The sequence below is a fragment of the Antedon mediterranea genome, chromosome 9, assembly GCF_964355755.1.
Source record: "Antedon mediterranea chromosome 9, ecAntMedi1.1, whole genome shotgun sequence".
NCBI classification, from domain to species: domain Eukaryota; kingdom Metazoa; phylum Echinodermata; class Crinoidea; order Comatulida; family Antedonidae; genus Antedon; species Antedon mediterranea.
The window spans coordinates 17,836,235-17,968,844 of record NC_092678.1 but is presented as its reverse complement, the minus strand read 5'-3'; the positions used below and the strand labels follow the sequence as shown (position 1 = coordinate 17,968,844).

General features: G+C 33.2%; 8 protein-coding genes, 1 long non-coding RNA gene and 1 pseudogene across 9 annotated transcripts in view; 7 read left to right on the top strand and 3 right to left on the bottom strand.

Moving 5' to 3' along the window:
• Positions 1-6,641, top strand: part of LOC140059180 (dolichol-phosphate mannosyltransferase subunit 3-like) — an 8,702-nt gene extending 2,061 nt beyond the window's left edge. The window contains exons 2-5 of the mRNA XM_072105038.1: positions 146-275; positions 1,527-1,556; positions 3,763-3,840; positions 5,683-6,641. Coding sequence (XP_071961139.1) covers positions 153-275; positions 1,527-1,556; positions 3,763-3,840; positions 5,683-5,733 — 282 coding nt within the window. The 5' untranslated portion in view covers positions 146-152 and the 3' untranslated portion in view covers positions 5,734-6,641. The remainder of the gene's footprint in view (positions 1-145; positions 276-1,526; positions 1,557-3,762; positions 3,841-5,682) is intronic.
• Positions 6,642-10,022: 3,381 nt separating this feature from the next.
• On the top strand, positions 10,023-21,172 carry LOC140058523 (GDP-fucose transporter 1-like). Its single transcript, XM_072104173.1, has 6 exons — positions 10,023-10,216; positions 12,196-12,256; positions 13,075-13,215; positions 17,563-17,679; positions 18,438-18,546; positions 19,770-21,172. The coding sequence occupies exons 1-6, from the start codon at positions 10,038-10,040 to the stop codon at positions 20,294-20,296; spliced, it is 1,134 nt and encodes a 377-aa protein (XP_071960274.1). The 5' UTR covers positions 10,023-10,037; the 3' UTR covers positions 20,297-21,172.
• Positions 21,173-32,083: 10,911 nt separating this feature from the next.
• LOC140058265 (uncharacterized) lies at positions 32,084-40,048 on the top strand. Its single transcript, XM_072103829.1, has 3 exons — positions 32,084-32,183; positions 37,848-37,971; positions 38,062-40,048. The coding sequence occupies exons 1-3, from the start codon at positions 32,084-32,086 to the stop codon at positions 39,872-39,874; spliced, it is 2,037 nt and encodes a 678-aa protein (XP_071959930.1). The 3' UTR covers positions 39,875-40,048.
• Positions 40,049-40,060: 12 nt separating this feature from the next.
• LOC140059007 (uncharacterized) lies at positions 40,061-41,491 on the bottom strand. The gene is made up of 2 exons (XM_072104816.1): positions 41,003-41,491; positions 40,061-40,575 (listed from the first exon to the last, which is right to left on the bottom strand). Exons 1-2 carry the CDS (start codon positions 41,209-41,211, stop codon positions 40,155-40,157), a joined length of 630 nt encoding a protein of 209 aa, XP_071960917.1. The 5' UTR covers positions 41,212-41,491; the 3' UTR covers positions 40,061-40,154.
• On the top strand, positions 41,325-42,540 carry LOC140058264 (thyroid transcription factor 1-like). The gene is made up of 2 exons (XM_072103828.1): positions 41,325-41,334; positions 42,092-42,540. The coding sequence occupies exons 1-2, from the start codon at positions 41,325-41,327 to the stop codon at positions 42,538-42,540; spliced, it is 459 nt and encodes a 152-aa protein (XP_071959929.1).
• Positions 42,541-44,004: 1,464 nt separating this feature from the next.
• On the bottom strand, positions 44,005-63,275 carry LOC140058702 (NCK-interacting protein with SH3 domain-like). Its single transcript, XM_072104415.1, has 10 exons — positions 63,094-63,275; positions 59,747-59,856; positions 57,921-58,512; positions 56,586-56,744; positions 54,762-54,848; positions 51,941-52,160; positions 51,242-51,370; positions 49,680-49,772; positions 48,896-49,068; positions 44,005-47,478 (listed from the first exon to the last, which is right to left on the bottom strand). Exons 1-10 carry the CDS (start codon positions 63,262-63,264, stop codon positions 47,293-47,295), a joined length of 1,920 nt encoding a protein of 639 aa, XP_071960516.1. The 5' UTR covers positions 63,265-63,275; the 3' UTR covers positions 44,005-47,292.
• On the bottom strand, positions 50,604-50,721 carry LOC140059649 (5S ribosomal RNA; annotated as a pseudogene).
• An 822-nt stretch (positions 63,276-64,097) lies between the features above and the next one.
• On the top strand, positions 64,098-66,921 carry LOC140058263 (venom CUB domain-containing protein 2-like). The gene is made up of 2 exons (XM_072103827.1): positions 64,098-64,251; positions 66,572-66,921. The coding sequence occupies exons 1-2, from the start codon at positions 64,098-64,100 to the stop codon at positions 66,919-66,921; spliced, it is 504 nt and encodes a 167-aa protein (XP_071959928.1).
• A 23,266-nt stretch (positions 66,922-90,187) lies between these two features.
• On the top strand, positions 90,188-92,461 carry LOC140058262 (uncharacterized). Its single transcript, XM_072103826.1, has 3 exons — positions 90,188-90,445; positions 90,933-91,583; positions 91,967-92,461. Exons 1-3 carry the CDS (start codon positions 90,188-90,190, stop codon positions 92,459-92,461), a joined length of 1,404 nt encoding a protein of 467 aa, XP_071959927.1.
• Positions 92,462-119,125: 26,664 nt separating this feature from the next.
• Positions 119,126-121,105, top strand: LOC140058433 (uncharacterized). Its single transcript, XR_011847008.1, has 3 exons — positions 119,126-119,136; positions 119,839-119,992; positions 120,812-121,105. It is a non-coding gene; the product is annotated as an uncharacterized lncRNA (long non-coding RNA).
• The last annotated feature ends 11,505 nt before the right edge of the window (positions 121,106-132,610 follow it).

Sequence of the window (132,610 nt, the reverse complement as noted above, 5' to 3'; positions counted from 1 at the left end):
TCAGATATTCCGTAAAACTAATCTGCTATGTGGAACTTTATCAAAAGCCTTTTGAAAGTCAAAATACAATACAAAGTGAAGGAGTCTTATGAAAACGTACCTACGAAGATAGGGAAGTAAAAACCATGTTATTTTCTATCACCAGATTCACAATGGCAACAAAATTGATGCAGTGGCTGATTGGGCTTTCATTATTCGTTAGTGTCTGGGCATCACTTGTATTCAATCTGGTACCAGTACAAATTGACTCTAGGGTATATGACGTACTGTGGCCTGTAAGTAGTATCCAAACCAATAGACTGTAGGATATATGAAGTACTGTGGCCTGTAAGTAGTATCCAAACCAATAGACTGTAGGATATATGAAGTACTGTGGCCTGTAAGTAGTATCCAAACCAATAGACTCTAGGATATATGAAGTACTGTGGCCTGTAAGTAGTAACCAAAACAATAGACTCTAGGATATATGAAGTACTGTGGCCTGTAAGTAGTATCCAAACCAATAGACTCTAGGATATATGAAGTACTGTGGCCTGTAAGTAGTATCCAAAACAATAGACTCTAGGATATATGAAGTACTGTGGCCTGTAAGTAGTATCCAAAACAATAGACTCTAGGATATATGAAGTACTGTGGCCTGTAAGTAGTATCCAAAACAATAAGACACTAGGATATATGAAGTACTGTGGCCTGTAAGTAGTATCCAAACCAATAGACTCTAGGATATATAAAGTACTGTGGCCTGTAAGTAGTAACCAAAACAATAGACTCTAGGATATATAAAGTACTGTGGCCTGTAAGTAGTAACCAAAACAATAGACTCTAGGATATATGAAGTACTGTGGCCTGTAAGTAGTATCCAAAACAATAGACTCTAGGATATATGAAGTACTGTGGCCTGTAAGTAGTAACCAAACCAATAGACTCTAGGATATATGAAGTACTGTGGCCTGTAAGTAGTAATCAAACCAATAGACTCTAGTATATATGAAGTACTGTGGCCTGTAAGTAGTAACCAAAACAATAGACTCTAGGATATATAAAGTACTGTGGCCTGTAAGTAGTAACCAAACCAATAGACTCTAGGATATATGAAGTACTGTGGCCTGTAAGTAGTAACCAAACCAATAGACTTTAGGATATATAAAGTACTGTGGCCTGTATTAGTAAGTAGTAACCAAACCAATAGACTCTAGGATATATAAAGTACTGTGGCCTGTAAGTAGTAACCAAACCAATAGACTCTGAAGTACTGTGGCCTGTAAGTAGTAACCAAACCAATAGTTAGCTCAGCTCCGGAGATCAAAGGGTTTATATGTGGCTGCGACATGATCAGTCCCATGCCCTTAACAGACACAGAGCACCGCTGAGAATATGTACATAGTACAGTACTGTTGGTATTTGTTGCAGCCAGACGTACAGTAAGATCAAAGGACTGTTAGTGTTACGAGTTCCTATCTTGGCAAGGCGAGCTCAGTACCATGGTAAAGGACTTGAATTTAACAAGTTTTTTGTTTATTTTACAGATGCCTGTCTATTTGTTAATAGCCTTTGGGGTAAGTAAATTATTACCGTTACTAACCTTTTCTGTTTAACGTGTACATCAATAAAATTTATAAAACCATGGGAATTTTAGACACCAATTTGACATTTATACCGTATTCCTCAGGTATAATCCCACTTCTGGTTTAATCCCACCACTTACTCACTGTATGTCTAATTTCACAAACAGGCGTATCCTCGTGTATTGTCCCAGTATTGACTTTTGATTGATGTAGGCCTCTCTCTAGGCAGTTTAGATGAGGTTTTACAAGAAATGCTTATCAATAATTTTCTTTCCTGAATCAGGCTTTTTCTGGGTATATTCCCAACCCACCAAAATTGGCCAAATTTCGTGCTCTAGGGTAGTGGGATTATACCAGAGGATAAACGGTAATAATAATCAAATATTATTATATTATTCAGGGAATAATTTCGCCAGTGTAGCATAGCAAAAAGCTATACAAAACAACCTTTTTGCTACACATTTCTGCAATTGTGTAGCAAAAAATACAATACAAAACTATGTTTCTTGACTAAAAAATCAGTTTGATAGCAATTTTGCTAAACAAAATTTTCAAATGAAATTTTTCCCTGTTATTGTATATTATATTTTTATAAATAATTATTATCAAGATGCAGATTGTATCCAGATATTTGCTGAATAGATGAATTTTTAAATTGAACAAAAGTGAATAAATAAAAAAATGAATGTTTGACGAAAGCTGGGAGTTGTATCGGAGGGGATGGGATACAACAAAAAGGAGGTGTTTATTAGAGGGAGTTGTTTATTTGAGGGAAGTAACATTATATGTTGACATGTACTGTATAATCAAATAAATACCCCCCCACCCCTCCACCATAGAACATCATTCCCTCCCTCGAGGAGGGTTTTTATGGAGCCGTTTATTTTATTAAGGTGTTTATTTTTGTGGGTGTAATATTATATGGTAACAACATGTAATCAAATAAATACCCTTAGATATAAAAAAAATACAACACAATTAGATTCAACGATTCAAACTTTATTCTTATCCATTTTTGGAAATTCCATTGCTTGCATTCAAAATTACAGCAATTACAATACAATTGAAATTACATTACAATAAAACATATTGGATATATATATATATATATATATATATATATAAAATATATATTATAATTTTATACGATAAAGATGAGGAAATCTGTGAGAATGAGAAAAAGTCGCCCCAACCGAGACTCAAACTCGGACCGCCTGCTTGATATGCAGATGTCCTAACCATTAGACCACTGGGGCTTTCATGGTATTTTTCGAACTCGATTGGATAGTGCTTCTTCAACATTCTCGGCGTGGTACGGCGGAACAGCACTAGTCCTCAGTTGTACGCACGCGCAACAGAGATCAAATTGATACGCACTCATCTTTCAGTATTTTTATTCACGAGGCGGGATCTCCGAAGTGATACTTTTATATATATAAACAAATCAGGCAAAGAACAGTAATTCTAAACCGCCCGGTGATATACTGAAATTTAATTAATTAATTTTATACGATAAAGATGAGGAAATCTTTGAGAATGAGAAAAAGTCGCCCCAACGAAATAAAAATACTGAAAGATAAGGGCGTATCAATTTGATCTGATTTGATTTGATTTGAAAGTTTAATGGCTGTGGAAGGAAGGAGAGTAAGATATTGTTTAGTGCGGGAGGCCGGCAGACGATATCTGCCACTTGTCACATTCAGGTGACAGTTTATCCTCTCGAAAAGAGGATGACTTTCATCCTTTGTGACAGACACAATTAATATATCAAGAAGTGAAAAAATAGAGTAGAAAAATGGTATCAAAATGCTTAGTAAATCAAGAAATTCTACTACTATCTTGTTTCCATGTGGCAAGGTGTTTATGTGAGGAAATAAATAAACATGAGGGTATTTATTCCAAATGATGTTCTATGGGGGGGCTTTTATTTATGGGGGCCCTCTATATCCGTGAATACGTGCATTTTGTAGGATTGTAGTTAATAAATAAATCATTTTGTTTGACAAATCCAAATGAAGGAAGTAGCATTGGACCGGATCACTTGTGATCAAGCCATCAGCCAAGATGGCGAAAGCTAAAGAATGCGAGTAATTTCATTTGGATTTGTCAAACAAAAGGATTTATTTAGCCCTCTGTATATTCAATAAATGTTGGTATTAATTACAGTACAGTATATTATTTTTGTGTTGTTTCTTAGAGTTATTCGTTAATTGTCATTGGTTACCGGGTCGCTACGTTTAATGATTGCGAGGAAGCTGCTGAATCACTACGAAAGGTACTGTAGGTTTAACGAAAATATCACAGAAAATCGTAAACATTAGCCCAGTGGGCTTATTTTTGAGAAACGGATCTAGAGAATTAGACTAAAACACATTTTGAAAATTCATCTATTACTATTTAATAATTAGATTTAGCTGGAAAACATATTTTGAAAATTAATACTGTATCATCTTTTCATTTATTGATATTGCTTTTTGGTAGTATGGTAATTGTTAATTTATGTTAATGTAGCACCACCTGTTTAAATATGGTAGTTATTTAATGGTTTAGTTAGTTCTCAAATATTTCTGTGTACAATTTGTTATTCTGAAAACAATATGTAAGTTCACATTGAACTTTGATCATGCTTACTGATCATGATCAAGCTAGTTTGGTTATGTGAACCAAAAAGAAATCAAATTAATGTATCAAATTAATCACTGTAATGAGATTAAGTGGAGCATTAGAGTAACACTATTCACCTAGTACAGTAGAAAGAAAGACCAATAAGAAAGACAATATGTAAGTTTAAATTGAACGTTGATTATGCTTACTGATCATGATCAAGCTAGTTTGGTTATGTAGAAAGAAAGACAAGTAAGAAAGAATCAACAAGAGAAAATTACTTAAAAATAAAATATTCTGTTGATTTGAATTTAATTGATTTTATGTTTCCAAAATTTGACAGTTTGTCTAATACCTTTATTGTAATGTTGCCCATTTGAATAGCATTACTGGCGTTAATAACCATCTAAATGAACAGTTCTCAAATTTTTCTCTAAATGCTCTTTTTAACAAATGAATTTGCAGATTTGTAGTCATGGAAATGTTGACTGTTGGTTAAATTAGCTTTTCTCAATTTCAATACCTACTTTGAAAACAAAAATTCGATGCCACACAATTTGGTGTTGTCATTTATCATATTGTTTTTTTCAAATACCTTTGAAAAGAGTTTTAAGCTCTGTCTACACTATCAAACTATGTGACAAAAAAATGTGATGTGCCCATATATAGACATGATGATGTCATATCACTACCATATTTAGGCATATCACTATCATATGGACATGATGATGTCATATCACTACCATATTTAGGCATATCACTATCATATGGACATGATGATGTCATATCACTACCATATTTAGCCATATCACTACCATATTTAGGCATATCACTATCATATGGACATGATGATGTCATATCACTACCATACAGGTATTTAGGCATATCACTATCATATGGACATGATGATGTCATATCACTACCATATTTAGGCATATCACTATCATATGGACATGATGATGTCATATCACTACCATATTTAGGCATATCACTATCATATGGACATGATGATGTCATATCACTACCATATTTAGGCATATCACTATCATATGGACATGATGATGTCATATCACTACCATATTTAGGCATATCACTATCATATGGACATGATGATGTCATATCACTACCATATTTAGGCATATCACTATCATATGGACATGATGATGTCATATCACTACCATATTTAGGCATATCACTATCATATGGACATGATGATGGCATATCACTACCATATTTAGGCATATCACTACCATATTTAGGCATATCACTACCATATTTAGGCATATCACTACCATATTTAGGCACATCACATTTTTGTTGTCGAACTTTAAGCTTTAAGCTGTGTCTACACTATTAAACTTTATATGTTACAAACAAATGTGATGTCCACATGGACATGATGATGTCATATCACTAAAATATTTTTGCATATCACTACTGTATTAGGCACATCACACTAGTGTAGACAGTGCTTAAGTTTATTATACCAATAATTTTTTTATTTTTTTATTAGGAAATTGAGGAAGCAAAACAAGATCTAACAAAGAAAGGACTAAAGTTATGACAAGGTGTGGAATAGTAATCCTAAAAATATGGAAGGCGTGTTTGGAGTTTACAAGTCATTCCTGATGCATCATAATCCACAAACTTTTTTTATCTAAAGGGGAGGTAGAGATGTTGTATAAAGACAATTTTAAAATGAATTAAATGAAAGTAATAATAATACCGATATATAGTAGTATACAAATAATGAATATGAGTGGAATTATAGTAAAAATAGGGCAATTATTTTTTTATAATATACCGTAACCCACAATCGTCCAATCATATGACAGGAATCTATTTAGGGTTTATAATACATGTGTAGAAAATATAAACAATACAGGCCTACCTTGTATTTTCTTTTACATAATATGCATCTTAAATAGCAGCCATTTGATTTTGTGGAATTATGAAGATCTGTGTTTTGTTGAACTTCAAAACAATTTGTGTTTATGTTTAAATTTTAAGCTCTATCTACACTATCAGTATCATAAGTTTGACAAAAAGAGTGTGATGTCCTTTATATGCAGATTCCCGTCCTAACCATTAGACCGCTTTTATAAACCCATACAACTGGCACAGAACAAATTCTAAACTGCCCGGTGATATACTGAAAAAGTTTATTAATTTATTTGAAACGATATGAGCGGAAAATCTATGAGATTGAGAATCATACATTTTAGTCTGCATCTGGCATATTTTGAAATGAAGCCCAGTGGGCTTGATTTCAATCAGTTGGGCTTCTTTTCGGGATTATTTTTCCAAACCAAAGAGAGGGGCTTCTTTTTGAGATGGTCTTCTTTTTCGACGTTGTGTATGTTGGCACCATGCTCTCTACAGTAATTCAGCATGCTCTGAGGTTGAGGGTTTTTTTAGAAGTGTCAAATTAGTTTTTGGAGGATACCATTAAATACATGTTATGAACGTTAATTTTGTTTGTTTGTGTTTGTGGTATTTATCAATGTTTTTTTCAAATACAGTGCTGGCAGCTTGCAGTACTTATACAGTAATTAGTTTTCACCATCAGTTTCCAACTAAGATTAAAATAACATAATAATTTAGCTTTCCCGGAATTTTAACAATTAAAGGGTCTGTTACTGAAACAAAACAGTATTTAAAAAAATTTTATTAAATTTTAAATATGATTTGGTACCATACCGTCCGACCGCAGGAGGCGGAGTCAATTCCGATCCTACGGCCGGACGTACACGACGACGCTCCAATAATGGACCAGCTCATTTTGTAAAAGGGGTATAATGTAGTGCACACTTCTACCTTTTGTTAACATATTCATTCATTGGTTAGGTAAACAGTTATTATTATGTTAATAGTGACTGTTTGGTGTTCGTGGCAGCGTGCTGTAAATGTCCAAAAAGCAGTTAAATCAACTAATTTAAATTACAATTTGAAGTTTTAACAAATCATGACAGAAGAAAAATCGAATTTTCCCTTGGGCCTAGAAAATGTGTCATCGTTCGCCGCCGCTGCTGAGGGAGATCAAAGACTGGATTACGGCGCTAGAATGGCTAAGCCGAAAAGTAAAGATTTTGGGAGCTTATGGTCGATGTACATACAAATAGGTCTAGCTGTAGCTTCATATTGGTAATGTATACTTATACTAGGCCGAGACCTATGTTGTTACAATTTCAGAAGTAGGCTAGGCCTACTAGGCTAGCCTAGTTCTGGCCTACCTACCTAGGCTGCGCTAGCGCTATCCCTAGCTAGGCCTTAGACCTAGTAGGCCTAGCCTGGCTTGCCCTATTACATTAGCCTAGACAGAGGCCTAGCTAGGCCTATACTATGGATATAGGCATAATGTGTCCTTCTTGACCGGTGGTTTGGATGTGTTATGCGCGATTTGAACGATTTGCGCAATTTGAAATTGCGCAAAAAAAATCCTTGCGCAATTTGAATTGAAACATGTGTTTCAAATTGCGCAAGCAACGTATTAAATTGCGCAAGTAATCTGCAAATTGCGCAAGGTTTTTCGACAGATTGTGAAATCATGCACACCCATATTTTTATAGTAATTTCTAAGAATGATTCAAAATTAAAGATAAATATCGCATTTCCTTATTTTAGTAGTGCAAATATTGTTATAAGTTAGCATACCGTCGAAGAACCGACGAAGGAAAACGAAGCGGTGGTGTTCCACCAGGCGGGCGCGGCGCGGGCGGCCGGCTATACTACTCTAGCCTAGCTAGGGTCTGGACTACTGATACTGACTAGGTTACATGGCCTAGCTTAAACTAATATTAAAAACTTAATTTTTACATTTATTTTGATTTATTTCAAGTTACAGTGATAATATTATTTAATTGTAATAATAAATGTTATGTATTTATTATACACATGTTATCTTCGCATTTATTATGTTTTATTTTGAGTTATTTAGTTTCCAATAAATTATTATAATACCGATTGTCTGGTAGAATTTTGTTGCGCAATTTGAAAATTTACAGTTCGTTTTCAAATTGCGCAAAGGTGTCATATTGCGCAAGAACTATCTTGCGCAATTTACAAATTGTGCAGCGCAATTTAAAATTGCGCAAAGATTTTCTTGCGCAATTTGAAATTGCGCAAGTTGATTGCGCAATTTGAAATTGCGCAAAAAAATCCTTGCGCAATTTTAAATTGCGCAAGAATTCTTTGCGCAATTTCAAATTGCGCAAGGATTTTTTTGCGCAATTTCAAATTGCGCAAATCGTTCAAATCGCGCATAACAGATGCAATAATGAAAATGCATGATTGAGCTCTATAATATTATATTAACTTAACTAGACTAGCCTAGAGAGGCCTGCCTAGGCCTACCCTTATTGTTGATTGATCAATGATTGCCAGGACAGGTGGCCCTTTCTGTTTTTTTTTAAATTAATAATAAAAATAATAAACAATATTTATATAGCTAGCGACTAATGGATCACTGACCCCTCTAGGTGCTTTACATTTAGGCTAGGTCTAGGCCTAGACCCTAACTAATTAATGGTAATAAACTATCCCCCGCCGGACACCATTCCGGTATTTCTTAATTATGATTTTTTTATATTTATTTTTAATAATATTAATATTTATTCGGCAAAAGTTCTTAAGAGTACTTTACAATTCATCTATCTTGCCAGAAGCAAGTAATAATAGGCCAAACAGAAAACTAACTCTAACTCCCATCATTATTATAAAATACAAAAATATTACATTAACAAATAACAAAACTAAAGTAGGCCTAGTAAAAATTAATTAAAAACAAAACAAAGTTATAATGGGATACACCAATTAAGAATAAGCTGCATTAAATAAACAATATAAACATTTACAACTTAATATTTTGAGATCAAATGTTTGGTCCTAGGCCTAGGCTAATATTAATAATAATAATAATAATTAACAGGCATAGGCATAATTAATAACTTTTTAATTAGGCCCAAAAAAGGCAGACTGTATATAAATAAAAGGAAATATGTATTTAATTATAGTCACAGTAAGTTATTATAAAGGTTGTTGTTCGACTTTATAGATCTACTACTGTATACAGTATTTTATATGATTTATGTAATGAAAAATCTATGAGATTGAGAATCATACATTTTAGTCTGCATCTGGCATATTTTGAAATGAAGCCCAGTGGGCTTGATTTCAATCAGTTGGGCTTCTTTTCGGGATTATTTTTCCAAACCAAAGAGAGGGGCTTCTTTTTGAGATGGTCTTCTTTTTCGACGTTGTGTATGTTGGCACCATGCTCTCTACAGTAATTCAGCATGCTCTGAGGTTGAGGGTTTTTTTAGAAGTGTCAAATTAGTTTTTGGAGGATACCATTAAATACATGTTATGAACGTTAATTTTGTTTGTTTGTGTTTGTGGTATTTATCAATGTTTTTTTCAAATACAGTGCTGGCAGCTTGCAGTACTTATACAGTAATTAGTTTTCACCATCAGTTTCCAACTAAGATTAAAATAACATAATAATTTAGCTTTCCCGGAATTTTAACAATTAAAGGGTCTGTTACTGAAACAAAACAGTATTTAAAAAAATTTTATTAAATTTTAAATATGATTTGGTACCATACCGTCCGACCGCAGGAGGCGGAGTCAATTCCGATCCTACGGCCGGACGTACACGACGACGCTCCAATAATGGACCAGCTCATTTTGTAAAAGGGGTATAATGTAGTGCACACTTCTACCTTTTGTTAACATATTCATTCATTGGTTAGGTAAACAGTTATTATTATGTTAATAGTGACTGTTTGGTGTTCGTGGCAGCGTGCTGTAAATGTCCAAAAAGCAGTTAAATCAACTAATTTAAATTACAATTTGAAGTTTTAACAAATCATGACAGAAGAAAAATCGAATTTTCCCTTGGGCCTAGAAAATGTGTCATCGTTCGCCGCCGCTGCTGAGGGAGATCAAAGACTGGATTACGGCGCTAGAATGGCTAAGCCGAAAAGTAAAGATTTTGGGAGCTTATGGTCGATGTACATACAAATAGGTCTAGCTGTAGCTTCATATTGGTAATGTATACTTATACTAGGCCGAGACCTATGTTGTTACAATTTCAGAAGTAGGCTAGGCCTACTAGGCTAGCCTAGTTCTGGCCTACCTACCTAGGCTGCGCTAGCGCTATCCCTAGCTAGGCCTTAGACCTAGTAGGCCTAGCCTGGCTTGCCCTATTACATTAGCCTAGACAGAGGCCTAGCTAGGCCTATACTATGGATATAGGCATAATGTGTCCTTCTTGACCGGTGGTTTGGATGTGTTATGCGCGATTTGAACGATTTGCGCAATTTGAAATTGCGCAAAAAAAATCCTTGCGCAATTTGAATTGAAACATGTGTTTCAAATTGCGCAAGCAACGTATTAAATTGCGCAAGTAATCTGCAAATTGCGCAAGGTTTTTCGACAGATTGTGAAATCATGCACACCCATATTTTTATAGTAATTTCTAAGAATGATTCAAAATTAAAGATAAATATCGCATTTCCTTATTTTAGTAGTGCAAATATTGTTATAAGTTAGCATACCGTCGAAGAACCGACGAAGGAAAACGAAGCGGTGGTGTTCCACCAGGCGGGCGCGGCGCGGGCGGCCGGCTATACTACTCTAGCCTAGCTAGGGTCTGGACTACTGATACTGACTAGGTTACATGGCCTAGCTTAAACTAATATTAAAAACTTAATTTTTACATTTATTTTGATTTATTTCAAGTTACAGTGATAATATTATTTAATTGTAATAATAAATGTTATGTATTTATTATACACATGTTATCTTCGCATTTATTATGTTTTATTTTGAGTTATTTAGTTTCCAATAAATTATTATAATACCGATTGTCTGGTAGAATTTTGTTGCGCAATTTGAAAATTTACAGTTCGTTTTCAAATTGCGCAAAGGTGTCATATTGCGCAAGAACTATCTTGCGCAATTTACAAATTGTGCAGCGCAATTTAAAATTGCGCAAAGATTTTCTTGCGCAATTTGAAATTGCGCAAGTTGATTGCGCAATTTGAAATTGCGCAAAAAAATCCTTGCGCAATTTTAAATTGCGCAAGAATTCTTTGCGCAATTTCAAATTGCGCAAGGATTTTTTTGCGCAATTTCAAATTGCGCAAATCGTTCAAATCGCGCATAACAGATGCAATAATGAAAATGCATGATTGAGCTCTATAATATTATATTAACTTAACTAGACTAGCCTAGAGAGGCCTGCCTAGGCCTACCCTTATTGTTGATTGATCAATGATTGCCAGGACAGGTGGCCCTTTCTGTTTTTTTTTAAATTAATAATAAAAATAATAAACAATATTTATATAGCTAGCGACTAATGGATCACTGACCCCTCTAGGTGCTTTACATTTAGGCTAGGTCTAGGCCTAGACCCTAACTAATTAATGGTAATAAACTATCCCCCGCCGGACACCATTCCGGTATTTCTTAATTATGATTTTTTTATATTTATTTTTAATAATATTAATATTTATTCGGCAAAAGTTCTTAAGAGTACTTTACAATTCATCTATCTTGCCAGAAGCAAGTAATAATAGGCCAAACAGAAAACTAACTCTAACTCCCATCATTATTATAAAATACAAAAATATTACATTAACAAATAACAAAACTAAAGTAGGCCTAGTAAAAATTAATTAAAAACAAAACAAAGTTATAATGGGATACACCAATTAAGAATAAGCTGCATTAAATAAACAATATAAACATTTACAACTTAATATTTTGAGATCAAATGTTTGGTCCTAGGCCTAGGCTAATATTAATAATAATAATAATAATTAACAGGCATAGGCATAATTAATAACTTTTTAATTAGGCCCAAAAAAGGCAGACTGTATATAAATAAAAGGAAATATGTATTTAATTATAGTCACAGTAAGTTATTATAAAGGTTGTTGTTCGACTTTATAGATCTACTACTGTATACAGTATTTTATATGATTTATGTAATGACTTATTTTTCCTTGATTGTTCTCAACAGGTTTATTTCAATATCCCTTGTATTTCTCAATAAATACCTGCTTAGCAGTGAAGATCTTAAGGTATTCAATGTTTATAGAACCTCTATTAAGGGGACACTTACTAGACCTTACAAAATGCGCCACTAATAGTGATGCCCTTTGAATAGGAGCTGGCTTTGGTGTTATAATATTTTCCCTCGTTCGTTTCATAGGGGTGTCCCCCCAAAGAAGGGTTGGTCAACTGTAGTGTAAATTAATTCTTTCCGTCATTTGTTACATGGGAAAGTGTCCTCTTAATGGGGGTGTCCCAAAGGAGCGGTTCTACACAGTATGTCGGAATAAAAGAAATAATTTGATTAAACTTTATATTTAGGACACCCTCTATGGAAGATCTCTGCTCCAAATAATATGCTCTTTGATTAGCATACCTACATTAGGAGTTGAGCTGTGGCTTGGTGGTTATGATGCTGGGCTACCACTCCAAGATAGCAAATCATGACATGCCACATGTCAAGATTTTTTCTAAGGACAAAATTACAACTCCACTGCCAAGTCTTGTAATAAGACTTTTTTTTATGTAGAGCATCTTGTGTATATGTTTGTCTTGTGAACCTCTTATGATCAGCAATTGCTGGATGGATTATCCTCATTAAATATGGAAAAAAAAAAACCATATCTGGCTCGTGTGCATTTTAAAGAACCCAGTACATCTTTCAAAATAGTAAGGGGTTACCTTTGGTCCATCCATTCATTCCATTTGCTTGCATCACTCGACACGAAGGGATCCTTAGAAGAGTAGAAAGTTGTGGAGTTTGTCCTCCACTATGCTCAATTCAGCCCAGTAGGCTGCAAGTCACAGGTAATTCTTTATTTACACATTGTATTTATTATATTTTCAGTTGAATGCACCCCTATTTATCACTTGTTACCAATGTGTGGTTACGATTCTACTTTGTTACCTGCTCAGTTGTTTGGGACGTATGTTTCCAGGCATGATCACGTTTCCAAAGCTTCGGTTTGATTACCGTACGACGAGAGAGGTAAATGTATAAACACATATTTCAGCATTATTGCAAACTGTCTAATTTTGTAATAATAATAATGACATTCCACTTTCTGCTCAAAATAATTCATTCATTGTCCCTTTTCTCCTAATGTTGCCACGTACTGTTTATATACCCTTTTCACACTGCTGTATTGTCCCTTTGACTAATTCCAAAAAAATAAAAAATAAAAAATTTTGAAAAAAAGTGCGTCATTTTGAAGTATCATAATAGTTATTAACTTTCACCAAAAATTTGTCGGAAAAAAAAAAATAATTTAACTGGAATACAGACGTTTTTTTGTTCAAAAAATAACTTTGACTTCCAGTATCAAAACATATCTCATAATGCAACGCGCTTGTTTGGCTATACCCTGTATGCATAATCGTAAAACTTCCTCGCGATCTGTAGTAGAGCAGTTAGTGACATGAGCTGTGCATTTTATTACCAAAGCATGAAACTTGGCACAAAGTTTCTTTAATATATATAGATTCAAAATATCAGGGGGTGCCAAGTGTCCAACGTCCGGTATGGCGGCCATCTTGATTTCAAAATGGCCACCATAAAAACAAAAAATGTTCATATCTTGGCAACTATACACATTAGAGACTTAATTCTGGTCTCAAATTGTTCACAAACTATATATTGCTATTTGCTCTAATGAAAATTTTTTTCAAAAAATGACCGGAAATGACGTTTCTTTCAGTTTGACCTTTGACCTCGTATTTGTATATCTCTGTAACTACTGGTCATTTTCAATCGATTTTGGTGTCATTTTGTTCAGAATAAATACATTTATATTTGTAGTAATGAAACATTTTCACATAAAATGACCGGAAATACAATTTATGACCTTTGACATTTATTTATTGATTTTTAATTATGTGAATATACTGTATGTGGGTTTGTGTTGGTCTTAAATGCATCTAATTTTGAACTTTGACCTGATAGGCGTAATTATATTAAATAATTAATGGACTTAAATTGTATATGTTACATAAAATTGGTAAACAATGTGCTGGGTGGTACCATTAGTTCAATGATGTTGGCACCTTCTGATTCGCTAAAAGTTTTAATAGTTTGACAGAGGAATTAAGATACATGTTATGGAATACCGTAAAACCTCGAAAAGGTGATAGTATTCATGAGCTTCTTTTCGAGATAGACTGTATTTGAATGTCAAATGAATAGTATGATGATCGTGTTTATATCAATATATTATTAATGACCTTACAAAGAACCCTTTATATTTCAACAATCAAGCCTCAGTTATTCTACAATTTATTGTTTTCCAAGTGGTAGGCCTATTTTGATTGCATCTTCTTTTTGTATGCTTCCTCGGTTAATATGATCCTACCCCTCCTTCTTTGTCTATAGATAGTCTTATACCCCCTTCTTTGTCTGTGGATGGTCTTATACCCCCTGAATTGTCTGTGGATGGTCCTACACCCCCTTTTTTGTCTGTGGATGGTCTTATACCCACTTCTTTGTCTGTGGATGGTCTTATACCCACTTCTTTGTCTGTGGATGGTCTTACATCCCCTTCTTTGTCTGTGGACGGTCTTACACCCCTTTATTTGTGTGTGGATGGTCTTACACCCCTTTCTTTGTCTGTAGATGGTCTTACACCCCTTCTTTGTCTGTGGATGGTCTTATACCCCCTTCTTTGTCTGTGGATGGTCTTATACCCCCTTTCTTTGTCTGTTGATGGTATTACACCCTTTTTTTTGTGTGTGGATGGTCTTGCACCCCTTTCTTTGTGTGTGGATGGTCTTACACCCTTTCTTTGTCTGTGGATGGTCTTACACCCCTTCTTTCTCTGTGGATGGTCTTATACCCCCTTCTTTGTCTGTGGATGGTCTTATACCCCTTATTTGTCTGTGGATGGTCTTATACCCCCTTCTTTGTCTGTGGATGGTCTTATACCCACTTCTTTGTCTGTGGATGGTCTTACATCCCCTTCTTTGTCTGTGGACGGTCTTACACCCCCTTCTTTGTCTGTGGATGGTCCTACACCCCCTTCTTTGTCTGTGGATGGTCTTATACCCCCTTCTTTGTCTGTGGATGGTCTTATATCCCCTTCTTTGTCTGTAAGTGGTCCTATACCACTTTCTTTGTCAGTGGATGGTCTTACACCCTCTTCTTTGTCTGTGGATAGTCCTACACCCCCTTCTTTGTCTGTGGATGGTCCTACACCCTTCTTTGTCTGTGGATGGTCTTACACCCCCTTCTTTGTCTGTGGATGGTCTTACACCCCCTTCTTTGTCTGTGGATGGTCCTACACCCCCTTCTTTGTCTGTAGATGGCCTTACACCCCTTTCTTTGTCTGTGGATGGTCTTATACCCCCTTCTTTGTGTGTGGATGGTCGTACACCCCCTTCTTTGTCTGTGGATGGTCTTACACCCCCTTCTTTGTCTGTGGATGGTCTTATACCCCCTTCTTTGTCTGTGGATGGTCTTATACCCCCTTCTTTGTCTGTGGATGGTCTTATACCCCCTTCTTTGTCTGTGGATGGTCTTACACCCCCTTCTTTGTCTGGACCCACTACTATGATTGATTAAATCAGACATTGTTTCTTGTATGATTAGGAGACCAAGACCTTCAAAGTGAAAGTCCACAGGTGGATGCCTAAAAAGGTCTTGTACAGAACAGTATATTGTAGGTCCATGTCACTAATTTGAGGATTACTTGAATAATTATATTGAGATGTCTTTTACGAATTGATTTGGTTCGGATTTTGCTAAAAAATCAATGACTAGAGAAAATCGAGGAAAAGGATTCAGATGGTTTACAGCAAAGGCCCATTACCATAAAAATGGAGTACATTTTTTTAGATGCAACGAAAATGAACAAGAATTATCTGAGTTTCGGACTAATGAAAGTAGGTCTACTGCACAAATGCAGGATAAGTTTGTAGTAAGTACTTTGAAAGACGGTGTTCTCTTAACTCGTGAAAATGAGAACTTTCCGAACTTGTCTCATATGCAACATCAAAGAGGCCAACGAAAAAATATTTCCAAATGGCATCTAACAATTCAATTCAACTTTTATTTCAGACAATTGTCCATATGGTATAATACATTACAAAAAAAAAAAGAAAAGATGAAGGAGGAGAGAGGACCAAAACTTTTATCTAACGATTGACACATCACAGTTTAGCAAACAAGTCGGCATAGATGAGCTCAGTGATTGATGTTTCTCAGTGATCTGTCATACTTTACGCCTATCCTATCACATCAAAAGTAAAAAATTCAGAATAATTCCTGGTCATTTTTTTATTAAGTGTCATTTATTTCGGTAAAAAAAATTAAGTGCATTATATCAATGTAAACCACATACAATATGTTCACATAATTATATATGTCAAAGGTTATAAATTGTATTTCCAGTCATTTTATGTGAAAATGTTTCATTACTACAAATATAAATGTCTCTATTCTGAACAAAATGACACCAAAATCGATTGAAAATGATCAGTAGTTACCGAGATATACAGATAAGAGGTCAAAGGTCAAGCTGGAAGAAACGTCATTTCCGGTCATTTTTTTACGAAACTTTTCATTAGAGCAAATAGAAATATGTGGTTTGTGAACAATTTAACACCAGAATCAAGTCTCTACTGTTTATAGTTGCCAAGATATGAACACTTTTTGTTTTTATGGTGGCCATTTTGAAATCAAGATGGCCGCCATACCGGACGTTGGACACTTGGCACCCCCCGATATTTTGAATCTATACACATCAAAGAAACTTTGTGGCAAGTTTCATGCTTTGGTAATAAAGTGCACAACTTGGCTATTTTTATGGCGTTAACTGCTCTACTACTGTGCGAGAACACCTTCTCAACCGTGACGAGTTGTAAACAATCATCATGCATAATGCATACTCGTGGTTTAAAATCTTTGTTTACTTTCGCTCTCTACGATTTTCCAGACAAAATGTAATCAAATTAATTTAACTGTTAATTACGTAAACTTGTTGTTTTTGGCTCGAATTTTCTACTTAAAGTGAATAACTTTAATATTACTTTGATATGGCCAGTTTAAATTTAGAATATTTTGACCTTCATTTTTTTGTGTTTCAAGGGACAATACATCTTTAACTTGTAACAAGCTGCACCAGATTTTATCTTATGATTTACTACACACTACTGATCAAACATCTTATTGAGATTGCCGCGTACAACAGTTGTATTTAACTGGATTTTACTTGGTTGCCCATCGGGACCAAACCTTTTCATGTTCGTTCATACATAAATATTGGGAGCCCAGAGTTTAAATAGTAAATATACTAATAATAATATACTATTTCAATATTTTTACCATTATTGTTTTTTTTTACAGGTTTTACCTCTTTCCATTGTATTTGTTGGTATGATTGTATTTAATAATCTTTGTTTAAAATATGTTGGAGTTGCTTTTTACAATGTTGGCAGATCTCTTACAACTGTGTTTAATGTGGTAAGTGGAAAATTGACCGTACAGGAAGGTTCACATTGACCGTTGATCATGATCACTGATCATGATCAAACAAGTAATTTATGTGAACGCTGGAGAAACATGATTAACCTATCTTTAACATAATTAATTCATAAGATAGTACCAACTAATCGGCATTTGATTTAATGTTGCGCGCAAACGTATTGGCCCCGATTTTATGCAACAAAACACCTCATTAGCATAAATATATCTTGAAATTATTTCAATGTGAATGGTTTGTCTTATAGTGGGCTGAACTTTCTTATGATAATTAGATCATGGTTTTTAAATCATGATATGAACACGCCTAATGTACTAAAGACATTATATTGAGTAGTATTTACTTAAAAAGAGGTGAAAAATATTAGGCCTATTATACAGAGTCTCTTATAATCGGTATAGTGCCTCATTATACTGTTAAAAAATATGCCATTGTTGAACAAATAAATGTTTTTTTAATGAATGAATTAGGTGCGTCACATTTGTTACCACTTCATTGGTCTCTCCGGCTGCGTTAAAGTTCCCTTTTCAAGCTTGAGACTAGCAGCAAAGTACTAGAAAATAGGCCTAACTTATTACAATGTTATGGCCAATTCTACATACCTAGCCAGCAGGCAAATTATTTGCATCTACTAAAAACTAAGCCTTGAAATCTATCTTTAGTTGCTTACGCTTGCTCTTGCCCCTTTTTGTGAAAAAAAAAGAACCCCTACTTGACAATTTTAATTGTTTTCATCTAGGTGATGTCATATCTTATATTAAAGCAGACAACCTCAAAGTCAGCACTATTGTGTTGTATTACAATCATTGGTGGCTTTGTACTTGGTGTTGATCAAGAAGGAATCACTGGTACGTATTTATACATCCATTACACACAAAATGCACATGCGTACACATTTATTCTTTTAGGTGTTCTCAACTATAAAGGAGTAATTTATGGTGTTCTAGCAAGTTTATGTGTATCACTTAATGCTATTTTCACTAAGAAAACATATATTAATTAATAGAATTAATGTCCTAATTTCTTTATTCTTTTAGGTGTTCTCAACTATAAAGGAGTAATTTATGGTGTTCTAGCAAGTTTATGTGTATCACTTAAAATGCCATTTTCACTAAGAAAACATAGATTAATTAATAGAATTAATGTCCTAATTTCTTTATTCTTTTAGGTGTTCTCAACTATAAAGGAGTAATTTATGGTGTTCTAGCAAGTTTATGTGTATCACTTAATGCTATTTTCACTAAGAAAACATAGATTAATTAATAGAATTAATGTCCTAATTTCTTTATTCTTTTAGGTGTTCTCAACTATAAAGGAGTAATTCATGGTGTTCTAGCAAGTTTATGTGTATCACTTAATGCTATTTTCACTAAGAAAACATAGATTAATTAATAGAATTAATGTCCTAATTTCTTTATTCTTTTAGGTGTTCTCAACTATAAAGGAGTAATTTATGGTGTTCTAGCAAGTTTATGTGTATCACTTAATGCTATTTTCACTATGAAAACATAGATTAATTTATAGAATTAATGTCCTAATTTCTTTATTCTTTTAGGTGTTCTCAACTATAAAGGTGTAATTCATGGTGTTCTAGCAAGTTTATGTGTATCACTTAATGCCATTTTCACTATGAAAACATATATTAATTAATAGAATTAATGTCCTAATTTCTTTATTCTTTTAGGTGTTCTCAACTATAAAGGTGTAATTCATGGGGTTCTAGCAAGTTTATGTGTATCACTTAATGCCATTTTCACTATGAAAACATATATTAATTAATAGAATTAATGTCCTAATTTCTTTATTCTCTTAGGTGTTCTCAACTATAAAGGTGTAATTCATGGTGTTCTAGCAAGTTTATGTGTATCACTTAATGCCATTTTCACTATGAAAACATATATTAATTAATAGAATTAATGTCCTAATTTCTTTATTCTCTTAGGTGTTCTCAACTATAAAGGTGTAATTCATGGTGTTCTAGCAAGTTTATGTGTATCACTTAATGCCATTTTCACTATGAAAACATATATTAATTAATAGAATTAATGTCCTAATTTCTTTATTCTTTTAGGTGTTCTCAACTATAAAGGTGTAATTTATGGTGTTCTAGCAAGTTTATGTGTATCACTTAATGCTATTTTCACTAAGAAAACACTACCGTGTGTTGATAACAACATCTGGAGGTTAATGTACAACAATAACATCAACGCTGTTATACTCTTTATACCGTTACTAATTTTCTCAGGTGAACTTCAAGAAGTTGCAAACTTTAACAAATTATATAGCGGTGTGTTTTGGTTAGTGATGACAATTACTGGAATATTTGGATTTGCGATCGGTTTTGTAAGCGGACTACAGATTAAAGTTACGAGTCCTCTGACGCACAATATAAGCGGCACGGCGAAAGCGTGCGCTCAGACAATTCTTGCAATCATGTACTTTCAAGATATCAAAACGGCGTTGTGGTGGATAAGTAACGCACTTGTATTAGGCGGATCGTTGGTTTACACCGTGGTGAGACGGAACGAAATGAAACGTGTGCATGAGGCAAAAGCGAACGATGAAGCAAAAGAGGGTCTCTTGGAAAAACCAGTTTAGTGTGCAAGGTGAAAGATAGTCTGGGTTCCAGACGGAGTTTTGTCTTAATATTAGTAAAAAGATAGATATTTTGGCACATATGGCGTTTCATACGTATACTACTTGATTTTGGATACTCCGTCCTGGGGAAACACGCAAAGCCTTATTCAATATATTTCTATTCAGTCTTTCACTTAAGCTTGGTTCTCACTAGAACGTAACGCAAGGACGTAAACGCAACGCAAGCGTTTTAACCAATGACAAGCGAAGTTATAGACAGTTAGCAATCACAAGCGAATAAGCCATCGCTTGTAATTGGTCAATTCACTTGCGTTGCGTTACGTCCTTGTGTTGCGTCGCTAGTCGGAACCCCGCTTAAATGATCTCTCTCTCTATCTCTCACTATGGAGTAAGTAAAATGAGTTGCTCATGGGATTCGAACCCCATACATCGACTAGCAAATAGTCTAAACCATTCGGTAGGCTCTAAACAAACTACAATTCGTACGCCATACCATATTACTAATGAGTTATTCATTTTGTGCGGTTCCCAATCCCAACTAACCAAAATAAACAAAATAAAATTGGTATATACACCCATGTCACACAACTACCGGATGCTACTGTAATATACTGTATTTTTTCTCTCATTTTAAATTCTATACTATAAACATAAACAGTATAGTTTTATTGTATTAGACTATTAGTGTTTTTTATATTAGAAAATATAGATCAACTGTGTGTCTAAATTATGATTTATAGATTATAATGGTTTTTATAAGATGAGCATTCCATGTAAGTGTATATACTGTAGTACAATTATTATGTTGATGTGTAAAATCAATAAGTTAATCTGAATCTTACTGAGTTTTTAATAAATGAATTTAGAGACACTAAATGTGGATATAGGCCTATTATTAATTTGTAAAGTTAAAGTTGTATTGTTGAGTTCTAGTTCACTATGTATATGTTATTCTTTGTTGTTTTATAGTATAGGCAGATCACGAAATACATCGAATGAACAGTATGTGATGCATCCATGTGACCCAGAACATCTTACCCTATTTCGAATTCTTTTGATGATTACTATTCTCGGGCGCAAATCTACCTAGCCACCTGACCAGTTAGATGTATAAACCTTTAGGCTAGTGATTTAGAGTCCTTCCTGATGTCCGAGACAAAAACCGTAAATTAATAATCATGAGCCTAATAATTAGAAAGATGATATTCTTATCCTGGGCTGATTTCAATTAAACGTAGTCGATAGTAAAATTGTTGCAACTTAGGGTCAAAGGTCACAAAATGCAACTGACTGGGTTTATGTTGTACTGTAATTACAAGATCTTTAAAAAAATTGTAAAATATTAAGAATAAGAAATAATAATAAAATATAAAACAAAAATATTAAAAGGTGATGAAAAAAAGATCCTGAGCAGAACCAAGACCCTCAACAACTGTGTAATAAGGCTGGATATAATATCATTACACGAAACTCACATTCACAAGGTTGTAGTGCAATTGTTGTGCCTAATCGCACAAGGCACAACAATAACAACAATTCGGTGGAAATCATAATTATGTAGCGGAATTACTTTAGGCGTAAGTATTATATGCACTCTCGGAGTGTTTTCTTTCTGGATTTGTAATGTTAAAGAATAAGGTATTCGACCTATTATTATTATATAACTGGCCCATCCTGTTATAGTTCCAACTTGGACGCGACGCAATGACTTAAGCGCAACTCAATTGAGTCGACCAATCATGATGATGGATCATCCAAACAGTTTTTTTGTATCTCAGACAACAATTAAAAATATGTCTAGAAAAGCCTTTGATTCTGTAATAGAGATTTTATGTTTAAGGTACTAACACAATTTAATTTTGGAGACTCCTTTTTAAAATGGGTAAATATAATTTATAGTAAAACTGAATGTGTTATTGTTAATAATGGTTGGATTTCAGAAAGTTTTGAAATGGAATGCGGAATAAGACAGGGTTGCCCATTGTCGGCGTTACTCTTTATAATAGTAGTAGAAAATATGGCGTATAATATAAGAAAAGATAAATGCTATAAAGGAATATCTTTACCTAACAATAATAATGGTGAGGAAGTTCGCATTGCGCATCTGGCAGATGACACTGTACTCTTTGTGGGAAATGAAAAAAAGTATAGAGATTGGTTTAAACATTGTTAATAAGTTTGGTAAAGTGTCTGGTATGACTTTAAATTTTAAAAAAACCAACGCTATATGTATTGGCAAAAATGTAAACAAAATTGAAAAACCATGCAGTCTAAATTGGGTTAATGAACCAATTAAGATTTTGGGTATTTATGTGGGATATAATGAGAACAAATGCAGTAGGCTAAATTAAATTGGGATAGTAAGGTGGCAAACTTAGAAATGCTACTCAATAGATGGAAAGGAAGAAACCTAACCTCTTTTGGCAAAGTTACCATTTTAAAAAGTTTAGCTTTGTCTAAACTAACATACAATGCATGTATAATTGATGTACCAGTGATGTTATTTTTAAAATAAATAAATTGATACATAACTTTTTATGGAATGAAAAAACAGAAAAAATAAAAAGAAAAACTTTAATCGGTAAAATGATTAAAGGGGGCATAGGTATGCCTGATTTCGCATTACACATAAACTCTCTGAAAATGATATGGGCAAGAAAATTACTGTGTAGAAAACACGTAAGATGGAAAATCTTACCACTATACGTAGGCTATGGGGCATGAGCCAAAAAGAGGCATAGAAAACGAATTAACGGTACTATTTTAGCAAATTTGGAAACGAACAACTAATTTTAAGTAGGGCCTATGTCAAATATCAATTTAAAAAATAACATGGGCTTATAGATAATATACCATCTTTTTATTATAATGTTCTAACGTGTTGTGTTGAATTTAATAATATGAATAATGAAGGTACAATTAACAAGTATGAAGAAGTGATAAAGCAAAACTTATGGGGTAATAATTATATTAAATATAGAAATAACCCACTATTCTTTAAGAACTGGATAGATGCAGGTTTTAATCAAATTAATTGGAGATATAATTATTTTCAATCGTCTAATGAAACCTATAGAAATAATTAAACAACTACGTATTAAGAAAAACTGGATAGCTGAATATGTTTCTTTAACTAGAGCTATTCCAAAAGAGTGGTTAAGTATAATTAAACATAATATGCCAAATATGAACCAATATATGAATGTGAATCTGGAATACAATATCAACAATATAATTAACATGACAACAAAAGATGTTTATTCTAACTTTGTTAATAATGTTTTTATTCCCCCGAAAAGCATACTTAAATGGAATATCAAGATCAAGATATCAAGTGGTGTGATGTCTGGAAAAGAAAAGTGAAAAACGAAAAAACTAAGAAATTTGCCCAATTGAATTACAAATTACTAAATAGAATTGTACCTACAAATCTAAAACTGAATAACTGGAAACTGAAAAAAAACAAGGCCAACAGCCATTAAGTCGCGTGCTACAATGCATAGTGATACCGGACCGACAGACAGACCGACAGACCGACAGACAGACCGACAGACAGACAGACAGAGAGACCGACCGACCGACATAGTGAACCATACTGACCGAAATTACTGAACATGTTTAAAAATGTTGAAATGTTTAAAAACATTTATTTTTTTTTAATTTACACGTGCGTAGCCTGTCACTTTCGACGTGCTCGTATAACGTAATTTGGAGTTGAAAAGTAAGTCAAGAAAACAGAAATCGGGCAAAAAGAGTGAGCAATAACATTTAACGCGCAGTGCGCGCGCAAAAAATATGCGCACTCATGGCAATTTTGTAAACGCTTAAAATTGCCTGAAATGTACTCTTATTTCATCGAAAATAAATTTTGAAAATGTTAAGCGCGCGTATGCATGCGTTACATGCGCTACGCACGTAATTGTATTGCCATATGATGATTTATGCCCTGAAATTTATGAGTACCAAATTTTATTTAATTGTGATTCATGGTTGTGAAGATATGATTACAAACGTGATTTCGTTAAATCGTGCGTAGACCGCGTAATTTTTTATTGCGCACCGTGAAAACATAACCACATTGATTCCTGGCCATAAGGAATATACTGTGAAAAATTGACCTAGCTAGATTAAACTGATATCAAGATAAGGTCAGAAAGCGATAAAACGCATAGTGATACCGGACCGACAGACAGACAGACAGACAGACCGACAGACAGACCGACAGACAGACAGACCGACCGACCGACATAGTGAACTATAGAGTCGCTTCCACGCGACTAAAAATAACATATGTAACAATTGTGGAGTCATTGAAGACGAAAAACATATGTTTTATTATTGTAGACGTAATCAAATACTGTGGAAAAAAAATTGACAATATATTTAAAAAGCTAGATAACTGCAGTAGCTCGTTCAAAGAACTCCTGTTAGGAAGTAAATATCAATTAAAAAATCAATTGTATTCAATAGCTGTGTACGTCATATACATAATTAAAATTAAAACGTAACTTAAAAAACCTGTATGCCAGAATCCCTGGATTCAGTTTAAATATATTTTAAAAGATATGAATACACTAGGCATGTTGTAACTTATAAGTGGTATCCATATTTGTATTTTAAAATGTACAGTATTATACCATGTACAAAATGAAGTGTAAATTTTTATGGTTTTTGTATGCATATCATTAAAACACTATAAGGAAAATAACGAAAAAAATAGAAAACGGAAATTTAATGTACGAAATGAAATGTGAACGAAATATGTATGAAATATTGAATGAATAAAAGTGGTGTTTAACCACAAAAGAGAGAAAAAAAAATATGTCTCTGAAACTCACTTGCCGTGCTCCTTTATTGTGTTGCGGGTTGGAGGAAGCAAGCGTCAATAAACTTAAGCTCTGTCTAAACTATAAAACTTTATGTGACAAGAAATGTGATGTTTCCATATGGGCACAATGATGTCATATCACTACCATATTTGGGTATATCACTACCGGTACCATTTGAGCACTAGTTTGATAGTCTGTTAAACGGGTTTGAAACTTATCGGCATACCGTCAATCTTCTAATTGTAACCCTCGGTTATTATTCTTTGATTGTTTTCACGCTGCTGCTCTAGCCCGCTACGTCACACGAGATGACTCATTCATTAGATGAAATCAAGCAGCTTTATAGTACTACACTTTGACATTTTTGTTAAAATGGAAACTCCACTATAATTTATTGGTACCACCTGTTGAATCCAAAAACGGCTGAGAAAAGAGTCTAACGACAAATCTCAAAGCATTCTGGTATTTATGAGTCCCATGATATAATTCGCTGTCAGATAATCATTGAATTATTATCAAAACAGTCCATTGAAGTTTTTGTTTGTAATAGGATACTTGAAGTATCTAGGCGTGATGAAGTGACCCCCAGACTTGACCTTAGCAATAACAATAAGCGAGCAGCGTTTTTTGTAAGAAATATTCTTGTTTAGGGTGGGTTACTATTAGAAGGAGGGTTCTATTAGAGAGTGGGTTACTATTACTAATCTTAAATTAGGCACCTGAAAATAGTACCCAACCCTAACTTTTCCGGTCAGCAACTCATAGCAACATAATAAAACAAACAAATTTGTTTGAACTCTAACTTTATTTTATAAACTCAATAACACTCAATCCTCCCCCATTCCCGAGATCAACATGCATCTCCTTATTTTCAAAATACGGATGCATCATAAGTTTGTGTGACTCTAATAGTAACCCCCATGGGTTACTATTAGAATAGTGGGTTATTATTATAGATTGACTTAGGTGGGTTACTATTAGAAGGGGGTTACTATTGGAGTGTGGGTTACTATTATAGATTGACTTATAAGGTGGGTTACTATTAGAAGGGGGTTACTATTGGAGTGTGGGTTACTATTATAGATTGACTTATAAGGTGGGTTACTATTAGAAGGGGGTTACTATTGGAGTGTGGGTTACTATTAGAAGATTTACGGTATCTTTTGTATATTTGGTCTTAACATTCAAACCCGTTTAACACCATTGAGCCACTTTCTTTAGAAAACCGTTAACACAATCTATGTAATAATGTGATCTATGCTTATGAAGCGTCCCTTATCCTAAATACCCATGCCATGCAATTCTACAGCCAATTCACTTTTCTCCATGACGCAAACAGCTTCGATAGTAAGTCGGGAGTGTGTGGAATCCTTCCCTGGGAATAGTTATTATTAGATGGCATGCTGTCCTAAAAAAAAAACGTATGTAACAAAAGTCCATTCATTTTTTTGCTACTGTTTTACAAGAAGCCTGGTTATTTTGCAGCGTTTAGTACCAGCAGGTTTTAGTTTAAAACCGTTGACACAATCTATGTAATAATGTGTTCTATGCTTATGAAGCGGTTCTTTTTGTCCTAAATACCCATGCCATGCAATTCTACGGCCAATTCACTTTTCTCCATGACGCAAACTGCTTCGATAGTAAGTCGGGAGTGTGTGGAATCCTTCCCTGGTAATAGTTATTATTAGATGGCATGCTGTCCTAAAAAATAAACTTATGTAACAAAAGTCTATACATTTTTTTGCCACTGTTTTACAAGAACCTGGTTATATTGCAGCGTTTAGTACCAGCAGGTTTTAGTTTAATTAGACCTTAGTCTACAACTGATGGTTTATAATGACGATAATATTTTATAGACGTTCATTATTTTAACAATTAACCCAACTAACCAATCGAAAGAAAACAGTATTCTATTAGGCCTAATAGTACCCCGTTTTCATTTTCTTGCGTACCAGCCACTAACGCATTGATTGGTCTAAAGGGCGTAGACCCTATCAACATTAACCTAGTTGATATACATTGACTATAAAATAGGATCACGACCTCAAAGAACTATTTGTTTTAAGCTTGGTTTACACTAGCACGGAAACATGTTCGGTTCACAAGTTAATAATATTTTAAGACCATTGTCTGCTTTCCGTCAGCCACTACAAGTTTTCGTAAACGCCAATAATTTGTAAAAAGTAATTTGACCGATCATGTTCAAAGTCGCTAATTGTGATTGGTCCATTCACGTGCGTTCAGCATCATACGTTTTTTGTAACAAATGTTTAATTACCTTTAGGCCTAACCTTTTTTAAACATCAGTGGGTTTTTTCCCTGTAAACTAAAAATATTTTTTCAGTAATGCCTACTTTTGTAAGACTAAATAATACTAATTTTTTTAATCTAAAGAGAATTTCGTTTAAAAATTCTCACTCACGTCGCTTCTATTTCGCTTTTAATTGGTGTCTGTGAATGTGATTCTGTTTTATTGTAAATTAATTTGCAAATGTATAACTGAATGTCTTTTTTTCTCTTTTATGAGATTCACTAGCCTTTATTTCATTTCAAAACATAATTATTTTGATAAATAAACAATTTCATTATGTTTGTGTATTATCTTTTTTAAATATACTGTATAAATATTTTCATTTATATTATATTAAGTTTCCCCTTACATTTTAAAAAACTATGCAAGAGATCATCCTTACATTTACATTACATACATTACATTATATTATATGTATACTATTTATGCATTATATAACATCATATCGTCAGAGAGATTTGCCGTACCGTAAAGTGTAAAAACAATTTATAATGGTATCGATCATAACACAAGCTGTGCTGTTTTGATTCACCAACCAGACCTGCAAATAAGATCAACAGAAATGACAGACTATAGCTAGTGTGTTAAATAATGCGTTGACATGACGAAACACCGATTCTTGGTACTACTGCGTCTAGATTTATCCAGTGTCATAATATTTCTCTTCTTACTCTCATAGCCCGGGTAAGGAACACTGTTTTACGACAACTTGGGACCTTAATTATTTCTGGATGTTTCAGTTTTATCCCCTTCTCCCCTTTTTTAAGTATAACTTTCTGCTAATATGTTATTTCTACTTCCATTCCCACAGTCTTTTTTCAAGTAGTCTAATTTTCCTTTGTTGCATCAATAAATCAATTAAAATCATATTTTTGTTGATATAAGTTAACATTTTTATATATGATGATGTTCTATCTATTCTAAGAAGTTTGCATTTTTTATACAAGGATCTATCTAGAAGGTATTAGTTCTGTTGTTTTTTACTCTATGCCTCTCACCAATAAATGTGCGGAAAGGAAGTGTTTATTTGTCTACGCTTTTGGTAATGATGCCAACCTTTGTAATCCTAATGGCGCAGAGTAGGTTTAATCTCCTTTTCTCTATTTTAACTGTTGATGATGTTTTCATGTACAATTATATAGGCCTATTGTTAAATATATTGGCAAAGAAGGTAATACGGAACTAAAAAATATAACATGTTACTGACGACATTTAGAATTAACAAAAATGTGTTAAATAATATGATTTTATGTAATGATATGAGATAATAAGAATTTGAATAAAAGTGGTGTTTGCGTCACAATAAAGAAAAAAAATATACTATGGCAAAATAAATGTAATGAAGTGTTGGGCCTGTTAAAGATGGCCACGTTGTTAATTAGCGAAGAAGGATGGACCTTAAACATTTTTGGAAAAGTACAAAACTGATGTTGGTGATATTTTAAATGTATTTTGAACTGTATATTGATTTTTAATGGTATGTTGTTCAGTTCTTCTGGGGCCCCAGACATTACATGTTATGGTAACTCTGTTGCTGTTGGGGTCCCAGGACATGATGTCGAATAAATAAATGAAATAAATAAATAGATAAATGAAATTTAGTTTATGAAAATTTCAACCAATCAGGATGGTGATGTCTCAAAAAAGGAAAGTTTAGAGACAAAAAATAAATAAATTACAAAAAAGTACCATATAGGTTGAAAAATAGGATAGTTTTATTGTATAGCACTATCAAAAATATTTATTAATTTATAACGTATAATGTATTTCAATATTTGAAAAGATGATGACATAAAAGTGGGACGAACCCATATAAGGCAAACAAAAAAATATTGCCACTTTCTTTCTAGTCGTTTTCCTTTATTGTTTTTACTTAAGTTTATTTTTTTATTTTAATTTTTATTTCTAACATTGTAATTTTTCAGAAATTTTTCTTTGTTTACTATAATAGGCCTAACCAATAATATCAATACATTGTTATCAATAACCAATATTAAGATCAATAAAAGTAATATTATTAGATTCGCCTGCTGAATAAATTCCAATAAAAAGATATATTCGTTAGGTTTTTAAATGAACAAAGCAAGATTGGTTGTTTAATCATGACAGCTATAAGCCTAATGGCGTTATTGAGGTCTATAAATCAATTAAAAACGCACTATTTGGGTTAACATTTTAATAATAAAATTTACATAGTCATTAATAGTATATAATGGTATGTATAAAAATGACTTTTTTTGTAGATGTATATATTCCGTGGTTTGACAACGTTTGTACCAGTCTTAGTTTATAAGTCGCGTAACTTAAGCAACATTAACTGAAAGAAGGCTTTCATAGAAATATGTAAGTATGTAAATTATTCCATTATTGTATCTTAAAAATTATACTGATACAGTATAGCAACATGTGACGTTATATCAATAAAGCTTTCATAGAAATATGTAAGTATGTAAATTATTCCCCTATTGTATCTTAATGTAAACATTCTTGATACAGCGTAACATGTTACTACTGTATCATTCATTATTTTTAAAGATGTCGGTTGTACAAACAAACATAAAGTAGTATAGGCGTATACAATTATGTTTGTTTGTATAACCGACATCTTTAAAAATGATACTAATACAGTAGTAAACATTCTTGATACAGTGTCACATGTTACTAATGTATCATTAATTATTTTTAAAGATTTCGGTGGTACAAACAAACTTTGTATACGCCTACTACTTATACACTAGAATAATAAAGGAGGAGGAGTGTCAAGTGTCAAGTCTGACTATTATTATAATGTTTTGATTAGCATGGAAAGATAATTGTCATTTTAACTCATCACTTAATGTATTTTTGGATATACTGCTAGTAGATTTTATTATTTAAATTTTGAATTTCGTAATCTTTCGTATTTTTTATGTATATTTTCTCAGTTCTTTGTAGAGTGGTGGAGTGAAAATTAGTTTTTATATCTTTTATATGGCATTCCTTGTCATCAAGGCCTGATTTTTTGTACTTGTTAAAAATATTATTTCTGCAGGTTTTAATTGTTTTTAACCTTGATTACTAAATAACAAAATTAAAGTTGATAAACACAATGTCGGCACTACCTTCTATCAGGGAGTTTTGTTTAGAATTACACCCCCTGCTTCTATATTATTTATATCCTATTAATATTCATTATGTGTTTGTTATTGTGTATCTTTTATTTCTGTGCTCTTTTTGTTTCAGCAATTTATTCACATAATTTAGTTTTCACTAAAAAGTCTAAAAGTACCTTAGGGTTGTCCCAAAAGGACACCAGATACTTTATCTGTTAAGGAAGCTGAACCATTTTTGTGTCGATAAAGTAATTCTTTATTGAGAACGTTTTACCCTTTTCCTTTAGGCCTATATGCTGTTTTTTTAGTCTTAGGGTCATAGAGAGAGAGAAAAACTCACTACAAAGAATTGTTAACTTAAGTTCTAAATTAATAGGTTGTCAACTTCGTAGCTTATCTTCTTTCTGTGACATGCACACTCTAGAAAAACTAGAGCTATTCTAAAATATGTTAACCATGCCTTGTTTAGTGATTTCGAGCTCATGCCTCATGCTTTCGATGCCCGGCATGTAGAACAAATCGGAAAAGAAATTCGTTTTTGCCAGTGGCTACCCGACTCTTAAATTCTTGAACTTTGACTCTTGTTATATTGTACTGTGTATTGTGATATTTTGTATATTTTGTAAGATCATTTTAATCCAGACCTTTTTATTTGTGGGATGATTGAAGAATTTTGAATTGAATTGAATTGAAAGAGGGATTTTGTAATTGTCGTATTTATATTAATCATAACAATATTTTTTGCCATTCTGATATAATAACAATGTTCGTTTCTTGAAAGCAGATACAATAGCATTGCCAATAACTTAATCGTATTTGGGTTTCTATACTTAAATAATAAAACAAAGTAGAACATATTTGAAATATAATTTGAAATGAGACGATTTATATCTTGATTATAATGATAATGGACAGTTAAAAATAAGATGAAAGACGTTCTCTACTTCTCCTCTGTTACATAGTCTACAAGTACGTTCCGGACGGGGTACATTCATCTATGTATCTATCTGGGCTAAATTCAGAATACCAACTTGCTTTAGTTAACTTAATGATGTGGAGTGGATTTTGCAGTACACAAAAATAATTTGTAATTTTAATTAATATAAAAAGTGGTATTGTAAATAGATGTTTAAAAAAATACTTTGTTTTGATGTTCAGTAACTTCAGAAAACAATGCAAACAGGTGTTTTAGCAAAAGATGTTAGGTAAAATATAAATTAATGTGATTTAACAGAAATGTCCAGAGTAATGGTATGATTACTGCATGTAATGCTACTCAAATGGGCAACATACTATTATACCCTACAAGATACGGCATACTCAACCTACCTAGACAATTTTTTTTAAATGCGAAGATGTTGTTGTTAACACTTCAGTACAGCATACAACAGGTACTTCGCGAATATGGTCATCATTCTAATCTCATGTTACGTAAATTTGGTCAAGCTTTTAAAATATCAACACAAATAGGCCCATTATATTTTTTATATTAAACCTGTTTGTGTTTTAGCTTCTGGCAAGATAGAAACGAAAATCGAGTATAGGCCTAATAATGATGACGAAACAGTCAATCGGCTTTTCTATCAATGATATCATCGGAGAACCTGAGAGCGCTTCGGCGGCGAATGTTGTTAGTGCTGGTGCGCCGGTTAACGGTAAGATACTTCTAATTATATAAATTAATTCATTCCTTTCTTTTATTTCGGATAGTACATCCGTTAAAGCACAAAATTCAATTAGGAAATTAAAAATAATCCATAATTAATTAATTTTGCACCAACGCTGAAGATTTTGAAAGTATAGGCCTATATTGACTATGGTTTAATTCAACCATTACAACTGCCATGAATTTTTAAAACTAGATGGTACGCTCGCTTCGCTCGCGTACCATCTAGGTCGTGCCCACAGATGGTTCTCGAATACATAATAATTTCAGCGTTAAAAAACTGGCGATTTCAAATGTACGTACCGCAGGACAATAATACATGTCGTTTACAGGAACGAATAAATAGACACTGTGATTTATGTACTCAACTAAAATTAGCACCCTATAAGACCAATTGTTTAAGTCAAATTTAAACAAACTTAATTTGTGTTTTGTATGTAACATTAGGGTTGAGATGGGGAAGAGGATGGGTGCAAAGAGGAACAATGTTAAAATATTATTCTTTATCCATTTAGTAACGAAATATTAATTGCTTTCATGTTTTACAAATAATATACCACTAAACACAGTAAAACATTGCGATGTAATACTTTGTTGAAGCTATCACCGTCCTAGTCGATTGAAATAGTACAGCACATGTAACGATACATCACTACGACGTGTATATGTTTATAATACAATGTAAAACCATAAATTCGATTTAATCGTCAATAAATATTAAATTATCTAACTCAACTTAATTAGTAGGCCTAATGGTTTTCAATTGTTTCTTAGAGCCAATTCATACTTAAGTTGGTTTCTACCCTACCCACCAAAGTTGTTCTGCGTTTAGGGCATGTGATGTACCGTAGGCCTATTCTCTACTGGTTTTACAACGCTACTCATGCCAGTGAGGGAAAGGTGATGATGTGGGTGGTTTAACTGCAATAATAAAGATTTGTACATAATATACGGCGAGTGAAAACGCTAGCTCATTATCCGTTTAAAAAAAAATTATATCCAACCTCTGCAGCACAGATTGAAAACAAAAATGGATCGAATTTTGAGTATACAGTACTGTACTTGCCTTTACGACGCCTGAGGGAATAGACACTTGTGAAACAGAGATTGGAATGTTCCATTCATCGCAAATCAATACATTTGTATAATCGTATATTAAATATATCAAAATAGTATTTTTGAAGAAAGTAGGCCTGTCTTCAACATTATGATGCTGTACTCTAGCTGTTCAACCGGTTTTCAGCTATTAAAAACAATTATCGTAGAAGGAGATAGGAAAATGCGAAGCCTCCTCGTATTTTTGTGGCGGGTATTTTTCAAGATGGACATCCATTAGACAGTGTATACCACGATCGGAAAACACCCCTATTTGGGGCAAATCGTTGAACCTAAATTCGTTTTAAAGTGCTAGTGCCACAGCCTTTAAATTAAGATATTAATGATTTTTTGGGTAGACTTAATGTCTATAAATCTTGACCGAAATTTGCATTGACCTACTTTTAACGGTATGGCCGTAATCGCCTCTTAATTAGGAACGTTAATATGCCCTCGTACTTTATAAGCGTGACGTCACAGGCAGAAGACATTCTACTTCCGCCTTTTAAAACAACACACGTGCATGCATGAGACGCTGGTTTACTACTAATAATATATACTGTATACTGCTTTCTACTGGTACTAATTGTTATTTTCAACTATTATTATTGTCAGCTACTTTTTTATTTATCTATTATAATAAATCAATATGCCTTCTCGCTGTGTTGCTGCGAATTGTGATCATGAAAATAACTTATTGTTTCGGTGGCCAAAGGACAGTTCCATCGCCAGGCAATGGACGCGATTTGTACGTACAAAACGCGATAAATGGAAACCCACAGCTCGATCAGTGCTCTGTTTTAAGCATTTTTCAGACGATTCATTTACAAACATGGGTCAATTCAAAGCTGGTCTAGCTACAAAGTAAGTATTTGTTAATTAGATGAATTTACTTTTAATATTTTACCTTCAACAAAAACTGCATAAAATACGTTCGCCGTCGCTATTGTTAGGCCTGCTGGGCCCGCTGGGCCAAGCCTAGCTTCTAGGCGCGCCGGTGTAAGATTGAATTGTGTCCAGCATTCAAAAGTGTCCGGGTGGACACTTTTCAGCATTGGATAGTGTCCAGTTGCATGTTTCAACGGGTTCGTGGGCGTTTTTCAACAATTTAATGCTGTCCGGCCCGTTTAATAATGTCTGACCCATGGATTGAAATGCGTCCACTATTAAATACTGTATCATACGTTTTATGATAGGTGGTTGTTTTTACCACGCCTGCACTTGTCTTGTCTTTTTTTAATAACCAATAATACTTAATGATGCCAAACAAATTTTTTTTTTCTAAATAAAGATCGCTTTGCCTAAACACCTCCAATTAGGGACCATTATATTATATGGTATGTGAAAAGACAAGAAGAATAAATAATTGTTAAGTATGTGACAAAAACAAGTAAATGAAGTGTTCCTCTTCCAATTAAAAATCACTTTACCTAAAACACCTCCAATTAGCGACCATTATATTATTTAGTATTAATAAAGCAAGAAGAATATAATAATAGTTATTAATTATGTGACAAAAAACAAGTAATTGTACTGGACCTCTTTCAATAAAGGACCACTTTACTTAAAACACCTCCAATTAGCGACCATTTTATTAATTGGTATGAGTAAAGACAATAATAATTAATAGTTTTAATTATGTGACAAAATTAAGTAACTGTACTGGTCCGCTTCCAATTAAAGATCACTTTACTTTAAGACACCTCTAATTAGCGACCATTTTTATTAATTGGTATGAGTAAAGGTAAGAATAATTAATAGTTTAATTATGTGACAAAATTAAGTAAATGTACTGGTCCGCTTCCAATTAAAGGTCACTTTACTTTAAGACACCTCTAATTAGCGACCGTTATATTATTTTGTATGAATAAAGACAAGAAGAAGAAATAGTTTATAATCATGTGATAAAAAACAAGTAATTGTACTGGTCCTCTTCCAATTAAAGATCACTTCAATTTAAACACTTCCATTTAGCGACCGTTTTATTATTTTGTATGAGTACAGACAAGAGGAATAAATAGTTTATAATCATGTGATAAAAAACAAGTAATTGTACTGGTCCTCTTCCAATTAAAGATCACTTTACTTTAAGACACTTCCAATTAGCGACCGTTTTATTATTTTGTACGAGCACAGACAAGAGGAATAAATAGTTTATAATCATGTGATTAAAAACAAGTAATTGTACTGGTCCTCTTCCAATTAAAGATCACTTTACTGTAAGACAGACACGACTAAAAGGTGAAATAATAATAACAAATAATAATAACAGGATTTTTATAGCGCACATACCACAGAGTGCTCAAGGCGCATTCAAAAAAAAAAAAAAATAAAAACAAATCATACAACTCTCCCGGTCCCGAGAGCCGCTGTTTTGAGGTTGACCTGACAATTGTGGCAATTACCAATTGGGACATTACCCTTGTTGGACATCTGGTAAAAATAAATACTGATTATGCTGCCACTTTAGTACACAAAACGATAAATAAAAAAATATAATACAACTTGTAGCATTCCATTTAAACACAGTAGGCCCTGTTCAAAACTGCTAGTGTAGAAAAGTCAAATCCACCCATATAATAAAACCTAGAACTAGCTAATGATGTAGAAACACCAACAGCTTATTTATCAAATAAAAATCAACATTATACTCATGTACAACTCAACAGGTAATGTAGTAACGAAAATTGCCTCACAGCTAATGTAGTTAATATCGCCAGCTAATAAAATATTATATATTTTACAAACCTAAATGTCTAAATCATGTGCAAATGTATTTCTCTACTTGCCGTCAGTCTATCCACCTCTCGTAAGTGATCGGCTTTCAAAACTTAGCACTCTGATCGTAAGCAACCACCCTTGTTAGCGACCACCTTTAATATTTAAAAGGGACTACCTCTGTTAAAGGACCGCTTCTCACAATGGACAACCTCCTGAAGGGGTAACCACCTCTCATAACGGACTGCTTTCATAAACTACCACCGCTCGTAGACGACCACTTCTTTTACCTACTACACCTCCCGTAAGTGACCACCTCAATAGAGGTGGTAATTTGCGAAAGGTGGTCGTTACGGAATTATGAGAAGTGGTCCCTTAGGAGAGGTGGACGTTTTTTTTTTAGAGATTATTCAAAAAATACAAAAAACCGAAATACCCTTGAGTGAACGAATAATTATGATGCGCAATTAAGGTGTTTATTTTGCCATATAAAATATAAAAAAATAAATATTTTTTGGTAATATGCATCAACAATATTTTTCAAATGTATTTTAGATAAATAAATAAATAATGTAAAATCTCTAGAAACAAAAAAAATATTGTGACTAACCAATTCAATGTTTTATTAAATAAAACCAAAAATCAGGCATCTGTGAAAAAAAATATAATGAAAAAGAACTCACTTTAACAATGACGAACTTACTTGTTTAAAGCACTTTTGTTATCAGTTAATATTATTAAATTAGTAACAGTATTATGAATATTACAAAATAATATTTTGAGAACTGAAAAATATTTTGAGGGAACAAATATATTTAGGGAGAACAAAATAAGATTTCAAGAACTGAACAATATAAAAAACGAATTACTACTTCGAGACAAGGAATGATCGAGAGAACGAAATAATTTCGAGGGAAATTATTTCGTTCTCTCGCGAATTAGTAATTCGAATTCCAATGAAATAATATTTCGAGAGAACGAAAATAGGTAGGCCCTATGCCTATATGATTTAGTGATATTCATTCCCTAGAAATAATAATACAGTACCGGTAGGCCATATATTTTTTCAAGTTGTCGATTTACTTCAAATTGACAACAGGTTGTATATACTCAATCAAAAACAAACAATTTAATTTGATTAGACTATATGTCTCCAGATATAATAATAGTAATATTTATTTCAATCGACTTGATATTTTGCGATTCAAGTTGGTATTCTAAGGAATTATAATTACCCTAACGGGAGTTGGTGACCGTCCAGTGCCCTAGTTTTTACGGGGTTAATATTATGATGTCGATGTCGATGGTCCTACTTTTTTTATCGATGAAAGCTGCCCGGGTGGTTGCAGCCATTTTCAACAGCTGGTATTACACTATTCAATGCTGAAAATTGTCCAGTGGACACTTTCAAACACCGGACACATTTAAATCTTACACCGGCACATAATTTGCAGTAACATTAAAACTACTGTACATACATACAGAGTACAGTTGCTCCGCCTGATATATATGTATAGTATTTACTTTATGTTGGTTTATCTTTAAATAAACTTAACATAATTAATAAGTAATAGTAACAGTTTTGCCTACACCACACAGATAACTCAACTAGGCCTAACCTAGTTGTTATGTATTTGGCTTATTACATTAATAATAATGGGATAAGGGCTAGCCTAGCCAGGCCTAATTAGTACTACTGAATGCTGTACAAACATGATGGAGGTTAGTCAATGCCTACACTATTATGCTCAGTAGGAGAATGTCCTGTCGGTGTAAGTGGGAACTAACAACTATATTATAATTATATTGCTTACGTTATTTTGCCCTTAATATTAACTAGACAACGGTTTCCTCACTACTTTTAGGCTTTTACTGAATGCCAAAACAGCGGTACCAACAATACATGTTGTGAGGGAGACATCCGACGATGGTGGTCAGGTGGCCAAAGAGTGTACAGCACAGAGGTTAGTGTAATAGATTCAATAAATAAAAGAAAAAATGTTTAGGTTTGTCTGATATTTATTTATTAATAGTATTAATATTCATTCCAACAGGTCAGCATTTGTTAAAAGAGAAAAGGCGGGAGTGATCAGGGAGCTTATTACTGGAACAGAGGATGAGGAAGAGGATGAACAGGAGCTGGCAAGTGTATGCGATAAGCCTCTTATGGTGTCCAGAGGCACACAGACACGAAAGCAAAGAAAACGTGTTCGGCGACGAAAAATGAGCAAAGCTAAAGTCGTGGCACCCAAAAAAGCCAAACCAACATACAAAGAACAATCGTCTGATGAAGATGATGAAGATTTTGATGAGTCGACAGAAGATGATAGCGATTCAGATTATCGACCGGAAGAGGATGTATCGGTTTCAGATGGTGAGGATACAGAGATGGAAGATGATGAGATGAAAGGATTTAATGGGGATGCACATAGACAGCCAAAATACATTGTTTTTCACAATCACCTACTGATGCTACTTTCTATATGCCTTTCCTGTTTTTCCAGTAAAGTTCAAGTATGTTGTCGTAACAAGGGAAGCATGCTTATTGCAAACATAAGATGCTTATGTTGCCACACTAACCGCGAGTGGAAAAGTCAGCCAGAAGCTAGAGGTACCCCAATGGGTAACATTCTACTAAGTGGGGCTATTCTTTTTTCTGGCTCAACACCCACACAATTTTTAAGAGCGCTAAAAAGTATAAATGTGAGCGCCATTAGTAAACGTACTTTTTTCCGTCACCAACAAAATTTCTTGCACAGAGTTGTAAGGAATAATTGGTTTTCTAAAAGGGATAAGCACTTTGCTGAATTACAGGGCAAGGATATTTCTATTGGCGTAGATGGACGCTGTGACAGTATGGGCCACAGTGCAAAATATGGTTCATACACATCAGTTGACTTGACCGAAAATAAGATTTTGAATGTTGAATTAGTTCAGAGTAGTGATGTTAAATCATCTTATCATATGGAACTTAAGGGTCTACAAAAAACATTGGATGTCTTTAAAGATTTCAAAGTAAATATAAGTACAATTGTTTCCGATAGACATAGACAACTACAAAAATATTTAAGGGATAATTTTCCAGACATTAAGCATTATTTTGACTGCTGGCACATTGCAAAAAGTATTAAGAAAAAGATCCAGGCCATATCAACAAAAAAATCGTGTAACCTTTTAGGTAATTGGCAAAAATCTATTTCTAACCATTATTACTGGTGTGTAATGTCCACCAACATTGATGAAAAAGATATCATTGAAGCAAAGTGGAAGTCTGTGGTAAGACATGTACAAAATCTTCATACTGGACATCCTGAACCATATACGGAATGTGCCCATCCGGTAATGTCTCCTTCAGACCAACGGTTAACAAAGTGGTTGACTGCTGATACTGAAGCTTGTGATGCCTTACAAAAATTTGTTGAAACCAAAATGTTGGTGAAGGACATTCGCAATTCTTCACCTCATGGGCAAACGTCATCAGTGGAAGGGTACCATAGCCTTATTAATCATTTTGCTCCTAAAATGTTCCACTTTTCATATAGTGGAATGAAGAGTCGACTTTTCATAGCTGCTCTTCACTATAATGAGAACAGTACCAGAGAACAAATGGTAAATAAGGCTGGAGAAAAGCAATACGTAATATCATTTCCCAAGTACAAGAAAGGGGGTTACATTGTTAAAAAACTTTTAACAGAATGTACATATAATTATGTTGATGAGTTGTTCAAGAGTCTTCTTGAGGTTGTTATGGAACCAAATCTAGATGCATTTACAGAGACCATACCACCATCATTGTGCGCAGCATTTGAAAGACCTGAAAAAAGTGCTGCAGTTGCCCAACATACAAGCCGGTTTAAAAACCAGTAATAACTTGACACCATGTTTATTAATCATATAAATGAATTGAACACAGCATATTATTGTAGACATAATAAAATTGTTGAAATATCCACAATGTACTGTATTTTCAGACTATTTCATTTTTTCCCCAATAACAATGTATTGGAGATGTATATGAGTGAGAGAAGCAATAAAATCAAAATGAGTTGCAAATTGTATAAATTATTACTGTACTTTATTTAATTTCAAAAAATTATTAAACTAATACTAAATAGTATAAGAAAATTAAAATGCTGCTATGGCTGTTTTAATTTAGGTCGGGTAATTTAAATCCTGTAAACACTGGGTCATCTCCAGGTGGTGGGAAATGTGCTCTTATGCAAGAGACAACACAAGACGGAAGCACTATACGGATATTTTTTCCGACATATCCATGTATCCATCGGGCATACTGTCTGTACGATATGTGACGGTACTTTTTGTTTTTTGGTCCGTTATAGATAACTTTCTTATCATAGTGTTGCTTATACGAAAGCCATGCTACTTCCAGCACCCAAGGGTCAAGAGCAACAGACTTGAAACCTGGATGATTTGTGATGCAGGAGAATGGAGCATCATTGTTGAACAGATTGACATTGTCTTCAAGTTTAGCACTTGTGTTTTCGCACTCCTTGCAGCAGATGCACTCTTCCCCTGAGCCCATGATTTGGCAATGTTCACAGGAACACCTGAACAAGATGAAAACATGTATTTAGTCATTATAAAATTAATTATTATGATTATAATTAGTTGATCATATCAGCAGTCACTCAATCAAGTGAAATTCAAATGCCCATTTGAACTATGACCAGAATATTAATATTAATACTTTAGGCCTAGTCCATCTATTATTATAACCAAACCCAAGCCAAGCAAGGAGTAGCCTATTATTATTAAACCACCGTCCCAAATCCGACCCATCTAATAATAATCATCAAACAAATTACGATGGGGACTTTATATTAACGTATGGCATCTCACAAAATTTGAAAAAAAAACCGATTGTATATTTAGAATTTAGAAACACTGAGGTAGCTCTAGCTTCGATTGATTAATTAGGCCTAGCCCAATCAAGCAGACGCTTCACTACAACAACCACAACGGGGGAACACCTACCATTCTAAATTATCCAGGCGTGCAGCCATCATGTCAACATCTTCACCTTGGGCTTCTTCATCAATGTCTTGTAATTCATGTTCCTCAAAACGTGGTTCGAAATTATATGGTATTATAAGGCCAGTACCATTTTCCTCATCACTTGATGATGAACTACTACTACTTGGTCTATCTGATGAAACACTTTCTAAATCGCTTTCGGAATCCATAACAAATATTCAGTAAGCTTGTTGTGATCGCCGCGGGGTGTGTTATAAGGCGCAAGATGCAGGTTAGTTCCTCCTCGCGATCGTCGGTGTTCTGGCTGTGACGTCACATACAAATGTCGAAAGGTAACATTTCGTGACCAAATAACGACACACATATTGCTTTTTTTTTCATATATATAACACTTTATTATTGAAACTCAATTTAACACAGTATCTACATATATTATTCTTGATACTGATAATAGTAAATGTCGTATTTGTCGAAAGTGTGGCACTAGCACTTTAATCGTCAATAACTAATTACCTAACTCAATTTAATTAGTAAACAGGGTTACATCAGATGGTTAAAATCAGTACGGAAAGTAGGAACCAACTTTATATACCATCAAGTAAAAATTATAGAAATAAACCAAGATTTACAACTTTGAATGTAGTTCTTTCAATATTCATAAAATGAGGGAACGTTTTTCGTCGTATCAAACTATGTATAACTTCAGTTGCTTACTTTAATACCTAACCCGTTATTACAGACATTCATTCACTCAATTTACTCTAATCATACAGTCATCGAGTCATACAGAGGCCTACACATTAATAACCGTATTACAAGATTGCCTAACATGTAACAAGTAGGCCTAAATCAAGTTTACAATATTGTATTTTCAGGGATTCCGCTCCATTATCTCTCTGCTTTTTTTCCTTATCAATAAAAAATTCGATTTTTACTTTTTAAACAACACAAATGATATTTTACCTCTTTTCGAACATAAATATAAAGAAATAATCGTTCGTTCGTTGTTAGTATAATCTTACTCTTATTTATGGTATTCTTAAATTTGCATGTTATAATAATTCAATAATAATTTGTTTCGCTTTTTAGAAAAGAAATCTCATTTCGAAGCATTAGAAAGATTACTGAAAAAACGAAAACTACGAAGAGTTTTTACAAAAGCACAGACTTACGAACTAGAGAGGCACTTTCATCAAAACCAATATTTATCACCACTGGAACGTCACCGTCTGGCTCATCTCATTCGTCTGACTCCTACACAAGTGAAAATCTGGTTTCAGAATCGTCGCTACAAGTTGAAGAAATCTCTACGAGAAGAATCGTTTGAGAAAATACCGATGTTACCTCGGAAAGTTCCAGTGCATGTGTTGATTCGGGATGGCATGCCATGTTGGCCAGTGTCAAATGTCTATCCACCACAAGGACTAAATAATTGTCAGGCTTACGGCAAATCAAAAGTAATGTTTACGCCACCACCACACTACATCCAATATCTTTCATCCAGTTTAAACAATTTCACACAAATACAACATGTTTGAAGTAAAAGTATAATATGTAGCTTTATTTTCAGCATATCAACAAAACTATGGGTTGAAAGTTAGGCCCACGTAAAGTATACAGTAATTTTAGTAAATATCCAAAAAATTAATAGTAATGAATACATTTAGCTCCATTTTTCATGAGAAATTAAAATAAAAAAATTAAAATTTCTTTCGTACTATAAAAAAAACCCAACAAAACACTTCAATCGAGTGTTGGAGTACACACAGACGAGTGGTAATAAGCCAGAAATCGCGTAGGTTGTTCCAAGAAGAATCTGCTGTATCTATCCTCAGCGGAACCGACAGTCCGCGCTCCGCGCTTTGTGCATGATCATAAGAAATGGCATTCTATATCTCTATTACCGTTATCCGTCTGTTTACATTATCTTTTTATGTGCAACTATTAGCTATAACGCCAAAATAACGACCAGTGTATACTATTGACCGTTTCAGCCGCTGTTCAGTTGCGTGCGTGCAACTCGACTAAACAGCTCACTATGTCGGTCGGTTGGTTAACACTGACTAGAGCACGCGACTGCAGCAATGTATATGGCCTTGTTTAACAATGTACAACAAAGTAGGCCTATCTTTTAAAATATATTTTCAATGGAGCTTATTTTTCAGCTGAACTTCAGGCAAAACAATCATATCCATTGGAGAGATTTAAGATGGACCGGTACTTCCACGACATTTGAACCGACAAAATACCCGGATGATAATAATTAAGTTAAAACAATATAATAGTTATAAATAAATTAGTAGACGTAACTTTACCTTCTTCTTCACAGTATTTATTTTTACTAATGACTACTTGAGTGGTGTCCAAATGACGCATTATTTTAAAATGTATTGTTTTATTATTGTTTAATAAATGTCATTAACATTTTGAAAACTGCTTTTTATTTATAAAATTATATTGTCAGCGTGTCTGATATTTGACACAGAGTTTGTAATACAATTATATATCTTTAATACTCTTTTATATGGTTTTCTATGCAACTCCCTACCTTATTTATTCTAACAAACGCCACATGCATATACAATGTTATTACAATACATTTCTATTTGTTGAAGAATTCAATGATTGAAAGGATCTGCAATTTAACAGGAATTTTTAATACAAAATTGTATTACTTCTTGATATTATGCTAATTAGGCCTTGTTGTATTTTTTCATATCTATGGGTATTTATTTCTTCTTTTTTTTGAATATTTATTTTCATTTCCTGTCCTGTCATATTCATATTTAATATAAAGAAAAGGACAAAACAAATATAAAAGGCAAGGAAAGACCAAACAGGTGTTAAACACCTATGCTAGTTGGTCAACCCGAAACAGAGAACAGAGAAAAAAAAACACAAAAAAATAAATACATTCTACGCTTAAAGCATCTAAAAGAAAGCGACCAACTGCACACAATTTCAACATCAAAATTATTTAAAAAAAAAATATTTGGTTTTAAAAGAAATACCAGAAATGTCAAAGTTGCGAATTTTATCAGGTAAGTTCAATTCTAGTAATACGTGGGATTTGATTGAAAAGAAGGTACTGATTCACACAGAAAAAAAAATCTACAATTAAAGCATCTACAAGAAAGCGACCAACTACACACATTTTCAACATCAAAATCATTAAAAAAATATATAAATATTGAGATAATTTAATAATTTGGTTTTAAAAGAAATGTCAAAATAAGGTAAGTTATTTCAAATTCTGGTAACATGTGGGATATACGATTAAAAATAAGATTCTGTTCTGCAGCGACGATCGAATATCAAAAAGAATACCAACTGAAGAAGAGCTAAGACGAGTAACACGTTGTGAATTACAAACAATAAACACTCTAGGGCGTTTATTAGAATAAAATTTACTATTTTCATTGTACATTTATAACATATCTTATTTAATACGATATGTTATAATGTGTAATGAAAATAGCCAGCCCTAAATTTCTAAAATCGCAATGCAAAAGATAGGACATTCGGGATCAGAGGATTCCCTGTACATGTGATTTTATCTCGTTGTTCTCCTTTCGTGTTAAAGCTTGGATGTCGTACTCGTAAATCTAATTTTAATATTTTACTTTATCTATTCTTTTGTGTCGTGTCAAAGCTACCAAAAATGAATGTATTGGTCGTATTTGTTTACTTTTAACAATTGTGTTGAAAAACATATTTTCATTGACACATTTTTTGATAGCTCAATGTTTTTGTACAGTAATACGATCTGTGAGTAGGCCTATTTGTTTTATAACATTTTAAAAATATTTTAAATCGTTTTATTTATATATTTTAAATCCATTCTGTTAATGGCGGGTTTCCTGCTGCTGACGAATGTAACTTAAAATAAACAGTTGGAAAGCATTTTTCTCTTTTTCAAGATTTCTGTTTTTTTACTACAGTACATTTTCACTATAAAAAAAAAGATATGTGAAATTGCATAATAGTTACCTTACAAATGTACTGTACAACACTAACGGTGGGTAAAACAATAAATACACAAACAAAAAACTCAAGTGATGATACTACGATTATTCATAGCCGTTGTTCATAGCAGCACAAAAATATGTCTCCTCGCTATAACGTTACATAATTGATATCATACAATATTTCCGATTAACAAAAAACCTTGCAGTGCTTCAATTAAGCCCATGGGCCAATTTTCCATTAGATTGGGGATTAACTACGTACCTGCAAATTGGCAACGTAATCTCTTCTTAACGTCAACAAGATAATTTCCCGCGTTTGATTAAACAAATTATCAGAAGCACTGCACTACACGGTACATTTTACAGTATATTGCATTATAAAAAGGAGGTTTCAAAAGTTACTATTATAGAAAGTATTTGAATTTTATAATGCTATCCAATGGTACAATCAAGCCACACATTTGGCAAGAAAAAAAGCCGGGTTCCTACTGTATCATAAATTATGTTTATAATTTCATAACATAGAAAAAAAAATTAATATATTTGAAATATTATAAAACAATCTCATAACACTAATATAATACTACTAACCAAAGTTCAGTAAAATTGTTAAAGATGTATTGTCCCCCTAAACAAATTATTAAAACAATTATTTTTTTAATATGCCATTTTAATGCCTAATAGTTATCCACTTTGAAAAAAAAATGGGATCGAAAAAAAAATGTATTTACCTAAAAAACTGTAATTTAAAGCAAACAATATTCAATTGGCTGCCAGCCATTTGGTTTTTGGTTGAATTTAACCATTTATTTTGGCATTTTAATGCTGAGAACATTTTTTTTCCCCGTTTTTTTCCTACGGAAGTGAACTTTATTAAAACTACAAAATCATCTATTTAACGTCTGTTTTTGGGAGACAATACATCTTTAAATTCTTTAAAACTGTTTTGTATCAAAGACAAACATATCTCCCACAATAGTCTGTATCCAGCTGCTATTAGTGCAGTGAATGTATGGGGATGATGTGACCCTTATGTTTTGCAAGTGTTATGTTAAGCGTGGTTCCTACTAGCGACACAACGTAACGCAACTCTAAAGCGTGGTTCCCACTAGAACGCAACGCAGCGACGTATTGACGCAAAGTGCCGTATTGCGTAATCACAAGTGGGAACTGACAACGCAACAGTGCTGCAAACATCGCAGGTTTGATTTCACGCAGGCGGGGGCAAACCCAATTATTGGAAGGGCATTTGCTTATATTGCGTAGGTTGCGTCGCTAGTGGGAACCAAGCTTACGACGTATTGACGCAAAGTGCAGTATTGCATAATCACAAGTGGGAACCGACGACGCAACAGTGCTGGAAACATCGCAGGTTTGATTTCACGCAGGCGGGGGAATAAGCACAACTATTTGAAAGGCATTTCCATACGTTGCGTAGGTTGCGTCGCTAGTGGGAACCAAGTTTTAACATAGCGACGTAATTACGCAAAGTGCCGTATTGGTGGAACCGACGACGTGTGTAACACTGTGCCGCAAATATCGCCAAATAAAATCAGTTGGATTTCATACAACAACGCAAGGCAAAAGAACACTTGAAACATAGTACAGACCGTATCCAAAACTACGCGGGGTGAACCAGGTCAAGGTTTACGGCATGCTAACGTTGACGCGCAATAAGCAGGTTTGATTTCACGCAGGCGGAGGCACACACAATTATCGGAAGGGCACTTGCGGAGGTTGAGTCGCTAGTGGGAACCAAGCTTTTAATAGTAAATTATGTTATACTGTAGTACAGTATTAAGAAGACTTCTTCAGTTTTTTAGAAACAACATTAGCAGCATTTTAAGGTTTTAAGATAGATAACACTAGTTATGACTGGGTATAAAAACATATATTGCATAAAAGACCATTATTATTATTACTATTGAAATAATAATACCATATTTTTAATTTCCGCCTCATAAAATAACCATAACCATTTAACTGTACAGTTCTAGCACATTCTATTCTAAGCATAAACAATTTCAAGATAAACTTGTTGAATATGATGAGTTATTGTAAAGAATTTTTATTTTAAAATATTTTTAAATTAATTGGTATACCATTTGAATAAATATTGCAAATAAATAATATATTGATACCATACCATATAAATATTCAGCATTATAGAATTAGATAGCATTAAAATTATGTTGTATTTTACTAATATTATGATTAATATTATAAAAATGATTAATCATTACTGTTATTATCATTCCTGATATTAATTATATATTTTTGGTTATTACTTTATTATTTTGTCTAAAATAAACAGTTGACCAATCAGAAAAGTCCAGGGAACTGCTTGAAAATTTCCTGAACAATGAGTCTGTCCATCCCACTTGACTGATCTTCTTCCTCTGCTATTGATCGAAGGCATTTTTGGAGATCGTCCCTGCGATGTCTGTGGTCATTGTAAGGCGTGAACTGTAGTATGCTATGCACTAGTGAAATGTAATCGGTTCGATTCTAGAAAAAAAAAACATGAATTGTATTAAGAATAACTATTCCCTCTAAAACAGTTCATAGTCAATTAAAATGTTAATAATGGCAATGATAGTGACAGAAGTCATTTAAAATAATAAGACCACGTCTGAAAACTATTGTTCATCGCAATTAAATGAATTAGTTTCTTGGTAAATTTATAGTGTCTTTGCATACAAGGATTGTATGGAATATTATACAATACATGTTCTCGCATTGGTAAGGGGTGTGACTACTGTAGCTTATCGAATGGTCATTTGCTGTAGTCATATCCCTGAGTTAGCACCTTTCATACAAAGCTGCAAGACGGTAATATTACAGTAATTCGCGAATGCCGGCTTATGTGTGATAGAGTAAAAACCTCCGAATGCAGGCTTCCGTCCGTTAGACCGCCTATGGACCAAGTAAAATTTCTGTAATATTACCATCACGGTCGTAAGCCTGATCTGTGTGAAAGAGTTCACGATATAAGGCCCACTTACGCAGTAAAGCATTACAAACGAAGATCGAATTCGGGACATTTTTATTAACTATTATTACTAGATTATATCGACATTGGTGTAGATTAGTATATGTTGTAATAATAATATAACATTAAAAGAAATACGGCTAATAATATTACAGTGATTTTGGTCCAAAGAGGAAGATGCTGTAACGTAAGCCTGGGTCCTAGGCCTACTTAGTAATTCTATAAGTGAAGTACCATACACTGGGTCTAGTACTACTGTAGCTAGGCATACACATGTTACACTCGCATTGATTTGTAGTAGATTTTGTTACTTAGGCCACGTCAGGAAAACTATTAGCGTGGAGTGGTGTCTGTGTATGTAGTTTAGTGTATGTACAGCAATTTAAATATAGTTTATATGCAGCAATAAAAAATAACGATTGACCCAAAAGCAGCGGCCACATGCATGCATGGCATGTTCGTTGCCGTTGCCTGCCATTCTTTTTACAAAAAAGTGCGAGTCTCTATTCTTAAGGGCCTTTCAAACCTGTTTCAGCACGGTTCCGGTTCGGCGAATCGAAAGCCAATGTTTCGTTCACAATACTCCACGCGGCGGCAATCGATATGTGCGTTGCCGTGTAAAAACGAAACATTGACGTTCGATTGGATTTGCCAGCGCCGGACTGGAACCGTGCCGGAACAGCTGTGTAAGACCCTTTAAAGATGGCAATATGTTGTGTTTTTCACAGTAAGATTACCGCAATTTTACCTGCTGTGTGTCTGTCTAGACCGGCAACAATACCGGCTTGCTTACTGCGGTATTGCTGCAATTTCGATGTGAAAAGGGCTATGGAGAATCCCTTTTTGAACTGCTACTATAAGATTAGAGTCTACGCTCTAGCCAATCGCAGAGTCATCCTAATAACACTTCAATGGTATGGTAGTTTACTGTACCTTGTCTCCAGGATTTAAGTCCGTCAGTTGTCGTATGACAATATCTATCAGCACCCTCATATCATTTGTGTAGAAAATATTTGATGTTTCTGTTGATGAGAAGATGTCAGCTAAAAACTTCACCATAGAATTCTGTGGCTTAGGTTCAAAGTCAAACATGGATATAGGATCATCTATTTAAAAAAAAAAAACTTCTGTTCCAATTTGCACTCATAAAAATAAAATAATTATAAAATTATTAAACTTAATTAAACTTCGATAAATAATTTGTATTTAAAGTGATAAGTAAAGTGGAGTGCATTTTTGAGTGGAGTTGTGGCTTAGTGGTTATGATGCTTGGCTACCACTCCAAGGGTCCTGGGTCCCGTCACATGTCAGGACTCCGCTCCCAAAGACTTGTAATAAGACTTTGTTTATGTAGTGCATCTTGTATGAGTGTCTTGTGAACCTCTAAGGGTCCCTAATGATCAGCAATTGCTGGATGGATCACCCTCATTAATTATGGTAAAAACAATTTCCCTCCCAGTGATTTTTTATACACAGCCATTTATGTCGCATGGGTGGGAGAGGAGGAACCATGTGGATAAAAAATCTTGCTCAAGCAGTCAACACTGTCGTGACCAACCAGAGCTTAAACCCATAATCTCTAGATAACCTCTGAGCCATAGTGCAATGTTTTAAATGGTGACCTCTTTTTGACCCGATTTATTGAATGATCGCACAATCAATACCGAAGGTAAACAACAATTTGTAATTATCAATAACAATCAATTGATCAACTCACCTTCCCTATTGATTAGTAGCATAAATTTCTCAGTAAAATATTTCACATTTGAGTTGTCACTAAAAGCTTTCACTACTGGATTTTCAGCTGGAACTAAACACACAAACAAAATTATTGAAAATAAAAATGCCTCATATTACAGTTTTTTTTTTATTACACTACAGATTAAACACAGTGGTTTCCATTATCAACATCAATTGTAGTTAGCTAAATAAATAATAGGCTCTTACTGCAGTAATTAACTATACTCTGATTTGTACAATAAATTAAAATATTATTGGGAGTAAATTTCTTTTCATAAAACAAAATATGTTGATTCTATCCAGTAGGCTATTCAAACCCCAAAAAAGCACAGTACAACTACAAGTGAAAAATGTTGTTTTCGTCTACACGTGAGGGCGCGTGGCGCAGTGTGTTGGACGTTGGATTAGTGATCGTGATTTCAAATCCAATTCTCGTCGCATTGCTTAGATTACTTGCGCTTCCGTCTCTCCACCCAGGTGTATATGTTAGATTAAGACACAACTTATTTGCTGTTTACATACTACTGTATCTGCATTATGGGAGTATGTTTTCATAAGTTTTTGATTAAAAAAAAAATCACCGGAGTATTCAATCGAAACCAACAGCGATAATTACCGCCACTAAAACAGGTTTGATAAAAACAAAGCCAGGACTGTTTAACGCACCTTGATTGGTCCTAACATTGATAAATCATTGATGATCCTGTTATTGGCGAATTTATTTTGCTGTTGGTTGGGTTTGGAAATAAATAAAAAAATAAAAATAAGGGCTTCTCTCATCCAGTGCCCACCTTGACTAAAGGAAAGGCATAAGCCAATATATCTGAGGCAGATACTAGATGCAGGGGCTGCCATAAGAGTCAGCAGTGCTGATTTCAAATGCCTAACAGGACCCCAGCTCCATATACAGCACCCAATATTCCCAGATGGTCCCCCATCCAAGCTCTAACCAGGCCGAACGTTGCTTAACTTCGGTGATCTGACGAGAACCGGTGTTTCAACGTGGTAAAGCTGTATTATATAATGTGAAGAGCTTAGAAGCATTGTACAATAAGCGCTATAAGAACGAATATTATTATTATTATTAACATTGGACTACAGACCTTTTCACCAGTGTAGCATAGCTGAATAACCTTCAACAAAACAATGAAAAAAATATGCCTGATTGACACATTACAAATTGATAATTGAAAACTGCAACATTATTGTATCCATTGTTTTTCTGTAATATTTAAAAACTGAAAGTGAATTTTTACAGTTTTGAAACTGACTAATAATTGCATTAAAATTTGCTGATAATATGCCAAACTACGTTGATAGTTTAAATAATCAAATATGGTAGTGGTGATGTCATCGTGTCCATATATGAGCAAATCACATTTTTTAGTCACAAAGTGTAGACAGAGCTTAACACATTTATAGGAAGATGATGGGATTGTACAACAGAACCAAAATAAAAAGAAAATTGATTATTTATGATTAAAAAAAAAACTAAACAAAAAACATTATAGCAAAAAAACAACAAACTTGTTGACTTACTTCGAAACTGTAGATTGAAAGCAAGAATGACATTAACAAACAGATCAGGAGTTTGCTCATCCTCATCATTGACTGGTGGATTCTCAATCGAATTCAATAAATAATTTACAAACTCCACATTCAACTGATCTAAAAAAAAAGAAGAGAAATCATTTAAAAAAAAATCAATATTATTCTAAAAGACAATAATTGATTTGATAATACTGTAATTGATTTATATTAAATCAGTAGTTTACCAAAAAGTAGAATAAAAGACTGCATTCCAGAGGTAGATCCAGGATTTCAAAGTTTCCACCAAGTATTTATTAGTAATAGTACATCAAAATAAATTTGTCCATAAGTATGTGATATATACAATACCATAATTAAGTTACTGTATGAAAGAAAACTAAAAGTTTTTTATCACAAAGACCCCATCAAATATAACTTGTTAATAAGATATTAGAAGTGGAATTGTGGCTTGGTAGTTATGATGCTTGGCTACTAAGGGTCCTGGGTTCAAGTCCTGTCACATATCAGACAAAATTACAACCCCACTCCCAAAGACTTGTCATAAGACTTTGTTTTTGTAGAGCATCTTGTGCATATGTTTGTCTTGTGAACCTGTAAGGGTCACAAATGATAAGCAATTGCTAGATGGATTACCCTCATTAAAATATAGTTAAAAAAAACCACAAAAAAACACAGAAAAAATCTAACCATAGTGCGTATATGGGATTGATTCCCCTTGTGAAAATAACATTGTAAGTACTAGAGCAGAGAAGCAGAGTTTTTGGATATTTTTTGTGTCAGTCATCGTATCACGAGCAATCTCAACCGGTAGCACCGACGTCAGCAGATAAGAGAGGGCGAACATGTCTAACGAACATATACAGCCAAAAACCTTTAGTAACAGAAGCCGTATACTTGTCCTTGTTTCCTAGGAGGAAATGGAGGAGAGATAGAAAACATAAATAAATCATATCTCCACTTACAAAATGAGCAATTGGCGCTTTATTAATATTGGAGACAGATAGGATCTTCTCTGTGTGGAAGTCATTACCATATCATGCATATTTATGAGTTGTTAGCTAAATTTCATAATTTTTGAACTTATTTTGTTTATATAGTTATATAATTATGGAATAAGCTACAAATCTCAGAAATTTACCTAATATCTGAGTGACAACCTTATTTCCAAAAATTGATCCTTAGGATTCCCGGTCTGGGAATTGTTTTGGTGTAATATTTTTGTTACTTATATTAGTGGGCAACAATGTAACTATAGCTTTTAATTAGGTATTTATTTAAATTATAAAAATGAAAAATTAAAATTTCAAAATGATATTTCAAATCATAAAATATGTCCAGGATTAAAATTGATCACCTTTAATGAATACGGGCCCATTTGCCCGGTGTAAACCTCTTTATTTATTAAGTTAGAGAAGAAGTTTCAATAACTATTTGAAGTACATTTTGTTTTTTTTTTTATTGGAAAATTGCAAGGAAGAATTTTTAAGTAGTTACTGTATATCCTCAAGTGTTAGTAACCACAAAGTGAAGAGGAATTGAGCAAACATTTAATATCCAAGAATTATTTTTATCAAGGTTAAAGAATAAGGAAATGAAGCTACAACAGTGTATCTCTACTGTATTTAAAAGGATCGATGTTTCAATGCTAGCACTGTTTTTTGTTTTTTTTTTGGTTTATATCCATCTAAAATTTTGCCATAGATATTATATTATATATTTTTGGATTAGAATAATTACTGTAAACTTTAAAAAGATATAGTTACTTCGCTGTTTCTAGATTTAGTCATTTATTTCATTTACTAAATAATGTGCTTGATATAAAAAACCACCTATATCATCAAAAGCATAGAGAATAGAGCTCCTTTTAAGTACAAGAAGTTAATTTTATCGCAAACAAAAATAAAACATGACCAATATAGTAACCCGCTTATCTTTTAACTATTATATTATACGTCTCAAAATTAGACACAAGTACAGAACAGTATAGATAGTAGCGTTCCTTTTAAGTACAAGAAGTTGATTTTATCGCAACCAAAATAAAACATGATCAATATAGTAATCCTTATCTTTAAACTATTATATATACATCTCAAAATCAGACACAAGTACAGAACAGTATATATAGTAGCGCTCCTTTAAAGTACCAGAAGTTGATTTTATCGCAACCAAAATAAAACATGCTCAATATAGTAACCCTTATCTTTTAACTATTATATTATACGTCTCAAAATCAGACACAAGTACAGAACAGCATAGATAGTAGCGTTCCTTTAAAGTACAAGAAGTTGATTTTATTGCAACCGAAAATAAAACATAGCCAATATAGTAATCCTTATCTTTAAACTATTATATATACGTCTCAAAATTAGACACAAGTACAGAACAGTATAGATAGTAGCGCTCCTTTTAAATACAAGAAGTTGATTTTATTGCAACCGAAAATAAAACATAGCCAATATAGTAATCCTTATCTTTAAACTATTATATATACGTCTCAAAATTAGACACAAGTACAGAACAGTATAGATAGTAGCGCTCCTTTTAAATACAAGAAGTTGATTTTATTGCAACCGAAAATAAAACATAGCCAATATAGTAATCCTTATCTTTAAACTATTATATATACGTCTCAAAATCAGACACAAGTACAGAACAGTATAGATAGTAGCGCTCCTTTAAAGTACCAGAAGTTGATTTTATCGCAACCGAAAATAAAACATTACCAATATAGTAATTCTTATCTTTAAAACTATGTACTCAAAACCAGACACAAGTACAGAACAGTGAGTACACCAACTTATTATAATAGTATTAACTTCCTGCATTCAACAAAACATTACATTATAAAACAATTAATTTCTTCTCTAAGGAATAACTATCATGTAAAGATACAAATAAATAAAACCAACATCCTGAATGTTAGTAGCCATTTATACTCCTGGGCAAAGGGAGACAATTATGGATAATAGGTGCTGGTCAAGGACAAAATAAAAATTGAATTGTCTAGAAATTATTTCAGATAAAAGAATAGAATGAATATTCCAAGAACGTTATGTTTAGGTCACTAGTAAATATATTATACTTTAAAAAAAATAGAAATTGTATCATTGTTATACTTGGAGAAACCTTTAAATTAAATACTTTAACATGATTATCATACTAAAAAAACATTATTTTTTAGTTGATCAGTTTCAGTTAACTATTCCTTTTGTAAGATTAACTAGTTCTTCCCACTTTATTTATGTTTCTGGACTTTTAATATGGAATCAATTAGATACCAGTATTGCTAACTCTTCCTCTCTCTCAACTTTTCGTAAAAACTTAAAAAATTATTTATTATCATTTCCTCCCATCCAGTACACAAACGGGCCCAACGTTGTTTAACTTTAGTAATCTGCCGAGAACCGATGCTTCAACACAGTATGGACATGGCTGCTAAGTGACACAAATAAATGACTATGATTATAACACTGATTCATACAGTTTAACAAATTGATATTCTGCTTACCATTTGATAGTATTGTACAAGAGTTGATAGCGGCTCAAATTCCTCTTGTCGGATAACTCCCACACTAACACATTTATCAGCATCATTCTGTCAGGACATTAAAGAATACTTCCAGTTTAGATTTAGAAAAGTGTGATGTGCCCAAATATAGCAGTAATATTCCCAAATATGGAAGTGATATGACATCATCATGTCTATATATGGGCACATCACATTTTTTGTCACAATCACATACAGTTTGTTATTATTATTATTATTCACTTTTATTTCAAATATCAAAAAATTGACCAAAATTACAACTCGTGGCTAAGAGCCAAATTGCGTGTAAAATACATGTCATATCAAAAATATAAATATATATAAAAAATATGAAAGAAAAAAAAAAAAAAAAAAAAAAAAAAAACAAAGAAGGGGAGAGCAGTCGCAAACTAGCAGGGGAGAAAATTAAGAATTCAGTAATTTGATGAAGTAGGGTATAGGGCTATTGGTAAATCTGGATGTTTTAGACGCTAGCTGGGTAATTTTGTTTTTATTTCTTAAATTCCTACCATGACAGCTATGTCTGGTCGGTGGGATTAAATCAGCTGTTTGTTTAATTTTGGGGAGATACTCAGCGAACTTGCGACAATGCTCCACCCTTCTTTGAGCCAAAGTCTCTAATTTAAGAAATTCAAGGGCACCAGAGTAAGAAAAGTTTGTAAGTTTGATAGTGTCGACAGAGCTTTAGATAGTTTAAATGGATTAAATTAATGAATGAACAACAAAATAATTAAAACAAAGAAAGTATCAACCAAATGAATTTATAACCAATTGAAACAAAAGGTCAGAAATTCATTTTAACAACTCGGTTGATCTTTGATATCCCTTACAAGCAGTGGCCTAATGCAGGTGGCGAAGAACTCTGGTAGTTGCATTGGACTTCTCCTGCTCTGGAGCGCCTTAAAGACACCTGTCCTATGTTTTTTAGATTCAATTTAAGATCATAAACTATATTTAATGTAAAAATAATACTATTAGTCCTATTGCGATAACTTTTTTCGTCTTTAAATGGTTAAAAATGTGAATAGGTATAGCTAGCGTACAATGTTCGTACGTTACCGATGTTTACCAGCTAGGCCTACAAAACAAAGCCTAGCTAGGCTGTAGGCCTAAAGACTGTGCACAAGAGGTCATTCGCCGTGAGCTACTTAGGTAGTGCATTGTTTCTCACTTTTTATCATAATTTACCATAAAACGTACATTTAAGACAAGGAATGACCTGGTTTAATGTTTTTAAAGTAATATATATGCATTGTTTTTACAAAACGTCACAAATTGTAAGGAAGGTGTCTTTAAACTCTGAGGTTCCTGGGTTTAGCCAGTGAGCATTCATCATAGCTGTTATGCCACTATTTACAAGTAATTATTTTTTAATGACTTTTAAGTTTTAATATAATTAACAATAATGGCCTATCAAGCCAACATTTGTAAATATATAAGAATTTGTAATAATTAATGTTATCTGTTGATCTTTGTGCAATTTTTATAGTAAATTTAAGTTTAAATAAATTAAACTGTTCATTACTGTATCATAGGCCTTAATGTGTTTTTTCTACGTTAAACTTGGTTTTATGTTAATTATCATTTTCCTATGTAAGCTCTTCATTTCAACTATGAGTTGTATTTTGAGTCTTTTTATATCGGAAAAAAAAACCTAATGTAGGTAACGTTGGTGGCTAACAGCTATAGTAGCAACGTTACTAGGCCGGTACAAGAAGGTTGGCTGTACTGGGCTGTATTCTATTTTATCTTTAGTTTTGGTGGCCTTAAAAATAATTTCTTTACCAATATTGAAAGAAGTTCTTCTAAATACTCCGTAATGATAGACTCATCCTCGTGAAGTGCCCAGCTTCTCTGTTGCGCATCATCCTTACAACTTGTCAGCTCAGAAAAAATCACCTGGAGGCGCTCTTCATCCCGTCCACCTCCAACAGATACCCCTGACTACATAATAGATGGAAACAAATCATTGCTAAATGTATAGTTTCTTTAAAGAGGTTTCTAAAGGGCCTACAAATTGTTAAAGGACAACATGACTGAGGACCATATTTTTACAACGTATTAGGGATGTACATACATTATGATTTCAGAACAATCGCGAGATTAAGGATATCTCCGCATGCGCTCGCCGTACAGCCGTCGTCGTAAACTACTGTGACGTCGCAGGTGCATCGAAAAATTTACTAAATGAGTCCAGATACGCAAAAGAAACAATAAAAAAAACATTTCTTATGATTTATTTACGAAGTGTGTTTACTAGAAATGTTCACGATTTGCCAGACTTTGCCAGAAAACACATGACGTAAATTTTGCGATGCACCTGTGACATCACAGAAAATTACGGTGACGGCTGTATGGCAAGTGCATGCATCGATATCCTTAATCTCGCGATGGTTCTGAAATCATATGTACATCTCTAATACGTTGTTAAAAAATGGTCCTCGGTCAAGTTGTCCTTTAATAAAGTGCTGAACCTTTATCTTTTGCATTGTATTCTATCTTTAGGGATAAGAGGGCTGAACAGCGTGCCTTCTAGATCATCTATGGTATCATAATTAACATGGTAATTTGTATACTTGGTATGAATTTTTGATACAGTATGCCAATATACTGTAATTCATACCACTAAGCAAAATATTGTTGGATGTTGAATATTATTATGAGGACATTCATCAAATATTGTTTGAGAAATAACTGTTTTTGTAAACTAACTAACTGTACAAATAGGAACTCTCTTGGGAAATATGATATATTATTAATATACAACAGTTGATAATTTAGCTTTGCAAGCAATCATATGCTATTATTATTATGAGGTTGATCTTTAAATAGTGGTTTGATAGGAGAAAAATCTATGTCGACTCTCTGAACACCAGAAACTCTTCCAATACCAGATTTTTCTTGAAGTTCAAAAGGTCCAAAATTTATTTTTACCAATAAAAACACATTCCGAATACCAAAATTTCCGGAAAACCAGACATATTTGGCCAGCCCAAAGGTGTCCGGTATTAGGAGAGTTGACTGTACTGACATTACCCTCAAAATTAATTATGTAAATAAATATAACAATAAGTAAATATAACTGATATAATTGAAAAATAAACATTTTGATTAACTTACTGTATTCAATGTTTTTATAATATTCTCCATTACCATGGCAACACTTGGCACGGAATCTTTAACATGATTCAACACCATGGCAACAGCCACTTTAGATTTATTAAAACTGAGGTTTGTGTTAACTCGCACCATTTCAACTAATTCAGGACCAAGATTTGAAGCTATTGCACTGTCTGAGCGCGCTCTGTGTGTTGGACTAATCAACGACTCCATGGTTGGTGACTTTGCAAGTTCACGTGGTGATAATGGTGCTCGGTATTTTCGTGCGGGTGATGGCATAGGACTCGTGGAAGCATCAACAGGCTGCGATGTTGACGATTGCGACGTTGAGTCTGGAGGTGGAACGGGGATTACAGATTGCACTTGTTGCGCTGGAGGTGAGGGCGCTTTAATTGATTTAGTACTAGATGCTCGTTTGACAGGTGAGTTTTGTGGTGACGTCGGAGGCGTGTTGTCTTTTGTAAATGAGTTTCGAGTTTGTTGAGAGGATGATAGTTGGCTAGGGGGCGCTGCTGGTGCTACTCTTTTTGGTTGAGGTACATTTTCACCTAGCTGTTCACGCATGATGGTTTGACGATGTTCAACAAGCTTCCTACAAAAAGATTAAAATTGATTAGTAAGGCCCTTCTGCATACAACTTCATACATGCTAACACTCCCGTTTTGGCCGGGAGACTCCCGTATTTTAGACTTGTCTTCCGGCCTAATATTGTGCTCCCGGTTTTCCACATTTTCTCTGGGTTACAAAGATAACTGAATTTTGATGTATTTGTGTGGTTTTCTGTGTAAAAATATAACAAAAAGGCTTACACAAGCAAATTTATGATATTTAAACCATTGTATGACCATCTGCGGTCATCATTTTTTTATTTTCTTCACAACGGAAAGGGGATTCCCCTCACATAGCCACCACGCAATACTGTTTGTGACGTTACACACTGCACTCCTTACCTCTCGATAATAGATAGAGGGTGCTGTTGACCTAAAAAAAACACCACTTCCCGATTTTTTTAATTCAGATGTTGGCATGTATGCAAGTTTGTAAAGTATACATAGGTTACTAAGTTACACTAACAAAAGTAATAATGAAGTACAGGGTATACTAATTACTAATATAGAAATATTATGCTAATGTTGAATAAGGAGCAACATTTTCATTGAAAGAGATTCAACCAAAGCTCTGTCTACACTATCAAACTTTATGCGACAAACAAATGTGATGTGCCAATATGGACATGATGATGTCATATTACTACCATATTTGGGCAAATCACACTTTTTTTGTCAAATTAGTTTGATAGTGTAGACAGAGCTTAAGTATGGACGAGTGCAGCACTAAGACACTCTGTTTGCTAAAAGTGGCTGGCAAGATTATTTGTAAATTAAATATAGGCCTACAATGGAAAACTGTTGATGACCCCTGACCTAATTCAATCCAGAAACAGTAACTGGTTCAACATGATAGTTACTACTCTGTGTGGCTAATTAATTAACTTATTAATTAATTAGTGCTTTTCACATTTTCTGTTGATTGTTCAGCGGTTAGTAGAGGCGCCCTGCAATTTGCGCTATATAAATTGAACACTATTATTATTCTTATTAAACTAAGGCAATCTAACAACAGGACACTGAGCTTGCCTTGCCAACATAGGAACTTTGATCTTATGTCTGGCTGCGACAAATACCAACAATGTACATTGTCTGCGGCGCGCTGTGTCTGTTAAGACGTGTGGAACTGATTGTGTCGCAGCCACAGATAAACCCTTTGATCTCCAGAGCTCAGCATCCTGCTGTTAGGATTGCCTTGGTTAACTTAACACACTTAACTGTAAGCTTTTTCTTTGTTCAGCTGTGTAAACCCCATTCTTATTGGTTGCTGCTATATGAAGGAACTCCATTGCACGATCAATAGACGCAAGAACTTGATCTGATGGTAACTAAAAACACATAAAATAATTAATTTGTGATTTAACATAAATAGACCCTATTTCACATTATGATTGGGTCCTGTGACGCTCCAGGATCGGGTACAAGTTTTTCAACCCTGTTCTTAGCGTGTTTACACTTGCGTTCGCAAAACCTGAGAGGATTAATTTACATTTTCTTAAGCCATTGGTCATGGTTCACTTTATAAGCCAGCCCAAACATAAAAGCCGCTACTGGACCCACCTCAAGAGGTGGTCCAGGTCTGCATCCGGCCCAGGGCTGGCCTAACTGTATGAAGTTTTTACACTTATCGATTGCCGACTTAGGGCCAGTTCAAATCGTAAGTGTAAATTGGGTCATAGAGTCTGAGAGATTTGAAATGCGTGACATTTTTTTAATGGGGAAGGACAGGGAATTCTAGAACCGCCTGTAGGGTCTAGACAATGGCACTTTTAGATTTTTTCTTCATTTTTGTTTCAACAAGCGTGTGCAAGAAAGAGGGCTGGTCGGATTTGCATGTAAACTGTTGTGGCGGCCATAGATGATAACAACACCACCGCGCCATTGTATTTTATTCCAGATTTTTTTAACAGTTTTATATTTTTAATAAATTTGAATGAATTTCCTCTCAAATAGTATACAAAATAGTCATGCATAGACTTGATAAATGCATGACAAATGTGTGATCATCACATGTGTTTGTACAAAATGCATGTTTCATTAAAAATCACTTTGAAATGGCACACAAATCGAGCTGGTTCATAACTAGGCTTTAATAAACTTTTGCTTTTAAGAAGAAATGCTTTAATACTGCCTCATGCTTCGATTACAATAAGGGTTAGGGTTACTATAAAATTAGTGCATGCATCAATATCCTTAATCTCGCGATGGTTCTGAAATCATATGTACATCCCTAATAATGAAATTAGATTATAAAGTTCAAACTTTATGTGACAAAAAAAGTGTGATGTGCCCATATATGGATACGATGATGTCATATCACTACCACATTTGGGAATACCTTATTTGGGCGCATCACATTTTTTTTGTCACATCTAGTGTAGACAGAGCTTAAGGACAAAGTTGGTAATTATAAATTAACACACAGTATGTAAACCTGCATTTAAACACACACAACGAACATGATCACTTATGTTACAACACAACATTGGAATGGTTCACTGTACATCATCTCAAACGTCCATCCATCAATGATGTATTATTACACATATATATGTATATAGGTTACTTTATTCCAAAAAATGTAACAAAACCACGCACTATGGATTTACAAAATCTGATAAGTTCTTACATGCATGCATCCTACAACAACAAAAAATATAAAATAACGTTAAAAATAAAGATTCAAAATAACAAAAGCCACTTATTTTTTATTTATTATTACACATAGCAATACGTTTATGTAATTAAATGTAATGTTGCCCATATATGGACATGACGATGTCATATCACTACCATATTTGGGCATATCACTACCATATTTGGGCATATCACTTCCATATTTGGGCATATTACTACCATATTGGGCATATCACTACCATATTTGGGCATATCACTACCATATTTGGGCATGTCATTACCATATTTGGGCATATCACTACCATATTTGGGCATGTCATTACCATATTTGGGCACATCACACAGGTGACTGGTGTAATTGATAACTTCCAATGTTAGTTGTTTAAAAAAATGGTATAAAATTTAAATATAAAATAATAACATTTATTAATACTAAATGTGCTTTTAGTAGGCGTGCACCTACAGTATACCATAATTACGAACATTACATTTTGTGTAATGCACCTTTTCAATCGAATGACTCACAATACGACTCCCGGGAGAGGTGCGTTATGGGTGCATCATTTACAAATAATTATTGACGCAGGGGTGCAACAAAAAACCTAAATGGTAGGTTACATCAATAAACAATGGCATTTTCAATGTATGTCACTCTACCACTCACCCACTATATTATAACCAACAAGGTAATGTTCTTAATATGTTAAATGACGCACATCAGACAATTATGCACATTGTCAAAATGACCCACTATACGACCCCCAGGAGAAGTGCGTCATTTACAAATAATTATTGACACAAGAATGCATCAAAAAACCTAGATGGTACATCATATCAATGGACAATGGTGTGTCAATGTCACTCTACCACCCACCATATAATAAACAACATGGTCACAGTGCGTCATGGTCACCTAAAGGTAATACATATTTTTTTACACACGGGTGCATACTTTGGACAAATGACACACCTCGCCCGGAGGTCGTATAGTGGGTCATACAATTGACAAGTGAGTGAGTGGCCGAGCGGTTAAGACAGTGGAACCGTAATCACGTAGCCATAACATCGGCAGGGGTTCGAGGCTCACTCACTCCATGGTTCTGGTGGTAGAACGAGTCTTCTCGGATAAGGACTATAAACCGTAGGTCCAGTGTACACAACTTGCTCGTGTGCACTTTAAAGAACCTAGTACATCTTTCGAGACGAGTAGGGGGTTACCCCGGTGTATTAGTACATCACAGCCACTGATCACCAACTGGGCCCTCTGGGAGATCAGTCTTTGACTGAAGAGGTCACCCAGTATAAAGATAAAACAAACAAACAAGTGCATTAAGATTATAGAAGATGTGCTGGATCCTTTTTTTTTATAAACAAGGCCAACAGCCATTAAGTCGCGTGCTACAATACAATGCATAGTGATACCGGACCGACAGACAGACCGACAGACAAACTGACAGACCGACCGACATAGTGTCCACGCGACTAAAAACCTACCACTGATCTAGGCCTAATCATTTTCGTTATATTTTACGGTTTTTACATGATCGTAGACAAAAGCAATACATTTGTGTCATGAGCCTACCTAGCTAGGCCTAGGCCCTATTAGTCTCTAGGCCTAGACCTAGTAGATACAGCCTAGCCTGGTCGCCTACAGTAGGCCTAGCCTGGCCGCCTAGGCCTAGATAGGCCCTCCCCTACATCGCACGCATGCTGTGTTTCAATTTCTATCCATGTGATTAAATGTTTGATAAATAGAGAAAGAAGGCCTAGGCTATGATGCAGCAGGGCAGTCACTTCTCTCCCTGGTCTAGATTCATAGCCAATTTCTTTAGACCTATAGATCTTCATGTAGCTAGGCTAGCTAGCTAGGCCAAACACATCCCACTTCCATCCATCCATCATACTGCACGACAACAGACCGTCCTTACCTCATCTTTTGTGACATAATTCGCCGGTACGTATCCTACCGTACCGGACTGATCGGACATAACTTGCCACCAATGACCGTTGCTTTTGTCAAGCAAGGTAAACCGTTGCCCTTTCTGAAAGTTCATAGACTTCCCATCTTTACTTTGATAGTCATACAAAGCTCGAAACATTGTTGTTGTTTATTTACAACAATCATTCGGTGAACTGAAAGACCTTTATTAGTTTCATGGGCGTCGCCATCACAGTTTATATGGGAGGCCCTCTATTGTCGACAAGAAAGCATAAACTTTCTTTAAAAATAAATAATAAAATGTTGTTGGCGGTGCATAACGGCAATATTGAATAAACTTTTAAAACGTTTTTATTTCATTTATTTAAAACATATTTATACAGAATAAATAGTTCAGAAAATAAAATGTAAACAATCGGGTTTACCTATGGTCCTTCCCTGCAATTGTTGACGCTTTGATATTAAAAACATTAAACCAGGTCAGCGAGACGCGCTAAACTACAGTTAATAATAGGCATACAATGACATTTACATTGAAATATCAAAATAGGAAAAATAAGATAAGATAATTAAGATATAATTAAATTAAATAAGATATTTATCGATACAATTTAACCGATAAAGTTCCTGAAAAATCAGATATTTCGGATAAATGCAATACTTTTTTTACATAAAAGACACATTGTTGCGTTGTGATTGGACACTTGTGTCCGGTAATGACTGTTCATGCGCAATTTATTTTTGCTTTAATCATCTGTTTGGTTGAATGATCATTTGTGTTACGCTGCGGGGGAAACACAGCTCGGTTCCCACTAGGACGCAGCGCAAGGACGTAGACGCAAGGCAAGCAAGTTGACCAATCACACTCGACTGTTGGAATTATCCATCGCTTGAGATTGGTCAAATCACTTTGCGTTGCGTTACGTCCTTGCGTTGATCTCACTTTGTATTTTTTCTTTTTCTGTCTCAAAATGTCATTTTTTTGTAATTGTAATGCGTCTGTCTATGTTTTATGTTTCATGCTTAGACTACAAAGACAAGCCTCTTTGGCATCTTGAAGATAAACAATGTAAACTGTCTGTTGATGAAGTTGGAACCAAGCTTTACGCTATATTTATTTGTACTTCGTTCTCACTAGACACACAACGTAAGGGATTTGACCAATCACAAGCGATGGATTATTCGAACTTTCGCTTGTCATTGGTCACTGCTCGCTTGCGTTGTGTCTACGTTCTTACGATGCGTCCAAGTGAGAACTAAGCTTAGCGCAACGTGAGGGATTTGACCAATCACAAGCGATGGATTATTCGAACTGTCGCTTGTCATTGGTCAACTCGTTTGCGTTGCGTCTACGTTCTTACGTTGCGTTCAATTGAGAAACAATGAGGTTGTTATCATGATTTATTTATCAACAATTTATCTAACAGTACGTTAGCAAAGGAGTTAATTTTTAGTATTGAAATAATTTGATTCATCAACTCCACTAATATGAATAACAACTATGTGTGCGTTTGACATGAACATAATGAAACAAACATTTACTACTTTTGGCTAAACATAGATATTTTATCTAAAGCACATAAGAAGATTTAATAATTATTACTTCTTTGAAACATAAATATTACGATGAAATACGTTTATGTATATTATATGCATTATGTATACAACTAATGGCAAAATGAAGACTTTAACAGATGGACTCGTATCAATCTTCTCTCAACGGTTTGTAAACAAATAAATTATTAATCAAAGGATATATCTGATAATTCAATTAAACGTTTACAAACTTAACAACACGATCGAAGAACAACGCAACCAGATCTTAGTATAATCGTATGAAGGTTAAAATTATTGTAGAACAACATAATGCATGCAACATCAGTAACAAACTCATACTTTATTTAGTATAGGCCTGGTGATACAATTTATCTAATCAATGTTGTAAATTGTCTAACAGCAATATCATAATTTAATGAAGACCACCAAAAACAAGTGTTATAAGTTGGAAAGAATCACGGAGGTAAGTTTCATTCGCGGATACGAGTGAGTGAACTTACGGAATTGCGGAAATCTTCAACGAATCAGTACTGAAATACGTAACAAGATGTTTATCTTTAGCGTTATCATGTTGTTGGTTGTTGTACCGTTTTCAAGCTGTTCTAGTCGTGAGTATGCTTTCAAGTACTTCAACTTGTTTTACTTTTTAAATCAAAAAAATATAAATAAGAATTGATTGAAAGACGTAATTCTCCACAATTTTACATAATCGTTTTTATATTGAGCAATTACCAACCGTGATTCTCTTTCTACAGAAAACTGGTCAATACTGTAGAACATAGAAACAACAATTGCCCAACTGATTTTTTTTTTAAACTTATAATGTGGATTGAAAAATGTAATTCTCCGAAATTTTACACAATCATTTCTATCTTGAGCAACCGTCATTTCTTTTCTACAGAAAACTGGTTAATTCTGTAGAACATAATTATAAACAACAATTGCCCGACCAATTGTCTTTTTAAATCAATAACATTTGAGAATCCATTGGAAATTATAATTGGCTACAATTTTGCACAAATGGTTTATCTCTCTTGATCAATCGTGATTCTGTTTCTACATAACATACTAAAAATTGTCTGACTATGAGTTTAAACAATAACATGGACTCAGTCAGACGATTGTTGTTTATTTAATTTTACATAAGTTAAGAAGGCTATGTTATTGGTAAATTGTATTGACCTGGTACACCAAGCTTTGGCGCATGTGCAGTTAGGTTTTGGCGAAAGAGTAGGTGCTAACTTTCCTTGTACAGTTAAAACTGGACACCTGGTAGTAAACTTACTCGATTTATTTACCAAAGTATACACGGAAATCAAATATTTTTCATCAATAGGTAATAATTGATAAAATTCACACTTTTATAAATGGGATAACTGGGCCGTGGCAATTACTGATTAATTACTATTTGCACATTTGTAATCTAATGTAATTTTATATATTTTGTGTACCCTATTTTATACTGTATAGCACGGGCTGATTGAAAGACTATAATTGTTGTTAAAACTATATTATAAAAACACATGGATAGGTAAAAAATAACTAGTAATATGGGAGTATGTTTCCATACGTGTATGATCCAAAACAATTTCCGCGGTAATAATGTGCAGCGCATTGAGAGCTTGATTATATATGCACTATTATAAGAATGAACTATTATTATTATCATTAGTGTTATTATCATTGTTATTATTATTATCATTATCATTATCATTATTAGGCCTATCATATTAATACCATCAATAACAATTAGATATACAGGATTAGCCGGATATATTACCTTTAAAGTTATTTTGAAAATATCAAATATTGTGATTACCTAAATTACTAATCACGCTATTTTTCTATCAATACAATAGTAACAATAGGCCTACATTCCGTGTATTATTATTATCTTATTTCTCTTGCAGAATGTAACAAGGATATTCATCTTGAATCTGAGAACTCATCATATGTATTTTGGTCTCCTAATTATCCGAAAAACTGCGACAACAATTTAAACTGTGAATGGATGGTTACAACCTCTCCAGGGTTATTCATTCATCTTGAGTTCAACGACTTTCAACTGGAGGACGAATATGATTTTTTGAATATAGCATTTGCAGGAAATGAATATAACGTTATGTTTACAGGTTTAACATTTGATTCTCTAGTTTCCAACATCAACACAATGTGGATTGCTTTATCTACTGATGAGGATCAAACAAAGAGAGGATTTAATGCAACAGTTACAGCATTAATTGTTCCACCGGGTAATTGAGTTATTTTTAAATTTAATTGGTGCAAGAAATTATTCACATTTTAGGCTATAACCTGAAAATATAAGTAAAATGAGAATTGAAGATTTTTTATCCCTTGAAAAAATAATTTTTTTGGAATTTTTTGTTGAATATGCCATTTTAATGTCACATAAGAGTTCACATAGACCAATTGGATTTTAAGAAATATATTTACTTGAAAAAGGAAATAATCAAATTAGCTGCGCTGCCAGTTCAATGAGGTTGTGTTGAAATTAATCTGTTTATTTTGTCTTTTTATAAGTAGAAACATTATTATTTCGGTCTTTTCTATGGAATTTATTAACTTTATTAAAACTAAAAAAAGGCCTATTATAAGTCTGATAAATGAAGAATAATAAAAAATCTGTATTTTTTTCATGCTTTTGTGGGATCATACATCCCTGAGTATGCTAATTCGAAAAAATGGGTCCGTTTAATATTAATTTTGAAATTAGGATACAATGAATATATTTTGTATTCAGTAGGTTATTTAGGTTTTAATGTTTTTTAAAAATTAATAATACATAATTGTATTATAAATATTGAAAAAAAATAAACGCGTCAGTCGCTAAGTGTAACGCGTTTCGCGACGTATTGTAAACTAATAACCCCTAAGTTACTGAAAAAGTGTAATGTATTAACCTGATTAGGCTTTTTTAGGCGATTTGATAGAAGATACTTTTAAAACAGAGAAACACTCCTTGCAAAAATTCTAAAATAAAACACTGTAGCTAAATACAAGGAAGATAGCTATTATATACTAAAGTCTTTTACGTTTGTTGTTTGATTTTATAAGAAATATTAATCGGAATCACTGTCTATACTCTATAATCTAGGCTATGTTACTGCCATTAATTAAATATTCAATTACAGTAATTAATCATAATGAATAGTTTAAGCTCTTTACTTGATTGATAATTAGACACAACCTTAGATTGCAGAGAATTAGGCAAAAAAAACGCTCCCTGAACAACCTAAAATCTTTAAAAAACCTCTGCAAAAACAATTGATCAATTGGAAGAAATTCACAAACGTAATGGTAAGAGGTTTCTAAACAAACATAACACAAAGCTTCTTTTTGCAAAAGAGACTTCATCCCGGTAAAAAATCCGATATTGTTAGAAACGAGACAATAATGAATCACCTGAATTATAAAACATTATTCCACCACAACACTGGCTCTTTGACCCTACTCTGGAGAAGGCGGCCAATGCGGCCAACTCGGTGATGGTGCATTGTTAGAGACTATACAAATTCCACCGGCAGACGTAATTGGACACGAAATTGAGAGACATTTGAAGAAAAAAACTTCAATATTTATCCAGTGTGCGTCAAATCCACAAATCCAAAATTGCACATGTACAACAGTAATGTATCAAAATGATATTAGATTATGATATCTTTGAAGAATGACCTAAACTTAAGATACATCTACCTTTTCACAACGTCTAGTCCTACTCAAGAGCCAAGTCCTATACAATTAATAGTTAAATGACAAACATAGTTATTACATTTTTATAGCTATTGTTTTACTGTCCATTTAGGTAAATTCGAAACTAGTAGCTAATTTCACAAACATTTTTTTTTTACAGAACAATTAATATTCCTAACACAAATATGTCCAACTGGATGCGATTGCATATTTAACTACTTAAGCTGTCGGAAATATACAACAGCAGAATCCGTCAGGAACTACAATAATCATCAACCAATAACATTCTTGTAAGTATCATAAAAATAACCTGTTTTGTGCAAACTGTAAGCTTTCATAAGACAAGCGTAGTAACATTGAAACGTCAATCGCAGTTACGTTATTCCCAAAGTCTATGTTATTAAACAAATAATTATAATTTATACTATTTTTATTACAGACAATTTAAATTAGTTAATGTAACATTGAAACGTTGATCGCAGTTACGTTAATTCTAAAGCTTATATTAAAACAAATAATGTTATTATGATTATATTATTTTTATTACAAAATATAGAAATGAAAATGATACAACGTAAAATTAATATTAGTTAATTGTAAAAGTACTGGACTAGCATAAACGAATCATTCCAATTAGCACATCCACACAAAACCACGATTTCAGTACATGGTGTTTTTTTTCGATACGTAAGTTCTGTAAATTGGTTAATACATCGTACACTCATTCGAATTGTATAAAAAATGTGTTTCCAAAATGCCCCTCATCTTTTCATAAAAAAGAATAACACAATCGTGCGAGAACAGAATTGAAAAATCCTCAATTGAAAAACCAGCATTGCACCGCGCAATTAACCACAGAAACAGGCACTATTATTACACAGTGGGTTAACACAATAGAGTAACGTATGTTAATGTTATCAAAGGCAATAAATAACAAATAATTATGTACATATATATTGATTTTTAGACTTCCAATGTCCGTAAATTAGATAACGAACGGTATTTTAAACAATTTTATTATTATTTTGGTAGTTGATAATACATAACTTTAAAAAAATGCTGACTTTTCTTGTCAGTGTAAACTTTTCGGATTGAATCAATGTGTGAGTGTGTAGATGCGCCGTTTGATATCATCGAGCTACAGTAGTTATTTGACATTGATATATGTATACATTTCTTTCTTTATCGTTTAGTTATACGTGTACTTTAATTATTGTAGGCTACCCTCAGATTACATCAGCTGTGCTGGTTTGTGTCTAAACATGCACTATTTTTCTCTATTCTATAACAAATAAGTTGCACACTCTTGCTACTTTTCGGCTTTTAGTAAGGGATTGATTATTTTTCAATTGCCTTTAAGATGTATTAAAATGTTATCTCTCCGTCTTAGATTAGTAATTATATAAACGAACAACCTATTCCTGACGTACTACAGTACGTACTAAATCAATTTATTTTGTATTTATAATTTGAATAATATTTTAACGTTTGTTATACCGTTATCGATTCTCTTTAATTTTCACTAACACGTACAGTAATACACAATAATAGTACAATACAGATAAATTATTTTACGGGTCACTATTTTATCCACTGACATACACACCAAACTGTACCTATTTTCCCCAAAGAAGAAAACCTCAACTCGTGAACTGTTATTTACCAACTGTTTTTATTTTGAAGGGATTTAAGCAGTAACGGCATTACTACATTGTATGAAAATGCATTTGGTGGTTTGACATCATTGGTTATACTGTAAGTGTTTATTCTCATTTTGTTTTCTTACTTATAAAAATTCAAATAAATCATGTTATTTCTGAAATTATACATTTAACGGTAGGTTTAACTGTTAAATATTACTTGTAAAATTACGGTACATTCAAAGTGAAGCATTATGGTGGTATGACTGTGAACAATAACAACTTCTTTGATTTATTCTGTATTGTCAAAGCGGATAAAATGGTATGTTAGCTGATGATTTTAAGTTTTAAGTTATATTACTGTTTGTAATTTATTATATTACAGGTATTCAGGGTTGTCCTCAAATCCACCGATGTTATTGTTACAGTCGTTGATCTTTACATACGTAGTATTTTGATATATATATATATATATATAAACACAAGAGGCAAAGAACATTAATTCTAAACCGCCCGGTGATATACTGAAATTTAATTAATTAATTTGAAACGATAAAGATGAAGAAATCTGTGAGAATGAGAAAAAGTCAGATTCTGAAAGATATATATATATATATATATATATATATATATATATATATATATATATATATATATATCTTTCAGAATCTGCTTAAATTATTAAACAAATAATGTGCGAGTATGTAGCGGCGCTATATGAGATTATTATAAAGTATTTTTATCGAGTATTCTTTATACTTTTATGTCACTTTTTGGCAAATGTATACTGATGTTTTCCTTCCAATTCTGCCTTAGGCACAGAGAAGGAAGAATACTTTCACGTGCTAGACGGCAAATACATCTTATAAAAATGTAAAGGCTCTCAGAGCTGATACGTCAAGAAACCGACTGTCCTTTGTACCATATTCAACGCATATTTTAACTCAAAGATTGTTAGATCATAATAACGCACATGCAATATATATATTTCAAAGTTTTACAGTTGATGGATGTTTTAATTAATGTTTTTAAAGTGTAAATGTGTTCTATGTATGATGTAATTGTGAATGTTTTACCATATTTTTCTGTCGAGGAAAACAATGTACATTTTTTATTTAATAAATAAATGTTAAATTTTTGGTTAAACCAGTTGACAAGTACTTACTTGCTACGTTTTTATATATGAAACGAATATAGATTTGATTTGATTTGATTTCAGGTTGCTGTTTACAATTGTCAGTAAATCATGTTAATTGTGATTATACATTTAGGGTAGGTTTAACTGTTTCCAAATACCATGACGTTCAGGGTAACGTGCTGAAGTCTTACAATATTTTGTAATATTAGTACACTAAAGCATTAATACGTGGAAAGGTTAAAATATTTGTTAAAGCGTTATAATGGTGGTATGACTGCGAACAATAACAAATTCTTTGATTTATTCTTTATTATTAAAGCGGATACAACATAAAATATGTTTTTCCTAATTTAGTGTATTTTGCAAAAGAAATCAAACGATAAATTTAAGTTGTATTAACATAATTATTAACAAAAAGTGGTACTCATCTTCAATTTCATTTCATGTTATAAACTTGACATTTTCTCGTTTTATCTCACACCATCTAACATTAATTCCTAAACAAAATTTGCTTAATTTCATTGAGTCGAGTCTGAATTGTAGAATATTTGCACTTGCTCATAGACCAGAGATTATACCTATGACAAATAAATTACAAAGCTAAATCATACAAATTATTAACATTCAGCCGACCAATCCCCCTTAACCAAAGGAAAAATTAATTCGTAAACCTAAAAAAAACTACCAAATCTAGACAAAAATCCAATGACTTAGTTTTATCGAACATTTTTTTTTTACAATAATCTAACGTTCGTATTGTAATGAACCTTCTATAGATTAAATAAATAAAACAATACTATGCTGGAAGAATCGAACTAAAGAATAAACAAAAAAAAACAGCACTACAGTTGCACAGTGGGTTAACCCAGGCCTAATGTAGGCCTAATGAATATCACAATTAACGGCACTAAGATATGTGCGTATCATATTAATTTTGAGGCTTCCTATGTTCGTAAATTATAGCTTGGGATCATGTTGTGATCTGACCACCCAGTGCTTAGACATATCTTTGCTGTATAAGCATTTTTAACATTTCCATAGCGCATACCAAGTATAGTGCCTTCTCTCGTAGCGACATTTACATGATGAAGGTGTGGAATTACGTTTGCAAGCTCTTCATAGGATCCTTTGTTAAAGTCACAAAGTAACAGCTTTATTGAATCTGGTGATTTGCAGCTTAGTTGTCTATCTATCTCAACGACTTTAGCGCAAGCTACTTTGAAGTCTGCTTTCGGGTGTATATAGATAATGATGACTAGAACCTGCTAGAATTCCCTTTTCAAGTAAAAGGGACGACGAGCAACTGATAATAATTCCAGATTACAAGAACAATTTTTTGATCCATGATATGAAACAGATTCATTTAGCCAAATTTCAATGAGCGCCATAAGGCAACTGTCTCTGTATTCGAATACTGGCATTTGCAGCAAATTCACTAAACTTGTTTTTGAGTGAGTGAGCATTACCAAAAATAACAGATGACATAGGAAGGTTTAATTTTTTTTCCTTCGAAGTTTCACACGTCTTCGATATTTGTCCACGCTTCCTGTGACGTGTTTGATAGTTTGAACTTGATACGTACTTGATCGATAAACTTTGTATATTAATTTTAATAATATTAATTTTTAACGTTTGTACCGTTATCGACCCTCTTTAATTTTCACTGACACGTAATACACACTAACAGTTACAATACAGATACATTATTTTACGGTCACTATTTTGTCCGCTGACATACACACCAAACTGTACCTATTTTTTCCCAAAAAAGAAAACCTCAACTCGTGAACTCTTATTTTACCAAGTATTCATGTTTTTATTTTTAAGGGATTTAAGAAGTAACAAAATTACTACATTGCATGAAAATGCATTTGTTGGTTTGACGTCATTGGTTACACTGTAAGTGTTTATTCTCATTTTTGTCCTTACTTGTAAACATTTAAAAGCTTTACAATTGTAAGTAAATCATTGTTAATTGTTTAACTGTGTCTAAATACCATGATGTTGTATTAGGCCAATAATATAACTTGTAAAATTACGGTACACTATTCACCCATTCATTCATTTTCTTTATTTCGGATAGTACATCTATATACAAATCATACAAAAACACAAAAAAAAGAAACAATTTCACCCGGAAATTAACAATGTATTATATATAGAATATCTACTGGGTCGGGTACTCGTACTCGATATTGTTCTGCAGTGTATGTTGTTTGTGGTCAGGTTTTCCGAAATTGTCAAATGTGACTGCTGACCTATAGTGATTATTTGTTGTACTGTACTTAGCTTGAATACGATGAATACTGCTGTCGCTTCCGTGTTGATATTGTTTTGGACCCTGATATTTCTTGTAGACACTGATTTCGCTTTCTTTCCTCAATCCGAAGGTAAAAACGTTTGCCTAACGTTGCATTTTGTAAAATGCGATTTTAACCAGATTCTGGAAACTCATCCTTACAATTATCCAATCCGATGTTCAAGAATGTTCAAGTTTCTCTACATACTTGTCTACGCGGAAAGAAATGCTCGACATTCACGTATAATCTGCAATAATGTTGTAAAAAGCTTATTGTACGCACGCGGAACAATATTATTAAATATTTTGTTCATATCTTCCTCTTATGAACACCTTATTATGAGAAGAACCTGTTATCTAGTGTAGTGTGGTACGTATCCTTCCGTAGTAAGGTGAACTTATGACGTATCTATTTCATCGGCATGAATGAGAAAATCATGTGAACAGCCTGGAGGCCACATTTTTCATCCGTATATGGCCAAATTTGGCCACAATGACATATTCCCCAAAAGCTCGGACGAGTTCGATTTTGAGGGGAAAAGGTCGTAGGTCAAGGTCACATCTGACAAAAAACTATTTTACTGCCTAGAGACCACAGTTTTTATCATATTCTAACCAAAATCAATGACTCATCATAAAATTGTGTTTACATTTTGAATGGTCAGGGTAAAATAATGCTCACATTCACAAAGTTGTAGTGCAATTAGCCAAATCAAATACAGCACTAACACACACAAATAAATCATATAAAATTATGTAGAAGAATTATACTGGCTTAAAAGAAAGGAGACAATTTCCAAACGCCGGCGATCTGGTACTGAGCAGACTTAACGTAATGTTAGCGTCATAGTAAAAAAGTAAAATTTAAAATAAAATATTATTAATTATAATAATGAATAATAATAGTAAAATATTTAAAAAAATTATAATAAGGATGATGAAAAAAGTAAGATCCAATGCGGGAATTGAATCTGCGATTTCAACTGTGAGAGGCTGGATACATATCCATTACACCAAACTCTCATCCACAACTTTGTAGTGTGCAGTTAACCTATTTACACAGTCAAGTTTTCACAGTATTTTCCTTATGGCCAGGAATCTTTGTTTTTATGTTTTCACGGTGCGTAATCAAAAATTACGCGGTCTACGCACGATTTAATGAAATCACGTTTGTCATCATACCTTTACAAGCATGAATCACAATTAAATAAAAGTTGGTACTCATAAATTTCAGGGCATAAATCATCATGGCAATACAATTACGTGCGTAGCGCATGTAACGCATGCGTACGCGTGCTTAACATGTTCAAAATTGTCAAAATTGATTTTCGATTATATAAGAGTACGTTCAGGCAATTTTAAGCGTTTAAAAAATTGCCATGAGTGCGCAGATTTTTGCACACGCATTGCGCGTTAAATGTTAATATGCACTCTTTTTGTCCGATTTCTGTTTTCACATTCACATTTATTTACTCATCGTTTATAAATACAGTTTCATAGCATAAATGATGGCAAGTATCCTGCATAGAGAAGTTTACACTTCTGTTTTTGCAGGACCCTTTTACATAAAACAATAAACACAACATAATAGATACAAAATAAAAAAAAAACATTTCCTATATACATTTTAGAGTTGTTCATCAACAACCTTTCTTTTAATAATATCATCATATTTTATTCACTTTTTAACTCGAAATTACGTTATACGAGCACGTCAAAAGTGACAGGCAACGCACGTGTAAATTAAAAAAAATAAATGTTTTTAAACATTTTCAACATTTTTAAACATGTTCAGCAATTTTGGTCGGTTGGTCGGTCGGTCGGTCGGTTGGGCGGTCGGTTGGTAAACACTAACTTGAGCACGCGACTGCAGGCATCTATATGGCCTTGTTTGATTTCTATAAAATTGAGATTTAATTAATTATAATTATCGGAAATTAACGTCGTTATTCATAAATCTGATGTATTTTGTTTTCCTTTGTTCGTGTTTATATTCGTCATATTTGTTTTTGTCAAATTTGTTTGTTCCGTATAAAAATTGTATATGGTGGAAATAATGTTGTCATTCAACCGGCCATGGTTCAGTAATTATGTTTATTTCCAGGCACAGTTTGACCCTTTATAAATGAACACTTGTACGGTGTCTGTCTGTTCCATGTATACTACGTTCAGGCGTACTATCTTCCTTTTTGCTCTTCTATTAGTTTTTCTATTTTTGCCACAATAATTTGGGAGCAGGAACATCCCGTCAAACAATTCTTGATTTCTGCTTCACATTGGGTCAGTAATAGCTTGCTTGTTAGCTGATATCTGTGTCTCTACATTTTATATTTTCCCCTCCCTCCATATTTTCACTTCCTCATGCTAAAATCAGCATTAATTAACTAATTAATCTCATTAATTAACACATTTAGCTTTAATAATGTTCAAAAAACGTGGTCGCATGTGTTTAAATTTTTTTCTGATTTTGTTTTCTTTAGTGCTGAATAACTGGCACACTTCTAAGTAAACAATATTAATTTATTGATGTTATTCTATTTGAAATTAAGATGAAGTTTAAAGAGGGAACATACAAATAATACAATTTAAATGTACCACAGAACGTCTGAACCTCTATCATTTTATATCGACAATATTCCGACGGAGCGGATCCAGGGGTAGCGATTGCATTGGGCTGACATGTTTTTAAAGCCAAAATTAGATACGAAAACAAAAATAGACACGCCTCCGTACAATGCTGCGCAAAGGATGCGCAATTGGTCAGATTTTTTCAGAAATCCTGGATGATCCGTTTGGTTTGTCACCGACTCGGCACTGATTCACGTATAATCTGCAATAGTGTTGTAATAAGCTTACTGTGCACGTGGAACAAATATTATATAGCTTCTTCTCAGTTTAACTCTATGCCTCATAAAAAAATCATTTTGTTTTAGGAATTAATACTTCTACAGAATATTTCATGTGTATACGTTCAAATGTAATATCTTTCTCTTTGCTCTTTTTGAGTTTCTCTATTTTGGTAATGTTTGCGAACAAGACTCTTTAATTCAGTTAATGTAGCACCACCGGCGACCATAATGAAAAATAATAAAAATATAGAAGATTACATGGATTTAACGTCATTTAAGGGTTGTATTGTATCGTAGATATTGATCTAAATCCAGAAATCATACGATATGGCAATTACAACATGATTAGTAAATTCAGAAAAAAAACATAGTTATATCATGGGAATCAGTTAATGAAAAACATGTAAAACATGCAAATAAAGATAATACGTGCTAAAGTAACATTAAACAAGTAATTGTTTTACTGCTAGAGTGACACGCCTAACCGGACAGAAACCTATTTGGCCTCTGTTGGCACAATATAGCTGATATATGTTGTTATTTTTTGTTTGTATTTAAAAATTAATACAATAGATATTTTTTTATCGTACTATCCTTTGGTACTGTATATATAATTATTGATTGCATTTTTTCACGGTTTTCAGGTATTTGTACAGTAACCAAATAACTACATTACCAGCAAATGTGTTTCATGGCTTGACATCATTGACAGAACTGTGAGTGCTTTCTCTTGTTTATCATACTTTTGAAAATAGTATATTTTCGTTGTAATATAATCACACTTATTGTCACATCATGTTTTACTCTTTGCAAAGATAGAATATTTATCTAAAAATAAAATAATATAACAGGCCGGTTTTTGTTTGATTATGATTGATCCCTAAACCTTTATTTTAACGCAAAGCTCCTGTTAGACTTGCCCCAAGTCTGTATTTATTGTCTTTTTTTTATGTATTTGTTTTTATTTCGACCGCAATTTTAGTCTGAAAATACAGACTTGTGAAACACGTATAGAAATCGATTTGCAAACCGCAAACATCCGATAAGAATGACGTAGGTTATCATACCGTATTTGGCTATATGGGGCGGGCGGTATGTAAATATGGATTTCGAATCAACCAATGATCATTTTGTTTCAAAATGAAAAAGATCGAGTACGTACGTACAGTGTGCTGAATGTACGATCGAGACCGAACAACTGTTGAAATATAAAATCGTGTTGCCAAGTTGTTTTGTTTATTAATTGTTCTGGCCTAGTCCTCCTTCGATCGTAGGCGGGTTCGTAGGGCTACTCAACTCGTACGTACTTCCAAATAAAACGCCAATAAGGTACATACCACCACCGACCGGCACACAACAGGGCTACACCACCACACAGAACAGGACAGGGTCTGGGTGGGAATTAAATCAAATTTTCTCCGCATAATAAATGATCCATTCAATGTTTGATTTGGCGGAGAAGCTAGCCTATCATATCACGACGAGTTTTCATGTTCTTGGGAAAAATCTCATCAAATGTTTACCAGACTACTAGGCATATAAAATCATTTTTAGCCTTCAGAAACTTTCATCAATGTACCCCAAGTACACATTGTCTAAACGTAACATAGCGCATGCGCATCGTCTTAGACGTTGAGTCTTTGAAATTCTGAAATATGAATATTAAAACGACGTACGAGTGAGTAGCCAATGGCATGCGGCTGAAACTAGTCAACTGGATAATTTATGCACCAAGAATTCTTGGTGTCAAACCACGTGACTTATGCGTGTTTCCCCAGACGGAGTATCCAAACTCAAGTAATACACGTATGAAACGCCATATTATGTGCAAAAATATTTATATTTTTACAAAACTCCGTCTGGAGCCCAGACTAGCAAACATCCGATAAGAATGACGTAGGTTATCATACCGTATTTGGCTATATGGGGCGGGCGGTATGTAAATATGGATTTCGAATCAACCAATGATCATTTTGTTTCAAAATGAAAAAGATAGAGTACATACAGTGCTGAATGTACGATCGAGACTGAACAACTGTTGAAATATAAAATCGTGTTGCCAAGTTGTTTTGTTTATTATTTGTTTAGTCCTGGCCTAGGCCTCCTTCGTAGGGATACTCAACTCGTACGTATGACCTGCCAAATAGAACGCCAATAAGGTACATACCACCACCGACCGGCACATAACAGGGCTACACCGGCACACAACAGGGCTACACCACCACAAAGAACAGGACAGGGTATGGATGGGTGGGAAATAAATTAAATTATCTCCGCATAATAAATGATCCATTCAATGTTTGATTTGCGGAGAAGCTAGCCTATCATATCAAGACGAGTTTTCATGTTCTTGGGAAAAATCCCATCAAATGTTTACCAGACTACTAGGCATATAAAATCATTTCTAGCTTTCAGAAACTTTCATCAATGTACCCAAGTACACATTGTCTAAACGTAATATAGCGCATGCGCATCGTCGTAGATGTTGAGTCTTTGAAATTCTGAAATATGAATATTAAAACAGTGTACGAGTGAGTAGCCAATCGCATGCAGCTGAAAGTAGTCAACCGGATAATCGTATGCACCAAGAATTCTTGGTGTCAAACCACGTGACTTGTGCGTGTTTCCCCAGACGGAGTATCCAAACTCAAGTAATACACGTATGAAACGCCATATGTGCAAAAATATTTATATTTTTACTAATATTAAGACAAAACTCCGTCTGGAGCCCAGACTAAGCTCCTGTATGTAGTTGTATTGTGTGTAATGATAGGCCTACTTGTTATTCGTTTGTTTTAAAGTAAATTATTATTATCATTAATAGTAAATGTTATTAAATGAAAAATAATGTTATTATGAGAGGCATTGGTCATCTTTCCTTCCGTACGGTGGAATATCACTTGTTCTATATTCGCACGCCCAACAAATGGTTTGTATCTTCCTCTACTAACGTCATAATTGAGGCGTATCGGTTACCGAATATGGTGGTACGTATATTATTAGCGTTATCCGTCCGTAATATAAACTTAACTTAAAATTTGAACCAGAGTTATAGGCATCTGGCAACAAACAAAAATACACCTTCTCCTCTTTGTTCTGCTTTTCAAATTGTATAAATAAAGGGACCACAATAATTTGGAAGCAGGAACATCCCATCAAACAATTCTTGATTTCTGCCTTCACATTGGGTCAGTAATAGCTTGCTTGTTAGGTGATGTCTGTGTCTCTCCATTTTATATGTTCCCCTCCCTCCATATTTTCACTTCCTCATGCTAAAATCAGCTCATCAGCTTTACATCTCATTAATGAACACACTTAGCTTTAATAATTAAGTTTGAATTGAGTTTGTTTTCTTCAGTGCTGGATAACTTACACACTTCTAAGTTAACAATACTACTTTATTGATATTATTATATTTGAAATTACGATGAAGTTTAAAGAAGGAACATACAAATAATACAAATTAAATGTACCACAGAACGTCTGAACCTACATCATTTTTTGTCAAAATATTCCGGCGGGCGGATCCAGGAGTAGCGATTGCTTTGCGCTACCATTTTTGAAAGCCAAAATTAGATACGAAAACAAATATAGACACGCCTTCGTACAATGCTGCGCCAAGTGTGCGCACTAGGCCAGATTTTTCAGAAATCCTGGATGATCCGTTCGGTTCGTCTCCGACTCGTCACCGATTCACCGTACGTATAATCTGCAATATTGTTGTAATAAGCTTATTGTGCACGTAGAACAAATATTATATATTTTCTTCTCATGAAAACGTCAGTTTAACTCTATGCCTCATAAAAACAATTATTTTATTTTAGGAATTACTACTTCTACGGAATATGTCTGTTTCATGTGTGATATGTCCAAACGTAATATCTTTCTTTTACTCTTTTTAATTTTTTCTATTTTGGTATTGTTTGCGAACAAGACTCTTTAATTCAGTTACTGTAGCACCATCGGCGGCCATAATGAAAAATAAAAATATAGCAGAATACATGGATCATCGTCATTTAACGGTTGTATTGTATCGTAGATATTGATCTATGTCTAGAAATCATATGATATGGAAAGTACAACATGATTACAGTCAATCTAGATAAAACATTGTTATAATCATGCAAAGACAGTTAATGAAAAACAGCTAAAACATGCAAATAATGATAATACGAGATAAAGTAACATTAAATTAGTATTATATCAATTATACCTTGTAATTGTTTCACTGTCAGAGTCACACGCCTAATTGGACCTAAGCCTTGTTGGCCTCTGTTGGCACAATATAGATATTTTTTTGTTATTTTTTCTTTGTATTTCGAAATTAATAAAATAGATACTTTTTTATCGTAATTTCCGTTGGTACTGTATATACTTATTGTTTTTATACTTTGATTTGTACGTTTAATACGGTAATTTGTTATTATAACTGGTATGTTTTATTAAATGAGAAATTACATAATTATTAAAAATGTGTAATCATTAGATATTGTAGCAGACAATACGTCACACTGTGTTGAACTTTGTCTAAAATATTTAAAAATCATGTAATTCTTTAATTAATTGCACTACATAGTCCTAGATAATGGTGACTAGAACCTGGCAAGTAAAAGGGACGAAGAGCAACTGTTAATAATTCCAGATTACAAGAATAATTTGTTGATACATGATCCGAAACAGATTCATTTAGCCAAGTTTCAGTGAGCGTCATAAGGCAACTGTCCCTGTATTCGAATACTGGCATTTGCAGCCAAAAACTTGTTTTTGAGTGAGTGAGCTTTACCAAAAATAACAGATGGCATTGGAGAGTTGAATTTTTTCCTTGGAAGTTTGTCGCGTCTTCCACATTTTTCAACGCCATACCTGTGACGTGTTTAATAGTTTTAACTTGATCAGGAACCATCTCTGGCGGAACAAGTTCCAACCAACTAGGCTTCGGATCTTTAGTTCTACGTACTCAATTGATAAACTTTGTATTTTAATTTTGATATTTTAATGTTTGCACAATTATCGACCCTCTTTAATTTTCACTGACACGTAATACACACTAACAGTACAATGCAGATAAATTATTTTAAGGTCATAATTTTGTCCGCTGACATACACACCAAACTGTAACAATTTTTCCCCGAAGAAGAAAACCTGAACTCGTGAACTGTTATTTTACCAAGTATTCATGTTTTTATTTTGAAGGGATTTAAGATTTAACGACATTACTACATTGTATGAATATGCATTTGGTGGTTTGACTTCATTGGTTACACTGTAAGTGTTTATTCTCATTTTTCCTTACTTGTAGAAACAAGCTTTACAATTGTAAGTAAATCTGGTTAATTGTGAAATTATGCATTTAAGGGTAGGTTTAACTGTTTAAAAATAGCATGACGTTGTACTAGGCCAATACACTATTCATTCATTCATTCATTTTCTTTATTTCGGATAGTACATCCATATACAAATCATAAAAACAGAAATAGAAACAATTTAACCAGGAAATAAAATAAGCAACTTCCACAAATCAACTTACAATATCCTAAAAAAATACCAATTTGTACCAACGCTGATGTAGGTTGGATTATGGAATGACGTTAACTATGGTTTGAATCAGGCTATTGCAACTGTCATGAATTATGCTCTTAAAACTATAATGTATAGCGTTCCATCAAATTATAGAATGAGGGATCGTTATTCGTTAAAAACATCATGCTATAACTAAAAATTATCAGTAGCTTACGCAACCCGTTATTAAAGAAAACTCTGAATTAGTTTACAGTACCTTCACGGAATTTACTCCATAGAGTCATACAGTATTGGCTTACATTAACGCAAAACATTTTAAATAACTGACATTTAACTTCAACGGAACATTTGGAGAATGTCCTGCATAATGCATTAGCTTTGATACACAGAGCTCGATACTGTTTCTTAATATCATTATCATCATTCAGAGAGTTACAAATCACATGACCCAAGTATGTTATACAGTCAACAAATTCAAGGTCAGTTTGGTTTAGCTTAACACTAGGTCAACCTTGTAACTTACGTACACAAGCACATAAAAACATACACTTGGATTGTATAGTACCGTACACAATATCTCGATTCGTAGCATAAAGTTCAAAAACATTAATGAGATTCAGTACTCCAATAGAAAAAGGAGCCATGAGAAGCATGTCATCAGCGTAACCAAGACAATTAACTTTGTTATCACCAATAGTACACCCATGATTGGACTCTCTAAGTTGTACATAAAGATCGTCAATATAATAGGCTACATTGTAAAGCAGTGGAGACATTACACACCCTTGTCGCACACCGTTAATAACAGAAAAAAGGTGAAGGGACACAATGTCCCCATCTAACTACACATTCTTGATTATCATACCAGTCGTAAGATCATAACTACAAAGATAGGCACACCTCTTTCAACTAAAACTTTAAATAAGATTTGACTCGATCGAATGCTTTTGGTGCGTCCAGAAAGCAACTATGTCAATTGAAAGCTTAGGACTTAATTAAAAGACTATTAAGTAATACATGTGGTATAAGTGTACTTATCAATATCATGTTTACTAACGGACTTCCAGTTAACAATAGTTGCAATGTTATGTCTGTCGTTATCTTGAATCATGGGTTATAGGCTTATCCCATAAAACATCATTAATACAAAATGCAATAGGAAAATGATCAGACCCTATGAAATCATGTAGCTAAAATTACAATAGCTACAACTACAATTACAATCCTGTTGGTGCAGTACCCGCTGCTTACTTGAGCTCGAATCTAACCACTAGCCATCAGCGCAAGCTCAGTGGTCTAGAGGTATGAACGCCAGGCTAGTGATCTGGAGGTCGTGGGTTCGAGTCCCACCCGAGAACTACTTGCGAAATTTTTCGCAAGTATTCTCAAATGTACTTAGTATAAAGTACAAATTACTTCAGAGTAGGGCAAAACATCTAATCACTCAACTCCCTGACGCAAAACTACAATTAAAATTACTTAAACAATAATGAGAACTCAGAGTGGAAACTAAATGGTCCAACCGACTGGTTATGTTATGTGCTATAGAAGGTAAACGTGTCAGACGTGAACCCCGATTCTCACAGTCAGACAAATGTAGATTTCATTCTGTACAGAAATTAATTAAATCTCCTAAAAGCACTATTTTACAGTTATCATACTTCTCAATCATATCTTCAAATTTACACAATTTTCGTTGCAGTCATACGTTAAGTATACACTGACAAGCAATGTTTTATTGTTATCTACACCTAGCTCAATGGCAACAAGCTATTGTCAGCTAGATTAATGTGCCTAACAGAACTATATAAACTCTTTCTAAACAATGTAGCTACACCTCCAGAGATGCGGAGGTATCAATAGACGACGTGCCATAACAGTCAAAATCAATATACAGCGTTTTCAAGAGGTGAAGCTCATCTTGGAAACAAATAACATCATACGTCTCGCATAAGTCAATAATCTTTTTCTGTCTAGACTTTAATTTCTTACAGTTATATGAAACTACTCGGACATCACAAGTTTGATGTACAGCCATGACTAACCAGTATGGTTAAAGCTGGAGTCATATTGATTATCTATCAAACCAATTCTAGGCTCATAATATTTACGAATGATGGCATTAGCAGGCCAGAGTGACGGACCAAGTATATTCTCTTTATATTTAGCATCACAGCTCAACAATAAAGAAACATATTCATCACTTTTAACACTTTGACTGCCAAACACGAAGATCTTCGTTTTTGGAAACACAACGCTTGACTGCCAAACACGAAGATCTTCGTTTTTCGCATTTTTTTACGAAATCCGGTAGATAGGTTAATTATTGGTATATACTATAAATATGCACACTATATTCGGTCTGGACCGTGAATAATTTACTTTTTTAAAGTAACTAATCTGGTTACGAACGATTGTCAAAATGGTACCTGTCGAAATAACATACACCGCGCATCACAGTAGCGCGTACAGCGATGGTTTGGCGCATTGTGTATCGGTCGCGCGCTAGCTATGCCGCCGAAGCATTACAAAGGTTTATGTGGATTGGCATGTTTGTTTGTTATCTGAATAAAAAATAATGGATGAATTTTCAATATGAAGTCTTTAATTTTATTATTGTATGTAGGCCTATACCCTAATTGTTTTGGTGTTTCACTGTAAGTGGCCGAGTTTCACGCAACAAACTTGTTTAGAAATGGTATAAATATTATCATCAGTTTACTAGCTAGGCTAGGCCTAGTAGTACTAGGCTAGGCCTATAGCCTAGGCCTAGTCGTAAAACGGTTCCGGACCAACTTTAGGCCTAGTTTACTACACTAGGCCTGGTGTCTTTACTATGTGGATTTTGGCGAAACATTGATGTAAGATTTATGATTTATGAAATGTAATACATTTTTCGATAGTGATAACTTGTTTTTATAGGCCTACCGGTGCCGTGTAAGTAACTTTTTCGTTGTTTGTTTATCTCCCCGGGCGATATTTTCATATTGTGATGTCTTGCACAAAATCGCGAATATCTCGACTTTCTTGCGCGAAACTACGAAAAACTCAAAAAGTGAGTTACTTTCATTTTACTATTCCGATTTACATATAGCGATTTGAAAATCGTTCTTGGTACCATTGTAAAGCTAAAATCTTTATGATTATTTTAGTCTAAATTACATGGAAATCAGATCACATACATAGTTTCAATCAGCTTTAATAAAAACATTGAATTGGGCTATAAACGCTGGCGGTGGCAGTTTCTAACTGGAAAAACCTCTGGCAGTCAAAGTGTTAACAGTCAAAGCACTCACTTTTGCATTGATTTCCATCCACGGTGGTATCAACGGACATATGTCCAAGGTATAGACACAAAGAAGGCATGTGTCTGCTTTTTTGTGGCCTTTGCTTATACGTACCTTGACGAGAAGCATCACTTAAACAGCATTAGGAAAATACTTGGCGTTGCTAGCATTATTGCAGTTCAATGAAGTTTTGACTGTTCAATAACACTCATTCAGCTTATTCTTGATGTGTTGTCTTTCAGTAAAACCATGCTCAACATCTCCTTTTACAAGCTGCAAATCAAATGGTATCTTGTTTATCTCACGATATAACGAGGCAGTATCTACAGCCCCAATATGAACAGTTGCAATTTTAGATAAGTTCACAGCAGCAAATGTCGGAATTCTTTAATTCAACATTATTGTTAATAAGAAATGATAAGATATCGGTCATATTATTCTCGACTTTTTGACGACGTTTTAATACGACACTGTCACCCCCATCAGTTTCACACTTAGCTAGTTTATTCTTGAGTATTTTTACATCTTCTGGAGTAAAATGTTGCATACATACCTGGTGTAATTTGTTGGCATACTAGATCCTATAACATTAGTACGTTAAAGTATGTTTTTTTAATTGAAGCCTTGTGGTATGACTCTGAACAATAACAAATTATTCAATTTATTCTTAATCAAAGCGGATAAAACATAAAATATGTTGGTGTTTTTTTGTTTTTTTGCAAAATAATTAAAATGATAGTTTTAAGTTGTATTACTAGGAATAAAAAGACGTTTACTATATAATTTCAATCCCTCAGTAGCATTTCATGTCACCAACTTTGGTGCTTAGTGCACATAATTATTATTGATTTGAATTCACTTGATCTTGAAAATGGTTCTATGATGGTACCGAAACGTCTATCTCTCTTTTTGTCAATAACATTTATATTAAAATTGTATTATTATGTTTACTTTTTTTGTATTACAGGTTATTCTTGGTAGGAACATGTTTACTTGATTTGACCAATGTTAATGTTACAGTTGTTGATCATTACAGTAACATCAAATCTCTTGTGGGCCATAGACCTTACAACAGTAGTATTGTGTTCTAGTTTTAAAAAATGCTTTAGTATCTTCCATTTAGGACGTTTAGTCACAGATAGCCGACCAGGCAATGGTTGGGATGCTCCTTTTAAAGTTAATAAACTGCTTTTGTCCAACTTAAAACTAACTAACGCTAAGTACCAACATCTACGACGTGTTCAGCGAAAATGGTCCGTAAAAGTATAATAGGTTCTTTTTTTCAATGGATATGGCTAACAATAGCAGTTTTTTTTAGAACATAAACCACATAGAATCGTTTACATTGATATTTTATTTATTTATTTTATTTTTATTTTATGTCTTTGGGCAATGTGGCCAAGGATTACCAATATTGAATTAATCACTGTCCTATCAGATAGGTGGTAATCCCCCTGATACAGGGCTATTTTGTGAACCAGTTCACCGGGGTAACCCCCTACTCTTTTCGAATAATGAACTGGGTTCTTTAAAGTGCACACAGGTTATAACTGTGTACACTGGACCTACGGTTTATAGTCCTTATCCGAGAAGACTTGTTCCACCACCAGAACTAGGAGCGAGTCGGCCTCGAACCCTTGTCGATGTTGTTGGCTCTTTAGGTACGGTAAACGGCGCCCGTGCCTTAACCGCTCGGCCATTTGACTCGATTCTTTATATGAACAATTACTTAATGGCATGGTAAAGCGGTTTTGAAAGTTCGTACCAAATTGTTCGATAAACTTGACGCAATGTTCCCGGATATCACTTCATACGTAACATCAATCGACATTTTATGAAAAGTTTAAATTAAGTTTATGTATACTACTACACTTTTACTACGTGTTTTCTCATTTATAATAACGGCCTGACCGTTTATATTGACTTTTAGACGAATGACAGCAGACGAGTTTGATGTCTATTTCTCCATCTTAGAACCCTAAAACTATTCGACCATGCACTTTATTTACATTTTCATTTGTGTAATAACCAAACGTTCGTAACGTTATCAGCCTTATCTTAATTTCCACAGACACCTATTCTATACGGCCAACATATTTTAATTAACTTTTTTGTTCAAAAACAAAGACGACATCCTTCGAAACAGCTCGTGAATGTTTAATTACTAACTGTTGTTTCTTTTTGTTGTTGAAGGTATTTATACGAAAACAACTTACAATCATTGCCTGCAAATGTATTCGGTGGTTTAACATCTTTGCAAAAACTGTAAGTGTAATTTATAATTTTATGCTTCCAAAAAATGTCAAGACTGCAATCATATATTAATTATGAAATTAGACATGATTGATATAAGATATGATATTTGAAGGTTTGCCTGATTCTTAGGTTCATTGTAACCTACTAAGGCAGTATAAAGTGTCAATTTACTAAGGGAAAACTAAGTCCAGTTTATTTGATTTAGCTTTGTTTACTTAAAATATATCCTGACAAATTACAATACATCATAACAATAATATGGAGTACACTACTCACGTCAATAATGCTTGCTGACGCTACCACAAGAAACCAGCTTAATTTTTACTACAGAATGTTTGTATTCAATTTCATAGGTGTGGTGTCTATTCAAATAATCATTTGATCACGTTATCATAAATATTCGGTGCTGTAGGCCTCTATTCTGATATTTCATTACGTTGGTATTGACAATGCAATAAAGTAATGTACAAAATACAAATTAAGTAGTTTCAATTTCTTTATATTACAGATGTTCTTAAACTAAATAGTGTTTGTTCATCATGTACTTTCAGTTAACAATTTTAATGTTTTTAATATAGTTCATGTTTATTTCATTATCAATTAGGATATAGTAGTGAAAGTTATTCATTTCATTTATTCATCTCTGCTTTCGAGCTCCTTACAGTGGTGGAGTGTAAAGAGCTTACGATCGTCATTTATCAGCAGTCAAGTTATACATATGATCTTGATGGGTCATGATTTGGTCCGTATTTAGTCGATAGAGTATGTTCCATGTTTTTGTTTGGCTGAAATCGATGGTTAGTCACAGCTCCTAACTTTTCTTTTAGTTTTCATTCGATATACCTTTCTGCTTAACAAAGTCTTACAGACAGTGCTCAATTTCCCTAACGTGGATTAAGGTAGCGTATTCCCGAAGCAGTGTATTCTAACTTTACACACCTCGGACTAGATGATCGAGAAACGCCGCAGTTTTTAGTGTTCTCTAAACAGTAATGTTCATCGGTTGCCTTTTATAATCGATTTTGTGTGAAAGTAAAATTAACATTAAAGAATACTTGGAGAAAGGGCGAGATTTGTTAGAATGTTCACAGCATATCTTTGATAAAACCGAACCAGATGATTATAAGCACAAATGTGTGAAAGTTCACAGTAAAATGTTTAGATGTATTTGGTAGATATCAGTTCAGGAGGAAGTGCGTACAGTTTATTATGTAAGTCAACATGTAGAATATTCAAAATAACTATTGAGTATACATTTCTTCGGAGGGGAGAGAATAGTATGCTTAAGGTTACTAACATTTTTGGAATTTTTTTTTCTGCTTGTATACGTTTATTTTCTTGATACACCGTCACTTGTTATTAGCTATTTATATAGCTCTGTCTACACTATCAAACTAGTTTGACGACCAAATTATGCTACTGATATGACATCAATATGGGCACATCACATTTTCTTCATACAAAGTTTGAAAGTGTAGACATAGCTTGAAGATTTTGTCAAAGCCGGTACCGATGTGTTTTCAGACATTATGACGTTTAACTATTCAAGACTACGAAGTATGACAGTTCGTCGGAAAAATGTCGATCGTAAGTCGTCACCATTATGTTTTAATTGAAATACGTCACATGTTCTTGATTGCGAAGAACAGAAGAAGAACCACGAATAAAAGTGTAAACCATTATTCTATGATTAACATGTACAACGAGATTGTTTGTAGCAAGGATGTTGTAGTTAAATAAAATTTTGTTGGACCTATTGGCCCATATTCAAATGACCGAGCGGTTAATGCAGAGGAGCTGTTTACCATGACGAAAGAGCCAACAATATCAACAATGGTTCGAGGCCGACTCGCTCCTAGTTCTGGTGGTTGAACAAGTCTTCTCGGATAAGTACTACAAACCGTAGGTCCAGTGTACATAGTTATAACCCGTGTGTACTTTAAAGAATCCAGTTCATCATTCGAGACGAGTATGGAGTTATCCCGGTGAACTGGTTCACAAAATAGCCCCTGTATTAGTGGAATCACCACCTATCTGATAGGACAGTGATTCATTTTACTATTGGTAATCCTTGGCCACATGTGTCTAACGACATAATATATAATACAGATATTCGCCTGGTTAGTTAAAAATAACAGATTTAACATCCCTCGGGAATGACATCCCCTCGGGAATATATTCCCTCGAACAAAATATCATTCCCGAGGGAATGTCAAATCTTATATTTTGCCGATATAAAAGGCGATATCTGTTATATTATATAGCCAACAACAAGTAGAATATCTACTGGGTCGGGAGTAGCTAGACCACATGTATGTAATAAGCCTGCCTAGTTACCTTGCGAAGAGCAATATACAGATAATTACTAATTAATGATTCCTTGGCAATAAAATATTCACTTAGGCCTAGGTCGTTTAAATTAACAGAAGAATTTCCAACAATAAATCTACATTAATAATAATAATATTATTATTATCAGTTAGGCCGAATAAATAATAATTCGTCTTCTTCGAGCCGAATCACCAGATGTTCAGCGCGCCGCGCGTACCAGGTTACTACCGTGAGTATTGACCAATCACAAACGGTCTTTCATCACGTCTAGAGAGGGCTAATAATAAATTAGGGCGTTATGTATGCATAGTTTAAATAGTGTAGTTGATTAATTTCTTTAAGCAAGTTGCGTGGCGCTAGCGGGTTAAACGTTGTCTCGTGATAGTGTGGACTAATCATCGCGAGTTCAAGTCTCAGTAGATGACTTTTGTTTATTTATCGCCAAACGCGAGTGTTGCCACACGAAAATTAATTTCATATGACAGGGACGCGAAAATGACTCAGTCAATATCATCGTACTCGAGGATATATAGGATGTACGATCTTCGCAGCGGTATTTCTACAAATAAAACCCTACAGAGACCAAATACACCAAGAGTGGAGCCAGTACCTGGACACAGTCCGCCGACTGCAAAAGGACACAGTGCCATAAGTACTCATTTTTCTAAATTAAAATTATGTGTACTTAATGCTCGATCCACGCAACGCAAAGCAAAGCCTCAAGAAAAGGAGTGGAGCAAGTATCTGGAAATGGTGAGACGAGTACTAAATCCACAGAAAAGCATAGGTCTAAAGAAAAAGCACATCTTAATTTCTAAATGCACGCAAGTGTGATGAAGTTGTGGACCAGACGATGATCTTGTGATTGGAGATTTAACTCCACTAGGATATCGCTTTGTGCATGTCCCTAGGGTGGACAAAACTGGGGGTGGTGTTGGAATTCTGTCTAAGTCAAGCTTAGTTGTTAACTTGAAAATGGATGTACATACATATGCATCATTTGAGGCTATACATGTGCATATTACGTCTAACTCGAAATCTCTTCGTTTAGTTAACATATATCGACCACCAACCTTGTCTGTTACAGAGTTCCTAAATGATTTTGAAAAAATGTTGTTTGACTTTATTCTCTTTTCGTCTGAAATTGTTTTCTGCGGAGACTTTAATATCCATATGGATAATAAAAAAAAATGTGGCAGCGGATAGATTTAAAACACTGCTTAGATCGTTTGGTCTCCAGCAGCATATAAGTGAACCCACACACTGTAGTGGGCACTGCCTCGACCTTATCATCACTAGAGATGATCTACTGCTCTCGGATGTAAAGATACACCCTGGCCTGTCAGATCATTTTGCCATGTTTTGCAAGTTTGATCTTAAACGGCCCACAACACACAAAACTGTAAGAAAAAGTCGCAACCTAAAACAAATTGATATTGAGAAATTCACAAATGACATTAAAGCCTGTGTGTCTAATATAACCGATGTAAGTGTAATTCTTGAAGACAGTGTAGAAAGCTATTCTGATATCAGAGCTGTACTTGATTTACATGCGCCAGTTCAGAACAAAACAATTAAGCAAAAGGAAGCTAAACCGTGGTATACCGATGAAATTCGATCTGAAAGGAAAGTACGTCGTCAACTTGAACGTAAATGGATGAAATCAAAGCTTCTTAAGGATAGACAGGAATACTGTGTTCAAAGATGCGTTGTAAATGGACTGATTGAAAAGGCCAAGATGCGGTATTACTCTAGTCTGGTTAGTGACTGCACAGGTGATCAAAAGAAACTTTTCAATATAGTAAATAAACTTTTACATCACTCCAAGTCATCGGTCCTTCCTTCGTCTGTCTCCGATGAAGCTCTTGCTGAAAGATTTTCTGTGTTTTTTGTAAATAAAATTAAATCAATTCGTGATTCACTAGAAAATGAAAATACTGCCGAAGTTATAACTTCTTCTGATAAATGTAATATATCTTATGGTTTAACTAGGTCTATACGGTTTTCTCAGTTCGAACCTGCAAGTGATGAGGAAATTATAAAAATAGTCAAAAACTCTCCCTTTTAATTGTGTGCACTTGACCCGGTACCAACTTTACTGATTAAGAAATGTACTTCTGCATTTATTCCATTAATCACACATATTGTTAATAAGTCTCTTGAAAGTGGTTCTTTCCCAGAGTCTCTAAAAGTCACCCATGTTCGACCCACATTGAAAAAAACAGGTCTAGATCCCGAGATTCTGAAAAACTACAGACCTATCTCGAATCTTAGTTTTTAGGAAAAATTATTGAGAAGGTTGTTTCTAAACGAATTTTGTCGCATGTACAAAAACATGGGCTACTTGATCCGTATCAATCTGCCTACAAAGCGCATCACAGTACTGAAACGGCATTACTTCGTGTAAATAATGACATCCTACGTGGGATGGATGATGGAAAGCTAACTGATCTAGTATTATTATATTTAAGTGCAGCATTTGATACGGTTGATCATTCTGTGTTGCTAAATAGACTCAGTACTTATATTGGTATTGAAGGAAATGCACTTGATTGGTGTCGGTCATATTCGGAAAAACGACCACAACACGTATGTATTGGTGATGCTATTTCAAAAGCTTCTTTTCTAAACTTTTCGGTACCACAAGGATCTGTTCATGGGCCGCAATGGTTTACTATTTATTTACACCCGATACGGGATATCATAAGTAAATATGATCTGTGCTATCATGTTTATGCTGATGATACTCAAGATTTATATTTCTTTTAAACCTACTATGAAACACAGTGACATTTCTTTGGAATTTATTTTATTTATTTATTTCAACAATATTTTATGAGGGTGGTCCATCCAGCATCAGCTGATCATTAGGGACCCTCAAACAAACAGTAAATACAAAATGAACTATAAAAACACAAAATTAACAAAGATATAAAAAATAAATATATATATATATAAAAAAATATACAGAAAGCCAACAATGAAAGAAGGAAAAAAAGAAATAAAATCAGAGAGAGAGAAACAGGTGTTTTTTCAAAAGAGATTTAAAGGAGGAGAAATTGTAAGTGTTACGAATGCTTAAAGATAAAGAATTAAAGAAAGAAGGAGCATTGAAACTAAAAGAAAGTTTAAAGATTTCAAGGTAAGGACGAGGGATAAGGAGATCTCCTTTAGTAATTTGCCTAGTGTTCATACGGCCGTTGGAAGTTACTTTAGTTAAAAGCTGACAGATAGTAAGAGGAGCAGAGTGATGTAGAGCTTTGAAAGATAGACATGCAAGCTGAAAGAATTGCTCCAACATTGTATCTATCTTTCTGGATGAAAAACAACTTTCTTAAATTAAATGATGAAAAAACAGAATTTGTTCTCTTTGGATCAAAACAGCAGTTGGAAAAACTGCCACCAAGCTTTATTCACATTGGTGAAACCCAAATTGACCCGGCTAGGCAGGTTAGAAATCTTGGGGTTGAAATGGATGTGGGTATGACTATGATTTCTCATATCTCAAAAACTATTTCTGCGTCGTCTTTTCACTTGCGAAACATTCGAAGGATTCGCAAGTTTATAAATGAGACAGCAGCTAAACAACTTGTTCATGCTTTTGTCACTTCACGACTGGATATGGGAAACTCTTTGCTATACGGGCTACCACAAAAACAACTCCACAGGCTCCAACTGATTCAAAATACAGCGGCACGAGTTGTTAAAAAATTACCAAGATATGGACACATATCAAATACTTTGGAAATTTTGCATTGGCTCCCTGTTAGGTACCGCATTGTTTTTAAAATATTACTCTTTGTTTTTAAGTCTATAAATGGCATGGCTCCTGAATATATTTCTGACATGCTTAGGTTGTATGTTCCCGGACGTAATCTGCGTTCTAGTGACTCGCTGCTTCTACATCAGCCTAAGTCTCACCACTCATGGGGTGACAGAGCATTCTCCGTTACTGCTCCTCGTCTGTGGAATGCTCTACCGAGCTCTATAAGATTTTGAAAAACTATTGATACTTTTTAAAAATTATTAAAAACCCATTTATTCATTAAGGCATATGGAAATAATGAGGTTTCTTAAAGTTGTTTAGACTTAGAATTGTTTTGTATACCTTTTCCTGGCCAGCATTATCTTTGGGGTGCCTCTGTCTTGGTTGTTGTAAATCCAGATAAAACATAGTTAAATCATGTAAAAGCAGTTAAAGAAAAACAGCTAAAACATGCAACTAATGATAATACGAGCTAAAGTAACATTAAACAACTATTATTATGTCCTTGTATATACCCTGTAATGGTTTCACTGCTGGAGTGACACGCCTAATTAGACATAAGCCGTTTATGGCCTCTGTTGGCACAATATAGATGTGTTGTTATATTTTGTTTGTTTTTCGAAATTTTAAAAATAATTTTTGTTATCGTACTATCCTTTGGTACTGTATATATACCTATTTAATGCATTTTTTCACGATTTTCAGGTACTTGTTCACTAACCAAATAACTACATTACCAGAAAACGTCTTTGATGGTTTGACATCATTGACACAACTGTGAGTGCTTTCCCTTGTTTATCATACTTTTGAATATAGTATATTTTCGTTGTAAGATTACCACACTTTATGTCACATCATTTCATTTTTTACTCTTTGCAAAGACAGAATATTCATCCAAAACAAAAATAATATAATATGCCCGTTTTTGTTTGATTATGATTGATCCCTAAACCTTTCTTTTAACACAAGCTCCTGTATGTAGTTGTATTGTGTGTAGTGATATGCCTACTTGTATTCGTTTGTTTTATAGTAATTTATTATTATCATTATTAGTAAATGTTTTTGAATGAAAAATAATATTATTATGAGAGGCATCGGGTAGCTATCCCTCCGTACAGTGGAATAGCACTTGTTCTTTATTCGCACGTGTCATAATGGGGGCGCATCGGTTACCTAATGTGGTGGTACGTACAATATTAGCGTTATCCGTTCGTAAGATAAACTTAAGTTAAAATTTGAACCAGCGTTATAGGCATCTTGCAACAAACAAACATACACATTCTCCTCTTTTTTCTGCTTTTCAAGTTCTATAAATAAAGGGATCACAATAATTGGGGAGCAGGAACATCCCATCCCGTCAAACAACTAATCTCTTGATTTCGGCCTTCACACTGGGTCAGTAATAGCTTGCGTGTGAGGTGATATCTGTGTCTACACTTTATATTTCTCCTCCCTCCATATCTGCACTTACTCATGCTAAAATCAGCCTATGTGCTTTACATCTCAATAATTAACACACTTAGCCTTAATACTGTTTAAAAAAACGTGGTCGCATGTGTTTAAATGTTTTCTGATTTTGTTTTCTTCAGTGCTGAATAACTGGCACACTTCTAAGTAAACAATATTACTTTATTGATGTTATTCTATTTGAAATTAAGATTAAGTTAAGAGGAAATACAAATAATACAATTTAAATGTACCACAGAACGTCTGAACCTCCATCATTGTATATCAAAATAGTCCGACGGGTCGGATCCAGGGGTCGCGATTGCTTTGGGCTGCCATTTTTGAAAGCCAAAATTAGATACGAAAACAAAAATAGACATGCCTCCGTACAATCGCCGCCGATTCACGTTATAATCTGCAATAGTGTTGTAATAAGCTTATTTTGCACGAGGAACAAATATTATCTTATCCTCCTCTCATGAAAACGTAAGTTTAACTCTATGCCTCAAAAAACAATTATTTTATTTTAGGAATTAATACTTCTACGGAATATGTATGTTTAATGTGTGATACGTTCAAGCGTAATATCTTTCTTTTTGCTCTCTTCGAGTTTTTCTATTTTGGCATTGTTTACGAACAAGACTATTTAATTCAGTTACTGTAGCACCGTCGGCTGCCATAATGAAAAGTAAAAATATAGCAGAATACATGGATCATCGTCATTTAACGTTTGTATTATATTGTAGATATTGATCTACATCCAGAAATCATATGATATGGAAAGTACAACATGATTACAGTCAATCTAGATAAAACATTGTTATAATCATGCAAAGACAGTTAATGAAAAACAGCTAAAACATGCAAATAATGATAATATGAGATAAAGTAACATTAAATTAGTATTATATCAATTATACCTTGTAATTGTTTCACTGTTTGAGTGACACGCCTAATTGGACATAAGTCTTGTTGGCCTCTGTTGGCACAATATAGATATTTTGTTCATATTTTTTCTTTGTATTTCGAAATTAATAAAATAGATACTTTATTATCGTAATTTCCGTTGGTACTGTTTAATGTTAATATTTCCAGATAACAAGAACAATTTTTTGATCCATGATCCGAAAAGATTCAATTAGCCAAGTTTCAGTGATCGCCATAAGGCAACTGTCCCTGTATTCGAATACATTTGCAGCCATTTCACTTGTTTTGAGTGAGTGCGCATTACCAAAAATAACAGATGGATGGAGGTTTGAATTTTTTCCTTCGACGTTTGACGCGTTTTCTACATTTGTCCACGCTTCCTGTGACGTGTTTGATAGTTTTAACTTGATCAGGAACCATCTCTGGCTGAACAAGTTCCAACCAACTAGGCTTCGGATCTTTAGTTCTACGTACTCAATTGATAAACTTTGTATTTTAATTTTAATATTTTAATGTTTGCACCATTATCGACCCTCTTTAATTTTCACTGACACGTAATACACACTAACAGTACAATGCAGATAAATTATTTTACGGTCACAATTTTGTCCGCTGACATACATACCAAACTGTAACAATTTTCCTCGAAGAAGAAAATCTCAACTCGTGAACTGTTATTTTACCAAGTATTCATGTTTTTATTTTCAAGAGATTTAAGAAGTAACGACATTACTACATTGTATGAAAATACATTTGGTGGTTTGACGTCATTGGTTACACTGTAACTGTTTATTCTCATTTTTTCCTTACTTGTAACAATTTAAAAGCTTTACAATTGTAAGTAAATCTGGTTAATTGTGAAATTATGCATTTAAGGGTAGGTTTAACTGTTTCTAAATACCATTACGTTGCATTAGCCAATAATATAACTTGTAAAATGACGGTACACTATTCACCCATTTATTTTCGGATAGTACATCCATATACAATTCATACAAAAATAGAAACAATTTAACTAGGAAATTAAATAAGCAACTTCCACAAATCAACTTACAATATCCTAAAAAATACCAATTTGTACCAACGCTGATGTACTGTACAGTAGGTTGGATTGTGTTAGGACGTTAACTATGGTTTGAATCAGGCTATTGCAACTGTCATGAATTATGTTCTTAAAACTATGTATAGAGTTCCTCCAATATTCATAGAATGAGGGAACGTTATTCGTTACAAATATCATGCTTGCGCTATCATAACTAGGAAATTTCAGTAGCTTACGCAACCCGTTATTAAAGCAAACTCTGAATGAGTTCACAGTAGGCCTACCTTCACTGAATTTACTCCATCATAGAGTCATACTGTGTTGGTCTACATTAACGCAAAACGTTTTAAATAACTGACATTTCACTTCAACGGAACATTTGGAGAATGTCCTGCATAATGCATTAGCTTTGATACACATAGCTCGATACTGTTTCTTAATATTATTATCATCATTCATACAGTAGAGTTAAACTGTGTTTTAATTACTTTTGAACTTTAAGGAAATAAATAACTTATTCCTCACAATTTTGTATTCATTGCAGTATGTACACATCATACTATTAAATATATCAATAGTAAAACTTCAAATCACAGTATATAAATCGCTATATTCACCGCGGCAAATATGCGCAATTAGAGGAAAGCGCGCGTAATTATGTTCACACGAACTGGCGAAACCATACGTTGATGACAAAAATCTTCACACGAACTGACCAATAAGTTAATTATTCAATTACTCGCTAATTAGTAATTATTATCAATAAACATTTTTTGCAAACATACACTTATTCTTCGAATGATGAGCAAAAAAAATCCGATATTAAGTCTTTTGTTTTTGCTATACTAATGTTTAAAAATTGCTATTTTTTCAATCGCGTTTTTCTCGAAAGTGCGATATTGTATATTCGCCAGTTCGTTTGTTTACACATTACAAGCCTATAATCACATTATTAATTTTTATAAGTACAGAATTTTAATCATCAATTAGGTCTACTACATTGATCAAACCGGTTTTGTAAAGGGCCGATACATTGGCGAGTCAGTACGAACAATTGAAGATATTATGGAGTTTACCAAAATAAAAAATATTCCAGGAAATATGCTTTTTTTGGACTATGAAAAAGCATTCGATTCGCTTGAATGGGGTTTTTTGTTTCAGGTTTTAAAAAAAGTAAACCTCGGAGAAAAATGTATTCAATTCATAAAAGCATTATATACTGATATAAGTAGTTGCGTGATAAATAATGGGCAGTCATCAAGTTATTTTCCAGTTGGAAGGGGTGTACGACAGGGTGACCCCCTCAGCCCTTACTTATTTATCCTATCAATAGAATTACTAGCATGTGCCATACGAGACGATAAAACTATTAAGAGGATTGCAGTAAATAATAGAGAAATTAAAATAACTCAATATGCAGACGACTCCACATGCTTTTTGAAAGATGAAGTGTCAGCAAAAAATATAATTAACTTAATAGAGAAATTTTCAAAAATATCGGGCTTGAAATTGAATATAAGCAAATCGCAGACTATATGGCTTGGTTCAAATAGGCGATGTAAAAACAAACCAATACATATGCAATGGCCACAACAACCAGTAAAAGCATTAGGAGTTTACTTTTCTTATAATGAAAGACAACGGGAAAAATGTAATGTAATTTCGAAACGAAAATTAAACAACTAAAAACAATATTAAACATATGGAGAACCAGACAACTAACCTTAGCAGGAAAAATAATTTTAATTAAAACATTCGCAATATCCCAATTTATATATTTAGCATCTGTCATACATATACCGCCCCATGTAGTTAAATCAATTGAAACAATTCTATTTAATTTCTTATGGAACGGTGGTAAAGGTATGATAAAAAGAACAACATTAATTGGGAATATTGAAGAAGGCGGCTTAAAAATGGTAGATATCAAAAGTATGTTTAAGGCATTAAAGATAAAATGGATACAATGATATAACATAAATGTCAATGCAGCATGGAGATCTCTACTACATAGGTTCCTAAATAAGCAAGGAGGCGACACTATTTTTTATTGTAATGTAAGCGCGGACTGTGTCCGTAGTTGGAAAAATATTCCATTGTTTTATAAGGATATGTTAAACGCTTATTTCGAATTAATACATCCTGATACAGTAAACGAAGGGTCCCAATATATATGGTTTAATAGGCACATGCATATACATGGCAAGCCATTTTATTACAAGAGCCTCAGAGATGTTGGGATATGTTTAGTAAGCGACCTTTTTTATGAAAACGGTAATATCATTCCCTTTAATACGTGGATAAAGAGAGGCTTATCGACAAGTAATTTCATGCACTGGAGAATGACGATATCTGCAATACCCCCACAGTGGAAAGCAAACATGAAGCTAGGGTTTTTACGAACAAATTATAAAAAGAGAGGGTTTATAGTGGAAGTAAAGAATGAAGAGAAAGAATTAGAAAGTATGAGTACAAAAAATATATACAGAGCCTTAATTAAAAAAATCTTTAAAATACCAACATCTCAAAGTAAATTGCAGGATGAATTAGGTGTAGATAGCGATAAATGGGAAAATATCTATGTATTACCATTTAAATGTTCTCAGGAGGTAAGAACCAGAATATTTCAGTATACAATTAATGTGAATTGCTTGTCAACTAATAGTAGACTACATAAAATGAATATTGTACCGAGTAATATGTGTTCCTATTGTGAATCAAATATTGAAACTATGACCCATCTTTTGGTTGAATGTAACATTGCAACCAAACTATGGGATGAATTCACAACTTGGTGGGAAAACATTTCAAAAACAAAGATTTACCTTGATAAAACCTCCATATTATTTGGTTACAATACAGAAAATCCTGATATTATTAAATCTATGTATTTTGTTGATTAAGAAAATTATATTTAGTTACAAATTAACTCACAAAAAGCCAGTCTTCCAGGTTTTCTTTAATCGATTAAAATTTAATTATAACGTAGAGAAAAACATTGCTTCTAAAAGAAGTACATTGTATAATTTCAGACAAAAGTGGAGATTAATAGAAGATTATATTTGATAACTTAACGATACTGTTTCTCGAGGAAATGACTTACTTTTGTGTATTATTATTATTATTACGCTTGCTCTTTATTATTGTATTAAATTAAAATGTAAACCAGAAATTATTATTTGCACTTGTTAGATATATTTAAGTATTTATTATAGGCATACTATTAGTTCCTTGGTTACAATACAGATAATTAAAAATATGTATTTTATTAATATATATGTATTATTTTAAAGAAACAAAAATGGTTATGTTGTTAAATGTATGTATCTGATTTTAATTAACACAATTATATTATAGTTCCTTGGTAATAGTACAGATTAAGATATATTTGTGTGTATGTATGTGTATGTATAAATATGAGTATTATTTATTATTGCTATGTAAAGACAAAAAAAAATGAATATGTTAGTAAATGTATATCTCTGGCTAATTTGATTAATACAATTATATTTAGTTAGATTAGTTACATAATTGTGGAAAACACAGCATTTACCAAATTAATTATTTACTTTAAAAAAAATGGAATTAATAATTGATAGTTTTTAATATTGTTTGATCACTGTAAGTTACTTTATTTAAACGTTCATATCATTTTGATACCTATTACTTTATATTTAAGTGATTTGTGATATGGTTGTATTTTTTTGAAATGAATAAAAAAAAAATGAAAAAAAAAAATAAAAAATTAGGTCTACTATATATAAATTTATATTGTGATGCTAAATTATAGGATATTAGTGAACATTTTAACTTTATAAACGTATTAACCAAATTGAACAATTCAACCTTAACCTAGAACAATAAATAGAAATCATTTTATAGTGTGTTTACTAATGTAGCTCTAAGGGCATACATTAAACACTTAACAATATTATTAAAAACTTACAAAGAAAATATACATTAATGTAATCTGTCTCTCGTAGTGGTCAGTAATTAATTAAACGGAAACACATTTTTCTCTATTTCATGAGGATTATTATTTATGCCTATGACACTTAATTATTTATAAATACATAACAGTTATTCTAAAATTTTAATTGAATTAATTTTAATAAATACATACCATTTATTCTAAATTTATTTTTTTAAATTTTATTTATTTATTTATTTTTTAGTCGCGTGGAAGCGACTCTATAGTTCACTTGGTCGGTCGGTTGGTCGGTCTGTCTGTCTGTCGGTCTGTCTGTCTGTCTGTCTGTCGGTCTGTCTGTCTGTCGGTCCGGTATCACTATGCGTTTTATCGCTTTCTGACCTTATCTTGATATCAGTTTAATCTAGCTAGGTCAATTTTTCACAGTATATTCCTTATGGCCAGGAATCAATGTGGTTATGTTTTCACGGTGCGCAATAAAAAATTACGCGGTCTACGCACGATTTAACGAAATCACGTTTGTAATCATATCTTCACAACCATGAATCACAATTAAATAAAATTTCAGGGCATAAATCATCATATTGCAATACAATTACGTGCGTAGCGCATGTAACGCATGCGTACGCGCGCTTAAAATTTTCAAAATTTATTTTCGATGAAATAAGAGTACATTTCAGGCAATTTTAAGCGTTTACAAAATTGCCATGAGTGCGCATATTTTTGCGCGCGCACTGCGCGTTAAATGTTATTGCGCACTCTTTTTGCCCGATTTCTGTTTTCTTGACTTAATTTTCAACTCGAAATTACGTTATACGAGCACGTCGAAAGTGACAGGCTACGCACGTGTAAATTAAAAAAATATAAATGTTTTTAAACATTTCAACATTTTTAAACATGTTCAGTAATTTCGGTCAGTATAGTTCACTATGTCGGTCGGTCGGTCTGTCTGTCTGTCTGTCTGTCGGTCTGTCTGTCGGTCTGTCTGTCGGTCCGGTATCACTATGTATTGTAGCACGCGACTTAATGGCTGTTGGCCTTGTTAATTCTTTACTTACTCCTGTGTTGTAGTTGTTTTATTTCTCATGGTTATTTGTTGCTTATATTCTCTAGCGTTAATCGTGGGTTACAATACTTTTTTTTTTAAAATTTAAACTTTTATTATTTATAAAGGCAATATTTTATATAACCCTTTTTAAGGGTTTTGGAACGTAAGCACGTTATTCCACAGACAGCTTAGTTAACGGTGCTTTAAATTTTTGTAAACAAATTGATCCTCAATATTTCTTATGACGGGGGTGGTACCTGAACATAGGCTCAGCAAGTCGTTGTATTTTTTGGCTGACAGCTTTGGTTCCTTCGTTGTGTATGCTCGATGTGTGACATCTATTTGTGGGGTTCTGCTACTGACCAGTTTTAACGAATGAAAAGTGGCCTCGAGATGAGAAAATTTCACATCAATAAACTCTGGCCTTTCCTTTGTGACCCGTAACTGCATGACTTTTGTCCAGTCAACCGGATGGCCATCCTCTGTCATTTCTAACCTTGTATGGGCGTGGGTTTGTTCGGGCCATCTCTAGAACTAAGGATAGTTGTGTCGGTGTAAGCAATTCCCCTACTCTTGACAGTGCACGTTCAATTGAGCTGTGCATAGCATCCCCTTCACTATGGCCATGATTTGTTTCAAAATATATTATTGTTATTGATTTAATATTTTTTTATTTTCGAACAAATGCGAGAAGCATTGCCGCCATTATCGTGTTCTTGTTTTGGCCAGGACAGCCGTCACAAAAAAGAGCAACCGATTCTTTATATTGAGAATCCAGCATTTGTAAATACTGACTGACGTATGTCGAAATTTCATTTGATTCTCTTTTTGTTATCCCCTCATGAGATAAAAAGCAATGGCCTTCTCTGTCTGACAACTGGTACATTGTGAAGTTGTAACACGCCAGTCGTCGTCTAATAGAAGATTTCGCATCTATTTGAGCGAGGCAAGTATGACCTGCTGCAAGTCAAATACGGCAGCTTCAAACTTGGGCTCTGATATCGCCTTCTTCTTTATCTCGGCCTTAATTTGACGAACTCTTTCTTTTTCGGCATTGTGTTTATTGAAAGCTTCTTGAATTTCTTGCCGTTTTGTAGATGATCCACTGTGAAATGTTTCACAGAGCCCACACTTGTCTTTCTTCGGACGATGGAATTTTAGATTCATACGTTTTAACACTTTGACTGCCAGAGGTTTTTCCAGTTAGAAACTGCCACCGCCAGCATTTATAGCCCAATTATATGTTTTTATTAAAGTTGATTGAAACTATGTATGTGATCTGATTTACATATAATTTAGACTAAAACAATCAAAAAGATTTTAGCTTTACAATGGTACCAAGAACGATTTTCAAATCGCAATATGTAAATCGTAATAGTAAAATGAAAGTAACCCACTTTTTGAGTTTTTCGTAGTTTTGCGCAAGAAAGTCGAGATACGCGATTTTGTGCAAGCCATCACAATATGAAAATATTGCCCGGTGAGATCAACAAACAACGAAAAATTACTTAAGGCTGGTTTCCTGTCGACGTAAGAGTCAGTTTTTCTAACGTCAGTTACGATTGTTACGTCGATTTTACGTAAGAAACCAACATTTGACAGGAAACCGCTTACGACAATATTTTGGTGAAATCGACGTAAACGCAAGAAAAATAGACGATCGACAGGAAACCGGGGTATCGAATCTCCGTCTGATACGTCGATTTATCGCGAATTTACAGGAAACCGGGATTTTATTGCTTGCGATCACTTGCGTTGCGTTATTAACGATTCTTACGTAAAGTTGACTTGGAGTCAACTTTACGTAAGCGTAAGAGTCGTAAGCGCAAGATATACAATGGAAAAGGATAGGCCTATTTTTAATAGATACGAAAATACGAATTTCATTAATAAAAGCAGCTTTTTTACACAACACCTCTTTACCAAAAAAGGATAAAAATTAGCCCTATATTAAAAACGTACAATTATATTCAAGTTCTTTCTATTCACACTTTTCTTTATTTTATTGACATATTCTCCTTCCGGTAATTAAGTTCATTAACTATTCTTTTATTAGGAGAAATGATTCGATGTTTTTAAACAATTTAAACCGGCACTATTTGCTCCATCTGAGTTTTTCTAATCAATGTTTTTGTTGTTTGTGTTGTTATAAGAAGCATGCTATTAGACTCTGATGCAGTAGATGTAATATTAAATACAGAAGGTAAGATATTTAATAACAATTAATAATAATGATAATAATAGTAATAATAATAAAGTTATCAAATAATATTGCCATTCAATATCCCTCCACACTTAATAATAAGAAGCATACAGTAAATACTTGTTAAATAAATTTATTTACAAATACATTCTGCACAATACTATTTTATGGATTAGGCCATTTATATAAATTCTCAAAAACAATAGATGCATACACCATGGCATACAGAATATACAATACCGACAATCAAACCTTTAACTAAATACTATAATTACTTACTTATTAACTAAATACATTTTAAAAAAGCAAACACAAACACTTTTACTGATTACCTTAAGTGATATACAGTAACTTTCTTTGCATACACTGTGTCACACAATATATATGATACAGGAAATTAAACCTTTAAATAAATCTAAAAAGTTGAGTACTAAAACTATAAACATATTTTTAGTCAGGTGGCTTAGCAATTTTAACGTTACCGGCCGGACAAAAGTACCAAAATTGGCATGGAGTTTCCTTTCGACCTATCTATTGATTTTATCCGTGGAACCCACTTGATCTGGTCCGATTTTCCAAGATGGCTGCCAAAATCAAAAATGGCCCCCAGAAAAAAGGAAATGCCATATATCTGGCTGTAAAACTCGTAAATCAACAAATGGGGTGTCAATTTAAGGGTTTCTGGGGTCAATGAAACAGATGCTGATATTGCTCAGACCACCTATTTCCAAGATGGCGGTCAAATTTCAAAATGGCCGCTAAAAAGGGAAATGTTGTGTGTGTCACTGTAAAAATCGGAAATGAACAAATGAGGTATTAATTCAGGGTTTCTGGGGTCACCGAAACAGATGCTGGTCAAGCCATTTTGCTAAGGTCACCCATTTCCAAAATGGCTGCCAAAAAAAATCCAAAATTTTGTGTAGGCATATGTGGGTTAAAAATCAGAAATTAACAAAAATAATATATGAAAAAGGTTTACTTGGCTCGACTTGTTAATGGTTATTGGACTTCTATAATTGCTACATAACAGTTTACAGTTATAGTACAGTTGATTTACCCTATTTGGATGGACATGTGCAAGGCAGATTTGCCTTGCTGCATTTGCAGACTGTACAGGTCCTTTTGCAGACTGTACAGGTCCTTTTGCAGCCACATTTCACAAATTCTCTGCAAGCTTTAGATGCCTCTGGAATGGTAGACCAGACAGGTTCCCATGAGTTCCCAACTTTCACCCATGCATAGTCGACTGGACACGGATTTGTTTGTTGAGATAACATGCATGTTGTCCAGATGCCAGCTTGGTATACGGCCCTCCTAGTGTGCTGGAGTAGTGCATTTGAGTAGGTGGTATCTTGTCAACAGCTTGCTGTTTCTGGCTGAACAGTTCCATCCGAGCACTGTTAACATTCATGGCGTTACTTGTTTTGTCATAAACTACGACAACTAGTCTCTCGATTCTTTGAAATGATTCAGAATGTAAGTGAAGATGCTCAAACGGATGTGCGGCAAGATGAAGAAAGGCATCCGTAACTCTAAACGCTGAGGTAGTATCACATCCTGACAGGGAGTGGAAAATTGGCAGGGAACGTGATTTGCGTTCACCGAGATGTGCACAAATGGCGTTGATAATGAGTGTAGTTCTTTCCAGTTCCAAATGCTATCCAGAGATCAAGATCAGCATTTATATGAGAGAGGTCATGAAACACACTAAGAACAACAACAACAACATCTGTATCCACAGTTCGCAACTGGATGGATTTTGCTCCATTTTCCAACGCGTGCTTCACGTGAAACACAATCCTGGTGTCTGCTTCCTCTTGATTACAGCTGGACATTTTTGAACTGCATTCCAACATATGTAACATGCTCTCCAGCTGTGATATATACCGAACACTCAAGAGGGATGCTGCAATCCGCAACTTTTGATGAAAGGAATTCAAAAAGTTCTTTCTTGTTGATTGAATCACGGAAGAAGTCATTCCAGTTGCCCGGCAGCTTGGTATCACCTGATACTTTTCTACGCACACCTTTGCCTCGTTTCTCCCTGGTTCCCTCCTTAAGGCTATCTGGTCGGTATTCGTCCTTCACAACATCCACTTGCTTTGTGTCACGTAGCTGACGTTTCAGATGGGGTATAAACACATTGTCATCATATTCTTGGAATGTTGAGACATTTATTACAGGTAATGCATGTACTGTCACCGCACCATTCAGAACTTTGCAGTCATAAAATACAGGTCTCTCTGTGTGGTTTGATTCGATACATTTTAACAGATGACATTTGGTACCAGACAGATTAAGCTTTCCAAACTCAGACAGGGATGGAGGATACGACTGTACTTCGTGTGCAAAGAATTCACTGATGTCACCATCTCTATTTTGTAAGGAAATGTATAACTGGCTGAAGAGTGCCACATTGTTCTCAAGCACCTTTACTTTCTTGCAATCCTTTGATTTGACTTTGAGCTTTGTTGAGAGAAAGGGTAGTGAATTCTTTGAGATTGTATCATGTATGGAACGACTACGATCCACGGGCACGGTCTTCACATACTCTTGACACTTCTTTGTGCCTGTATCTTCTAGTGTACGGATTGTATCCACTACTGCCTCATTCGCGCAGTTACGACTATCAAGAGTTACCAACTCAGGGATGTCATACAGGAAGGGATTTCCCATCTTGCGTATTGTGTTAGATAGACTATCAACCTGTCGCTGGAAGGTTTTCTGTGCTGCAAGTCCCTGTTAATGGTGTTCAAAGTTAGCTGGGTTTTCCGGATCATCGTCATGAATAATATATTCATTCTCATACTGTCTCAGAAGTCTGGCAAGCTCGGGTCCAGCAGTCATCCAGCGTCTGAAGGCAACTGGATTCTCTGTAAGTCCTACTACACCACCGGATGCTTTCACCACTTTATTCTATTGCTCATGCGCTTGGTCTATTGGAATCGCAGAGTATCTGTGTAACGACTTTGCGATTGTACAGTGATTCCGAGTTTCAAACTAATATTATTTTGATCTCTTGTGGCATGCCTTCATGTCTCTAATGTGTACAGGCAGCCACCGAGAATAGTTCACATGATCTAACGCAAAGAACAATGGCACGAGTGCCTCTAATACAGAAACATACAATAGGAAGTCTCTTTCCCGATGGGCTCTAACAAATATGAGAATCAGAATCTCATAGTGTGCGATCATGTTCCAGAACTTGAACGTGGGAGATTTCTTACACATTTGTTCCAGCCAGTTGTTCAAACTCTCATCAATATTAGATCTCTAGTTGAATGCTTCATTCAGTAGCCGCTGAAGAACAAGAACAGTGACTTGATGGGCATGTCGAGTTCTGGTAATGTTTGATACTTTCAGGAATGAATCGGCTGTTCCAGATGAAACAACGTCAGATTCAGTGAGAGCCGTTGTCCAACCTGACCCATCTAATAAATCGCCAACACTGTTCACTAGCGCCTTCTCAATGTGCAGTCCGCCCATCATAACTACGTAGACTTTCTCACCATAGAGATCTGGCCATTTTCATTGTACATACTTGGCGAGCGTGAACAGAGGCTGGTCAAACGTAATCACTAGGATTTGTCCTGGGTTGAGGTACTCTATTGCCTGCCGATGTACAAAATCAATACAATTAAATATTCCTTACCATTTCACCTGTGATCCTTCCTTCATTGTAGAATTGGCGGCCATTTTTAAATTTGACCGCCATCTTGGAAATGAGTGACCTGAGCAAAATGGCTTGACCAGTATCTGTTTCAGTAACCTCAGATACCTCTGAATTGACACCTTATTTGTTCATTTATGATTTTTACAACCTTATATACAATATTTCCTTTTTTTGGCAGCCATTTTGAAATTTGGCCGCCATCTTGGAATTGGGTGACCTGAGCAAAATGGCTTAACCAGCATCTATTACAGTGACCTCAGAAACCCCTGAATTGACACCTCATTTGTTCATTTCTGATTTTTACAGTCTGATATATGACATTTGATTTTTTTGGTGGCCATTTTGAAATTTGGCCGCCATCTTGGAAATTGGTGGTCTGAGCAACATGAAATGACCAGCTTCTGTTTCAGTGACCCCCAGAAACTCTGACATTTACACCCCATTTGTTGATTTATGAGTCTTACAGCCAGATATATGGCATTTCCTTTTTTTCTGGTGGCCATCTTGGATTTTGGCCGCCATCTTGGAAAATCAGACCCGATCAAGTGGGTTCCACGGATAAAATCAATAGATAGGTCGAAAGGAAACTCCATGCCAATTTTGGTACTTTTGTCCGGCCGGTAACGTTAATCCTGAAAATTGTTGCTAAGCCACCTGACTATTTTAAACTCTGAAACTGTGGTACACTGTACTGTAATTTCTCTCTTTTAGATGGGGCTGAATTAAGGACACAAGTTGATTCAATCTTTCTGGTGTCATTCTTGTATATCTATTTAATAAAGCAAAACGATTTGTAAATGCAACACATACACTTTCAATGTTGTTACATTATCAATGTTAATATCAATGTTTTGTTTAATTTTCAGTGGTACTAGAAGCAGACTTTCTGTTCACATGTAAAAATGTTAATAATAAATAAGTGTGATATTTTCTATGTACTGGGCAGTATTTACTTTGGAATCATTATAGGCCTCATTTTGTGTTTAAAATTTGCTCTGTAAAAATATTTAACATTTTAAAACTAGTGTGTTGAAGCTTTTCAATAATTAATTTAAATCAAAGAAAAACAATTAAACATATTTAAAGTGGGTTTCACTTGCTGAACTACTATTAGTTATAATTATGTGTACAGTATGATAACATTTTTAGTTACAAACATTTAGTTTTTAAACACATTCCAACCAAAGGGCATGTAAAAGAAGAGTTTCACTGTAGATCATTTTTGTTGCAGTTTAGAAGTTGGAATTATTGTGTAGAGTGTGTAGATCCAATACATTAAAATGTTAAAATGTTTTTTTTTTTTTATTTGGCCTATCATATAAAATAAAGTCACACTAAAAAAAAGAGAGATTTATGCCTAATTCCAAAGCTAGCCTAGGCCTACAGATGGTGGTCCACTTAATTGTCTTATCTAATACACTTAATATTTACGACTTACTTACAAAAAATGTTGCTTTATTTATGTTTAAATTCAAACATAATCAACTGCCCAGAATTTTTGATACTTATTTTCAAACTTTTAGTTCAGTTCATAATTATAATACCAGAAATAAATTTGATTATGCTTATGATTGTTTTAATACGGAGGTTGGCAAGCATGATATAACTTTTCAAGGACCAAAAATTTGGAATTCTTTACCAGATGAAATTAAAATTATTAATTTTATATCTTCATTTAAGTTCAAACTACATGAATACCTTGTTTCTACTATTATTATTTAAGTTGATCATATATCTGTCTTAAGTCAAATAATAACTGCATTTGTTAAGTTAAATGTCTTTTTATGTTCATTATCATATATTATATATATTTCTTACCTTACCTTACTTTTAATTATGTTGCCAGGACCCCACATTTTAAAGCTTAAGCTTCCTGTGGGGTACCCCTTTTTCTCATTTATTATCTATTATTTTTAGAAAATGTTAACTGTTTTTTTGTGTTTTTATTTGAGAAATAAAAATTATTGATTGATTGATTGATTGAATTGGGATAGGCCTAGTACTTGTTTGTAGGGCCTAGCCTAGTAGGCTAGTATAGGAGGCCTACTACTACTAAGTACTAGGGGCCTAGGCTATATAGTAGGTAGGCCTAAAAAAGGCGTTTAGTAGTAGGCTAGCCTAGGCCTAGTATTACTAAGTAGGCCTAGGCTAGGCCTACAAGAAGGCTACGGTCTAGGACATTTTTAGTACAGGCCTCTTGCCTATATTACAGTAAAATGGTAGTGGTTATGATGTACGACTGGGCCTGGGCCTAGGCATGTTCCGTTTTATGTAGCTAGGCCTATGTACAGTATATGCCACACAGCATGATGCCTTTCTAAGCCTAGGCTGCCTACCTGAAAAACAATTGCCTGACATGGGCAACCATCGATCGAGCAAACACAGAAGCGTAAGAAAAAATGTCAACTTTACGTAACGATCATAAGACGACCGTAAGCGCTTGAAGTTAAAAAAGTCAACTTTACGTAAGGGTCGTTATCGGCTCGTGAGCCTGCGGTTCAGAACGATCAAAACGACGTTCCCTTTTGTTCAACTTAACAGAAGAGACGTAACAAACGCAACAATCGTAACAAACGTTAGCATTTCCAAATCTTACGTCGACAGGAAACCAGGCTTAACTAAACATTGTGACGTCATCGTATGGCTACTCGAATATAAAATATAAGATTGTTGTCTCTTTTGTCATAGCTCATCACATTTAATAGAACGCATCTGTACTAATTCAATTATCTTTCGCATGACTTACCATTTTTAAAATTGTGATGACATCATGTTCAAAAGCGTGAATAACTTTGGTCACTTTTTTTCATAATTCCAATAAATTTAAATTTATTATAGCTCCTCAGAATAAAAAGTAATACTCATGATTAAAACGTTTTCTTGAAGCTGTTGAATTGTAGATAGGAATTCATGTACAAATTATGCGAATCGGATGTTGTGACGTCATCATATGGCCAGTTCAATTATAATTAATTTTAATTAATTTCATATTTTGTGTCATAGTTCATGACATTTAAAAGAGCGCGCTTCCGTATTCTACGTATTCAAATTTATTCAACACGTTGATATGTTGTTGCTCAGATAATTGCCTTCCAAAATTTCTATCTACGTGTTTCATTTTGATGACATCATCAGGGTAAAAATTGGAAGAAAAAGCGGGTCCCGGTATTTTCACCTATTCTGCACTGTATGTAGTACGTATACAGATATAATTATAGTGTATACTCTATACACTTAGACGTGACACAAAATAGAGAGCACACTAACATCTTTTCAATGGCATAATCGTGCTAAAATCAGCCTATGTGCTTTACATCTCATTAATTAACATTGATTTTGTTTTCTTCAGTGCTGAATAACAGGTACACTTCTAAGCAAACAATATTACTTTATTGATATATAATTATATTGCAATTAAGATGAAGTTTAAAGAGGGAACATACAAATAATACAATTTAAATGTACCACAGAACGTCTGAACCTCCATCATTTTATATCAACAATATTCCGACGGGGTGGATCCAGGGGTAGCGATTGTTTTGGGCTGACATGTTTTTAAAGCCAAAATTAGATACGAAAACAAAAATAGACACGCCTCCGTATACTACTGCGCAAAGGGAGCACACTTGGCCATACTTTTCAGAAATCCTGGATGATCCGTTCGGTTTGTCACCGACTCGTTACCGATTCACGTATAATCTGCAATAGTTTTATAAGGTTATTGTGCACGGGGAACAAATAGTATAATCTTCCTCTCATGAAAACGTCAGTTTAATTCTATGCCTCATAAAAACAACTATTTTATTTTAGGAATTAATACTTCTACGGAATATGTCTGTTTCATGTGTAATACGTTCAAATGTTTACGTTTTGCTCGTTTTGAGTTTTTGTATTTTGGCTTTGTTTTGTCTCTTTAATTCAGTTACTGTAGCACCATTGGCGGCCATAATGAAAAATAAAAATATAGCAGAATACATGGATCATCGTCATTTAACGGTTGTATTGTATCGTAGATATTGATATATGTCTATAAATCATATGATATGGAAAGTACAACATGAATACAGTCAATCTAGATAAAACATTGTTATAATCATGCAAAGACAGTTAATGAAAACAGCTAAAACATGAAAATAATGATAATACGAGATAAAGTAACATTAAAATTAGTATTATATCAATTATACCTTGTAATTGTTTTACTGTCAGAGTGACACGCCTAATTGGACATAAGCCTTTTTGGCCTCGGTTGGCACAATATAGATATTTTGTTGTTATTTTTTTTTGTATTTCGAAATTAATAAAATAGATACTTTTTTATCGCAATTTCCGTTGGTACTGTATATACTTATTGTTTGTATACTTTGATTTGTACGTTTAATACGGTAATTTGTTATTATAAGTGTTTTATTAAATGAGAATTTACATAATTATTAAAAATGTGTAATCATTAGATATTGTAGCAGATAATACGTCACACTGTGTTGCACTTTGTGTAAACTATTTACAACTCATATAATTCTTTAATTAATTGCACCACATACTACCATGGTATAACGAACAGTTCTTATGACACATTGTGTTACAATTATAATATGACGAATACAATCAGCAATATATTAGGGTTATATCTATGGATAAAATTCCTCCAGAAGGTATAAGTGGGAACAAGTTTAAGAAAGGATTTAGCGAAGACAATACATAGGTCTCTACACCAGGCTGCTATGGTATACAAGGTGTTGTTTTTGCCTAACATGATTTTACAGACACATTTCAGAACGTGGTTAAATCAAAGAACTCCATTTTTTAAGCCGGAGTAACGTATTCTTGTCTAACACACCTGAATATCGGTACTGTATCCCGATTTCTCCAGTAACATAGAAAATTCGATAACACAGTATCATTAAACATTATGATTAATGTAATCATAATATAAATGCGTTATTCCTCCGTAGTTAGGTGAACTTAGGAAATATCAATTCCATGGGCACAAATGAGAGAATCATTCGAGAACTCGTCCTTATGATTATCGAAAATTGATGTCATTATTCATAAGTCTGATGTATATTAACGACATTGTTTTTTATTTCTTCATGTTTATATTTGTCAGATTTTTTTAAAAGAAATTTGGACAAATCAGAAATTTTTATCGGGTGAACTATTAGGCCTATACTGTGTAATGCTTTTAATTATGTTTATTTTAAAGCACAGTTAAGTGTAACTTTATGCTTTAGTGTAATAGTGTTGTAATAAGCTTATTTTGCATGAGGAACAAATATTATATATCTTCCTCTCATGAAAACGTCAGTTTAACTCTTTTCCTCATAACAACAATTATTTTATTTTAGGAAATAATATTTCAATGAAATATGTCTGTTTCATGCGTAATAGGTTCAAATGTAATATCTTTCTTTTTGCTTTTTTTGAGTTTTTCTATTTTGGCATTGTTTATGCGAACTCAAGACTTTTTAATGCAGTTACTGTAGCACCATCGGCGGCCATAACGAAACGTAAAAATATAGCAGAAATCATGGATCATCGTCATTTAACGGTTGTATTGTATCGTAGATATTGATCTATGTCATCATATGATATGGAAATCATATGATATGGAAAGTACAACATGATTACAGTAAAATATTGATAAAACATAATTATATATCATGTAGAAGAAGTTAATGAAAAACAGCTAAAACATGCAAATAATGATAATACGAGCTAAAGTAACATTAAACAAGTATTAGTATGTCCTTGTATATACCTTGTAATGGTTTCACTTCTGGAGTGACACGCCTAATTGGACTTGACCTCTGCTGGCACAATAAGATATTTATTGTTATGTTTTGTTTGTTTTTCTAAATTATAATTAAAATATATAATGTTTTATCATCCTATCCCTTGGTACTGTATATATTATTTATTAGATTTTTCACAATGTTCAGGTGGTTGGCCAATAACCAAATAACAACATTACCAGCAAATGTGTTCGAATGTTTCACTTGTTTATAATACTTTTGAAAATAGTATATTTTCGTTGTAATAAAACCACACTTCACATAATTTCATTTTTTATTCTTTGCAAAGACAGAATATTCATCCAAAACTAAACTTATGTATTGCATTTCTCACGGCTTTCAGATCGTTGTACAGTAACCAAATAACTACATTAACAGCAAATTTGTTTGATGGTTTGACATCATTGACAGAACTGTGAGTGCTTTCTCTTGTTTATCATACTTTTGAAAATAGTATATTTTTGTTGTAATATAACCACACTTATTGTCACATCATTTTTTACCCTTTGCAAAAACAGAATATTTATCCAAAACTAAAATAATATAATATGCCCGTTTTTGTTTGATTATGATTGATCCCTAAACCTTTATTTTAACACAAGCTCCTGAATGTAGTTGTATTGTGTGTAGTGATAGGCCTACTTGTATTCGTTTGTTTTAAAGTAAATTATTATTATCATATCATAACAAAGACCTCCATTTTAAGCAGAAGTAACGTATTCTGGTCTAACACACCTGATTATCGGTATTGTATCTCGATTTCTCCAGTAACATTAAAATTCGATAATACAGCATCATTAAACATTATGATTAATGTATTCTTAATATAAATGATAAAAAATATGTACTAATTTAACACAAGCTCGAGCTCCTGTACGTAGTTTTTTGTATAACTGGTATGTTTTATTAAATGAGAAATTATATAATTATTATAAATGTTTATTCTTAACCAATGATACAAGAACCACATGTGATACATTTGAGATTCTGTCGTATTACCAAATTGAAATAATTGTCATGTCGAGATAGCATTGACAATCGTTTAAAATCACAGACAATCCAGACGCATGGCGTTAAATGTTAAAGTTTCTCTATGCGGTTGTCCACAGTAAAACAAGAAGGAATAGGCACACTCGACATAATTGTTTCGATTCACGTATAATCTACAATAGTGTCATAAGCTTATTTTGCACGCGGAACAAATATTATATATCGTCCTCTCAAGAGGAATAAGAACAAGAAGGAATAGGCACACTCGACATATTGTTTTGATTCATGTGATTTGAAATAGTGTTGACGGGGAACAAATTTTATATATCTTCCTCTCATGAAAACGTCATTGTTTGAGGCATCTATTACTCCGTAGTTAGGTAAACTTAAGAAATATCAATTCCATCGGCACAAATGAGAGAATCATTCGAGAACTCGTCCTTATGATTATCGAAAATTGATGTCATTATTCTTAAGTCTCATGATGTATATTAATGAAATTGCTTTTGATTTCTTCATGTTTATATTTGTCAGATTTAAAAAAAAAGAAATTTGGACAAATCAGAATTTTATATAGGGTGAACTATTAAACGATGTTAAGGCACAGTTAAGTGTAACTTTATGCTTTAGTGTAATAGTGTTGTTGTAATAAGCTTATTGTGCACGAGGAACAAATATTATATATCTTCCTCTCATGAAAACGTCAGTTTAACTCTATGCCTCATACAAATAATTATTTTATTTTAAGAATTAATACTTCAATGAAATATGTCTGTTTCATGCGTGATACGATCAAATGTAATATCTTTCTTTTTGCTCTTTTTGAGTTTTTCTATTTTGACATTGTTTATGCGAACTCAAGACTATTTAATTCAATTACTGTAGCACCATCGGCGGCCATAACGAAACGTAAAAATATAGCAGAATACATGGATCATCGTCATTTAACGGTTGTATTGTATCGTAGATATTGATCTATGTCATCATATGATATGGAAAGTACAACATGATTACAGTAAAATATATATAAAACATAATTATATCATGTAAAAGCAGTTAAAGAAAAACAGCTAAAACATGCAACTAATGATATTACGAGCTAAAGTAACATTAAACAAATATTATTACGTCCTTGTATACCCTGTTATGGTTTCACTGCTGGAGTGACACGCCTAATTATTAACTATACACAGAATTTTTTCACGTTTTTCAGGGATTTGGGCGATAACCAAATAACTACATTACCAGAAAACGTCTTTGATGGTTTGAAATCATTGACAGAACTGTGAGTGCTTTCTCTTGTTTATCATACTTTTGAAAATAGTATATTTTCGTTGTAATATAACCACACTTATTGTATGTACTATTCGTATAATTATTATTATCATTATTAGTAAATGTTATTTTTTCGCGTGATTTATGTTTTTCCAGCCTTTTCTAGTAATTTTACCAGCTTTCAAATAATTTCGACTTAAAATCACGTCATACGAGCACGTCGAATTGGACAATTTGCGCTCGTTTTTGATGAAAAAGTAAAAAAAGTCGTCAAAATTATGCCTTTTTTTAAACAGTCATAGTTTCTAAACTACATGGTGAAGTTTTTTTTTTACATATTCTGGTAGTAGATGAGTTGTTGATATCGGATCATGTATCAATATGGCTAACTAGACATTGTGACGTCATCATATGGCCACTCGAATATAAAATATAGGATTTTTGTCTCTTTGTCATAGCTCATCACATTTAATAGAGCGCATCTCCACTTATCCATATTCCATTTCCCCCCATATGTTTATATTGTCTAGGTCAATCAATTATCTTTCGTATGATTTACCATTTTTAAAATTGTGATGACTTCATCATGTTCAAAAGCGTGAATAACTTTGGTCACTTTTTTCATCATTCCAATAAATTTAAATTTATTATAGCTCCTCAGAATAAAAAGTGATACTCATGATTAAAACGTTTTCTGGAAGCTGTTGAATTGTACAATAGGAATTCATGTACAAATTATGCGATTCGAATGTTGTGACGTCATCATATGGCATAATCGTTTTTATTTGCGCAATAAAGTATGACGTGCACGTGGCGTTTGCGCTGCTGATTACCTAACTCGTCCATAGTGACGAGTTCAAATCTAGTTGTTATTATCATTATTAGTAAATATTATTAAAATGAAAAATAATGTTATTATGAGAGGCATTTGTTATCTTTCCTTCCGTACGGTGGAATAGCTGCACTTGTTCTTTGTTCGCACGCGCAACACATGGTTTGTATCTTTCTCTTATAAAAAACGTCATAATGAGGGCGCATCGGTTACCGTACCTAATGTGGTGGTACGTACATTCAGTTTCAGTTTTATTTCACACAGCATAGTGCACTATATACATTTGTACTTTGTGTTTAAGTCTGAACCTCCAAATAAAACAAACATTAACTATTGTGATGACTGAAATAATCTAGAAGAAAAACAATACTTAAAATGCACTTTAAATAAGTTCTTCTAAGTGCACGAAAAAAAACCTCACAAAGCTATAAAGCATAACTATGAATTAATAAATGTTATTATTAGCGTTATCCGTCCGTAAGATAAACTTAATTTATCATTTTCTAGAGTTTAGGCATCTGGCAACAACCACAAATACTACACTACCTTCTCCCCTTTTTTCTGATTTTCAAGTTTTATAAATAAAGGTGAGGTGATATCTGTTTGTACACATTATATTTTCCCCTCTCCCTCAGATTTGCACCTCCTCATGGCAATATTAGCTTGCCTTTCATTTGACATTGTTTCGAGTGCCAAACGAAGTCTAAATTGCCCACTGAAATATTGAATACAAATAACTGTACTGTGAAATATAGCAGACAAATGTAGTGGTTATCTATTTATTGTATTATTGCACAGTATTATTATTAATATTGTTTTAAGTCAATCCGTTTGAAATGTGTTTCTTTTTTTTTCAATTTTTGCAGGTATTTACACTATAACAATATAACTACCATAGATCAAGGTGCATTTTCTGCTTTTGCTTCATCACTTTCAAAACTGTAAGTTAATACTCTATAGACTTGTCCCAAGTCTCTGTTATTGTCTTTTTTTCTGTTGTCGCGTTTCGATGTTTTCTATATAGTGTGTACACGTACCATACGTATGAAACGCTATGTTTGTCAAAATGTTTAATAATCTGCATGTAGTTGTTTGATGCTCTGTACAATTATCGGACTTATTCATTAATTCTTGTCATACAACAGATTATGTGTCGTAGACATAGTCTGTAAAATACATTTTATAATAGCTTTGTTTTCGATATACATACATGGTACTCGTCCGTTGGACACCCTGCAATTCTCGTACTGTGGTACCTGTTTATGTCTAAAAGCAATACACAACACATGCAGTTTCCCTTCTCTCACTAAACATTGCTTTCTTTTTCAAATATGATGTTTGCCATATTTAACACAGTGTCCCCGGGTCATAGACATGAATTGATTGATTGAAATATATATTTATACTGGGTAACCTCTTCAGTCAAAGACTGGTCTCCCAGAGGGCCCAGTTGGTGATCAGTGGCTGTGATGTACTAATACACCGGGGTAACCCCCTACTCGTCTCGAAAGATGTACTAGGTTCTTTAAAGTGCACACGAGCTAGATGTGTACACTGGACCTACGGTTTATAGTCCTTATCCGAGAAGACTCGTTCTACCACCAGAACCATGGAGTGAGTGAGCCTCGAACCCATGCCGATGTTATGGCTACGTAATTACGGTTCCACTGTCTTAACCGCTCGGCCACTCACTCACCCGCATATGGGCACACAACGGCGTCTTTAAAACATTGCCATGAGGTCATTGTATCTTTGTCCAGTAAAGATAAGTCAACATTAGAACAAATTGCAACAGCAATGGTGTTTGGTTTTGTTTGCTTTATATGGTCCAAATGAACATCATATCTGAAGTTTACCAAAAAGAAATTGGGTTAATTAACATACATTCAAAATGACCGCCATTTACCACTTGAAGCCTCATAATATATTCTAAGTGATAGCACGGATATATATAAATGTTATAAGTATAATTATTAGCATATTTAAATAACAGTATGACGTCATAACGTTTAGTTAAATATGTCTGTTTTGTAATGAAATTAGCTTAAATTATAATATTAATATATATATGCTTAGATATAATATCTAAAATGAACAGACGAAAAAAATGAAAACAAGAAGTATGCCTTACCTTGCCGAGTAGCAAACACTCAATTGCTGGATAAAATGTACTACTGTAGGGCCTAATTCAGATCTAGGTGTCCACTTGGACGCAACGCAATGACGTAGGCAAAACGCAAATGAGTTGACCAATCACAAGAAACAGTTCGGATGACCTATTTTTATGTCGTAATTTGTCAATTTACTTACAGCGTCCGTGCGTTACGTCAAAGTTAGTAACGTACAGGGTAAACCACTAAAGACATAAGAATGAGAAATGTCTTCATGACCTAATACCACTGAATCTTTTACTCATTTTTATTTTAAAATATTTTTTTTTGCAGTTTGATACAAGGCAACGAATTAAAAAATTACAGAGATAGTACTTTTGAAAACTTGATCAACATAAACGAATTGTAAGTATTCACCTGGTTTTTTATAGCTAAGATCATCGTCAAAAGTGTGCAATATATACAATTAATATAAAAAAAAACCAGAACCTACACGTCGGTGTAAAGTTTACATTGGTATTGATTATTGATCCGATGGTCACATACTTTAATCAAATTAACTTAAAAACATGAATTTCATAATATAAAAATAACGCTTAAAAGAGAACGACGTTTCGACTCCATCATGGGGTCATTATCAATGGACTTGATAATGACCCCATGATGGAGTCGAAACGTCGTTCTCTTTTAAGCGTTATTTTTATATTATGTATTTACAATAAACGTACTCTCATTCGTAACATGAATTTCGCATAAGATATAAGATAACTTAAATCTAATCAAATTAATCGACTTAAAAGTACGAACGTATATTCAGGTAAGACAGCATTATCGAATTAATATGTCGATATAGCAAGATATTTCGATAACATGTGTATTGTACAAAAAAACATAAAAAATGAATAGGTCATTTGTAGTTTTAATAAAGTTTACTACTAAAAATATAAGGAAAAAAAACAAATAATTTCAGTTATAAAACATAAACGCCAATCTGAATTTGTGGCTATAAATTACAGTTTGTTCAGGAAAATTATTATTTTTTCTTGATCCATCGTCAAAGTGAATAACTATCATGTTTTTATTTATTCATTCTTTATTCAAAAATAGGAAATCGGATCATCGCCGAATTTGCTGCCTTGTTTATAAAATTGAAGTCTGCGAGCCGAGAGTTACCCTTGCAGCATGTAAAGAAATATTAAAGGGAAAATTCCGAGAGTTGATGTGTCCGATGGATTCGACAAGAAGCACTGAAGATTTTACGGTAATGTACAGTAGTATATGAATACACAGCACTGTGTTATCTTACCTTAACACTGACAATCCACTAAACTAAGTAATATTTTATTCTTCCTTTTTTTGTCATTTATTTCATTCTGCTGTACACTTTACACGTTCTCTATATATTCTCTGTATATTATAGACAATCAAAAATTGTGGTTTTTTTCAGTTTTTATATTTTTTAAGCAGTTATTAATGTGACGGGTAAAAGGACATTCTTAAATACATATTCCATTAAGTTTTACAAATTCAGAAGCATTTTACAGAATCCCTTTCTCGTGACAAGCGCATTGTTTCGGTCTGGCTGTTATTATTATATTATCATGTTTGTATTGCTGAGCGAAAGGAGTTATAAGAATATGTTATTGAAAAGAAATCTCTTTAAAATGCTATTTTTATTTGTCATCCCATGATTTAAGTTTTGGGAGGTCAATTGTCCTCCCTCTCACCGTTCACATGCCTGTGTTGAACGTCAGTGGATTTTCAGTTAAAGCGGTGAATTTGCAACGCGCGAAATCGATAGAACTGTGTCTAGCTTCGGGCAAATCTTTTCGCGTGACGTGTAAATGCTCAGTGGGAAGGTCCGGCTTGGCTCTTACCTGTTTGCATGTGAACATGTAGACAATTGTACAAATCCCAAACGAGGCCTATCATTTTCTCAGGATTATCCATCCCACTACCCCGTTTCTGAACAGAAACGCATTATGATTATCGGAAACAACAACAGAAATCGGTAAAAATTATGATTCCTAATTTTCTTTCCATTTTTAATAATTGTGTTTACGTTTTTTTTCTTCTGCAGACCATGGCTCCTGATTTCTGAACTGAGAAGCGATAAAGCATATATTCCGTTAACAATGTTACAACCAAGATGGCCACGGATACTTTCGTCTTGGCTATCGGCTTCTGGTTAGCGGAAGTGGCAGACATACGCTCTGCTTTCCATGGTAATTTTCGCCGAAATACACTGTTTGTCGATAAGGCTTTGTGTACAACTTGTAAAAATTAAAAACAAGGTTTCCTCTGAAATTTCCAGACGAAGACTAATAATGTAATCGTGTTCATTGTTTATTGTTTTCTAAATATTTTTTTTTTATTGCATTTTGGATTTCTTGTCTACTACTTTGGCAAAATGGAATGCATGATCGTGTTTTCATATCAATATATTAATGACCTTACAACCATTAATTATCTCAACAATCAATTTATTCCAAAATAATTATTTTTTCCAAATGGTACTTCATGTAATTCTGCACAAAAACAATATTCAATATTGCGGACTTTAATTCCATATTTCTGTTTCTATCCGATCCGTATATCCATACATACATCCGACTTACTACAAATAAATAACATACTTTATATTTTGAGAAATAATTAACTGTATTTATAGGCCTGACTTATGTAACGGAAAAGTCATGAACTAGAACTATCTGCAAATAAAGATTCTGATAAGAAAGTGCTTATTTTCAACTCGCTTGTGTAACACAAATAAAATCCCAAAAAGTATGAAAACAGGGGAATCTATAGATCGATAATTATTGGAATGTATGATCAATAGAACTGTTTTGCCCACACCTGGCCTTTAAAGTTATACGGTTACACTTATTGATTTACAGTGTAGTTTGGTGGATTTGGTAGATAAGATGTTGTTTTATTTCTGTGTATATGTTGGCTTTTTCATTAATATAACCATTAATCGATTTACAGTAGTTCGGTGGATTGTGTTAGTTTTATGTAAGATTTGGTAGATAAAATGTAGTATTTATTTCAATTGATGTTAGCTTTTTCATTAATAAACCTATACATTTATCGATGTAGTTTGGTGGATTGTATTAGTTTTATATAAGAATTGATGTTGGCTTATTTCATTAATATAACCTATACATTTATGGATGTAGTTTGGTGGATTGTATTGGTTTTATGTAAGATTTGGTAGATAAGATGTAGTATTTATTTCAATTGATGTTGGCTTTTTCATTAATATAACCTATACATTTATCGATGTAGTTTGGTGGATTGTGTTAGTTTTATGTAAGATTTGGTAGATAAAATGTAGTATTTATTTCAATTGATGTTGACTTTTTCAATAATAAACCTATACATTTATCGATGTAGTTTGGTGGATTGTATTAGGTTTATGTTAGAATTGATGTTGGTTTATTTCATTAATATAACCTATACATTTATCGATATATAGCATACAAGAGTTTTTGATTTAATGTAATAATGTAATTTCAATAGGGTTGGTGAACCTGTCCATTATAATTATACCGTCATAGGAATTATGTGCTTTTGAGTATATACATATATATTTTATATTTTATTTTTTATATAACATCACCTGTAAATGGGAACATTGTTCCTGTTGGAAAGTTTTGAATAAAAATAAATAAATAACTATTGTGGTTTTTCTGTCCACAACAACAACATTATAATGGACAAATTAAACCCTTATAATGACAGATCTCACCAACCCCGATCTATAACTTTGTTTGCTTTATCATGTTGTGATTAATTGGTATAACCGTATCAATGTATAGTCTATTGAAGATTCTGTGAAAAAAGTATTACTGCATGCTTGGTACATTATGCTTGGTTCCACTACAGAGACGCAATGCACAGAGCGCAACGTTAGTGACCAATCACAAGTGATGGATTTTGTGATTGGTCAACTCACTTGCATCCAGCCTATGTACTTTTATTTTTTTCGGTATAAAAAACACATATACAAAAATCAGCAGAAGCTGAACGTATTGCATTTACATAAAATCAGTATTAAAAGTTAACAATGTAACCAATATTAGCCTACAAGCGATGGGTTATTCGAACTCTACTGTCGCTTGTGCACAATCACATGTGATTGGTCAACTCACTTGCTTTGTGTCTACCTATAGGCCTATCCTCCTTGCATTGGGTCTTTTGTGGGAACCACAAGCTTTACTTTGTGTGAAAATTTATTAATATTTGATTTAAATAAATCATTGCTGTGAAAATATAATCGTTAAAGTTGTTTTGTTGTACTTTTAGTCCTATAATATTGTTTGGTTTGGCTATCGAGGCTCTGTGGTCAGATGTAAATAATAGTATATTATATTATAATATTTCGTATTTTATTATTGGCAAATTACCAATAGGCCTACACATAATATTGATGCCCTTTTCGGGAAGACATACTAAACTGCGTGCGGTGAGATGTACGACGGGACAGACAGCCGGTTACAGAATATGGCAGAGATATTGAATAATATAGGTCAAGAGATCAACTTTCTAATTTTAACTGAATAGAATAGAATTCATCATTAGACGCAACCATTAGCGGAATGACTGATGTGAGTGATTAATGTGTTTTACGGACGGATTCAATAGACACTATTATCATACCAGTGGGCTGTACACTGGTCAAATGATTGACACTTTGAACCACCTTTTGTAACTGGAGCTGTGACGACATTGCAAGAATACTAGGACAGATTTTTTAATTGAAAAGTGCCTTGGTATTAACATGGAGATGAAAACAACTTTTTCTACCTTTCTTTCTAAAATAAATGGTCACTATAGTTTCAAACTAAGCATAGTCCACCACCGTAGTAATTAAATTAACTAAATTAAAATTATTAGTATTCTTTGGCCGTTGTTTGATTTATTACATCTTGCTATGTTTTTTTTTGTAATGATTTGGCGATACGCTCCTATTAATTAGGCCTACTAGCAGAGGGATCGATGAGTTTTGAAAAGTTATGGAAATGTGGTCTAACATATAGCAATTCAGTTTTTTAAGGCCCTTCTTACATGTCCGAGCCTTTGGAAATAAGTCTCCTCCAAAACCACTGAAAGGTACGTGATCACATTTGGCACACTGATGTTTATTGAGGGGCCAGACACGACAGGCTAAGTCACTTTCCTGAATTTTAAGGATAAACACTAAAAAAAGGCAAAAAATAGCAGTAATTTGACGTCTCAGCGACCATGTTACGTCACTGTATAAACTACGCAACCTCCTATGTTGTGTACCGCCATGGCCGGATCTACAAATACCATTCCGGGCCGTTAAATAAACAGTCTTTAGTCAACCGATATCGAATATGATCGCGCAGTTGAAATTTTAATGAATTATCCTTGGAACAGAATGTATTTTGTAAATCACGGTTTGGCTCAGTGAGGAAATCGCCGTGACCATTGATATCAATGCTTAGTAGGTTCGAGTTCAATCCGCGACATGTGTACACAGCAAAATTCTGATTCTTGTTTTAAGAAAAAAAAAACTTGTTTCAAGCAAAATATTTCTTAAAACAAGTAAATTTTGACTTGTCCGTATTTCAATACTTTTTGGCTTACCAAGAATCGTAAAATTCTTAACAAGAATCACACAAATTCTTATCAAGAAAATTATTCTTACCAAGAAATAATACTTTAAGAACAATATTCTTACCAAGAATCTAATTGCTTTTTTCATTCTTGTTTTAAGCAGTATCTGCCTTAAAATAAGTAACAATTTATCGATTTTTTAAAATAGAATTCTTGTTTCAAGCAATATTTTTCTTAAAATAAGTAAGAATATTCCGATTTGTATTTTTTTGAATTCTTGTTTCAAGCAATATATTTCTTAAAATAAGTAAGAATATTCCGATTTGTATTTTATAGAATTCTTGTTTCAAGCAATATATTTCTTAAAATAAGTAAGAATATTCCGATTTGTATTTTTTTGAATTCTTGTTTCAAGCAAGATATTTCTTAAAATAAGTAAGAATATTCCGATTTGTATTTTATAGAATTCTTGTTTCAAGCAATATATTTCTTAAAATAAGTAAGAATATTCCGATTTGTATTTTTTTGAATTCTTGTTTCAAGCAAGATATTTCTTAAAATAAGTAAGAATATTCCGATTTTTATTTTTTGAATTCTTGTTTCAAGCAATATTTTTCTTAAAATAAGTAAGAATATTCCGATTTGTATTTTTTGAATTCTTGTTTCAAGCAATATTTTTCTTAAAATAAGTAAGAATATTCCGATTTGTATTTTTTGAATTCTTGTTTCAAGCAATTTTTTTCTTAAAATAAGTAAGAATATTCCGATTTGTATTTTTTGAATTCTTGTTTCAAGCCAAATATTTCTTAAAATAAGTAAGAATATTCCGATTTTTATTTGTAGAATTCTTGTTTCAAGCAATATTTTTCTTAAAATAAGTAAGAATATTCCGATTTGTATTTTTTAGAATTCTTGTTTTAAGCAATATTTTTCTTAAAATAAGTAAGAATATTCCGATTTTTAATTTTAATATTCTTGTTTCAAGCAATATATTTCTTAAAATAAGTAAGAATATTCCGATTTGTATTTTTTGAATTCTTGTTTCAAGCAATATTTTTCTTAAAATAAGTAAGAATATTCCGATTTGTATTTTTTGAATTCTTGTTTCAAGCAATATTTTTCTTAAAATAAGTAAGAATATTCCGATTTGTATTTTTTGAATTCTTGTTTCAAGCAATATATTTCTTAAAATAAGTAAGAATATTCCGATTTTTATTTGTAAAATTCTTGTTTCAAGCAATATTTTTCTTAAAATAAGTAAGAATATTCCGGTTTGTATTTTTTAGAATTCTTGTTTTAAGCAATATTTTTCTTAAAATAAGTAAGAATATTCCGATTTATATTTTTAGTTTTCTTGTTTCAAGCAATATATTTCTTAAAATAAGTAAGAATATTCCGATTTTTATTTGTAGAATTCTTGTTTCAAGCAAAACTTTTTTTAAAATAAGTAAACAAGAAGTCTATCAAATAAAAACCAGTAAATGTTTACTTATTTTAAGAAAAGTATTGCTTGAAACAAGAATTCTATCAAATTAAAATTCGTAAATTCTTACTTATATTGGGAAAAAAATTGCTTGAAACAAGAATTCTATAAAATATAAATCATTAAAAATTTATTTTAAGAACGATAAATGAATACTCATTTTAAGTAATATTTTACTTAAACAAATAAATTCAAGAATGTTATAAAACATAATATTAACAATACTGTTATTTTCATTAAGAACTACAATTTACATGACATTAGGTACAATAATATATACAACTTCTTTAAAACAAACTTGTTTTTATTAATAATAAAATGCCATCAAAAGAAAACTTAAAAACATTAAAATGGTAAAATACAAATTTCGTAAAATTCTTCTCCCGCACCTGGGCTTTAAACTATTAGGTGTCTTTAAATTTATTAATGTATACTAATGATGATTCAACAGCCTTTGTCAAGTGTACAGGTGTGTTTTCATCACAAATCACTAACTGTTAAAGGATAGTGAGGCCTACTTCTTTTCATTTTGGATAATCGAAATCCAGAAGGTAAAAAGTGGAGAGGAGAGTAACTAGAGCCTCATCTAATTTTGCTTTCTTTGTAGTTAGAATTGTTTGCTAAACTTTAATGTAGGCCATTTCTGTGTCCAAAAGCAATACCGGCATATTACCTGATCGGCGTGAAGACCAGGATTCTGGATCTTTATTCATGTTCCTAAAAATGAAAAGAGATTAATATAGTTTTAGTTATTACTGTATTTAAAATATGTGTAACATCATCAACTAATTGGGTACGGTGTGGTTTTAGAGTCCTATATCTGGGGCGGTAAACACAAAAACATGACGCAATATTAGAACGGTGGTAAGAATAATTTTACATTATAAGACATAAGGGTGGGTGGAATATGCATTTGAACTTTTTAATCACAAACTTTGCCCTGTTTATACCGATCCCAAAGACAGGCCTGTCTGTATCTATTATTTTTAGTTAAATTATTAGGGTCTAAATTTATTTTACTTTCGCTTGCGACGATTTCCCAGATGAAATGTAATCACATTAATTTACCTGTTAATTACGTAAACTTGTTGTTTTTGGCTCGAATTTTCGACTTAAAGTGAATAACTTTAATATTACTTTGATATGGCCAATTTAAATTTAGAATATTTTTTTTTCCATTTTTTGTGTTTCAAGGGACAATACATCTTTAAATGAGTGGAATAATGTATGGACATAAACTTGATATACTGTAGCTCAAATTTTTAATAATGTAGCCTACAGTTTTGTAGGTGGTCAATGTAAAAGGAAGGGGAAAGTGTGGGCTGGCCAGGAGAGCATTAATATGTCAAAAATTAATATTCATAAGTCATTTATTTAATTTTAGTTGTCAAAGGGAGGAGTGCATGACACTAGCTTGAGTCGAACCAAGCTGTTAAAAATACGTACACAATATGTACACATATTTTCCTCACTACCATTGGTCCATTATAAAACTATTTATGAATAGATAAAAGTACAAAAACATACACTGTACTTACCAGATGGAGGACTGGTGTTTCTCTTTAAAATACCAAAATAAACTATATTATTCTCTTCTTTGGAAAAATTTGCTAAGCACTTTTTTAAAAAGCTTTCTTTTGTATTTCATTCCTCTTTGCCTAGTAATAATTAATAGTATCCTTCGAACTTCTTCAATTACCTAACAAATAATTTAAGATATTGTAAATAACACAGTTTTTTAAAAAGAAATTTAATATAACAATTTTAGTTATGCAGTACGTATGTTTTTTGTTTGTTTTTTTAGTATGTTTTTTTTTAAATTTAGAGTTAGAAACATTAAGTTTTTAAATGTCATTATATTTCTCATTGGAATATGTGTATATAATATAATCCTTCGTAAATATTTCATGGCTACATTACAAAATAACTGTTACATTATAATTGTATTATCTATTATTAGGCCTTCCTTATAGTTTATGTTGCATTTTTTGTGACCAATTTCATTGTTACAAATAACATTTTTTTTGTTAGGCTGCATAGCTCCCCAACTAAAGCACAACTTAGTTTTTAAACATATTAAAACTTGAATATAAAAAATATTAAATCAATATTATTTTCTTTAGGTTGCAGTGCAATCGATTATTCAAAGCACAAACAGTTTGATTACCCAGATTCTTTCATCAGTTGAAACTGAAGTGCTAACTGCTCTACCGTTGTGTGAATATAAGGATATTGACAATCTATTTTAAGTTAAACATTTCTCAAAATAAGTATTTTTAAGAATATTAAAATAGAATTGACTTCAATTCAAGCAAAAATAGTCTTGATAGGATATACAGTAGTATGATATTGACTTCTTATCTTAAGTAAAACATTTCTCAAAATAAGTATTTTTAAAAATATTGCGAATCTCAATTTAAGCAAAAATAGTCTTGATAAGATAGTATGATATTGACTTCTTATTTTAAGTAAAACATTTCTCAAAATAAGTATTTTAAAGAATATTGCGAATCTTGATTCAAGTAAAAATAGTCTTGATAAGATAGTATGATATTGACTTCTTATTTTAAGTAAAACATTTCTCAAAATCAGAATATTGCGAATCTGAATTCAAGCAAAAATAGTCTTGATAGGATAGTATGATATTGACTTCTTATTGTAAGTAAAACATTTTTCAAAATAAGTATTTTTAAAAATATTGCGAATCTCAATTTAAGCAAAAATAGTCTTGATAAGATAGTATGATATTGACTTCTTATTTTAAGTAAAACATTTCTCGAAATAAGTATTTTTAAGAATATTGCGAATCTTGATTCAAGTAAAAATAGTCTTGATAAGATAGTATGATATTGACTTCTTATTTTAAGTAAAACATTTCTCAAAATAAGTATTTTTTTAAATATTGCGAATCTCAATTTAAGCAAAAATAGTCTTGATAAGATAGTATGATATTGCCTTCTTATTTTAAGTAAAACATTTCTCAAAATAAATATTTTTAAGAATATTGCGAAACCTAATTTAAGAAACTTTGTCTTACCTAGAAAAATATTTATTGTTTTAAGTAATTTTCAGAATTCATCAATCTTGATTTAAGAAAAATTATTCTTGATAGGGATAAATATAATATTGATTTCTTATTTTAAGTAAAATACTTTTCAAATTAAGTATTTTCAAATCTTGTTTTAAGCAAAACTATTCTTAATAAGAAGAGAATGATATTGACTTCTTATTTTAAGTAAAATATTTCTTGTAATAAGCATTTTCAAGAATATTGCGAATCTTGATTCAAGTAAAAATAATCTTGATAAGGGTAGTGTGAAATTGACTTCTTATTTTAAGTAAAATATTTCTCAAAACAAGTATTTTCAAGACTATTGCGAAACCTAATTTAAGAAACTTTGTCTTACCTAGAAAAATATTTATTGTTTTAAGTAATTTTTATAATTCATCAATCTTGATTTAAGAAAAATTATTCTTGATAGGGATAAATATAATATAGATTTCTTATTTTAAGTAAAATACTTTTCAAATTAAGTATTTTCAAATCTTGTTTTAAGCAAAACTATTCTTAATAAGAAGAGAATGATATTGACTTCTTATTTTAAGTAAAATATTTCTTGTAATAAGCATTTTCAAGAATATTGCAAAACTTAATTTAAGAAAATGTGTCTTTTCTAGAAAATTATTTCTTGTTTTAAGTAATTTTAAATCTTGACAAGAAAAAAAATACTTATTTTAAGAATTTTTTCTTAAAACAAGATTTTTTTTTCTTGCTTAGAATTTCAAATTTTGCTGTGTACTAATTGTATCACCGTTTTTATAGCTAAAAATCAAAACTAAACCACAATGTAATTATAAAACTAGCAAAAAAGATACGAACAAATGCACACAACAAAATAGAAAAAACAATCACATGAAAAAAATGTAAATGAACAAACAAAAAAAAACACACAAATAAAACGAATCCAATAGCCTAGGTGTCGTGTTTCCACAAAACAAATGTATAGTTTTGTGTCATTTTTTCAAAAATGTAAATAAAATAACACACAAAGGAATCCAATCCGCTAAATATCAAATATCAACAAAAATATACCCAAAATGTTTGTGTCCGAGCGCATCACTGTTATTATTCCAATACTTCACATCTTAATTCGATAACTTACCAATTCATATTTTATCATTAAAAAAAAAAAATCTTAAGTAGTTCCGAATTGAATTGTTGACAATTTGTTCGTTTAAAAAAACAATTTGTCAGGGGCCAGGAAGCAAATTTTTATTTCGTACAAAAGTTGGGGCCCCTTATGTGAAAGATAGCCGAACTACTTAAGTTCCTAAATATAACTAAACCTAACCCTCTAAATAATCACTCTCTCACTATAAAGTAAAAAGAACCCCATAGGCCTACATCGACATGTAAAATCCATAGCCTAATCCACTCGACTATACAGACGGCTCGACAGAAAACGTTTGTATTAGCGAATTGTTAGCTCATTTCTAACGTAGCTTATGGACATTATTAATGAATATCCATGTTTATTTTGTGAGGTGTCCCCCAACTTATACAAAAAGAAATATTGTGGCCGGGAAAAGTACGCTTTTATTATACTTAATAATCATGCCATGCGAATAATTATTAAGGTAGGCAAACCGTGCGGAGCACTGGTTTCTGGTAGACAACACTTTAATTACAAAAGTAGCAAGTACGTAACAAATCTCCCATTTAAAAAAATTGCAAAATATCAAAACCATTGAAATAAAAATAAAATATAAATAAATAAACTTAATTCGTGTTTCCGCAGCAATGTGTTTTTCATTCGATTGTTATCCACTTTTTTTTATCTCTACGTATCAAATAATTAATACACCACGAAAAACACTCAAAATAATATAGTTTTGCATTATTATACTTTCGTTATGTGTTTGCGCGCATCAGCTAATTTTACACAGCACAAATTTTCTTATTAAGCGTATTTTATTTTTTTCAGTCAAAAGTAAAGTCAAAGTTCCATATCCACTGTACTATTGCTTTAATTTTTAGCCTACATATATTGAAGTGAAGGAATAGCGTATTACAAACCAACAGTAGTTCCGAATTTTATTCTTTATACAATTTGTTTTTATTTTAATAATTTGTCAAAGTACCTTTATCAAAGTGCGCTGTTATTATACTTGCCCATGCAAAGCTGTTTAAAGACCATGCGTCGCAAGGGTTACTGCTAGTTATAGTTATATATAATTATATTCTGTCTTTTTATTTTGTAGGAAATTGTATATCATTTCAGATGTTTTGCGCTGCATTTTTATTTGTTTCGCGCTTCGTCTTGTTGGCAAAAGTAACCCTCGATTTCCGCTCGAGCTTTCTCCGTACATACCGGTAATTAATGGGATGGTATTCATTTCATTGTTTGTACATTATTAAAAAATAGTTGTTTTAATAGTGGTTGAGAAGGCGTAAAGCTACGATGCAGTAAAGACATGTATACTTGTAGCTCCTGAAATTTACACACAAATCATCACATTTTTTAGCGCTCCTTTCAAAAACAACTAAATCAGTGCCGTATTTACATAATTTGTACACTGAAAGTAAAACTCTCGATTGAATATGGAAAAATCGAAAGCTAAAAAGGACAAAATAACCTATCATCTGAGGTCCACCCCTGGCCAAGACAGCCAAGGGTCAGATTCGGAGCGGAAAAAAATATGGGTGTGGCTCAACTGAACCAGAACATCAGCCGTCAAATGCGATAACTCTCTTCAAAACTTGACCTAATACTCAACAAACTGGAGTCGATGGTTAAACGAGTCAATAAGCTAGAAGGGTAAGATGACCAAAATTGAGGAAAATGTAAAAAAAAAAACCAAGGGAGTCATCACAAAGATAACGCAATCGCTAGAATTCATGAAAAAATCAGTGGAGGACAATACAAACAAATGTAAGTCAGTTAATGAAACTTTAGATACTATTACCTATCTAGAAAAGAAAGAAAACGATCTAGAAAATAGATCGAGGAGGATTAATATTATCATTCATAACGTACCAGAAGATTACGAGAAGGGAGGCAATTTATCGTGCAAGGAATTTGTAGAATTTTTATTTACTTCGCACATGAAATTAGAGAATGGGGACGACATAGAAGTGGAACGAGTCCACAGAATCCCAATAAGGCGATCATCATCGAGGAGACAAGAACAATTAACTGTTGAGCTACGTGGGAAGGCACATTATGTTCTAAGCCAAGCAGCGAAAACATTGAAGGGCAATCCACTAAACAATAACAGTATTTATATAAGCGATGACGTATCCCTTAAGACTTCTAAGACAAACACTAAAAGTAAAACATTTAAAAAAAATTAGTCAAAGATCGGACGTAAAGTTTGCCTTCATCCCTATTAGTGTGCCACCAGTGATCAAGTACAAGACACATGCATGATGGACTTTTAAAAACATATATGTTAGATAAACAATAATTTAAAATAGGAGAAACAAGTAATTTTTATGCTAAGCCCTATAAAACAATAATTGTATTGCATTAGTCTGATATTCTATGACTTTGCAAATGTATGTTAAATTGTGTATGTTTTTTTTAATTTTTATTGGCTAGAGGTAGTACAAAATAATAATAATAATAATAATAATAAATGAAAACTTATATAGCGCCGGTATCCTCCACCCATGTGGCGCTCAAGGCGCTTTGTGCATTAACAACGTGCGAGAACATCAGCGAATAGCGACGTCTTTAGGTTGGTCTTGAAACTGTTTAGACTAGTTGAGCATTTAACTGTTGCTGGTAAGCTGTTCCATACACTTGC

Excerpts from the sequence above, each read along its gene's own strand:
- LOC140058263 (XM_072103827.1), top strand. The coding sequence starts at position 64,098 with ATGCGTCTGTCTATGTTTTATGTTTCATGCTTAGACTACAAAGACAAG. Across the intron at positions 64,252-66,571 it reads GTTCTCACTAGACACACAAC|AATGTAACAAGGATATTCAT; the intron begins GTAAGGGATTTG and ends TTTCTCTTGCAG.
- LOC140058265 (XM_072103829.1), top strand. The coding sequence starts at position 32,084 with ATGACGAAACAGTCAATCGGCTTTTCTATCAATGATATCATCGGAGAA. Across the intron at positions 32,184-37,847 it reads TGCTGGTGCGCCGGTTAACG|ACAACGGTTTCCTCACTACT; the intron begins GTAAGATACTTC and ends AATATTAACTAG. Across the intron at positions 37,972-38,061 it reads AAAGAGTGTACAGCACAGAG|GTCAGCATTTGTTAAAAGAG; the intron begins GTTAGTGTAATA and ends TCATTCCAACAG.
- LOC140059007 (XM_072104816.1), bottom strand. The coding sequence starts at position 41,211 with ATGGATTCCGAAAGCGATTTAGAAAGTGTTTCATCAGATAGACCAAGT. Across the intron at positions 40,576-41,002 it reads CGCCTGGATAATTTAGAATG|GTGTTCCTGTGAACATTGCC; the intron begins GTAGGTGTTCCC and ends CATCTTGTTCAG.
- LOC140058262 (XM_072103826.1), top strand. The coding sequence starts at position 90,188 with ATGACTCAGTCAATATCATCGTACTCGAGGATATATAGGATGTACGAT. Across the intron at positions 90,446-90,932 it reads GGAGCAAGTATCTGGAAATG|CAGCATATAAGTGAACCCAC; the intron begins GTGAGACGAGTA and ends TTTGGTCTCCAG. Across the intron at positions 91,584-91,966 it reads AAAGATTTTCTGTGTTTTTT|TTTTTAGGAAAAATTATTGA; the intron begins GTAAATAAAATT and ends CTCGAATCTTAG.
- LOC140058702 (XM_072104415.1), bottom strand. The coding sequence starts at position 63,264 with ATGTTTCGAGCTTTGTATGACTATCAAAGTAAAGATGGGAAGTCTATG. Across the intron at positions 56,745-57,920 it reads TTATAAAAACATTGAATACA|TCAGGGGTATCTGTTGGAGG; the intron begins GTAAGTTAATCA and ends TCTATTATGTAG. Across the intron at positions 47,479-48,895 it reads ACTTAAATCCTGGAGACAAG|AATCGAACCGATTACATTTC; the intron begins GTACAGTAAACT and ends TTTTTTTTCTAG.
- LOC140058523 (XM_072104173.1), top strand. The coding sequence starts at position 10,038 with ATGACAGAAGAAAAATCGAATTTTCCCTTGGGCCTAGAAAATGTGTCA. Across the intron at positions 10,217-12,195 it reads CTAGCTGTAGCTTCATATTG|GTTTATTTCAATATCCCTTG; the intron begins GTAATGTATACT and ends TGTTCTCAACAG. Across the intron at positions 13,216-17,562 it reads ATTACCGTACGACGAGAGAG|GTTTTACCTCTTTCCATTGT; the intron begins GTAAATGTATAA and ends TTTTTTTTACAG.